Raw genomic sequence first — 142,238 nt, forward strand, 5'->3', positions numbered from 1 at the left:
TGCGTGGAAGGGGTAGAGTCCTTCACCAGGGTAGTGAACTTGGGAGGAGGAGCAGATTTTGGAGGGATGATGGTAAGTTCATTTGGGCACATATTGAGTTGAATTAGAAGCTTGAGAAAATATGTATTTTGGAGTCATCAGCATTTAGTTTTCATTGAAGTATTAGGACTTTATGGCCAGGTGAAGGAGTCATAGGGAAAAGAAATTGAAAATTTATGGGAGAAAAAGGAATCATTGTCAGATTGTGAGAGGAAGCTGGGAAATTGGGATAGATTCTTTTATCTTCAATTTCTTAACATGAAAAACATTAAACATAAAGAAAAGTTGAAAAAAATAGTTCAAGGAATACCTGTGTACTCTCCATTTAAGTTTAATAATTGTTAATATTTCCATAATAGCTTTATATTTGTTTACATGTGTATGTCTACATTTTCCATTTTGCTGAATTATTTGAAAGTTACACTTCAGCATTCATTTCCTAAAAATAGGGACATTCATATATATAACTACAATATCATTATCACACTTAAGTAATAATTAACAGTTATTACTTAATATAATTTAATATCCAATCCATATTCAAGATTCCCAAATTTCATTGGGAATAAATAAATAAAAAACATTTATCATCTCACACAGTTTTTGTAGGTTGGGAATTTAGGAACAGCCTGGCTGGGTGATTCAGTCTCGTCTCTCTGAGGTTGCAGTCAAGATACTGGAGAGAGTTGTAGTCATCTGAAGACTTCACTAGGGCTGGAAGATCTGCTTCTGAAATTGTTCACAGTTGCTGGCATGTGGATGGCAAGTTGGTGCTGGCTATTGCAGGAGGCCTTGATTTCTTAACACATGGACCTTTCCAAGAGCTGCTTGAGGGCAGCTGGTTTCCCCCAAGAGAATCTTGGGTGATTTTGCTATTTAAAATGGACTCCAAGCATGGTGATGAAGTGCTTTCTAGTGTTCCAAAGCATAAGAAGTCTGTCATGTGCTTCAGGGAGAAAACACATGTGTTAGATAAGCTTCCTTCAGGCATGAATTATAGTGCTGCTGACTCTGAGTTCGATGTTAATGAATCAACAATATATATTAAAGATGTCTTTAAACAGAAACACACATAAAGCAAGGTTATGTATGGATCAGTTGATGAAAATGCTGTGATCAGAGGCTCAGAGGAGCCTTACCCCTTACCCTAGGAGCAATGACTGAGTATTTGTTAATTCAGTGTTGGTGGTGACTGTCTAGAACGTAATCACCTTGAATAATGAGAATCAACTGTTTATTTATCCATATTTATTTCCTCTCCTTTCTTACATAAAAGTTCAAATTTTCATTGCAGTTTTTTGTCATTGGAATGTATTTTGGGAGCAGGCGACAATCACTGCCTCTGCCCACCCCCCCGCAGGAACATGTACCAGCTGCCATACCTGCACAACCCCTATCAAGGGGATAATGGCCAGCACACACTTAGGAAAGAGGTGGAAAGCATCCAAACTAAAAGCAGCCCTAGGGCCAAAAATATTAAACCAATACAAGCTGTACAAGGATGCTCCTGCAAATAAATAGCCTTCCAAGACTACAGTAGATAATTGCTTCTCCTAAATTCACAGAGTAAGAGAAATATAAGTAAAATGAGGAAGCAGAGGAACCACTCCCAGTTAAAAGATCAAGAGAATTCCCCTAAAGGAACAAACAATGAAACAGTCCTCTTCAGTCTAATAGACACCGAGTTCAAAAAGGAAGTAATGAAAATACTGAAGGAATTAAGAAAGCTTATCAACAGAAGTGCAGATTACTGTAAAAAGGAACTAGAAACTATAAGGAGGAGCCAAGAAAAATTAGGAAATTCATTTGCTGAGATGAAACCTGAACTAAAGACCATGAATAACAGAATGAATAATGCAGAAGAACGCATAAGTGATCTGGAAGACAGAATAATGGAAATCACCCAATCAGAACAGCAGACAGAAAGCCAAATAAAAAAAAAATTGAAAGCAATATAAGAGACCTTTGGGATATTATAAAGTATGCCAATCTACACATAATAGGGATCCCAGGAGAAGAAAGGGAAAAGGGGATTGAAAATGTAATTGCAGTGTATTTCACTGAAAATATACAGAGAGCTGTGTTCAAAAATCACTTTTTGGGGCTTCACTGGTGGTGCAGTGGTTAGGAATCCGCCTGCCAATGCAGGAGACACGGGTTCAAGCCCTGGTCTGGGAAGATCCCACATGCCATGGAGCAACTAAGCCCATGCGCCACAACTAATGAGCCTGCACTCTAGAGCCCGCGAGTCACAACTACTGAAGCCCGCGCGCCTAGAGCCGGTGCTCCGCAACAAGAGAAGCTACCGCAATGAGAAGCCCGCGCACCGCAACGAAGAGTAGCCCCCGCTCAACGCAACTAGAGAAAACCAGCGCACAGCAACAAAGACCCAATGCAGCCAAAAATAAATAAATAAAATACATTTAAAAAAAAAGAAGGGGACGGATTCCCCCCCCCCTTAATAAAAAAAAATCACTTTTCTCTGTGATGTTACGTTACCAATTCAATACATAGGTACATTGGTTTTGGTCTGCTTTCAGTTTTGTTTACTTTTTTCTTTTCTATTTTTTGAATATGAAAAACATATACATGGATTGACCGTTAAAAGTCTCACTACAAAGAAAGGTCTCACTTCTATCTTTATCCCTTCCAGCCATAAAGGTTAACCATTTTTTGGTGTGTCCAGTGTTACCTTTCAGAGGTTTTTAAAAATACAAATTCAAGTAAATAAATATGTATATATATTCTTATGTTCCCTCCTTTACCATATTTTGCTTTTTGTTGTTGTTGTTATCCGGATACCCTGCAGGTCACCGTGTATCAGTTCTTAGAAACCATCCTCACGTTTTATGAGACGGCGCGTTCACTTATAAGCACTCCACGGTTTTATTTAACTCACTGAAGCAACCGTTTTGAAGCTGGCAGATTAACAGCTCACTTGCTGCAATCAGACCGAGTTCAAATCCTGGCTCCCTCACTTACTTACAGAACGTTTCACCTTGAGTGAGCCATCTACCATCTTTGTGTCTCACTCCTCTAATCTGTAAAATGAGGATGTTGAAAAAACAGCACACAACTCATTAGGCTTTAGGAGCAATACATCAATTAATACATTAAAACGCTTATGATAGTACATGGTGCATAGGAAGCCCGCAACTTAAATAAAAAGCGGGGTGGGTGAGAATGATCGTGATGTGTAGCAGCTTCGAGTGAATGTCGGGGAAAACCCTGTGGTGACACAAAGCATTTCCAGGGCCTGTGTGAAGCAGAGAACATAAGTACACAAGGGCCCCGGGGTCCGGGAGGAGCCCGACCGGAGTCACGGAAGGTGGAGGGTAGCGATGAGAGTACTAAGTGTCTCAATGAAGCATTTGAGATAGGGAAGCACATTCCCAACCAGACACCAGGGAAGGACGCCCTCCCTCTTCAGTCTCCGAGCAACAGAGCAGTGCAGGGTCGTCTTCTTCTGTAGCCTAGTGGGCGCGGGACTGCAGCTCTCCAGGAGTGCGACACCGAAGTCTCCGCGCACGGAGGGAGGAGGAGCAGTGGCAGAGAGAACCGGCGCGTCTGGGGCGGGACCAGGACAGAGACGGGGCGGGGCGCGCCCGGGAAGGGGCGGGGCCGCAGCCGTGGCGCCAAAAAGCGAACATGGCGCCGGAGCGGCTGCGGAGCAGGGTGCTCTCTGCCTTCAAGCTGCGCGGCTTGCTGCTCCGGGGGTGAGTGGCCGGGCAGCGAGCGGGACAGGAGGGGAGGGCAAGGCCGCCGTGCGGGGCAGCGGGACGCGCCGCGCGCCAGGAGGGGGTTTGGCTTTAAAATGACAGAGACCTTGAAAGAGTTCTAAGAAACAAGGGGGACCTGGCGATGCCTTCTTAAGTTCCCCGACATTCGCGCGGAGTCGAAAAGTTTCTCCCGGAAGGGATGAGGGTCTCCTCCTGCACGTGCCAGACAGCCGCAGAAGCGGCTGTCGGTGTCGCAGCAGCGGTGTATTAGCACTGTGTCTGGGCGCCTCTCAGCCAGCTTAGTCTCTGCCTCCGCTATTTGGGAATCCTAACAGCGCTGCTCACGTGGTTACGGAGACAGCGAACGAGAGACCTGGGAAAGCCCATTGCATGTCGGTAGCTGTCAATTATGCTGTACAAACTGTGGGCCTTGCTAGCCTTCCCAATTTTGGATCACGTGTTATTCCCGAGAGAGAATTCCTGGAGAGTTAAGAAGTGGGTAGTTTAAAGCATGTTCTTAAGTCTTCTGGGTTATTTTGGTTTGTTTGTTTGTTTAGATTTCCTTTAAAACTTCTGTGCTTCTCTGGCCATATCCGTGTTTTCTACGACTTGTAGAATGATCCTTTCCAAGATTTTTCTCATTAAATCTGCTTTTTTTATATATAAAGAATACAGTACTTACATATGTAAATACCTGCTGGACGGGATACACTTCTCTGTACCAGGTTTTGATTGCTCTTGTGTGTGTAGAGGTTTTTTTGTTTGTTTTTGTAATAAGTTTCATGGGACTTTTACCTTACTTTTGGGTTAGTGGTGAACAGGTGCAAGAGTGGATAAGCTCTAGGAGACAATAATAAATTTTGTTCAGTTGATTCCCCACATTTTGAAAATACGACCAATTGATCAGTTAATTTTTCATTATTTTCACTTAGAATTTGACCTACTATTGAGCTGTCATTCATTAATTCAGTCAGAAATACACTGAAATCTATTAGCTGCAAAGTACTGCTGGGGCAAGGGAGTAGGAGAGGGTAAGACAATGCGGAGGTTGGGGGACAGATAGTGTATTAATATCTATTGCTGCATAATGAATTACCCCCAAACTTAGAAGTTTAAAACAGCAGGCACTTATATTCTCACATTTTCTGTGGGTCAGGAATTCAGGTAGGCTTAGCTGGGTCCTTAGCTTCAGGGTGTCTCGCAAGGCTGCAGTCCGGATGGGGTCATCTCAGAGTCAATTGGGCAGGATTTGCTTCCAAGTTCATTCAGTGATTGGCAGGATTCAGTTCATCCAAGATTGTTGGACTGAGGGCTTCGGTCCTTGCTGGCTGTTGGGCCTGCCCAGCATGGCAGCTTACTTCATCAAAGCTAGCAAGAGAGTCTGCTAGTAAATGGAAGTCACAGTCTTTTGTAACCTAAGCAAGAAAGTGACATCTTCCCGCTTTAAAATTTTTATTTTTAAAACTACAATATAGTAAAATATTCCATCGCTTTTGCTATATTCTATGGTTAGAAGCAAGTCACTAGGTCCAACGCACACTCAAGGGGAGGCGATTGCACAAGGATGTGAATACCAGGAGGTGTGGATTATTAGGGGTCATCTTAGAAGTCTGTCTACCATGGATATTAAATAATTCACAATTATTTAATTTCAATTATGAAAAGGATCTGAGGAAGGAAGTGCTATGATAGCGTATAACCAGGTGTATAAACAGTTCTAGAGTCAAAGAAGGCTTCATTAAAGAATGGTTTAAAAAAAAAAAAGAATGGTTTGAGTTGAGTGTTAAAGGATGAGCAGGACTTGACTAGGTGAAGAGTGGGCGGGGGGATGACCATATAAAGACCCTGAGGCAGGAGAGCACCAGGAAAGCCAGAGACACTGGGTGAGACTAGTGAGATTTGGCGGGAGCCAGATCCTGTATGACTTTGGTCTATGCTAAGAGCTCTCCCAAGATTCACCTAATACGTGTGTGATTTTAGGGACTCAATCAGCAAGTATTTGTGGACCACCTTCAGTGTGCTTAGCACTCCGCCAAAGGATGACACAGTTCCCCTTCTCAAGGAGCATCATGTAAAATAAATTGGAGGGATGTGACACCCACACATGAAACAATAAGCAACCCAAGATATAGAACAGTTAGTGCGATGACTGTAACAATAATATGGATGCAAAGTGTAAAGTTGTGGTCTACAAATAAAGAATGGCATGGAATTAGTAAATTGTTTAAGTAGACAGTGTTTATTCTGAGTATTATTGGTATTTAAATCAGGAATTCATGTGATTTTTAAAAAAATTTTCAGCTTTATTGATTTTTGAGGGGTGAGAGGGATTCATGTGATTTTAGTGAGTGTTATTACTTCTGTGACTATATTCGAATGTCAGAGTTTTTTCTAGCCTAATTTTTTTCTTATCTTACAGTTGAGAACTGATGAAATTACTGGAACTTAAGCAAATGCATTCTCAAATTAATAAATATGTATTTAGGTGTCTGTTATGTTCAGAACATTGAAGCAGACTGAGTTTGTTAATGTCAGGTAATAAATAGTACAAGGCTAATGTGATACAGCAGATCTAAGGTATCTATAAGTGAGATTTTTTTTAACAATTTCAGAAGGAAAGGGAGACTGCAGCAGGTAGAGCTGGTCTAGGAAGGCTTCCTAGAAGAAGGATGTGATTTGGGGCTTTAAGAACAGTTATGTTGGCAGGGGATAGGAGGAAGAATTTGTTCAGAAAGCACAGGAAAGGAGAGTACTGCTTGCAGGGAGGAGTGAGTGGATCTTAATTTCAATGCTTGATTGATGAGTGTTTGCCAGATTTTGGCATAAAACTTTTAACCTTAATTACCAATCTCTCTTATCAGTGAAGCTATTAAGTACCTCACAGAAGCTCTTCAGTCTATCAGTGAAGTAGAGCTTGAAGATGCACTGGAAAAGATCATCGATGCAGTTGAAAAGCAACCCTGTAAGTAACATTTTCTGACAGCTCTTAAATTGTTCATATAGTTCTACATCCTCAGTTAGATTTATAGATTTAAGTTGAAGTTGAGGACTCAGTATTGAATGTCCCGGTGGTATGAGACATACTCCTGGTAGCACTTCTTGCCAAGGAGTAACCTCTAGTTCTGTTGGAACCTTGGGGCATTCCCAGAGACTCTTTTACAGTTCTTCCCCTTTGTGAATTCCCCTCTGATTCCTTTATGGTCACTTTTTTCTCTCTGCCTATTACTTTGTCTTATTTAAGTTAGGTACTCTTAAATGTTTGAGGGGGAAAAAATGAGTAAGTAAGCAAGAATAACTTTCCCTTCCTGCTTCAGCCTTTCTTAAGGGATCTTTTTGTTAAATACTTAGCCTTTCACCATAAGCATGGGCCTACAAAAGAGAAATGCTCTTCTAGAAAAAAAATGTCCAGTTTCTAGAGCACTGAAGGAGAGAAGTGGGTGTAGCTTGCTCTGATATGTTGTATGGATGCTAGTTTCTTCAGTTAAACAGGAGGAAACACTTTCTGTAATAGAGGAGAAATTGCTATTATATCTCATTTTCACTTTTCTAAAGGCAGAATTTTAAATATACCTTTGCTTTAAAAATTTCCTTACAGTTGGAAATTTAGAAAATGATTAAATTTAGAAAATTAGTATACATTAATTTAAGATGGTACATGGTATTTTGCCTGAGAACATACCACAGTGGTTAAGGGCACCCAGTCTGGAATCAGGCTCGGGTTTGTATTGCTCTCTACTCCTTCCAATTATGTTCGTGAACTGGTTATTTGACCTCTTGGAGCTGCACTTTCCCCATCTGTAAGACATGGCTTATGAACAGCAGTCTTATAGGACATCTATCTAATAGTGCTTGTGAACTACTGAGCATGGTGCCACACGTTTACTAAGGGCTTGATAAGTGGTGGCTGTTATTGTTATTACTGTTACTATCATACCTACTGAAACATAGCAGTTGTGATGAAAAGTTATACTAATGTAACCATATTAAACCTAGGAGCTTACAGAAGCATTTGTATACCTGAATGTATATTATTTAACAATATTTAGAAAAGTAAGGCATTTGACTGTGTATTAAGGTACTGTAAGTGTATCTGAGCGTGGAAGATTAAGGTATTTGAAATACGGCTTTTGTTCTAACACTTTTTTCCTCCTAAAATCTATGTAATGAGAATCTTGGGATTAGTGTTTGCAGATTATTTTCAGGAAAAAAGCTGTGTTTGGAAAGAACTAATTTTTATGCCTGTTTTTAAAATTTAACTTTGAACTTCCCTTTTCAGTGTCATCAAACATGATCGAACGGTCCGTAGTGGAAGCAGCAGTCCAGGAATGCAGTCAGTCAGTAGATGAAACTGTGTATGTGGAAAAATTCACCTTTTCCCCATGTTGGAAGTGTTGTTGAGTGGTTATTTTAAATTATTTTCTTGGGGAAATACTCAGTGGTCACCTTTCTACAGTGGTTATTTCTTAGTTTTTTTTTAAAACCATATTTTATTTATTTATTTATTTTTGGCTGTGTTGGGTCTTCGTTTCTGTGCGAGGACTTTCTCTAGTTGCGGCAAGTGGGGGCCACTTTTCATCGCGGTGCGCGGGCCTCTCATTATCGCGGCCTCTCTTGTTGCGGAGCACAGGCTCCAGACGCACAGGCTCCGTAATTGTGGCTCACGGGCCCAGTTGCTCCACGGCATGTGGGATCTTCCCAGACCAGGGCTCGAACCCGTGTCCCCTGCATTGGCAGGCGGATTCTCAACCACTGCGCCACCAGGGAAGCCCCTAGTTTTTTTGTTTTTGTTTTTTTAAGTGATAGCTTACATTGTAAAACTCAGTATTAAATGACTCATCTTTACTATTTTTACCCTAGAATTTGAGATTTCGGTGTTGTTTGTACCATGACAAACTTTTGCCACTTACCCAACTGATTTGATTTAATATTCTATACGCTGCAGGTGGATTGAACTGATTATTCAGAGGTATAATTTACTTTTTTTCTTAGGAAAGTGCCGAGTCCTGAAAGTTCAGTGACTTAACTTGGGTCACATGGTGAACGGCAAAGGAGGGTAGAACCTCAGCTTTAGGACTTTTTACCCTGTCTCATGCTGTTAGAGCTTAGGAATTTATGTTGCAGTAATTTTTCTGGGTTTTATCTCCCTGAGATAAACCTCTTTCCTTTCCTCCTTTGAATATGATACTTCTTTCCAAATTCACAGGGTTTAACTGAAAGAAAAACATCTGGGAAAATGGATAGAGACAGTCTTAACTTTGACAGTTTTTTCCTATTTGGGGCAATGGAGATAATTGAAAGGAGTCATTACTCATTTTGGTTAGTAGTTTTAATCTTTTTCCGGTCAGAACTTATTAGAGCTGCTAAAAAATAGAGAAATTGAGGTATTTAAATTTTACCCTTGCCAACTTATTGTTTAAGATACTGGAGTACTTGCTCCTAAAGCCATCAATAGAAATTCAAAACGATTATATCAAAGTGTAAGGATTATAGTCCTAAAATAGGCATTAAAGTTACCTGTTGTTTCTGTCAAGCTATTCATATGCTACAGTCAGCCAATATAGTGGTTGAATAGGGACTGAATGGTAAATGATCTTTGCAACTCCAGTTGTCAGAAAGGCATTATATCATAGCACAAGGGAGAGGCTCTCATTTTTATAGATGAATAAGTAGCATGGTAAGTTAAATAACTTTCCAAGATTGACCCATTAGAAAATCATGGAGCTGTGTCTAGAATCAGGCTTACTTCAAGTTCACTGGTTCTCTGCTACTCTGTACTAGGTGCTACCAACAGACTAGCATGACATTTTTTTTGTCCGTTTTCATTTTGGGAAATAGATATAATTTTAGGGAAGATTCTTTAGGTTGGAATATTTATGCAATAGTGCTGTGAATTTTTTTTAACCTCATTCAAACATGGTTATGATATAAAAAGTATCTGAAGGTAAATTATTTTACGAATTATCCTTCTCTAACACTATAGGTGTCAAGGATGTGGGCAGAATTTGGGGGGTTCTTTTTCTGTTTTACATCTTTTCCTGGGTCGCTTTTGCATGATATTTTGGATTAAAAAATTGTTGGAAATGAATTATACCTTTTAATAATATTGTAGCTTATAAAAAGAGTACATATTAGGAGAGATTTCTTTAAGATGTGACTATTTTATATGTAAATGTTCTTTTTCAACAGATAACATTCTTAATTAGAAGTTGATTAAATTTTTTGTTTGCTTGAGAGTGGTGGCAGTGCTTTCTCATCTCTGAGAGGAAAATGCACAGGCTAAAAACTTTACCCCCATATTATTTTTGACACTGCAAGAAATTGTGTACATGATCTGTGAAAAGTATGTGTATATGACATAAGGTTATAATGCAAGTTTTCATGTTCACTTGGAATACTTATGTTTTAGTAAATCAGGTATGTTTTTGTGGGTTGTTTTTCAGAGAACATATTTTCAATATCATAGGAGCATTTGATATCCCACGCCTTGTGTACAATTCAGAAAGAAAAAAATTTCTTCCGTAAGTATGCCATCTATTGATGTTAAGCTAATTTCAAATGTACATTTTTTTTTGGAAGGTATATAGTCTCCTGTTTCATTTCTGATCTACCTTTGTGTATTATGATAGTCATAAATAGGCATTCCTTTTTTCCTAGTTTATTAATGACCAACCACCCTGCACCAAATTTATTTGGGACAGCAAGAGATAAAGCAGAGCTGTTTCGTGAACGATACACAATTTTGCACCAGGTAAGTCGGAGGGGGAAAAAGAGACTGTTTCAGCTTAGGTAAGACTCAGGGATAATTAAAGGATGGACTTTTGTACTTTAGCAATCATGATGGTGATAAAAATCGTAGCTAACATTTTTTAAATGCTTTTGATAGGCCAGGCATTGTTTATCACTTTACAGACATTACCTCATTTGATCATCATAACATCAATGTATGTATAAATGCTGTTATTCCCATTTTACAGATGGGGAAACTGAGACCTGGAGAAGTTTAGTCACTAGCCCAGAGGTTACATCTAGTAAGTAGGGACAGGATTTGTATCCAGTCAGTCTGACTCTGGAGCCCAACCTTTGCCTCCTGGACTATACTACTTTCAAGCAACTTATAGTCTATGAAGTTAAAGACATTTGCATAAATAAAATATGAAGTAGAATTTTATACATGCTATGGAAGAAATATAATACAAAGAGAATGCTTTCTATAGAAAAATCATTTCAAGGAAATGATGGCATTTGACATGGGCCTTGATTGCTCTGATCTTGTGGAAATGGGGAGAAGGTGGTGAACAGTGTGAACAAAGACAGAGCAAAAGGAAAAAGTGGACTCCATGCAGGAAATGATGAGCAATCAGCCTTCTTTGTGTGGAGAGGAAGGCTTGTGAAGAGGAGTAGCATAGGATAAGTTTGGAAAGTCAAGTGGCAACTAAATCATGGGATTGCCTTGGATGCCACTCTTCAGAGTTGGACTCTGTTCTCTTGGTACAAGGAGCCTTAAAATACCAGAGCAACTCACTTACAGCGGTTCCCTGAGGACTTCCTCTCTCAGCTGATTTTGGGATGAATTAGAGTATGAGAGAAGACTTACAGGAGTCTGTGGTATTAGTCCTGGAATAAATGATAGCCTGAATAAAGGAAGGTAAGGGGAGCAGAAAGAGGGGACAGTCCTGAGCAGTGGAAGCCATAGTTCATGGTGACTGATTGGACGTGAAAGAGAAGGGAGAGAGTGAAGACTGAAAGATGATTAAGGTTTTGAGCCTGAGAGAGTGGACGGATAGAATTATAATGGTAATATATTAACAAATAGGAAAAAGAGAATGGGGAAGATGATGGCAGGTTCTGTTTCAAACATTTGAGTTAAGGTTGCCAGTAGGATATCAGGTGAGAGTACATCTGGAGCTAAAGAAAGAGATCTGGGTAGAGAGAGATTTAGGAGGCATCTGCCTAGAGTAATAGATGGGACTGCAGGGCTGAGCCCTGAGAGATGATGGAAAAGGGAATGATAGAGTTTGGGGGCTAGGCCAGGGTGGTGTTATATAGCAGAAGCACAGGGAGGTTTCAGTGAGGAGAGGGTGGTCAGCAGGAATAAGCACTGAACAAAGGTTGAGGAGAATGAGCACTGAGGATGTCTATTCTCTTCTGCCTCCATCGCCTACATAATGTTGCCAGGTTAATCTTCCAGAAGTTTAACGCTGATCACGCCATGATTTTGCTCACAAGTCTTTCAAGGAAGTTTACCACCTACTGGATTAAATACAGATCTTCTGGGACTTCCCTGGTGGTCCAGTGGCTAAGACTCCATGCTCCCAATGCAGGAGGTCTGGGTTTGATCCCTGGTCAGGGAACTAGATCCCACATGCTGGAACTAAGAGTTCGCATGCCACAACTAAAAGATCCTGCATACCACAACTAGAGATCCTGCATGCCACAACTAAGACCCAGAGCAGCCAACTAAATAAATAAATATTTTTTAAAAATACAAATCTTCCTGTCATAGGTTTTTGGCCTAATCTGTAGTTTTCCCTCTGAAAAGTAGAAGAGCCAAAACTGAAACATGGAAATATTGTTTCTGTTTCTTCCACTTCTTCTGTGACTTTGCTTATACTATTCACTCTCTTGATGCTCTTCCCTCTTATCTCTGCTGTTGAAACCCTCCTAATTCTGGAAGGGCCTTCTCAGATTCCTCCTCTTTTCTGAAGCCCTTCCTGATCTGCAGTTGGATGCAGTCTCTTCCTGCTTTATAAATTTTTTAAATTAATTAATTAAAATATTTATTTATTTATTTTGGTTGCATCGGGTCTGAGTTGCGGCACACGGGATCTTCATTGAGGCATGCGGAATTCTTAGTTGCGGCATGCATGTGGGATCTAGTTCCCCAACCAGGGATCGAACCTGGGCCCCCCCTGCATTGGGAGCGCGGAGTTTTACCCCCTGGACCACCAGGGAAGTCCTCTTCCTGCTTTCAACCCACTGACTACTCAGTGTGTCTCCTACGACACTTACTAGAGTTGGCCCTACCTTGCATTTGGGGTGTGTGTCCCTGTTGTCAGACTGCACACTCCTTGTTTATTTCCTCTGCCACCTTTGGCGTAGTGCTTTTCACAGAGAAGATGCTCAGTAAATACCACTTACTTTTTAAAAATTGTGTTAAAGCCTATGATATTATTTGGAGGTATCACTAAACCCTCCCGAGCCTCATTAAAAGGGTTGAATTTTAGTCCATGCATATTTTTATTGCAATTATCTTCCTGAAAGCAAATCTGATTTTATCATCCTACTTCAAAATTGTTGTTTTCCATTGTCTGTAAGACAGACTTCTTGGTTTGGCATACAAAGTCTGTATTGTTGGGACTCTTTTATTAGAGTTTACAAAAACTCAAACTGGCTAAAACAGAAAAAGGAACTTCTTGGCTTGTGGAGAAGTCTAGAGGTCCAGCTGTGTCAAGCATGGCTGGATCAAGGTGCTCACAGAATGTCATGAGGCATCTATCTCTTTCCATCTCCCAGCAATTTTAGAAAATTGATCTTACTTTCAAACAAGTTCTCCCTATGAGGTGACAGAGATGGCCACTCACTAGTACCCTTGGAAACTCTTAGAGAGTTCTTCTTTTCCAATAGTTCTAGCAGCTGTCTCCTATTGGCCAGGCTTCAGGCACTTGCTCAACCCTGAAACAATCATTGGCCAAGGGGATGGAGTACTTTGGTTTGCTAGGCCTTGGTGGTCTGTCTGGAGGGGGAAGGGCACCAACCCTACCTAAACTATGTGGACCACAGTGGGGGAGGGACATTTTCCCAAATAGAGGCTCCAACCCATCTCTTGCATTGTCGCACGTGCTGCCTTGTGCACTTCATGATCCAACTGTACTAAGCTTCACATCACTTCCTGAATACTCCTTTATTCTTAATAACTCTTTCTTGTGACACATCCCTTCCTCTGCCTGAAATGTCTTGTCTCAGCCTCCTTTTGTTTCTTACTAGCAAAGTCTTTTTTATCATTTAGGATCTCGTTAAATGGCCCCTTCTGCTCAGAGTCCTTTGTTGTATTGTGACCTGTTGACACTTCTTTCTCACTGACCCCTGTGCTCTGAGGTTGACACCTTGGTTTGTTGTCTTCATATCCTCAGCCCAGAGTGCACTACTGCCAGGTACACGATAGACCTTTTTTAAAAAAAAGTCTTAAAATGATTTTTTAAACAAATTACATTTCTAGATATTTGTACATTCAACTATGTAGATTTTAAAATTTGTTGAGAATAAATAATAGTAACGTTAGTTTAAGGACAGTGCTTTGTCAGGGCACTATTTTAATGTATCTTAGTTTTAAATGTTTGCCTCAGTAATTCATGTGAATCTTTCTTTTTTCTAGAGGACCCACAGACATGAATTATTTACTCCTCCAGTGATAGGTTCTCACCCTGATGAAAGCGGAAGCAAATTCCAGGTTAGAACGTTATCCTAGTTATTTAGGGGGGTGTATGTATACAAGTTTAATATTTATTGCTTAATTCTAATTTATTGAATTTTAAATGAAAATTAACCACTGATAACACTTTAACTAGCTAACTGACCTGTGCATGCCCACTGTTGGTAAAGTCCATGTCCTGTGTCCTGGGTCTCTGGCCACCAAGACAGAACCCTAGTCCTCCTGGTCCATTTGCTGGATGATACACTGGCTTTCTGACCAACCCTCAACACTACCCTTCCTGCCCTCACGCATACTCTGAAATGCTGCTCCTTGCCCAGCCCATTCCTCTAGTGACCCCCATACACTTGTTCAGCTGAGACATGTTATATCAGTTGGAGTGAAAATTTTACTGAAGGCACTAAGGAAACCACATTTATAGAATGCATGAGAGAGCACAGACAGGCCATGGGGTTGTCTGGGGAGAGGAAGAATGTTTTCTGCCGTGTGTGCTCTTTCCACTGTAATACTTCAGAAAGTGGTTACCAAACAGCACCATCACTTTTGTTCCAGCAACACACCTGGTCACTGTCAGTCCATCTGTGGCTTTTTTCCCCCGCCAGCACACAGAGCCCTGCTGGGGGATAGTCCTTAGCTCCTTCTGGCTAGGACCCATCATTTCTGTGGGGTTCCAAATAGCTTCTGAAGATGCCCAGCCTCTGCTAAGGTTCATTCAGTCCTCTACCATGTTAGATCAGAATTCATGGTGATGAGCAGTCTGATAGCTACTAAAACGATAATACTAGATAATGCTTAAATTAATGTTTGATGGCAGCACCATAAGGAGAAAACATTTATAGAGTTTGATAGTTTCTGCTTTTAACTTTTGTTGGAGAAAAAAATTGTATTGAGTTTTGGAAATTGACATTATTTATATTTCTCTACAAATGACTGTCTATGTGTTTTCTTGTATATATTAGGTTTCCTATGGCAACTCAGATACCCACAACCCAGAAGCATTATTTCACCTCTCCTCTTTGCCAAAGTAACTTTAGGGCTTAGCTAAATAATTTATTGTTCTTGTTATCTTGCCAAGCTGTTTAATTCTGTATCCCTGCTGGTATATTATCTATTTAAACCACAATCTATAGTCCCTATATGGCATTCTCCCTTTGCAAACTGCAAATATGGTGTTCTCATGAATACTTTGTTACAGCTTTTACTCCTGTGTTGCTTTAATTGATTGATTGCAAATTGCAATATTTTTCCCAGTCTGTAAGTTGTCTTTTTATTCTCTTAACAGTCTTTTTGAAGTACATAAGTTCTTAATTTTGTTAAAGTCCAACTTATCAAATTTTCTTTTATGGCTCATATTTTTGGTATTGTTTCTAAGAAATCTTTACCTAAGCCAGTTTTTAGAATACATGTCTTACATATCTTTTCTTCAGATTTATCCCTAAGTAGTTCATTTTTTAAAACTGTTTAAAATGAACATTGTATTCCTGTGTTGCTTGAGGTTCATGTTTTTAAAGAGGAACTTCAATATCAAATGTTAACAGTGATTATTATGGGATGATGTGATCATGTCCTTTAAGTTGTTTGGTAAATTGTTGTATATATACTATAGATATCTCTACCCATTAAAAAGAATGAAGTGTATCTATATATAGTTAAATGGAACAATGTTTAAGATATATTAAACTTAAAAAGTTAAGTTGAAGAATAATACAAATAATATGATTTCATCTTTGCAATAAAACAAACTGTATGGCTATGTGTTTATAAATTATATATGTGTGTATTAACATATACTTAGGATTATATGTATAGAAAAGGGTCAGAAAGGATTTTTTAAAATAATGCCCCAATTATTACCACCTTTAACTTTCTGATAAAAAATAAGGATCAGATTGAGAATGTAAATAATGACAGCCTTTCAAAATACTAAATAAAAGTAGAATATAACTTTTTAAATAGCCCACTAATTTTCAGGTACAGAAGAGGTACTGACCAAATAAAATAAATAAAATTTATATTCTTTTTTTACATTTTAAAGGTAAATATACTTATTATTATTCAAAATAATATGGTATGAAACTTCAGTCATTGGTTAGGGCCTGTGTTGATATGGTGTTTCTTTAGGCACAATTCTTCCAAGCCATCATCAGTTAATATTTTAGCTTTTTGTAGGATAAAATTATATTTTCTAAGTTTTATTTGATTTTCTACTGTAAAATAGTTGTAAATACTAAAATGTGCACTCAAAATTTACTTACTTGTAAAAAGATTAGTTTCTTAAAAGAACATATTTTCAGTCCTTAAGAATTTATTTTGTTTTACTTTAGCTTAAGACAGTAGAAACCCTATTGGGCAGTACAACTAAGATCGGAGATGTGATTATTCTTGGAATGATAACCCAGTTAAAAGAGGTAAGTTGAACTTGATAAGCATCCAACTTTTATTTTCAGCCTTCAGATTAATGAAATGTCAGTTACATATAGGATTTTTACAGAGGGCATGGGAGCATATTCTTCATTGAAAGTGGCTACCTCAGTCACCAAGTAGCCTTTCCTTTTGCATTTGGTTTCCTGAGTAGACATCAGGGAGGAGTGTCTTATACAGGCCACCAGTTTGCATAGCCTGAAATTAGTCCCCCAGTGACCTCTGGTTGAACAGAGTACTGGGTTTCTAAACAATCAAAGCTGCAGACCATATCCTGCTCCCTGGGAGTTGTTGTTGGCTCTCTGAGACCCCTCTTATGGCAGCCAGCGAGTATCCCTCCGGTCATCTCTTGGTTGGCAGTGGTCATTTTCTAGATACCTATGAGGACTCCAAGTCTCAATTAATTGATTAGTTTGTGGTCACCACACTAGTAAATGGAAAAGCCTAGACTAGGAATTACTGATTTTTTAAAAATCCACTGTACTGTCTACTATATTCTGTTGTCAAAATTGTCAGTATTTTAATTCTTTTGTCATAGTATTCATTTTTACATAAATGTGGACATACTTCTTTTAATTTTTTTTAGGGAAAATTTTTTCTGGAAGATCCTACAGGAACAGTACAACTGGATCTTAGTAAAGCTATATCCTTCACTTTTATTTTTTTAAATCTGTGTTACATGAGTTGGGGAAATTGATCATATATCATTCTCACATTTACCTATTTGGGTTCTTAGTGTAACTTCCATACGGTGGTGTAGGAATCTGGAGACATAATCCTAACCAGAGACAAAAAAACCTGTAATTCCCCCTTATTTGGAGAATCCAGACAAATCACTGAGGAAGTTTATAACATGCTAAGAATGGTCTATACTGTCAATATTACATCTTAGAATCAGATATGGGGATATTTAAACCTAAAGTTTTTTAAGCTATGATCTATTCAGAGTTTTAAATGTGAAGTCTTTGAATTTATTATTTGGAAGTCCTGTGGAGCCCAAAATGTATGTTGACTTTATCACCACCTCAAGCATAGAAGTAGAATTATTTTCCTCAATTATTGTGTACCAGTTCCATAGCGGTTTATACACAGAGTCATGCTTTGTCTTAGCAGAGGGTAAGTCAGTATACTTTTTTCCCTCTCCCCCTCATCATTCTACCGTAAAACCCTTTCTACATTGGTTAAAATGTTAACATGATGTAACTCGGGACAACACTGATTATGAGAGCATATTTTTGACATTAAATAACAGACTCATGGGAGAGGGGTTTCTTTCTGGGGTGATGAAAATATTCTGAAATTAGTGGTGATGGTTGTACAACTTGTGAATATACTAAAAACCACTGAAGTATACACTTTTAAAGGGTTGTATGATATATGAATTATATCTCAATGAAGTTGAAAAAACAGATTGTACATAGAGTCATAAAATGAGACATTTTTAAATCTGTGTACCTTATCTGTCTGTACTCTAACATGTATTGTGAAATAAAAAAGGGAAAAGTTTTAATTCTAAATCTGTTAGGATTTCATGATTTTTTTTTTTTTTTAGAACTGAGACTGTCTGGAATTCCCTGGTGGTCCAGTGGTTAGGACTTGGCTCTTTCACTGCCGTGGCCCCGGGTTCAATCCTTGGTCAGGGAACTAAGATCCCGCAAGCCGCATGGTGTGGCCAAAAAAAAAAAAAAATGAACTGAGACAGTCTCTGAACCTGAAGCTGTTTTGTAGCGCAGTGGGACTGATAATTCTGTTGTTAGTCGACAGGGGATGAGATGATGGCCTAGCGTTACTGCTTTGTGTTCCATAGTTTTGTCCTTTCAAACTAGAAGGAGAATTGGACAAATGAAAGTGATTTGTTACTTATCTTTTTTCAGGTTGGTTTGAAGATCAGGTGTTTCATGTCAATGCCTTTGGATTTCCACCCACTGAACCCTCTAGTACTACTAGGTATAAAAATGTTTGACTTAAACTCTATAGGGATTTTATAATACTGGCAGTAATGAATGTAAGATAGTATATCATATCTCAGTTATTACAAGTCCTCAGGCTTTGTGTCAGAAGGCGAAGAGCAATGGAAAATGAGAGTTAAAGACTGGGCTTTATATGAAACTGAAAACTTCGGGTTGACTCCAGATCGGTTGCAATAGCATCTCTGTACTTTGGCTTTAATGGAAAGACTTCCAGTCTATTGGTCTTATTTATCTATAGGATTGATGAGAAGTTCAACTGAGATAAGAGATAGGAAAACACTTAGAAGAATATAATTCCCATGTTAATAGAAAGTTCTTATTTTTGTATTTTACTGAGTGAAAGTTATAAGAGGCGGGTTATATAGTTCTTTAATATATGCAAAATCATTATAATATTAGAGTGGTTCCAAAAGGGCCTTCTCTGAGAGGAGTGAGTTCCCTGTCACTCAAGGTATTTGAGCAGAGGCTGAATAATGGTGTAGAAGTTGAAGCTGGTGGCCTGTGGGTTGAAAGTAGTCTATAGAAATTTCTTTTTTCCCCTTTGAGGTGTTAAAACACATTTTGAATTAGTTTGCAATATTTAAAAATCAGGAGATTTCTCATAATAGTCTAGATTTCTGAGTTCTCTTGAACAATCAGATCTAGCCATACTTTGTACCTGAATTCTCACCTGGAACATCTATACTGCAGTGATTGCCCACTGTGTGCAATCACTGTGTATGTGTGTGCTCCCTCACTCACACCTAGTCAGCCTCTGCTGGCTGCTGCTTTGATATTTAGTATTACCTTCCTGGAGCCTGTAAGCATCTGGGGGAATTAAATCTTGAGATTCCATGATAATGGTGATGATTTCAAGGAGAAGTATGAGGACTAAGATTTTAGGCCCAGTATGCCTGTATAAATCATGTGCCAAGGCCACATTTGCTGGCTGGGAGTCACTGGCAGGCAGCTTTTGCTGTGCATCTTCTCTTCCTGTTGAAGTACATAATCCGGGGGAAAGTGCTGCTCACGCCACAGAGAATACAAGCCCTCATCAAGCCAGCTCACTTTTAAGTGAATGTTTTTAGTGCTAGTTTGTAGCTAGTTTATATCATTGTAGGAGATTTTTTGGACTATATTTAAGGCATAATTGCTGTTGTTTTGGTGTTTTAGTTTCATACAAGCCTCAAAATTACTACGTCTGAATGAGAGGAGTAATTGAGGAAGCTGGCCATGAGTAGTACCATTCGTTTCAGTTTAGCCAAGAGTTCATCATTGTAATGTCTCAAATAATCTTCCATTTAAATTGTCTCATTTTCTCTAAATTAAACTGCTTTGTGTGTGTTTAGTACACCAATGGACTGGTATGAGGTGTCATAAAGTATGTTAAAGTAAAATAATCATTTTATTCCAGTTAGGATTATAAATTACTTTTCTCTTAAAATACCTCCAAAGTAAAATTCAGAAGGCTGTATTCTGGTGGCAGTCAGTGAATTCAACAATAGATATTTTATTGAGTTCTTTCTATGTGTAAAATACTGTTTTAAGGGTAAATGAGGGACTTCGCTGGTGGCGCAGCGGTTAAGAATCCGCCTGCTAATGCAGGGGACACGGGTTCAAGCCCTGATCCAGGAAGATCCCACATGCCGCAGAGCAACTAAGCCCGTGCGCCACAACTACTGAGCCTGTGCTCTAGAGCCCGCGAGCCACAACTACTGAAGCCTGTGTGTCACAGGCCTAGAGCCTGTGCTCCTCAACAAGAGAAGCCACCGCAATGAGAAGCCCTCGCACTGCAACAAAGAGTAGCCCCTGCTCGCCGCAACTAGAGAAAGCCCACGCACAGCAACGGAAGACCCAACGCAGCCAATCAATCAATCAATCAATCAATAAAATCTATTAAAAAAAAGCATAAATGAATACAAATATGTCCACAACATGGTCCCATCTCAAAAGAATCTGAACTGACCTAATGCCTTCCCACCATTGCCTAGTCTACCATATCAATTTTTTAGGATACAGATTTGCTGGGATTTCATTGCCATGCTGCTCTCTTTCACTGGTACAGGGCATGTGACTTGTGTTTTCTGAGCCCAATGTCTTGTTAGAGTTCCTAGAATTCCTAGAGTATTTCTTGGGAAAATAGGCCTTCCTCTTGCTCCTGTCTTTGCACATTATACAAGTAAGTCCCCTACATACGAATGAGTTCCATTCCGAGAGCACGTTCGTAAATCCAACTTGTTTGTAAGTCCAACAAAGTTAGCCTAGGTACCCAACTAACACAATCATATAGTACTGTACTGTAATTGGTTTATAATATTTTTCACACAAATAATACATAAAAAACAAACACAAAAAATAAAATGTTCTTAATCATACAGTACAGTACCTTGAAAAGTACAGTAGTACAGTACAACGGCTGGCATACAGGGCACGTTTTCATCTTTGAAAGTTCGCAACTTGAAGGTTCATATGTAGGGCACTTCCTGTATTCCATGTACCAAGGATGGAAGGTGTTAGTGAGGCTTTTCTAAGCTTTAATTTCTCAAGAATCAGCTTAATAGGTATTTCTGTCTGTGATGCTCTGGTTTATGTTTGGGTATATAATTGAAATCATCATACAATTATTTCATACAATTTCATCTTATTTCATTCCTCTGATAACCGCAAGATTGTAACCTAACACTGGTACCTGCTATTGGGATGGCCTCAGGAGAGTTACTTAACACTTCTGAACCTGAACCTTGCTTTCTCTTTTGTAAAATAAAGAAAATAGAATCTACCAACATGAGGTTTTTTTTTTGTTTTTGTTTTTGTTTTTAGGATTTAATATTACAATCTGTCTGATATGTACATGTTTTCCTTAGGAACAAGGGTTCAGTATTCCCTAATGCAGTGTTTGCAGTGACTTTATAGGATATAATTACAGCAACCTAACAAGAATCAACTCTAACAAGATATATATATATATATATATATATATATATATATATATATATATATATATATATATATAACATGGAGAGTTTCTTTTTAATGCATGAATATATAGGTCTATATCTATTCCCTTTTTTTGGACACTAAAAATGGATACATACTGTACACTGCTTTGCAACCTGCTTCTTCATTTAATATGCAGTCAACATTTTCCATTACCATGAAATACTTTTTTTAATTACATGATTTGTTACATTCAGCAGTGTATTTTGAGCACATACTATATTGCCAGGCTCTGTGCTAGGTGTTGGGTTGGGGAGATAGACATTAAACTGTCACCCAAATAATTAGCTGATTACAAATTTGATAAGTTCTACAAAAGAGAAGTGCAGGGTCCTACAAGTGTGTGTAATGGGGAAATCTAACTTCTCTTGGGATCCTCAGGGGAGGTTTCTCTGGGGTAGTACATTTAAGCTGGGAACTGCAGGATGGCAGCCAGTGAAGGGTGGGTGGCAAGAGCAGTAGGGGCTGGGAGTGCAGATCACCCCAATTTCCTAGTGACCCTTTTTGCAAGCTTTAGTGTTCCTTCCAGATTTTCCCAATTCTGGGATGTTCGTTAGTCTTTGTAGACATCCTTAATTTCTTAGAACAGATTTCTAGAAGTGAATTGCTTGGTCAAATGGCTAGCACTTTTTTTGAGACTTTTATTATTCAAATTGAGTACCTGTTTCTCCTACTTTCAACTACATAGGAAATTGTGATTTATTTTAATATTTGCTTTAGTAAGTTTTAAAAGGTACAGGTATACTATATCTGTACTTTGTTTACTGCTTCCGTATTGCTTCCTTTCTCATTTTAGAACACTTAAATAAACTTGTTTGTTTTTTGTGCTACAAATAATACATTTTCATGGTCCAATTTACATTGATGGGACAATTACGTCATTAGATAGAAGCTAAATTTGTAGAATATCATAAAAATATCTCCAACAGAATATAGGATAGAAGGTAATAATTGTGCTATAATTACCTAGGGCATACTATGGAAATATTAATTTTTTTGGAGGCCCTTCTAATACATCTGTGAAGACTTCTGCAAAACTAAAACAACTAGAGGATGAGAACAAAGATGCCATGTTTGTGTTTATATCTGATGTTTGGTTGGACCAAGTAGAAGTATTGGAAAAACTTCACACCATGTTTTCTGGTAGGTGTCATTTTTTCTATTCTTTTTTGAACTCTAATGAGAATTCATGTCCTAAAACTAAATTCTTAAAAAAAAAATGTATCTTTTTGAGTAGTCTAGTTTTTAAAAGACATTGATTCAGTGGTGAAATATTTTAAATGAATTCATCTTAAAGACTTACATTTTTACATTTGAAAAATAACTGTGTGTGTGTGTGTGTGTCTGTGTATTCATGATAAATGAGAATTAGTCCTAAGAATAGTACAAGAGTGGAGAACAGCTTAGGCTTTGGAATTTGACAGAACTGGGTTTAAGCTGCAGTCTAATACCTTGGGCAGGTTACTTAATCTCTCTCTCAGTTTACAGGGATGTTGTGAGGATTAATCAAGCCATTGCAGGGCCTTGCACAAAATAAGTGCTCAGTAAATGGGCACTATTATTACTATTTTTTATAATAATGTTATTAAAATAAGGTATTATTCTTTAAATAGTACGGTTTTATTATTTAAAAACTCATGGTTAAAAGATTTTTATATGATTTCTACACTCTATATGTTCATTTCTTCTTCTATTTTTAGGTTATTCACCAGCACCTCCAACCTGTTTTATTCTGTTTGGCAATTTTTCATCTGTACCATATGGAAAAAATCACGTTCAAGCTTTGAAAGGTATTGAGGATCTGTTTAATAAGTGTTTCTACATTTGTATAAACTAAATTGATAAGAAATGATCTATAATATTTTAATTTCATTCAAAATATGTAGAGTTGTAGCTAATCAAATAAAATTTGATTTATGTATATCATATGCAAATTAAATTCAATATCCCTTTAAAATTTTAGATTCCCTAAAAACTTTGGCAGATATAATATGTGAATACCCAAATATTCACCAAAGGTAATGATTTCTATTGCTATATTTTTTATTTAAAGTGTTATTTAAGAAACACAAAAAATGAATCCTAAGTTAAGAAATGGATGGCAGAAAAAGTTGAGAAAATTAGTACAGTTAAGAGATAAAATTAACCTTCTATCATGATAATGTATGTTACACTCTAGTAGAGATTTATAATGAAAAGTATTAAAAGGAAGAGTGATAATTTCCACAGTATTCCAAATTTCTTGGTGACATTACTCTAAGGGTCTAGAGCTACACTCTTCAATATGATAGTCACTGGCCACGTGTATCTCTTTAAATTTAAATTATTTAAGGGAATTCCCTGGCGGTCCAATGGTTAGGACTCGGTGCTTTCACTGCAGGCGAGTTGGGGTGGGGTGTGGTGACCGGGTTCCATTCATGGTTGGGGAACTAAAACAATCCCATAAGCTGCAGGGCGTGGCCAAAAATAAAAAAATAAAATAAATAAAAATAAAATTCAGTCACTCTGGCCACAGTTCAAGCACTCAATAATTGGACAGTACAGGTTTAGAACATTTCTATCATTGCAAAAAGATCTATTGGACGGTATTGGTCTGGAGCCTTTTAGTAGTTCATTTATTAAAATGTATGAAATTTAATTTTTAAAAATTTGTAATTAAAGGCAGTAACTTGGTTTTAGACTACGGGATAGTGGTGCAATATTTTTAGAATGAATTATGTTGAATTTTGCTACAGTAGTCGATTTGTGTTTGTTCCTGGTCCAGAGGATCCTGGATTTGGTTCCATCTTACCAAGGTAAGTTTTATTCAGATATTTGCAACAGTAAAGAAAATTCTGTAAAATTTAAAAATGCATACTATATCACATAAATTGTTTTTATAGGCCACCATTTGCTGAAAGCATCACTAATGAATTCAGACAAAGAGTACCATTTTCAGTTTTTACTACTAATCCTTGCAGGTAAATATTAGTATTTTTGTGTTGCGGTTTTTTCCTTTCATTTAACAATTAACCTATTTCTTGGGAATTCCCTGGTGGTCCAGTGGTTAGGACTCTGCGCTTCCACTGCAGGGGGCATGGGTTTGATCCCTGGTTGGGGAGCTAAGATCCCGCATGCCATGGGGGGCGTGGCCAAAAAAAAACAAAAAAAAAAAAGTGGGAAAAAAATTAACCTGTTTCCTAAAATTTATCTCTGAATTTTGATTGTTATGGGATAAAAATGAAAAGAAAATTTCTTTCTATCTTAGGTTTCTCAAAACTTTAAAAATGTTTTAACTGTATTTAAATAATTCACTAACACTGAATTTAGAAGCTTAAATAATGGATGGAGATTTAAAAATAGATATTCCAATTACACATCCTTTAAGAAAAGTTACAGTGGAAGACTGAAAGGATTACACGTTTACTGTATGTGCTACTCACTGTGACCATAGGCTCTTACTGAGGGAATGCCCTCAGTCGTTGTTTCTCCTCTGTTTTCTACCTACATTCACTCCTTCAGTGACCTTTCCAGTCCAAGGGCTTTAATTACCCTCTGTGTATTGACAACTCCCACATTGATATCTCCAGCTCAAACCTTCTACCAGATTCCACACTTACGTATCTGGTTGTGTACTCATCATCTCCCCTTGGATGTCTAATAGACATCTTCAGATTGCACTTCTGATCTTCTTCCCTCATCAGTCCCCAGCCCTGTTCCGTAGCTTTCCTCATCGTAGTTCCTGACACCTTTATCCTTCCAGTTGTTCAGACCAACCTTTGGGATTCTTCCTCACATGCAAGCTTTTAGGAAGTCCTTCAAAAATTTGAAGAAGGACTTCAAAATATATCCAGAATCTGGCCACCTCTCTATACCTCCTCCTCTACAACCCTCTACCATCTTCTCTAGCCTTGATTACTGTAATAGCCTCCTCATTCTTCTCTAGCTTCTACCCCTGCTCCTCTGTAGTCTGTCCTTAACAATGTCAGAGTGATCCTTTAAACCGTAAGGCATGTCACATCCACCCTACTGGTTCAGAAAGATGGGCCCCTCATGTTATTCCGTAACAGCCCATATCCTTTGCAATGGTAGTCATGGCCTGCATGATCTGGCCCCCAGTTTCCTCCGTGATTTCCTCTCCGACTTTCTTCTCCTCCTCGTTTATTCCAGCCACTCCAGCCTCCTTTTGTTCTTCAAATGTGCCAGGCATGTTTCATCTTAGGGCCTCTGCTCTGCCTGTTCCCTCTGCCTGCAGTATTCTTCCTCTGCATGTCTGCTTGACTCTCTCACCTCCTTCAAGTCTGTGCTCAGAGCAAACTTCATTATGAGCCCTACCTGTTCCAATACTCCTATTTAATACTCTAGCCTTCTAGACCTTCCCTTCCCCTAAATGATTCCTGTTAGCCTTTTTCTTTTTGCCATACACTTAATCATCTTCCAACATACTGTGTAATTATTGTATCTGTTTTTTATTCTCATTCCTAGAATAGTGCCAGACACATATTAAGAGCTCAATAAATGACTGTCAAATGAATGGGTGAATAGATTCTGGTTGAATTTTTTCTGTGGTGAACAATGGGAAGTGGGAATGGCTTTGTACTATAAAACATCTTGCCTTTAAAGTTACCTCATATTTTGTTCTGAGGAAGTCACATTCAACTACTGTTTTTATTTCAGAATTCAGTATTGTACACAAGAAATTATTGTCTTTCGTGAAGACTTAGTGAATAAAATGTGCAGAAACTGTGTCCGTTTTCCCAGTAGCAATTTGGATATTCCTAATCATGTAAGTTGTGTCTTCTTTATTAAGGTATCTTAATTACATGTGGCTTTATATAAAATTTTGTTAAGCCACTTAATCACTTGCCCTTTTGTTGTTTTTATTTATAGTTCAAAATAATTTCAGCACACTTTTGTCAGTAAGGTAATTTTTGTTCCTAAATCAGTGTTTCTCAATTTTCTTACTGACGTATCGCCTAATGGGCAGAAGAAAGCCCCGAAGTAGCAGGAAATTTCTTTGGAGGTTCCTGTTTTGCCTTTAGAACTCATAAATCTTACATTGTACTTCAATATATATATATATTTGTTTAAATAAAATGTTTATGTTTATCACGTTTATTAAGTATTTCCTATGATTTGCCCACATCAGGAGGATGTGTAGTGTTTATCTTGTAGCTTCAAGGTTCCCAGTTGTCAGTCACTGGTTACATGTACCCTCATTTGGAAGTATGGAAGTAGATCATACAGAGCATTTTTAGTATGTATTTTATAACCTTTAAAGTGTATGTAGGCTAAGTTATATTCTTGGCGTTACTCAAGCTGTGGAGTTATTTTTAGATGAACAGAATTAGTAAATGAGTTTATTATACAGCTAAAAATACAATTGCTCCAAAATAACTATTTGGGGGAGTAGCTTTTATGGTGTTGAATGAAAACTCATAAATTTCTCCTAAAATACAGGATAGTTGATTTCATTTTATATCAGTTTTCCCAAGGTTTTGTAATTCAGTTTTCCCAACTGTTTCTCAAATTTTCTAAGTCACTTTGGTAATTAGTATTTAATTTGAAATTCTTTGTTGCTCTTTTAGCTTTTGCAAATGCACTGAAGTTTGTTTTGTGTCATTCTTTTGTAGTTTGTAAAGACTGTCTTATCCCAAGGACACCTGACTCCTCTCCCTCTTTATGTCTGCCCGGTGTATTGGGCGTATGACTATGCTCTGAGAGTGTACCCTGTGCCTGACCTACTTGTCATCGCAGACAAATACGATCCTTTTACTTTGACCAATACCGAATGCCTCTGCATAAACCCTGTAAGAATGTAGTTAACATTATGTAGTCATCATTTGTCAAGATTAGAGTGTTACTTCTTTAAATTTAAAATATATGTTTAATCAGTTACTGTTGGAGTAAAAATATACTATAAATGAAACACTGAATTAATTTGGTATAAACAGAAAGTTCTTAAACTTTCAAAAGAGTATGTGACTATAAAGTAACGTGACTTTTTTCTTAAAAAAGAAAAAGAAAAATGCACCAAAGCTTATAAATCCAGATGAGTATTTTCCCCTTCAAAGTAACTTGCCTTGGGATTCCTTGGGATTCCTTTCTGGAAATTACTTTCAGAGCATGTATTCCGTTCTCTTTAAACATGTTAATGGTACTTGTCCTTTGAGGAGGATTTTTTGTTGTTGTTGTTATTGTTGTTGTTGGAAATTGTCCAAGTCCCCAAAATCTAAGACTGGTAAATGTGGAAATTCTTACTGGGACACAGTTTAATATTTCATTTTTATGCAGAACCTTGAAATTGCTTCAGAATCTTCAAGTTGCTTCTGAATTTCTATACAAGTATGGTTGACTTTTTGAACTTGGGGACTAAATGCTGCATAATGTTGCTTTTTATGTCAAATATCTTCACTAGTGATTTTTAATCTGTATGTTTCCTTGATTCTTGTGAATTTTAAACTTTAGTACTTTTTTATTTCATCTAGGCCATTCCTAGAAACATCATCCCTTACTGCTTTTCTCACACACACATTTATTTTGTCTGGCTTCTGCAACCACAGAACTACTGACATTTTGGACCAGATAATTCTTTGTTTTGGGGCACCATCCTGTGCATTGCAGGGTGTTTAGCAGCACCCCTGACCTCCATCCACTAGATGCCTGTAGCAGCCCCCAGTTGTAACAATCGAAAATGTCCTCAGATACTTGCCAAATGTCTCCTAGGAGACAAAAATTGTCCCTGGTTGGGAGCTACTGCTCTAAGGATGAGCACAGAAAGCTGATTTGGTTTCATTGTTTGAAATTTGTGGCCCTAATTTTTGTAGAATCTTTATTCACATTTCAATATTCTTGTCACAATGAGGCTATTTCCTTATTTAAATTGAACTCTTTGGGCATTCTCATAGTTAATGCTCTATTTGAAACCACTTTATTTCTGAATTTTTCCACTTTTTCATACTGTAAATGAGTAAACAACCAGTTCCTACACCATCATTATATCTTTTTAACCTTATTTATATCTTTTGGGCAAGCCCAAAACTTGGTTTTGACATTGCTTCATCCTTTCTTGATACTTATTCCCATTAATGAATACCTGCAATGGGCCAGACGTTGAGCTAGTGCCAGGGACACAAAGACTGAAAAGACAGAGTCTGCTCAGTAACTTTAGAGTTTAGTAATGGCCAGACAATTGTATGTGTGACTACTGCTCAGTTGTTTTGGGGGCACAATGGCAGGGCATCAAACCCAGATTTTTACTGGGGTGAGGGTCAGGAAAGACTTCTCGAACATGATGTTGGAGTGTCTTATATGCTTATTTAGCATCACCCAGTACTGTTTATTTCTTATACTAAGTAGAACCCCTCCTAAGCATTTCTAGTCACATTTGTTAGCATAACTGTTCTAGTCAACTTGACTTTTTGCTTCAAGTGGAGATATTTTATAGTAATATTTTTTCTCTATAAAGAGCATACAAAAATTTGTCTCATTACTTTATAGTCACATCTTGTAACTTTATTTTTAAGTTAGGAGCAAGGAGTTTGATTTTAAAAATAGGGATTCTTTTTTAAAAGTTGAGTATTCACTTATGGGCATTTTTCTCTCCAAAGGGCTCTTTTCCAAGAAGTGGATTTTCATTCAAAGTTTTTTATCCTTCCAGTAAGATAGTAGAAGATAGGTAAGTGTGCCCTCAGAAACAGCAAGAAACAGCTGTCTCTTGGTGTAATATTGCTAAAATTCAGATGTTCTGTAGGTGTGCTGAAGTTTTTAAAAGTCTACAGTAGCTCGTTGGAAATGTTCTAGGCTGAACTTACTGTGTTCATGCTGGGAGACACAGAATTGTATGTACTTGATGGCACATTTGTATGAAATAGACCAAGAACTGTTTTCTGAGGGAAATCTCAGACTGGCTGTGGAGGTGGGCTAGTTCTTTTACAGGCAGACTCCTGATGACGTTATTATTCCAAGAGGTCAGCCTTGCCGTCCACATGGTTGGTTCTCAAAACCTAGGTAATCTGCCTTAAATTGGCAGCAAAGAATTGTAGGGGAGCTGGGTTGAGTGTGGTGATGGTGAGGGGTTGGAGTTGGGGGGAGGTCTTGGGGAAAAAAGAATAATCACCTGTTGGGTAGTGGTTTTCAGAGGGTGTCCTGTGGACCACGTGCATCAGAATCCTCTGGGGTCCTTGTTAAAAATGTTAAGTTCCAGGATCCCACCCCAAACTTATCAAATGTCTCTCTCTAGTTGTAGGGCCCAGAAATCTGCATTTTTAACAGTTTTCCTTAGATTCAGGCATCCTAACGTGTGATTTCTTGGTTAATTATATTTTGTTTCCCACCTCCAGTTAAGAACAGTAACCAAATACCTCCAGGTTCTCAGAGAATATAACCTTGAACACCAAACCCAATTGTCTTTTTTTACTTTTTGTAATTAACATCTTTATTTAAATAAAAACACAAGTACATGATAAAAATTTCAAACAATGCTTAAAAGTATAAAATTGAAAAGGAAAAACTAGCTCCGTTTCCTAACCCTGAAACCATGATTAACAGCTTCTTATATATATTTCTTGAAAAAAATTTCTGCATTACTTTTGCTGCTCAGTATTCATGGAGGATTAAAGTCCGTTCACTTTGGGATAGTCTAAATTTTATTCTTGGATTCACTCATTTGACGTGTATTTGAATCTTACTGTATTCCAGGCACTGCTTAGTTTTTGGAATATAACCAGACAGATACTCTTATAAAAGTCACTGATATTCCAGCCTCTATTCCATAAGCTGAACATGTGTTTGACTTCACCTAGCCCACAATGAATCCTTAAACAAATTTTTTTTGACTTGGAATGCCTTTAGGTAAAGGCAACGCTCTTACCAGTCTCAACCACTCGCTGTTGTTGACAGTGATTTTGTGACCCCAGGATTAGGTCACCTCTGGCGCATATTTTGTCCACCTTTTTAAAATTTTTTCTTGGCCACGCCATTCAGCTTGTGGGATCTTAGTTCCCCAACCAGGGATTGAACCCAGGCCTTCGGCAGTGAAAGCGCAGAGTCCTAACCACTGGACCACCAGGGAATTCCTATTTTGTCCGCCTTTAGATTGACTTTTACTGAACTGAGATTTGGTATAAATTCACAGACATATAAAACTTATTCTGCTATGAAAACCAATAGTGGGCACTTTCAACAGATCTCAGGACAAGAGAAATCTGTGTCTGTCCCAAGCAACTGTTTATTTTCATCTTGGGGAGACTGTAAATCTACTAATAGACTCTCTTTGTGTTAGCTGCCAGGAAGCACAGCCAAACGTGCAGGCCACCTCTACGGCAGCAGAGGAATTACTAGCATAAATGTTGGCTGCGGCTCTGGCTTCCTCTTCTTTTCTGATCTGTATTTTTCTCTTACCTGAATTTCCTGATTTCCTTACTTTTATCTTTTTATTATATCTATCTTGGCAAACCAGTTAATATTTTTTTAATGAGTTGGGAGATAAGCAAATAAACCACAATAGGAAATTAACCGATTTATTATGATAGCACAAGACACTTGTTACATTTCTTGTAATGTTCCCTGATTGCCATGCAGAATTGTTAATCTAAGTACAGTGCTTAGAATCTAAGCACTGTATACAGACTTCTGTGACAGTTCTAACACACCGTTTTAGTCACTTATGTGCCTGTCCCTCTTAAAAATTTCTAGAACAGTCCTTGACTTGCAGTTGACATTCACTGTTAAGTTGAAATAGTTGGTCCCTTTATCATCTGTGGAGTCAGATGCTGAGAACCCTTGACATAATTTCCAAACTATAATTTAGTAGTGATAATTTGAGGAATTTTTTCAGTGCTGGATCAAACAGGTTGATGTATGGTTTTTTTGTTTTTTTTGAGAGAGAGAAAAAATTTTCATGATATAGTGAAATAATTTGGTTTTACTGCTACTTAGTTTCTCCCAAAAAGAATTTTTTTTCTTAGAATATTTGTGAAATCATATTGTAGAGTTAACCACAGAAATGTAGCCAAAGTAGATAAGGTTTAACCCTGTTTCAACATGTGCTCTCAAATACATTTGTTTTATTTAAAAACACAATGTTGGTGATGTAGGGGAGAAACGCCCATTCTCACACAGAGTTGGTCAGAATAAAAAATGGTAAAAACTTTTTTCTTAAGACCTCAACTGCATATATCAGCAATTCCATTTCTAGGAATTTATCCGACAGGTATACTTGGGTTTATGCATAAAATTGGGTACAGCTCTTTTTACTGTAGTTTTTATAATTGCAAAACAAATAGCTTAAATGTTTATCTATTTAAAAGTTATTCAGAACTTTTCTAATTTATATTAAATTTCAAAGCCATAGAGGAAGGGATTAGTTAAAAATTATAAATATGTGTTTATTACTAATTGAAAAAAGGGGTAGAATAGTGTTCATTGTATTCTACCACTTGTGTGTTTTTAAAGCATTTACCCCACACACATGCTTGTATATGATTAGACAATCTTTATAAGGATATACTGTTGCTTCTGGAGAGCAGAAATAGAGGGTGAGACAGACTTATTTTTCACTGTGTCCCCTTTTGAATTTGGAACAATATGCATGTATTGACCTATTTTTAAAATTAACTAAAACTAAATATTAAGAAATGTACAATAACTTAGGTTTCCAAAATGTTTAATTTTATGAATATTTTCTTTTTTCAGCAAACTCCAAGGGTTTTGAGATTCTTAAAGACCATCTGAAGAAACAGAATTCATCAATTTTCTGCTTAATTTTATATTTTATGTAATTTTGATATTAAGTTACAATAAAATTATGGTAAACTTTAGGATGTTCTGCTTAAATTTCTATTTTATGAAATTTTGATATTAAAGTAAACACGATGGGGGCTTCCCTGGTGGTCCAGTGGTTAAGACTCCGTGCTGCCAATGCAGGGGGCCCGGGTTCAATCCCTGGTCAGGGAACTAGATCCCGCACGTGGCAACTAAACGCACACCGCCGTGAAGATCCTGCACGCGGTAACGAAGATCCCACATGCCGCAACTAAGACGCGGCACAGCCAAATAAATAAGTAAATATTTTTAAAATAAATAAAATAAAATAAACATGATGGTATACTTTACAAAGCTTTATAGGAAAAATATTTTCTGCATAATCTTTTAGGAAAAATATGAAAATGTGTAAAAATATATAATCCAAGTATACATTAGTTTAAAAATTTAAGTTTCATTATTTCTGTACTAGTTACACGCTAATGTTCACCATAAGAGTCTTAATAGTATATTCAAGAATTGCAAATTGTTTAAATTTCAAGTCACAGAATCTATTCTAATGATAGTGAAAACCTTTGTTTCAGGATATTACTATGATATTCATTACATAATTACCTTTTGGCACTGAAAATTTAAAAACACACTGTCCCCAGAGTTTTTACATTTAAAAGGAATAATACTCACTTTGAAGCAGACTGTTTTGCTATTTTGGGTATAATAACTCAACACCATGCACTTATCTATTAGTTTATGGGGGGGGGGGGGACTATGATGATGGCCCAGAAATGAATCTGAACGACAGGAAGTTGTTAAACGTACAAAGAGTATTTCAAATGTAGGAATAACTTTTTTTTTTTATAAATTTATTTATTTATTTTTGGCTGCGTTGGGTCTTCATTGCTGTGCACGGGCTTTCTCTAGTTGCGGCAAGCGGACGTACTCTTTGTTGCAGTGCGTCGGCTTCTAATTGCGGTGGCTTAGGCTCTAGGCACTTGGGCTTCAGTAGTTGTGGCACGCAGGCTTCAGTAGTTGTGGCTCGCGGGCTCTAGAGCGCAGGCTCAGTAGTCGTGGCGCGTGGGCTTAGTTGCTCCACGGCATGTGGGACCTTCCCGGACCAGGGATCGAACCTGTGTCCCCTGCATTGGCAGGCGGATTCTTAGCCACTGCGCCACCAGGGAAGTCCCAGGAATAATCTTAATATTACAGAAAGCCTGGAATGGAAGATATTTCTTTCAAAGCTTTTTGGGGAAGAGATACTGATAAAAAAATAAAAATGACACCGAAAGAAAATTCCTCAAGAAATGTAATCTGAATGTTGTGATAAGTGAATTCTGGTTAAGGATGAAGTGGCAATTTGAGATGTGGTTTAAGGATGTAAAATTTCAGAGTATTAGAAGAGGTCTGATGTTAGAAGAGCAAGATTGAGCTTTAATTTCAAGAATAGCCTGGAAATTTTGACTAAAGGTGAAATCAAGGCTTAAGTTCAAAAACTACTAGATTACTTGGGAAAATTTACAATTTGGGCCTTGAAAGTGAAATAGAAACTGCAAGGTTGTTGGTCCAGTTACAAGAACCATAGAGCTAAATATGAAAGATTTCTTTAGGAACACATTTAATGCCTAAAAAGATAGGGTACGTTTACGGGTTAGCAAGGTGACGTAAGATGAAGCAGAGCAGTTAACTATGTACGAGCCGATAAGTTGCCAGAATCAGGCAATAATTATTAGAATAAGACAGGAACTAGAATCAGGTGGAGGTGGACATTGTCTGGAAAGAGGTCTGAAAAATGGGCTAGCAGAGGAACAGCACTGCAAGGGTATCCAGAGCTAATACTGTGGGGCACAGAGAAGTGGTGTGCTCCCCGACTTGGTGTTTTATCAGCTGAAGCACGGCTGACCGCACCGCAGAAATCTGGGTATGAGGCACCGTCATGTGACATTATGCCTTAGGGGCCAGGTAGATCACACAAGACGGGAGTAGGCTGAGATTTCTCTGCTGTGAGAAAAGCCAACACTTGGTTTCAGTGTGGGGAAACCACAGGAAGTGCCAGTGCATGTGATGAGGTAGGAGAGAAACCTGGATGGTGTCTCGACATTGAGGTAATGCCAACATTGTGTTAAATGTTGCTGAGAGTTGCAACAAAATGAGAACAGAAAAGTGATCACTGGATTTAACAACTACCAATTAATAACTACCCCAATCAATAAATATTCTTCTATAATATCTATTTGAATGGCTGCATAGAATCCCATTGCATGGCTGTACCAAAATCTGCTCAACCAGTCCCACTGTTGAATTCTTAGCTTCTTCCCAAACTTTTAGAATCATGATGTTTCTTGAGCATGCTCTCAAAGTTGGAATTGCTGGATCAAAAAAAGTATGCACGTTCTAAAGGCTTTTTATACAGCTACCAAACTACTCTCTAGAAAGGTTTTATTAATATAATTCTACCACCCCAAGGAAATAGAGTAATTGTTTTTAAAAAAAAGCCTTTTCCATTTTGATAGGTGATATGTAGTATCTTATATTTGCATTTTTATTATTAACGAAGTCATATGTTTACTGATCATTGGCTATTTATGAATAGCCTGCCCATAATATCTCTTGCACCAAATGAGAGTTGTAAACAGGGCAAATTGGTGAAATATCTAGAAGACTGAAATGCTGGTTTAGCGAAGTGAATAAAGCATATAAAGTTGTTAGAATCACAGCTTGTGAATGTATTAGCTTTGTAACTTTCGTCAGGTAACTTCTCAGGTCCCATCTTCTTATCTGTGAAATGGGGATTAGGTCTACCTTGAAGTGTTGTGAACAATGGATAACGTACATGATGCTGTTAATTATGACAATTATTCAGATGGTTATTTTGCAGAGGTAACTGCACCATGGCACAGGAATCTAAAAAATGCATAATGTTGGTTTGAAGAAACTAAGGCTATTTCTGATATTTCCGTCACCCCTATTCCTGCCCCTCCTCCCGGGTGTTGGTGGTGTCACTATGGCAACGAGCACACGCTGCCCGAGGCTCAGTTCTCTGGCGGTTACAGACCTCCACCGCCTCACTCTCCGCAGACCAGCGACTCTACGACGCGTTCCTCCCACTCGGCCTCAGATTCATCTCCCTTGGCCCCTGGGCAAGGAGCCGAGGGGCAGCATGGCCAAGGCGGCAGCCTCTTCGCCGCTGGAAGACTTGGACCTGAGCGGAGAGGAGGTCCAGCAGCTCACCTCCGCCTTCCAGGACCCGGAGTTCCGGCGAATGTTCTCCGAGTACGCCGAGGAGATTACGGACCCCGAGAACCGGCGGCGCTACGAGGAGGAGATCACGGCCCTGGAGCGTGAGCGCGGAGTGGAGGTGAGGTTCGTGCACCCGGAACCGGGCCACGTGTTGCGCACCAGCCTGGATGGGACCCGGCGCTGCTTCGTGAACGTGTGCAGCAACGCGCTGGTGTGCGCGCCCAGCAGCCGGCCCGGCTCCAGGGGCGCGGCATCCGGCAGCCAGTGGTCCCTGCCCTACAGCCTGGCGCCAGGCCGCGAGTACGCTGGCGGCCGCGGAAGCCGCTACACCGTCTACGACGTGGTCTTCCACCCAGACGCGCTCGCGCTGGCCCGACGCCATGAGCGCTTCCGCCAGATGCTGGACGCCACGGCCCTGGAGGCCGTGGAGAAGCAGTTCGGCGTGAAGTTGGACCGCAGGAATGCCAAGATCCTGAAGGTCAAGTACAAGGGGACCCCGGAGGCCGCCGTGCTACGCACGCCCCTGCCCGAGGGCTCCCCGGCCCGGCCCGATGGGGAGCCGGAGAGCCCTCTCCCCGATTTCCCCTACCCCTACCGGTACCCGGAGGCCCCCGGGAGCTCTGCGATCCCCAGGCCCCAGGCGCCCTCCCCTCCGGAGGCCGTCCTGCAGCCCGCCCCCACCGAGCCTAGCTACAGCGTGGTGCAGCGCCACCACGTGGACCTCCAGGATTACCGCTGCTCTCGGGACTCGGCCCCTAGTACTGTGCCCCAGGAGCTGGTGGTCACCATCGAGCTGCCGCTGCTGCGCTCGGCCGAGCAGGCGGCGCTGGAAGTGACGGGAAAGCTGCTGTGCCTCGACTCGAGGAAACCCGACTACCGGCTGCGGCTCTCGCTCCCGTACCCGGTGGATGACAGCTGCGGCAAGGCTCAATTCAACAAGGCCCGGCGGCAGCTGGTGGTCACGCTACCTGTGGCGCTGACCGCCACGCGCCCGGAGCCCGCCGCGACCCCGGAAGAGGCCGCCGACCGGCCCGGAACTGACGGCGCGCCCTGCGCTTCCGCTCACCAGGGGCAGGCGGGCCCGGTGCGGGTTGGTGGGGCGGACGGAGGCTCGGATCCCAGCCGAACCGGGACTGCAGACGCCGGAATCACCACCCCGGACGCCGACGGGGAGGAGCGCGTCTCAGAACCCGAGGAGCGGGATTTCAGCGGGCAAGAGAGATCAACAGCAGGCATCCGGGAGGAGCCGCCTCCCGGAGCTGGAAACTCACCTGGGGACGGTGGCGGAGGCGCTCCTAGTACTTCATCCGGGGACCTTGACAGGGGCTCTTCTGCAGGAAGAGTGAGTGCGCGCCGAACTCTCGGCGTGGAGGCGCTGGAGGCCCGGGAAGGCACCCGCAGGGAGCCAGCTGATGGAGCCATGGGTGCTCCCGGTACCGACCGCGGGGAACCTCTGTGTCCGCCTTTTCAGTGTAATCAGGATGAAGAATCCCTGACTCTGCTCATTCAAGTGCCTCGCATCCAGCCTCAAAGTCTTCAAGGGGAAGTGACTCCCCTCTGGTACAAATTGTCCTTCTCCACCCAAGACTTAGTTTATTATTCCTTCTTTTTGCAATTTACTCCAGGGAATAAGCTGAATACCAAAGAACCAGTGGTTAGCATTTCTTCAAACAATGCAGTGATAGAACTGGCCAAATCTCCAGAGTGCCATGGACAGTGGAGAGAGTGGTATTATGGTTTAAACAACGATTCTTTGGAGGTAACAGTTCTTTCTAGAGTCCTAATATTTGAAATATTCTGTTCCGCTTACTATCACAGGCACACTCTCAGTTTATCCTAAACAAAGGATTTTCCATTATAACTTCTCTCCTGATGACTTGAAATTGATGCACTTGATGAAAGATGTTAAGTACACATTAAACGCATATTGAAGAAAACGAAAAAAACTTAACGCATCCTCTCTGGTGGATGGGTTTCAAATCTTCACAGTTGCCCTTGAGAAGGGCTGTAACTTTAGTCATATTCTCAAAGGGGTTGTGACACAAATAGGTTTAAGAGGTATTCTATTATGGCCATATTTTAAGTTGGTAAATAGCTTTTTCCAACCTTAGAAAGTAAATAATAGTTTACTTCCGGAGAGCAAAAGTAACTCAGCCTGTGCCACAGTTCTTTTGTAGGAAAACCAACTCGCAGGTGTGAATCTAAATCCCTTGCCCTCTCGGCCATATGGTACTGCTTAATTTCAGTCGCTGATATTGGTGGGTTTGTCTTCTGGTGGGCCTTATATTACATTGAAATTACCTCTTTTTGCATCTGTTTTAATCTGTTCCCTGCTAGTACTTGGCACAATGGCTGGCATTTAACAAAGTGTAATATAAGCCTCTGTTGGTACCAACATCACATCAGCTACATCTCTTTTGGGCAAAAACTGGGGCTGCGCATTATCAAGTTTACCTAGGATATCATTTTGTAGTTGCTACTATACCTTTCAGATTATTGAGGATCTTGAGATTCAATATTCCAGTACTATTGGCAAATACTGGAAAGAAAAAAAAGTTTGACGTTCTATAGAACTTTTTAAACTCATAAGTGAACAATTAATTGGTATTTTTGATTGAGGTTTGTATCAATGTTACATGTAAATTTTTTTAGCTCTTTTAAGATATTCAAGGGTTAAATTCCCAAATTCATAACACTAGTTGCACAGATTATATATTAAAAATTAAGTTTGGGGCCTGCCAGGAAATTTTACTTCTTCCTGTGTTTTTCTAGAAATTTGCTAATAAGTTAAATTTTTATTTTATGAGGTGTATCTTCTGTGAGAAGTGGTTAATTTGAAACCCTCCAAAAATGGTAAATAGCCAGGGCTAGGTAAGATACTTTGTGAGAATATACAATATGAAATTGACTATCTGTTTATGTCATCAGAAGGGGGAAATTTAGGAAAGGGCAGTCGTTTTCCTGTAATTGTTTTAATAAATGTGAAAATAACTCACAATGTGGGATAAAAGCTATATGGACAAGCATTTGAGAGAATACTAAAGAATATATTTTCATCTGATTTTCCAGTATGTGAACATTATTTTAGCAAGAAACTAAGACCAAAATGGGATCAGGGCAACTGTGTTTTATATCTTTGAAGCTGGAATAGATTTATAATTACTTAATTAATCATCACATTTGCTGAGGCTGATGGAACCATAATGTTCAATTTTTTTTCTTTACATTTTACTGGACCAGGCTGTAAGTATTAAAGTGAATTTTTAAAAAAAATCACAGGAGTGTTTTGTGGGTAGACATATAATGATTACATTAATATATGCATTATATGAAAATAATTATAGAGACTAATTTGTGGCTGTCAAGGTCAGAATTTGATACTTTACACATAAACAAGCAGAAAATAAATTTCTATAAGCCTTAAATATTCACTGGGAATTTTCCTAGAGCATTAGGACCACTGAATTCAGTATCTTTTATAGTAAAATCAGTCATTAGACTGAGAAGGCAAGTTTATGCAAATCCTTTGTATTTTAATCATAACCAGTTCCATTATAAATATTATTCTTCCCTGAGGTAACTAAACTATTTGGTGTATTTTTTTGCAGTTAACGTGTAAGTCTTTTGCAGAGACATGCACCTTAGAAATGCTTTTGATTTGGTGGGGTGGGGGGAGCGGAATGTTTCTGCAGTACAGTGTTATTCTAGATCTTCAAATAACAGCAAGGCAAAGTCCTCCAAATGTAAAGTTTTTCTTTCACCAAAGTTCACTTGTTTAGTAGGTGTTCACAGTTTAAATAGTGTTTAATAGAAGGGAAATTGAAACTTGTCTCTTTCTGATCCCCCCACCCAATCTGGACCAAATAATGAATTGTGTTTATTTGTAATTAATTTGTTTACATTCAAGTACAGAGGAAAATACTTTTATTTGGAGCAACGGTGAACTGATTTTAAGAATTTTAAATATAGTTGTTCCTTCAAAGCCCTAACTATATACCTATGTTCACTTGACGTATTTGAATATGAACAAATTGCTTTGTGTTTGGGATTCTGGTGGAAATGATTTTTGCATATCCTATAGTTTGGAAATCTACCTCATTCCTTTTTTTTTTTTTTAATTGTATTTAAATATAGTTGATTTACAGTGTTGTGTTTCCTTATTTTTAAAAAAAAATTTTATTGAAGTATAGTTGATTTACAGTTTCCTTATTCTTATATAAAGCTATATGCTAGTGTTGCAGTGATTATCGCAGTGCTTAAAAATGGAATATACTTCTGTTAGATAAAATATTACACTTGGCTCTTACCTAGCCAAGAACTAAAAGGCAAACTGGTCACACAAAATTTAAATAGATCCTGTCTGTGTATCTTTTGCTGACTCATTAGGAAGTGTTCTAAAATTAAATTACATTTTCTAGCTTGGACTGCATTTATAACTCTAGAGGTGATGTTATTCTTACAAAATAGACGAAAAAAAAAAAAAGGAAGATAATTTGTAAATAAGATTACCTGGAGGGAAAACATACCTCAGATTTAATAGAGACCTAGAAAAGGAACTAAGACTTTTTTCTTTTAGGGTCTTTTCCTATATATGTATGTACTCTTGCTGTTCTTATTGCTCTGTACAATACTCAGTTTTCTTTTGCCAAAACAGCATAGGAATAACATTAAAATAAACATTTTAAAAGTGCAATTCTGAACTGTGTGAGAACTTTTATGAGCTGTTTTTAGATACAACTCTGTCAAGTATGACCAATAAGGTAGAATATTTTTTCTCTTTTTATTTTAGGAAAGGTTATTTGTCAGTGAAGAAAACGTTAATGAGTTTCTTGAAGAGGTCCTGAGCCCTCCATTCAAACAGATAATGCCCCTAACCCCACCATTAATTGAAGTTCTTCAGGTTACTGATAGTAAGATTGAAATACATGCAAAGGTAAGGATTTTGGTGGGCTCTATAGAGTAGTGATTTGGGACAAGGTTGAAGCCTAACAACTTAGTTCTTGGTTTTCTTTATATCATAACTTTAAACTAAATGGACATGATGGCTGGGAAGAGTGATGTTAAGAGGAATAAAGACTTTTTTATATGTATTTTACTATTAAACATCTGCAGTTCATTTTCACTTATGTTATCTCCTTTAATCCCAAAATAACTGTCCAGTGAGGAATAGAGAGAAACTAACATTTGGGAATTATGAATATTAGTCCAGGGACAAACAGCTTTTTTTTTGACTCTCAAACCATGGGAACTATGTCATCCAGTTTGTTCATTCTTTCTAGTTGAACTTAAGTTTGGTTATTTTTATAGTCTTCAGTATTGGACACAAATGAGTAACTAGCACAATTGACTTGTAATGTGAATTCAGGGGAAAGAGGCTCTAAAGAATCACAGAAATACAAGAAAATTCAAGAAATTCAAGAATGCCCTTATAAGAATGACTGCTAATGGGTTTTATAGGCCATGTTAAAAGGTTTGTAGGCCAGGATTATTTTATCCTGAAAGAGATGGTCAATGAAAGTATTTAATCAGAGAATCAATGCCAGGTTTGCATGATTAAAATATGACTGGCAGCATTTGGAGAATGACTTTGAGGGGGAAGCCAGAGGGCCTATCTGTAAGTCTACTGGGTCATTCCTTCACAACTTAAAAAAGTTTCCAGCGGGTACAATTTACTTTTCTATTTGTTTCAAAGAATTATTAATTTGCTGTTTCTCTTGACATAGTTGCAAGAATGTAGTAACTCTGAGCAGCTTCATGAGAAGGAAGGAAGAGTCAATGAAGGAAGTCATCTAACTGAAAAAGAAAGTCTAGAACATGCTACTACCTCAGCTGATTCCAATTCATCTGTAGCAGTCAAAGTACTAGAAACAGACAGTTGTGGTTCAGTTGCATGCATGCAACAAGGGGCCCTTGATGTTTCTCAAAAGCCGTTTGCAAAGTCTCAGCAACCTGAGTCAAAAATGGAACCTGAATTTACAAAAGACAAAAGTGCTGTTCACTCAAATGACGAAAAAGATAATTTAAAAGAACCAGTAATAACTGAAGAGAAAGAATTAGATGGAGATCACCCATCTTCATTACTGAACAAAACTGCAGTTCACAATACACCTGGTTTTGACAACATAAAGGAAACCAATATGCAGGATGGTAGTGTGCAGATTATTAAAGATCATGTGACTCATTGCTCATTCAGTTTTCAGAATTCTTTGCTTTATGACTTGGATTAATTCTGTATCATCTTAGAATTTAAAGGTTGAGTAAAAACTTATGGACTAAAAATAGATTCTGTTTACTATCTTAAAACCAAAGGTATTCAAGAAAGTATAAAATTAAAATTTGCAATTTTTATTCTCATGGGGAAACTGAAGCTATTTTTTTGCGTGTAGAGAGTTTATACAAAGCTTCCTTAATTATGGAAATAAGTTTTGTGATTCTTCTGATGTATATTTTTTCTAATAGTTAAACATTTAGTTTTAATACAACCTATTTATATTTACTTCTGTGTTGTTTTTGGCTTCTTTTGCCATTACTTTAATAAAGTTTCAAAATAAATATTCATTAAGTTGTGTCTGTCACAAAGTAATTCTAAAGAATGCAATTAACTAGAAGCACACTAGAGTGCATGTGTTGGGGGGAGGAGAATCTCAAAACTACGCATTTATAAGTCTCACTAAATAGGATGTGCTTATGCTTGTCATAGAGATTCTGAGAGGAAAGAACTTTACTAACCAATATTAAACGATCCAAACAATACAAAGACACTGAAATTTAGTATTTTTGCTTCAACTCTGTATTTTACTCTTCTCATATGTAAGTCACCATGTATATATATACGTGTGTATACATATATAAATAACAGGTTATTAATGACCTTGAAAATTCAAAATTTTAAAAGAATTATTTGGAAATTATTCAAACATCCCTTGGTTTTATAGAATTAATTTACAAATTTTAGAACAGGACAATTAAAATGACCTAAGAATTTGCTCCAATAGGAAAACTGTCTTCATTATATTATTACATGAAAACAACAACAAAAGCTAGTGTTTTCTAATCAATTTCTTTTATAACACCTAAAAGAGGGCAGCAGATAATTTATCTAACAGTGGCTAAGTTATGAATTTTGTGGCATAGTATTTTTATTTGAGGCCAGGAGAAAATCTCAATAGATTTTTTTTTTTCCTCAGAAAAAATTTTAGGACAACATGAAAGACAATATAGAAAGGAAAATATTTGTTGATCTAATCGCTGACCCCAAGGCCTTGAGCTGATCTATTTCTGTTCCAAAAACAGCTACTAATTCAAACCTCTGGCCTTACCTTAGTCCTGGAAACTACTGAATTTCTTTAGTCCTTTGAACTAGGGAGATCAGGTCAGAGCACCAAAAACTGGTACAAAGCCTAGCAGTTCATTCTGATTTACATTTATAACCCCAGTAAAACCTGGAACCAGAGGGCTGAGGGCAGTATAAAGGTAGCTCATAAAGCAAGAGAACTATTTGCTCCATTGTAGATGACCATATACATTTTTCAACCATAATAGGAATCTTAATTTGATGGAATAATAGTTTTGAGACTGTCCATTAGGTACACAGTTTTCTTAGATTGAAATAACTATTGCAGTACCTACACAGAAAGTAGTCTATCTTTGTGGTTGAATACAATTATATACTGTTAAGGGGAACTTCCATGTTAAATATGGAGTAAATTTTAAGCCTGCTTCCTATTATTTACTGTGTCTGTCCTTTTAAAAAGTATGATTTCTGTTAAAATAAAGCTGGCACTAGAACATGTTTCACTTTGGCAGGACTGAACTTTGTATCATTTCTGGCTGTACTTCACTTACACAGCAGCTTTTTACTGCTCATTATCTATGCCTGACTAATTTGAAAGCCAGTTTCTTCCAAAGGGATGCACTGTCAAGAGCTGGGTTTTCTTTATTTCAAACTCAGTTATACAATGTACAGATAATATGTAATGCTAACTTTAAACCTTGTAGAATGTCTTTACTGGATTCTGGTGTAAAAATTTATTCTGCAAAATGATTAGGAATCTTTTATGCAAAAATGAGTATTTTATTTTGGCAGCACTAAAAGAAAAAAAAAAAAACACCACTGTATTTCTACATTGAGGTGAAAACAGTGTTTAAACTTTCCTATCAAATACATTCCAAAAGAAAGTGTGTTCTATGAAGGTTCCAAAGCACAGGCAAATCTTAACACAATAATACAGGAATCTTTAATACTGAAAATGACTCTGTTCTGACACGGTGTTTAACAAACATAACTTTCGAGTTATAAAACCAGTGAAGCAATCCCTTCCTAGTAACTGTGTCAAGAGTGAAGCTGGGCTTGTTCCATTAATACTCTTAACAATTTCATTGTAATACTTTTTACTAATATGACAATTTAAAATAAATTTTGCTGTACTTAAAAGAAGTCTTGAAAGTGGAAAAGTGTACAAAGTTCCGGATAAAAAGATTAATAGATGCAATTTAAATAAAATTTCCCCTCTTCTCGCTTATCAATTAACAATAATGATTACCTTTAGCAGATACACATTGAGCTTTAAAACCCAATTCTCAAAATGAAAACTTGTGTTTTAAATCTTAATCAGACATAAAAGGAAAAGATTACTATATTGGGACACCTTTTACAAGAATTCTGTTGTTGTATTAAAGCAGAAACCAGTTCCTAAACCCTTTTATTCAATTGTATATTCTGTTTGGACAAATAGCAAAAATAGAAGACTGTCACTACTTTTGCTTTTGTAATTGTGATTTTTTACTGCAGTCTTCTATAACTTTTACAGAGTTCATGGTCCCTAATATCTCCCCACCCTCCATTTTTCCTAGGTGGGGAAAGGGCTGCCATAAACTTCTCACTGATAGTTAGAGTTTCTGGAAACAGGTACTGTTTGTTATTATTTAAGAGTGACTCAATTTGGGCACTCTGGGTGGATGGTCTACAGGTTTTTTGGTGGTGCATACCACAGTCTCCAGCATGAAAAATCCTAGGAACTTGAGGAACCAGCACTTTCCAGAATTTTGGAAGACAAGATACAGTCAAATACTGAAGGGTCCAGTCCCAGTTATAATCATCGTAAGTACAGAAAGTATCTGTGCACTCGATCAGCTTCTGATACGCATCCCGGGTCAAGGCCAGACCCATATTGTGCTCTGTGGATTTCCACGTTTTCACATCTACCTTGTCAGCGACGCCATAGAAACTGCGAATGGCAGTATAGGTCCCCAGGGAGAGAACATCACACTCAGGACACTCTTGCTGCTTTAATTGCCACATCTTTTTGAAGACATGGTAAAAGTCTGGGGCTAAGTAGTGATCCTCTTCTAGGAAAAGTATGAGGCCAGCATAGTCTCGAAGGACTTTGACCCTCTCCCATACAAAATGCAGCTTCCACCACCAGTGGTGTTTGGTTTGGGAGAATTTGGCCTCTCTATAATGGCCGAAGGAGTCGGGATATTCAGCATTAATGCATCCCATCTGCAAAGCTGCATTTTTCTCCACGTCTCTGGGGCAATCTCTGGGGTCAGTGCCCGGAAACTCGTTGGGGTACAACTGAATACTAAAAGGAAAGTACACCTGCAGAACCGGACAGAAATCCACCCCAGCAATCAGCTGATTGATCTCGGTCGACCAGAAGTCATGGCTAAAGATGACGAAGACGTTGTCGATTCCCTGGGCTTTTCGAAGTGAGTCCAGCAGCAGTTTGAGGTATTCAGGCCGGTTGTGCACCTGGACCACCAGCGCCAGCTCTCGGGGGGCCCAGGAGCCGGCCTTACCTACATTCCTCACCGTCTGGTCAAAGTTCAGCTGGTACACTAAGGACCGGTACCGCAGCGTCAGGTTGTCCACCTCGGGGTGCGGGGCCGCCGCGACTAGTGGAGCCGCCGACTCGTTGGAGCCCCGTAGGATGCCCACGGACACGGCGGGATGGTCCCCGGCCCGGGCGCCTGCACCCCGCGCGGGCTCGGCGTCCAGCAGCGGCGGGGAGACGGCCTCGTTCTTCCTTTGTCGCCCATTGCTGCTCCAGAGGACGAAGCCGCAAGCGGCCACCACGAGCGTCAAGATCAGCACCTTCCGCTTGTAGATGCGGAACCTCATGGTCTCCGGCGCCGGGAGCGCAGGCAGGCGGACGGGCGCGGAAAGGAGCTAGCGGCTCCGGCGCGGAAGGGGCGGGCGGGCGGCGGCCGTGGCCTGCAGCAGTCGGAACTGGCCCCCGCAGCTGTCCTCGCTAACTCATCCCGGGCCCCGGGGGTCCTGGGGCCCGAAGGCTCTCAGCTCCCCCGCGCCGCCCGGGCTCCACACATCCTCGCCTGGCAGCTGCAGCTCGGGCACCGGCCCCGCCGCTAGGAGCCGCGGCTCGGCGTCGCCTCGGTCCTCTCCATCCAGGACGGGTCAGGGAAGAAGCCTGTCGCGGCCCCACCACACCCCGGCTCCGTTACCTGCGCTTCCAGCGGCCCTGCGTCCTCTGTGCTCTCATCTTTACGCGGCCCCGGACGTCCCAGACCGAGGGACGCACCCTCGCCCCACTCCGGCGGCGACTGTCCTGACAACCAGCGACTAGCCCGCCGAGCGCCGCGGTCCCCGGGCCCACAACCCTCCGCCCCGCCCCTCGGGCCGTCGGTTGGCGCTTCCCGGTCGAGTCTGGAGACGCACGGCCGTCGCCGCCCGCTGCCTATTGGGCCGCAGCGCTGTCGCTCAGGCTCAGTTCCTACATCCGGCGCGTTCCTCCCTTTCCTGTGAGGCGTGAGCAGAACGAGGCAGGAACGTGGACGCTGGGTTTCCAGGTAAGCGGGGTGCGGGGCGGTGGCGATCCCGGCTGGAGTCCCCAGTGCTCAGGATCCAGGGCTGGGCCGTGTGGGCCCTGGTAGGAGAGGGAGGGCGAGGCCCGCCGCCTTGGTTCGTGGATTTCGAAAACGGGCTTCTCCCTTCTGGAAAGGGGCTCCCGCATGGCGGTTGCTGGGCCGGGAGGCACTCATTAGGGACACGTCAGCCTTCAGGGCTGCTGGGGGAAGGATGACGATGCTTCGGAGGGAAAAGTGAAACCAGGCTGATGCGGTCCTCGGAGAAGGGACGGGGCGGGCCGTGGAGGTGGCTCTACACCGCGCCCGGAGTCAGGCATGCCCGGGAGCTAGAACGTGGAGGGAGAGGGTGCGCGGAGAGGCGAAAATAAACTCTAGCCTCGGCCTTCTTTCTCTGCCGAAGAAAATTAGGTATCACACCACTACGCTTTAGTTGTTGGGCAACCACGGTAAATTAAGCCCCAAAGGAACCCACTTTGTGGGGGAAACTGACTGTACTGGGCGTCCCTGTGCTGCTGCTCTTGCTGTTTTCCAGTGAGTCTCATTCTATAAGCGGTCCAATAATTTAAGGATTCCAAAAAGCTGTGCACTTATATGTGCATTTATTCATACGGAAAATGAATACTTGGTGCAATTATGTTACTGACTTATGTAATGTTATCTTCCTATATTTATAAAACACTTGAATTTTCAAAATGTTTAACGTTTGCTGCCATATTTTAAATATTTTACAACAGTTTTCATCGTGAAGACACCTCTACTGCAAAGATGGTCAATGTACCTAAAACCCGAAGGACTTTCTGTAAGAAGTGTGGAAAGCATCAGCCTCACAAAGTGACCCAGTATAAGAAGGGCAAAGATTCCCTGTATGCCCAGGGAAAGAGGCGCTATGATCGGAAGCAGAGTGGCTATGGTGGGCAAACAAAGCCAATTTTCCGGAAGAAGGCTAAAACCACAAAGAAGATTGTACTGAGGCTTGAATGTGTTGAGCCCAACTGCAGGTCCAAGAGGATGCTGGCCATTAAGAGATGCAAGCATTTTGAACTCGGAGGAGATAAGAAGAGAAAGGGCCAAGTGATCCAGTTCTAAGTTTTGGGAATCTTTTGTTCTTCTATTTTTGAGAGCAAAATGTTGAAGTTATAGAAAAATTGCCTGTATGAGAATAAATACAGTGATATTCTTACTCAAATCTTTTGTATTTTTTCAAATATAAGTAAAATTGCATGCCTAATTTGGCTCTAAATTAAAAAAATAATGGTAAATTATTTGTAAGTGAATTAAGGTTCATCCTCTCATCAAATTCATTATTTAAATTTAGTTCTACAAGAATTGGCATCTTGTATTTATATAAAAAGAAGGTGGGCTTCCCTGGTGGCACAGTGGTTAAGAATCCACCTGCCGATGCAGGGGACACGGGTTCGAGCCCTGGTCCGGGAAGCTCCCACGTGCCGCGGAGCAACTAAGCCCGTGCGCCACAACTACTGAGCCTGCGCTCTAGAGCCCGCGAGCCACAACTACTAAAGCCCACAGGCTTAGAGCCCGAGCTCTGCAACGAGAAGCCATCCAATGAGAAGCCCGCGCTCACCGCAACTGGAGAAAGCCATGCGCAGCAACAAAGACCCAATGCAGCCAAAAATAAAGACCCTGCTTTTTGTATATGAATTTTAGGCTAAGAGGCTTACAATGGGGATGGCTTGTAGATGAGCAAGAATGCAAAGGGCTAGGGTGTAGGAATAACATGGTGGGCACTTATTCCCAACACAGACTTTTATATCTACATTTATTGATGAAGAAATAATTGTCTTTCTACAGGAACATGTAAAAATCAGATCTGCACTAAGTTACTTTTAACTATGCCACAAAACTTCATTTTTTAAAGAACCATGTTTTAATATAGTTGTTCTATAATATTTTTAGGCAGTGTCTCACCAATTTATGAGTTCAGAAAATCCTAAGATACTTAATTACAGAATTCTTAGTTTTAAAGAGCAAAAGTGAATTAACTTTAGAAGGCAGTATAAAGTCTGGGCTGGAAATCCCCAATCTAGGTTCACAGAGAGGATTTTTCTCCAGTTACTTTCACTCTTTCCCCTCCTTTGTTCCCAGAAGCTAGTTCTGACACTGTTGGCAGTGATCTAGGAGAGAGGCTGATTTGAAAGACAGTGGGAATGAGGAGAATGAAACAGTTCTGCTTCCATTTTCCAAGATTCTTTTAAGTTGGTTCCTTTTATATACCCTCTGCCCTAGTTCAAATCCTAATCATCCTTTAGCTGGTATACTGTGGCTGATATATTGCTATCAGTTTTTTAATTAAAAAACTTAAACATATTAAGTGACTAAAACGAACAGAAAAAGAACCACCCTCATATAATACAGAACTTAGTCAAAGCAATTTTCTGCTACTCCCACCCAACCCCAAAACCTCATTCCAGCCCTAAAAATTAAAAAACTTAGAAATCACAACAAAGATTATGGAATTAATATTGTAAAACTTGTAAAACCTGAAGTCTATTTGTCCAAAGCAACTCCTACTTTATGTATAGTGACTATAAAATTCCATATATATTTAGAATAATATACCTGAAAAACATAAAAGTGCTTAAAAACTTATATGTAGTTTCATATCAAACAAGTTCTCACTACAGTTTAGACTATATTAGTCCAAAGTATATTTTCTGCATACAGAAACTCAATTTCATTTTTTTTTTTTTTAATATTTATTTGGCTGCGTTGGGTCTTAGTTGTGGCATATGGGATCTAGTTCGCTGACCCGGGATTGAACCTGGGCCCCCTGCACTGGGAGCACAGAGCCTTAGCCACTGGAACACCAGGAAAGTCCCAGAAATTCAACTTCTTTAACTGAAACGCAAGACGAAAATTGATAAGAAAATTATATGACCAGAGTGGTAGGGATCAATATTTGTTTAACATTAAAAAATAACCCCACAACCCATCTGGAAACACTAGGCTGAAATAACACAAGTGCAATAAACTGATAAAAGTTAACACCACAATAAAATTAGGTTTTAATGAAATTAAGATATTACAGTCAAATGATTGAAAATGTTACACTAACACATTCTTCCCCTCAAGCAAGTATACAAAACCCATGAAAAGCTTCCCTTTCTCCAATTTGACATTTAAACAATAAGTGAGTCCCAAATTGGCGTGTAACTAAATGGAATATTTTTGTGGTATCACTTATTACTTTAACATATCACAGGAATTTACATAACAGGCTAGAGAACAGAAGTAAGAGACAACAGGTGCTTCAGTACCACCCATATTATCTACTAAGACCACAGTGTGAGCAACAGAGTGTAGGTTCATGGTAGTAGTTCCTTGAATAAAACAGCTTAGACAGAATCTTCCACAAACACAGGTTTTTGCAGTATCCAAATCTTGGCAAAGATGGAAAGGAATGATATGAGAGCCATATGGAATCCTATTGGAAAAAAATTTTTTTAAATATCTTTTAATGTGTTACTAGATTCAAAACTTCATGTATTAGGACATGAATTACTGGACACTGAAATTATAACCATGGAAAAATAAAATTACTCTATTAATTAACTCAGTACATTGTCTTATTTTCCTAACTGGTACGAATGGGGAAAGTATACTAAATAACAGCATATGACATATTTTGTAAACCTAAGAGGATCTATACCACTCCATAAAGTATCTTTTAGCACTGCCACTTAATAGCATAACCCACTGAATACAATGAAAGGGCCATCTGTCCTTTATATAATTATACTGTATGACCAGTGTAACGTAATTTAAACGTATGGCTCTGTCATACAGTTCTTATAAATGGTAATGAGAGAATTACTCAGTTCTATCTGTGAAGAAACATTTATTTAAATAAATCCATATAGGGGCTTCCCTGGTGGCACAGTGGTTAAGAATCCACCTGCCAATGCAGGGGACATGGTTCGAGCCCTGGTCTGGGAAGATCCCACATGCCACGGAGCAACTAAGCCCGTGAGCCACAACTACTGAGCCTGTGCTCTAGAACTCACGAGCTACAACTACTGAAGCCCGCGCACCTAGAGCCCAGGCTCCGCAACAAGAGAAGCCACCCTGATGAGAAGCCCGTGCACCGCAACGAAGACCCAACGCAGCCAAAAATAAATAAATTAATTTAAAAATAAATCAATCAATGCATATATTCTCATAGGCATCAACTGTTCAAAAGGGAATTTTAAACTGTGTGAAACAAATTTCAAACACATGTTGTTTGGGGCATTAGTTTTACTGTGTAGCCAAGTAAGCAATTTAACCTTGCTTAAATTAAGTCATTCACCCTCTTGCTTAAAATTTCAATGGCGCCCAATACAATTAAAATCCAATCAAGTCAAAAAAAAAATCAAGTCAAACTCAAAACCCTCATCTACAAGACACTAAGAGACAGTCTCTTGAGGTTGCCTGCCCACTGCCCAGCTCGCTACTCCACGCTAAACACAACCATATCGCCGTCACTGCGCGTCTCCCCCACACTGTTTTCTTTGTTGTTTCTCTAGTACCTAGGCTGGCACATAATACGTGTTCAGATCTTTTTCAACAAATAAATAAAACCAACTATTATAATTTAAACTGGAGTTTAAAACCCTATTAGAAAAGTCTGAAAAGATACACATCAAATCAAAAATAGTGGCTTACTTTTCCTAAGGGATTTGGTATTGGTCTTGTTTGCAATTTTTAATTTTTTCACATGTAAGAATTACTTGTGTAAGTAACAATTTTTTTAAAAACCACATGTTTACATTCCAGGCTATTGGTTATAGTCTAAGGAAACAGGAAAGTTAAAAACTGTACTTTCTACCCAACATAATTTAAGTTACCACATATTTTTCTAATAGACTATAACTTTCTGTTTATAACCAGTAGTTAGGACAACTTTTTTAAAATAAATTTATTTATTTTATTTATTTTTGGCTGCGTTGGGTCTTTGTTGCTGCACGAGGGCTTTCCCTAGTTGAGATGAGTGGGGGCTACTCTGTTGCGATCCACGGACTTCTCATTGCAGTGGCTTCTCGGTGTGCGGGCTCTAGAGCGCAGGCTCAGTAGTGTGGCGCACGGGCTTAGCTGCTCCGCAGCACGTGGGATCTTCCCGGACCAGGGATTGAACCCGTGTCCCCTGCATTGGCAGGCGGATTCTTAACCACTCTGCTACAGGGAAGTCCCAGTTAGTACAATTTATCAATAGCTAGATAACAGATGCTGTTCTCATGGCTTTGGATCTATATTCTTTTTAAAACAAGGGAGCTGAAAACATGCAAAATTATACTTTAGTAAAGATTAGTCATCTTAGCCAATCTGTTATGATCTTTTCAAATCATCAGTAACCATTTATAGTATTTCTCATTTGGACATAATTTTCAAATTTGAATAAGTACAATATATTATTTTTTTCATATGAAGTCTCAGAGAAAGCATAGAACAAGAAACTCGGGAGCAGTACATTTCCAAAAGACACCATTTAGATTTCTCACAAATCAGTGGTCTTAACCTGAATCATCAGTATCACTTCTGGAGATTTTAAAAAATATATGACATACTATAGGTGTCCATCTCTGGAGATTCTGAACTAGTTGGTCTGAGGTAGAATCTAGGACCTATATTACCAGAAAATCTAGATATGTATTTCTCATCTATATTATTTAGGAACTCCTCCACAATTAATGATAACAACATTTGATTTTTAATTGCCAGAGAAGCAAATTACTTGTATTTATACATCCAATAAGTATTTATTGGGACCTATTATGAACAAGGCACTGTTCTAGGTACTTACATGTATTGTCATTTAATAGGTAATTCTCAACTCCTAGTTAAGAGTCAATGCCTTAAACCAGTGGTTCTCAAAGTGTGGTCCCCTGACCAGCAGCATCAACATTCCCTTTGAACTTGTTATAGATGCAGTTTCTTCATCCCCACTCCAAATTTACTGAGTAAGAATCTCTTGAGGGTGGGGACCAGCAATCTGCTTTAGTAAGTACTGTGTTACAATAAGCATGATTGTGATGCACTCTCAACTTTTGAGGATCACTGCCTTAAAACAATGAGCCCTTAGTTACTTTTAGAGCCTTTGCATTCAAAGTGTAGTTCATGGACTAGCAGCCTCTCCTGGAATGTAGGCTTAAAAAGCAGATCTCTGCCGCAGGCCTCTACAGCACAATCTGCTGAGCAAGACTCCCAGGTGATGTGAATGCACTTAAAGTTTGAGAAGCAAGCAGCGGTTCTTCATCCTAGATGGCCACACATTAGAATACCTGGGGAATTTAAAAAATACTGGGTCCTACTCCCATTCTTTTTTTTTTTTTTTCGAATTTATTTATTTTTTATTTATTTATTTTTGGCTGAGTTGGGACTTCACTGCTGCGCACGGGCTTTCTCTAGTTGTGGTGAGCGGGGATGGTGAAGAGGAAAGACTGGCTTGGGTTTCAGTGGGGTCTATGAGCATTATAAAGTTGTATGCAAAAGTCTGTATTTATTCATGTGTGCATTTTTCTAGGCCCATAACTTCTGTCATTTCTTTCTTTTTTTAAGAGTCTCTCCCCACTAAAAAAAAGTTAAGAATCTCTTCTTCGAAATATGGTGTTCCTATCATTTTATAGGCACTCAATAGTAATTTGGTTCACATCTTAGCTTCCACTCCTATATGAAAGAAGCCTGAATAAAATGAATAACTGGAGTTTGGTGTCTCATGACCAACTGCAGTTATTGTTCAAAGACAAGGGAAGAGAACCAGGAGCTACTGAGTCCTACTATATGCCAAATGCTTTGCCATTACATTAGGTCATTTATCTTCACAACTCTGTAAAGTGGGTATTGTTCCTGCTTCACAGATGAGATTCAATCAAAGAGGGTAAGTAACTTGCTAAAGCCACACTAAGGGGTGAAGCCAGGAATCACACCTAAGTCTGACTCCAAAGACCACACTTTACCACTATGCCAGACTGGAGTTCTCAAACTTTTAGACTGTATCAGAGATACCTGGAGGACTTGTTAAAACACAGATAGCCGGACCCCACCCTCAGAATTTCTGATTCAGCAGGTCTGGGGTGAAGCTCAAGAACTTGCACCTCTAACAAATTCCTAGGTGATGCTGATGCTGCTGGTCAGGGAACCAGACTCTGAGACACAATGTCACTCATCGATTCATTCACTCATTCACTCACTCACTCATTCTTCATTCATTCATTCCCTAACATATTGCAGGTATGGGGGATAGATATCACATTTTAGACCCAAGGGAAAGAGTGGAGAATAAGGCAAAGTCCATGCCCTCATGGATCTTACATTCTAGTGAGAATATCTGACAGAAAACGAACAAATGTTAAAAAAAAAAATATCATTCCAGGCAATAAATCCTATGACAAAAAAATCAAGCAATGTAAGGGGGTGGGGGGTAAAACTTTAGATAGGGCAGTCAGGAAAGATCTTTCCGGGGTGCCACTTGCGCAGAGAACTGAAGTGAGAAAGTAAGCTGTGAGACTTTCTGGAGGAAAAGCATTCTAAGCAGAGGTAAGGAACAGCAAGACGGCCACTGGAGCAAAGCGTTAGACTGTGCACAGCATCACAAGCTATGTTAAAGACTTTGTTACTCTGAGGATGACGAGAATACCAGGATGCTATCAAAGGCTTACCTATTATATAGTACGGTTCGCGCAGAAGATTCCAATAAAGTTAATGGCATTTGCAGCTTTATAACTGGAAGGACTTTTGGTTGTTCAAAAATATTTCCAAAAAGATCCAAGTACTCAAGGGATAAATTTTTAAATTCACTAGGCAAAAACGGAAGCTTATTTCGAGCCGCTGACAAAAAACGCAGGTTTGTCAGATGTCCCATCTTGAAAGGAAGTTGAATCAATTCATTATCATCAAGTTTTAAATCTGTAAGTTCTTGGAGCTGGCAAAATTGTATAGGGAGTGCCTTAATTTTGTTCTTGCTGAGATCCAAACTCCGAAGTGACTTCTGGAGTGTAGACTGACACAAGGCTACACTAAATGACTCCAAGTGATTATCATTCAGGTTAAGTTCTTGAAGGTGGATGAGGTCTCCAATTGTAGCTGGAAGCTTTTTTATATGGTTGTGACTCAAGTCTAATTTTCTAAGGTTTTTTAAGGAAAGCATACGCATATCAACCCGGACAAGCCCACAGTAAGAAGTCTGAAGATGTTCCAGAGAATAGGGGAAGTTCTTGCTTAGAGGATAGTCCTTTTTGGATGTGATAACCATTTTAGTTTTAAATTTTTCAAATTCTGAAGTCTTCACTGGTGTGAGGGTTAAAAGTGGTGCCTCAATATCACAGCCTCTGTGAGCCAGTCTCACAGCTGAAAGGAAACCCTTTAGACTGCTGGAATTGGCCTGAATACATAAAAATAAGTTGTACAATTATAAATTCCATTTTAGATAATGCATCCATGCTAATCCATCCTAAACAAAGTCTGTAAAGTTATATATGCAAATCATGCAATCATTTATTGAAAATGGCTGTACAAATTTTTTTAGTATTCTGTTTTCACTAAATTTCAATACAGATACAAAAAACTTTAAAAGTTTTTGAAAAAATTATATTGAGAGACATACGCTAAATAAAACTGTTCATGGGGGAACCATAAGAGTATAAAATAAAACAGGAAAGCATGAAAAGATTCCACTTAAGATTGGGGTTTAAGATGAACTGACCCATCAACTATAATCCAAAAAAAAAAGTTACTTAACCTTAGTAACCAAAGTCAAAAAAAAAAAAAAAAAAGAAAAGATGAACTGACCTAAATCTCCAGTGCCTCTGAGATAGAATGAGGTAGTGCGGTGCACTGCAAAACACTAGGGGGGGTTATTCACAAACACTAGGAATTGTGAAAAGCAATGGCCCTGTCAAAAGCAAGGCCAAATAGCACTCAATGCCAAAAGTACTAGAAAACATCAAAAGCAAGAGACTGCTTCCAGCTGGACATAGAAATCACTAATAAACTGGTAAGTGAACTAAGTCATCAATAAAAATAACTAATACTTGCAGGATACTTTAGAAGTTTCGTAAAGTTTATATGTGAAGGACTAGTGAACTTTCAGCAAGTTTGGGAAACTAAGTATATGATCCTATTTGGTTGGAATGTAGGAGCTTTGTAGAGCAGTAAAAGAGGAGAAATATAGTACGGGGATAGATTACAGATGAGCTTGATGCCAAGGTAAGGAGGATAGAATGATCAAGCTGTGGGAAATCACTGAAGAATTCTGAGTTGAGAATACATGACAAGAACTATTTTGGCAGCAGTATACACAGTGGAGTGAGGAAAGTCTGGTGACCTGGGTGAAGTAGGTCCAGCAAGTAGGTCCAGAGTGGTCATCAGTGTCAAGTTCTACAGAGCTCAAAAAGGATAAGAAATAATGGCAATGTGATTGGCAAATAGGAAGGAGATCACTGATCTCTGAGGCAGTGTTTTGTGAGTAACCAGTGAAAGCAGAGGTCAAAAGAGATAGCAAGAAAGTGGAGCCAACAGATTTAGCCTTGATTTTCCAGAAATTTGTCTATTCTACTTTCTTAATTGGTAAGACCTCTCAGCTTGTTTTTAGGTAGAAGGAGTTAGTGGAAAGATAGGCTGAATATCAAGAGAAAATGAAAAACCACAAGAACAGGAGGAGGTAGGACAAAACACCTCCATTCAATACAAATACCTTAAACAGTTATTAAACTTTTAATGTTTACAAAGCACGTGGCTTGGGGTTAAGGATACGGCAAGGTTGAACAAATCACTGCTCCTACCCTCGGGAAGAGGGAAAAGGAAAAAGTGAGATAAGGCAAAGAAGAAAACAGTTTTTTATTCTAATGGTTTATGTATTTTAAAAAGTGATTATAGTAAGTAAAATACCCCCTGAAGTGTTTCTAATTGTATTTCATTCTTTTTTTTTAACACCAAATTTAGATTCATCACCTGTGATTCAGCTGGCAAAATGTAGACCTGTGCCACCTGCCTTATAGAGTTCTGTCTAAGAACACCCTGAGGCTCCATCTTGGGCACAGAAGCAAACCCAGTTTTCCTTCCCATCCTGGGCAACTTTTCTGAGACTGACTCTGCCCTTTTAGAGGCCATACATGCATGCCAGGGAAACTGCCGTCACTTCTTCAAACATACCTGCAAGTGACTGTCTCTGTTCAGCTATGTGGGTATCAGGATCCTAAAACAGCCTCTATTCCCTTTACAGTCAACCAATCTAAGCATTAATGTTTTTAATACCATACCTTACTTAGACAGATATCCACGGGAGGCTCCTTTAACCGAACAGTGGCTTTCCCCTCATCCACAAATTTGGTGAAGAATTGCTCAATGTTCTCCTTTAGCTGCTTAAAACCAATGGGACAAAAGGACAAAACCAGGTACTGTTAGTCAATATTTATTACAACTAGAATGTGCCAGTCACCTTGCCAGGTTTGGTTTGGCCTTTAGTCCTTAAGTCTGGGTGTTCTGTGGTTTTAAGATTTAAAGGTTTTTGTTTGGTTGTTTTTTGGGGTGTTTACACTCCTTATCTAGCTTCTGGTAAGATATAATTGTTCTGGGCCTTCCTTGGTGGCGCAGTGGTTAAGAATCTGCCTGCCAATGCAGGGGACACGGGTTTGAGCCCTGGTCCTGGAAGATCCCACATGCCGTGGAGCAACTAAGCCCGTGCACCACGACTACTGAGCCTGCGAGCCACAACTACTGAAGCCCACGCACCTAGAGCCCGTGCTCCGCAACAAGAGAAGCCACCGCAATGAGAAGCCTGCGCACTGCAACGAAGACCCGATGCAGCCAAAAAAAAAAAAACGTAATTGTTCTCCCTGTCCGGTAACTCTTTCTTCTTCGAAAACAGAAACCCCTGGGTTTGAGAAGAATGCTTCTTTTCTCCCATTGCCAATAGTAGTTACTTGCCTTCTTAACTTCAGCCCATTAGCCTGGGGTGGGCATGCCTCCCACAAGATATAAACTCAGTGAAAACAGGAATCTTGTCTCCTTTGTTCACCTTTATTTCCCTGGAGCCAGAAAAGTGAGTGACACATAGTAGCTGCTCAAAAATTTTTAATGACTAATGTTGCTTCTGCTTCAGACTTCAATGCAACAACTATTTATTGAGAAGCCACTATGTACCAGGTACTATGACAGGGGGCTTGGGACAACAGTGGTAAATAAGACCAGCATGGTAATTACACTAATCAAGTTGGCAATCTCATAAGAGACAGTTATTAAACAAGTAATTACAAGCATAACAAATATTAAAAGAAGGGAAGTACAGGCTGCCGTAAGACCTTATTAGCAAAGGGGTATGAAAGTGACCTTAAAGGTAAGAAATGAAGGATTAAGAGATGTTAGGCAACTGAAGATACTGGGGGAAGACACAGGGGGTAGCATACCAATAAGATGGAACAATGTGTTCAAAGCCTTGGAGGTAAGAGAGCTTGGTAACTGTGAGGAGCTGAAAGGCATTCAGTATGCCTGAAAGATCCAGTGAAAAGAGGCAGGTGAGCCTGGAGAGGCAAACAGAGATGAGATGGTGGAAGATTTTGTAAACCATCTTAAGAATTTTGGATTTTATCCTAAGAACAGTGATATCCACTAATGGACTTTAAGATAGGAACATGATTAGGTCTACATTTGGAAAAGTTTCCTTTAACTACAGTGTAAGAATGAACTTTGGGACAGGGAGAATGGGATGGAAAAAGACAACGGTAGAAGTAGGGAGATCCTTTCAGAAACTAGCCAGGCAAGGGACAATGGTGATTTAGATTACAGCTGGGATGGAAGGAGGTATGAAAATATGAAAGCTACCTAGGAAGTAGAATTGAAAGAATTCAATAATATATTGGATGTGGGGAGGGAAAGGCTTTAAGGTGCCTGGATGGGGCAGAATACTACTTAAAGGGTTGCAGAAGACTGTCAGAAAAGCAGGGTTAGGGGTGGCAAGGAAAATTAATCTGGGGATATTTTGAGTTTGAAATACTGCTACACATCCAAGTGAAGATTTCCAGTAGGTAGCTGGCTCAAGTTAGAAGTTAACAGAGAGGACTAGCTAAAGAACATATTTGGAAATCACAGTCAAATGGATGACAGCTGAAGTCAGGACAGAAAAGTAGAGGGTTGTAAGAAAGAGCCCCAAGATATTTCCATACTGAGCACTAATACCTACTCTTCAAGGCCCAGGACAAAACCACTTTAATTCAACCAATAAATGTTTACTTGACACCTACTATGTCCCAAGCCCTGTGGCACCACCTCTTCTACAAAACTTTCTCAAGAACTTTAATCAGAATTGACCTCATTTTTGATATTATACTACTCTGCTTCTACCTTTATTACAGCACTTATCATAGCCCACCTTTATAAGTGGTGGTTTCTGTTTCTCCCTTTCTAGTCTTGGAAAAACAGTGACTAAATCAGGTTTAATTTCCCACAGTATCTAGCACGGCACCCTGCACACCGTAAGTCTTCAACTAGCAGTTTACAATAAAATTTTGGTTAGGTCAGCTACTGACTATTAGTGCAGTAAAAGTTTTAAAGGAGAGATCATAACAGACTCTGAAAATAGGCAGTACCTAAGCTGGGCATGAAAAGATAGGTTTTAGGGAAGACAACAGGGAAAAAAGGGAGACCCAATTCTGGTTATGAGTTTGCTTTTGTCACCTAACAGTTTTCTAACCTTTAAAATTTGGGTGACTTCTAAAGTCCTTTTAATTCAAAAAATTATACGAATTGATTCCATGGAAAGGGGAGAATTATTTAGACTTTCAACTACTCACATCAAACATTTACGTGGCTCTGAATGAAACAGCAATAACTCCTTTCCTCAACTATGAGTATTCACTGCGGAGTACAACACTGTAAGGGAAATAATCCCAGAAATTGTATAAAATCCAGTCAAGAGTCAGATGCAATGGTGGGTGATGAATTGCCCCAATTTTATTATAGTAGGCACAAGGGCATTCCAGTCATTTTCACAAAATAACGTGCTTGATAATCACCGTAAAAGGATTTTATAAAACTTGAACTTTAAAAGTTCTATTTCAAAAAATTCTACTTCAACTTCCAACTTCTTCTGGAGGGTTTACTACTCCTAGGTAGATATGAAAAAGTCTTGGACCTAACAAATCAAGACTTAGGAAATCAAACATTTGAGGAGAAAAAAAAAAAGAGAGAGATGCAGTAACCAATAACTTTAATAAAAATATCAAGATGTAACCCAAGCATTACTGCTTTACTACTGTACTAATCTGGGCTAATGACCTTAGACACACCCCCACAAAGCCTTAAAACAAACAAACCAACAAACAGACAAAACTAGCGAAAAGCCTGTGGGAGAAACAGAATCTACTAAACCAAAGTGTAGTCATTTTACAGTTCCCCCGAACTGGACTGATGCTTCGTTTATAGCTTAATCCGGCAGGCCGAAATTTCCAAGGCTTTAAAGGGGCGGGGCTGCCATCTACTACTAAACAGCAAGGCTGTCAATACAAAGTCGCAGAAATGGGCAAGAAAAATAAGAAGTACACTCTCAAAATCTTTCCTCCTCGGGGTCCGGAGGGAGACGCCGGGGTCCGGGTGGTCATGGGGTTCGGGGGCCGGGAGCTCAGGAACCCCTAAGACGGAGTCCAGCCTCGGGAACAGTCGGGCGCTTAGGGCAAGAGCGCCCGGCTGCCACCCTTGACCTCCCTGCTTCACGCACCTCATAGCGGGTCCCGAGCTTGTCCTTCAGGGTGGAAATGAACAGGCAGGCGGGGTGCTGGCCGCCGCGCTCGCCCCCCGCTCGGGGCCGCGGCTGAGTCCTGGGCGCCTGCTGACAGAGGCTCAACACCGCCCGGACGCCCTTGCCCCGGTTCCTCAGCCCCAAGGCCGGCAAGTGCCGACTGACCACCTCCACCTCGCAGTGCAGCTTCATCTCGCCGGAGCTCCGGCAACCAGCAGCCACCTCTCGGCTTTGAAACTTCCCCCTTCCCGCCGCGCCGCGCCGCGCCGCGCCGCCGCCGGGGTCCTCGAGTACGCGGCTGTCCGGGGATCTGCCTGCCTGCTCGTGGTGCCGATGTCTCCGGTTTCTTTGTACAGCGGCTCCACGAGTCCTGCGGGGACGGACGGCGTCCCCTCTCCCTTGCAGGGTCAAGTCCGCACTGTGGCTGCGGCCCGCGGAGGGCGGACACCGACCACCTGAGGACCCGGCGCGCGTCTCCCGAAACGGCGATCGGCGGGGGCGCCACGTCCTTTCCCGGGAGCGCGCGCTGATGGCCGCAGCTGTTATAGCTTGGGGCCGAGTCCTAGTTTCCGCTGTTGACCCTTAATGCGCTGCACGTACACGTGGGGTCCTTGAGTTTCCCAAGGAAAGGCATCAGCTCCTATGTTACCGGGGAAGCCTTTTTGCCTAGATACCTTCGGCCCTTTGCGAGTTGCCTAGTGCCAGTTGGGGCGAGACATTTCCGGGCGCTGATGGGCTGGTGTTTTGTTTTGTTTTTGGTGCTCCGGAGGCGACACCTGCCACGTCAGAAGGGAACTTGATATGACAATATTTGACTTGGCAATTCCTGTTGAACAAATTCCCACTTTGCTACCGCTAGTGGGTTGGATGGAGTGGCTGGCTTAACTGCATCTAAGGCTTGGAAAGACCGTCCAGACCCCAGATACATACCCTTCGGACTCCTTATTCCATTTATTAAAGAAGGGCCAGGCCCTGGGTGGGGCGAGGGAGTCGCTCACACTTAGGGTGGTAGTAGTCTCGCCCACTTAAATTTTGCGTGCTCGCCTCTCGCTGGTCCCAGACTTGTATTAAATATTCCATTTTGTCTAAGATATACTTTCACAAGTGTGAAATGGCGTCCAAAACTAGTGACAATATAATGATTTATTCTTGAATGAGCGTCTCTGTGTACAACAGTTTGAACCTAGAGGGTTATCCGTTGATTATCTTCTGAAAAACGAAGTTGGCTCGTGAAAAGTGGTGATAAGGTAGTAAAAAATTACTTTTTTTCCTATTTAGTATTCTTGCTTGTAGAGCGTGAAAGCACTACTCAGCATTTACCAACAGTTAATCTTATGGCTAGAGACAAAAAGGATTGAGCTAAAACGACACCCTAGAATTTTCAAAGAAATTGGACTTTATAGGAATTACCTATTTTTTGTTCTTTGAGTGGGTAATAACATAGATGAAAATAGTAAAACACCTGCATAAACAAGTATGTTAAAATATACCTCCGAACCTATAGAAAAAGTTGGGAGCTGGGAACATTTTAAATGTTGGACAAACTGTTGTAATTTTATTTTATTTATTTTTTGGCCACGCTGCATGGCTTATGGGAGTTCCCCGACCAGGGATCAAACCCCTGCCCCTGCCAGTGAGAGCACCTGAGTCCTAACCACTGGACCGCCAGGGAATTCCCTAAAATTACTTTTCATTTATTTTATTTCTCCAGGTTTCTGTGCATACCAGGCATTCAACAGATAATTGAATATCTCTGGCTTCCCGAATTTGTGCCCACAGTAAACTTTACTCAGGTTTGTAGCTCAGCTGGGTTCAAGCTAGTAAAGTCATAATGTCATCATGTTCTTAGAGAGGACACAGTCTATGGACAGTGTAGACTTGTCTGCCCTAGCACGTTGGGACCAGATCTTGGAGGTTTTTTTAATGGTAAATTTCATCTAAACTAAATAAACCTGGGACTTCCCTGGTGGCGCAGTGGTTTAGAATCCGCCTGACCATGCAGGGGACACGGGGTTAGAACCCTGGTCAGGGAAGATCCCACATGCCGAGGATCTGCTAAGCCCGTGTGCCACAAATACTGAACCTGTGTTCTAGAGCCTGCACGCCACAACTACTGAAGCCCGCACACCTAGAGCCCATGCTCTGCAACAGGAGAAGCCACCGCAATAAGACTGCGCACCGCAACGAAGAGTAGCCCCCGCTTGCCGCAACTGGAGAAAGCCCGCGCACAGCGACAAAGACCCAATGCAGACATACATAAATAAATAAAATTTTTAAAAAACTAAATAAAGCTATATAGTTAACAAATATACACCTAAGAATTAGACCTTTATAGTGCTGCTTTTGATAGGGATAGAGTAGGATAATTAAATAGTTTAGAAATCTCACCAGGGGATTAAAGACAGAAAGGAAATTTTAAGGGAGTTTGGGAGACTGTTCTAAGCTAATGACCACTCAAGAAAAGAATCCAGTTATCTAGCAACAATCTACTCTTAACTTGAAGGAAGACCAGATGCATCCAAGTGCCAGGCACACTCAAGCCACAAACCCTGATAGTTAAAACACAAGACAATAGATATGGAGTCTGAATCTTGTCACATGAAGTCAGGGAGTTAGTGGTCCTTGAAGGATTGCATTTCTGCATGTAGCCAAGACGGGAATATAGGTGAAAGGGGAAAGTAGGTGAAAGGGGACATTATACCAAAACCTGAGATGAATGACCATATTTTAGTATATGTTACCACCCTTTTGCTAATATATATTTGACTTAAATAGTGCCATGACCATCCCGATTAGACCATATAGGAGGAAGGAGGAATTTACGATGTAAGCCTTTGAAACCGCTAGGGGGCTCCGAGGAGCTCCAGTTCTTCATGTCTCATGGAAGAAAGAATTCAGAGAGAGGCAAAGTGATAGATAAGAAGTGATTTATTAGAATAGGATGCGTGTGAGGCTTATAAGCAGGAGGGAGAGAGGGTGCTGCACCCCGAGAACTTAGTGGGCTCTGGTTTTATAATCAAAGGAAAAGTTGGGGGTGGGGAAGACCACCGTCTTCCTCATTCCTGAGTAGACGTCACACTTTCATCATCAGTTCCTCCTCCATGTCGGCTGGGGGACTTTTCTTGTCCCTTCATGGTCAAGCCAGGACTGTCATGGCACAATGGAAATAAGCAAAAAGGTGGTAACATATGCTAAAAATGGTTAAATCATTTCAGGTTTCAGTATAATGTCACCCTTTCTTTATATTTTTGTTTTTAATGTGCCCAGAGGAGCATGTCCTAGGAATCAATAACTTACTGAGTTCACTGGACAGGATGTGGGTCTCATACCACCATTGTTTTATTGTTTTGGGACATGCCTCATGCTTCTCTTGCATGGTTTTATTGCTAAGCAAGCCTGCTTGGTTTTGTGGTTAAGCAAACCTGCTTTCTTGAGTAATCATTAACTTACAGGGGTCTCCGACACTTTTTTATCTACTTACAATCCCCTAGTGGGATTAACTATTTAATTACCTACTTTGTTACTCTGTCCCTATCACCTTGACATCTACCAAAAAGTGAGGAAGAAGGTGGTCTTCTCCCCTCCCCACGTTTTGTTTGATTATAAAAATATAGCCCTCTTTGTTCTTGGGGCTGCCTTGCCTGCCTGTTTGTATCTCTCACAAGCATCCTATGTATGCTAATAAACTCACTCTTCGCCTGCCATTTTGCCTTTTCTGCAACGAGACAAAAGAACCTGAGCTTCAGTAAGTCCTATACTAGGTGAGTGGTTTCAATGAAAAGATAGTGGGTTGTTTTTTTTTTTTTAATAAATTTATTTATTTATTTATTCATTTCTGGCTGTGTTGGGTCTTCGTTTCTGTGCGAGGGCTTTCTCTAGTTCTGGCAAGCGGGGGCCACTCTTCATCGCGGTGCGCAGGCCTCTCACTATCGCGGCCTCTCTTGTTGCGGAGCACAGGCTCCAGACGCGCAGGCTCAGTAGTTGTGGCTCACGGGCCTAGTTGCTCCGCGGCATGTGGGATCTTCCCAGACCAGGGCTCGAGCCCGTCTCCCCTGCATTGGCAGGCAGACTCTCAACCACTGCGCCACCAGGGAAGCCCTTTTTTTTTTTTTTTTCTGGTGGGTGTATAAGGTGTTATTTTATACTTCCTAATGATGACTAATGATGTTGATTATCTTCTTTTCTGTGCCTATTGGCCATTCATATGTCTTCTTTTGAGACGTGTTTGTTCAAATCTTTTGTCTGTCTTTAAATGGGGTTATTTGTCTTTTTTTTTTTTTTTTTTTATGTATTTATTTTTGGGTGTGTTGGGTCTTCGTTTCTGTGCGAGGGCTTTCTCCAGTTGCGGCGAGTGGGGACCACTCTTCATCGCGGTGCGCGGGCCTCTCACTATCGCGGCCTCTCTTGTTGCGGAGCACAGGCTCCAGACGCGCAGGCTCAGTAGTTGTGGCTCACGGGCCTAGTTGCTCCGCGGCATGTGGGATCTTCCCAGACCAGGGCTCGAACCCGTGTCCCCCTGCATTGGCAGGCAGATTCTCAACCACTGCGCCACCAGGGAAGCCCAAAGATAGTGGGTTTGAGGTCCTTCCTAAAGTCAGGGATCGTGGGTTCAAGTCCCATCTGAGATGGAGTGTGGTTTCCCTTTTCCCTGTTGACACTCTTTGATCATGTTTTATGGGTTGTGTTTCCACTATGATTTCCTAATTAATACCCAGCTTCCCCTTCTTAGTATTGCCATGTCAGTTCAGAGCTGCATTACTTCCCTCCAGAATTATTTCTAAACCTACCAGGTCTTCTTACTTCAGTACACTTATTCATTCATTTAATATTTATGGTGTTCTTGCTGTATGCCAGCACCTGTGCTAGATGTCTAAAAGGCAAAGGTGCTCTCCCTCCTCCACCGCTGCCACCTCCTTCTTCTGCCACTCCTGGTGCTGCTTGTGTGCTCTTTTGATGCGGACCTGCACCTCTTTAGTGAAGCGGCAGCTGAGGAGACTCTGGTGCTCGCCATGGCTGATGAAAAGTCCAAGGAAGGAGTCAAGACTGAGAACAATGATCATATTAATTTGAAGGTGGCGGGGCAGGACGGTTCTGTGGTGCAGTTTAATATTAAGAGTCATACACCACTTAGTAAGCTATTGAAAGCCTATTGTGAACAACAGGGTATGTCAATGAGGCAGATCAGATTCCAATTTGATGGGCAGCCAATCAATGAAACAGACACACCTGCACAGTTGGAAATGGAGGCTGAAGATACAATTGGTGTGTTCCAGCAGCAGGCAGGAGGTGTCTACTAGAAAAGGGAACCTGCTACTTTATTCCAGAATTCTGTTCCTCCAGACCAAGACATTCTCAATTAGAAAACCGCAATTTGGTTCCACCACATCCTGACTACTACAGTATAGTTTTCTCTATTCTTTCATTTTCCCCTTCCCCCTTCCTTTATTGTACATAAAGTAACTGGTGTATTTGCACAAGCATAGTGCACTTTTTTTTTAAAGTAAATGGCCAATGGTATGTTTTGACCGACATCAAATGGAGATGGGTTGGGGAAAAATACTGGTTCTGTGAAAATACCCCCTTTTCTCCATTAGTGGCATGCTCATTCAGCTCTTGCCTTTATATTTCAGTAAGTTATTTTGCTCTCACTGTTTAGCAAAAAAAGAACAACATAAAAATCCTTGCATACCTTGTTTGATGGGAGAATTTTAATGCTTTTCATTTATCATTGTAAAACCAAGGACAATTTTATAACTTTTTTGTATGTAGCTGTTACAAGTAGGGCAATCTGTCTTTAAATTACTCTAAAAGAAATGAATCCTAGACAGTTTTCCCTTCAAGTCAAGCGTCTTGCTGTTTAAATAAACTTCTTGTTCAAATAAAAAAAGGCAAAGATGAGTTTACATTGTTTAGAAGAGACCAATAAACCAATAATTATACTATAATGGGAGAAATGTTAGATGAGAACATTAGAGGAGTATAAAGCAGGCAGATGATGAAAACAATTTTTTTGCTAAACTAAGGCTTTTTAACATCCTGAAAATTCTGGAACACGATTGAAAATGTTCAAGCAGGGGATAAAATTTAGACCTGTTTAAGAAAGGCTACTGTGGTCAGTGAAGGGATTAATTTGCAGTTAAAGCAAGCCTAGAGGCAGCAATACCAGTTACGAGGCTAATACAATAATCCACCATCCACACTGTTGTCAAATTAAATTTTCAAAGGTGTCTCTCATCACAGAATCCTAAAATGTTGAGCTGAAACATAATTTACAGATATTCTAATTCAGTTCTCTCATTTTATACGAGGGGAATGGAAGCTGAAAAGAGTAAAGGGATTTGCCTGTGACCTCATAGATAGTCATTGTTAGAACAAATCGTGCTAGAACTTAAGTCTCATATGTTGTGCTTAATTCTTCCCAAAAATATTCATGGATTTCCACTCCACAATTTAATTAAATACAGTTACCCAAAGCCTTGTCTCTTTTCCCCTTGGAATCCAGGTCCTATTACCTAGACGGACAAATCTCCCCAGAGGAGTCTCTATGGTTTTCAGTTCCCACTTAGTACCTGATCTTTGGGATTCCCTGGAGCTCAACTCTGCATTTTATTTATTTATTTTTAGTTAAAAGGAAGCTTTTATTAACAAGAAGGTTTTTCTTAATTCATTTAAGATCCATCTTTAATATTAAATTGGATAATATACTCCATAGTCCGAGTCTAATTCTAACCCATGAACACCTTATTCCAGTTTAGTCCTCTCAGATGCTTGCTATGTTATTTATATTTTAACAGGTAAAAGCCATTAACTACTAGCTACTTAACTAAAAGTAACTACACTGGAAAATGAAAATTTATAGAATTTTGTCGTTAGATCAGAGTAAAAAAATCAAACAGGATAAAATTTTGTTTAGAAATCTTTATCATTAGGGTATTCTTACACTTTTCAGAACAAGTATAATTTTCAGAAATTATACAAGGCAACTTATTAAATATCAATATTTAGCAATGTTTTGTTTAGTTGAAATGTTATTTTAATTGTAAAAACCATCTCCGGTTACAAAAAATGACCAAAAATCTTATTGGCTTTAACTTGCTTTTACAAATGTCCTAAGAAATCTCAAGCTAAACAATATTTTAAGTAGAAAAACAATAATTTTCAAATAGTTTATTATACTATTTTTGTGGTTTATGTACATATATTAACTGGTTTCTTTTATAGGAAACCTGACTAGAAGTTTATCACTTTAAGTACTGTGAAATAAAGGCAAGAGCTCATCACCTTTTAACAAAAATACTCTGTATGCAACATTTCCCAGTATCAAAGATATTCTTATTTATTTAGTGGTGGATAATTAATTGCCTGCTACAAAATACAAAACAAAATACATTTACTGGATTAGTTTTCAGACTGCAGCTGCCCTCTGGCATCCAAAGCAAGGATTTCCCATAAATAAAAGCTGCAAAGCAATTCACCTACTGGTTAGTTTAGGTCAATGCTTTTTTTTCACCCTATTATTCTTTTTTCTTCTCCACGGCCCCCATCCCCCGCAGTGACACGGTATTATTAAAAACATTCTGGAATTTATGCTTCAGATCAAGACATCATTTGAGTAATTTCAAATGATGTACAGCTCTTCACGTAAAAAAGATGTTTTGTGGTCATAATTAACTTCAAAAAGTAATTAGATTCAAATAACCTGGCATATCATGCTTTAGCAATTACAGAACGATGATTTTGACACATGGCAATTTATAAGTTAGGCAAATGTGAAATGCTAAAAGATGTGAACAGCTGTTCTTCTGTTTAAGTTTAGAGTGCTGCAAAATTCTGGCAATGACTTTTTCAGTTAACATAACCGGCCCACGATACAGCATACTAAGTCATAAAGTACAAATCTAAGGAAGGTAATACCTTTACTAAGTTACAAAACTTTGGCAAATCAATACAGTACTCTTTAACACAATAAAGTATATTTTTGTTGGAGTCATTTATTACTTTCGTGATAGTTTTTACTCCAAAAATGTTAAGTACCAAATTAAAACATTGTGATTTTTAATGGTGGTTTATAGCAGAGCAAATTATTTTATACAATCAATATCTTTTTAAAACTATACAGTTTCTCCTTTAAAAGTGAGTTCCCTCATGCAAGTTCTACAAGTTTGTTGCAGCAGGGTAGTCATGGGTATATAAGAGGTCACTCTGCTTGGTTCTGGGGTTGGTCCAAAACCAGGTAGAGTTCCAATGTGTGAAAAGCTTTAAAATTCTACCTTAAGGAGGTTTAATCAGCCAATACCAATTTTCAAGTACTTTTCAAAAATTGTTAAATTTTCACATAAATACTGGAATCCTCAAAATCAGGCAGTCATTTCAGACAACACTGATTTCAGCCCATCCCTTTTATTTAGAAACACTGCACCTCTTGGTTTTGATCAAGTCACATAGTCTTTCTTCAGCTTATTAAAAAAAAAAAAATTCTACCGAAAATATAGTTGTATTTTTTAAATAACAAATAAATATACTGCCAGCTTGCAGAGACCTGGGGAACTGGGTGTTGTTTATCAACTTTCATTATCATTTCTCCACAAATGCTGTTGGTGTCCTTATGCTCCCTCTTGCCGAAGCCGTCAATCCCTCAGTTTCAGCATTTAATTTATATATTACCCACTCCATTGCTTCTCGACCTTTATTAGCATTTGACGGTATCGTACTTGCCATCAGTCCTTCGAGGTTAACTGCCGAGACTGACTCCTTTCACGGTAATTATGGCTTCTTGAGTCAAAACAGTTTTTTCTGGGTCTTGAGGCAGTGGTTTGTATATGTCTCTCATCTACTGAAACCATATTTGTAAATGAAATATTAGTAGATTTAATTTCCATTGTTTTCTCTACGGGATCCACTACAGAATGTTCTTGCACATATGTTTTGGTTCTTGCTGCACCAATAATAGATTTCACAATGGAAGGCCGTCCCCACTCTGTGCTGAGAAGTCTATGGCTATGCAGCTTTCCAGAGGGATCTATGTGTCTGTCCAATGCATCGACTCCAACCGCACTCGGGTTCATAGGGTTTGGGTATTTCTGCATTGCAGCTGTTGTAACAGTTTCCCATGGGTGGTCAAAGACGTGCTCCGAAGTCCAGATCTTCATGGTGCCGGCGGCCTGCGCGGTGTCAGGTCTCTAAATAACAAATTATGGATGTAGAATCGCAAATAATTGTGAGAATAATTTAAGGAAGAAAATAGGAGATATCTGAATAATGGTGTCTTAACATACAGATCATTCCAATGTGCTTAAATTCAAAAATAATATCTATACTCTGTCCCATTAGAATGTTTCAGTCTTATAAGTATTACTTTTATTTTTTTCCAAAAGAGTATACTAATAGGGGTTATCTGGGCTAGGAGATTTTGGCATATTTCTTCTTTTTTGTATTTCATTGTATTTAAGAAAGAAAAAAAGAAAGAAAGACAGAAAGAAGGAAAAGAAAGAAAGAGAACTCAGTATGTATTATATTAGGGGGAAATATGTTTTAAAAGAAGAATTTAAAAGCCAAATACAGAAGAGTAATAGGAATCTGTAAGAAGAGTATAGGATTAAGCTAAAAGCTCTTTACAAACATTGGGTTAAAATGGACTTTTAAAACTGTATTCTCAGCTTTTTTTTTGAAAAAGAAATTGATAATTCCATCGGTGGAGATAGATGGTGCTACATTATCTTAAGACTGAGCAGGAAGTACAGCTTCTCAACTGCAGTTTTGTAATATCTCCATCAAGAAGAGTAACTTTCAAGACCAGAATAAACATTAAGAACTAGTTGAATATCAAGATAGTTTAAGAGATTGTTACTGTTCAAGTGTAACTAATTGCTTCTTGTTTGTCTTTTCTTCCCCACAGTTTTAAATGAGTTCACTTCTTTTGGCCCAGAGGATTATATATCAGAGTATTGAAAATATTTATGGAATTGATCTCAGAACCATTGTAATCTTTTAAGAATTACGGAGACCAATTGGGAAAGGCCTGAGAAGGATATAGGTGGGCAAATGTGTGATTAACTTTGGAGAGGCACATGGATTTTGGAAACTACACATCTATGACTGATATAAATTCCAGGCAAACTGTAGAAGCTTGACATTGGACCCTTCACAATCAGGCTTTAAGTTAAAATACCCTTTCAGTCATCTATCACTAGGCCTTTTGTGCTTCCTCCTCTCTAGTTACACAAGGTTGTTCATCCTCTCCAAGCTTTTTCCAACTCCATTCTTGGGCTCAAACTCTTCCTCTCACTATGCATTCCCTTCCATCAAGTGCTGCCTGTAAAAACCCCACTCTTCACTTAAGGTCTACTTCAAAGGCTCCTCAAATGAACCTCACACTGGAATTAATCTCTTTCTTCTTTGCTCCTTTTGTGTTCTATGAGCACATGTATCATCTAATGCAATTGTCCTACTAACTTAGTTGTATCCCTATCATTGAGTCGTAAAAGTTGAAACTGAAAACAAAACAAAACAAAAAAGTTGAAACTGGAAGGAAGGGCTCTGAGATAATCCTATTTTCCTCACTATATTTGTTTTGAGGGCAGGATCAAGTCATATATGGTTTTTAAATCTCTGGCTTGACTCCTTCCTTCATCATCTTGTTTTCGACCAGAAACAATCAAAAACAAAAAACAACAACAAAGAAGAAATCCTGTGTAAAGTTTCCTGCATTATTGCACCCTGTGGTACATTTTATAGATCTAGTTAAAGCTTTGATATCAGAGCCATGTACAATTTTAGGTTTAGCTAAAGACATTATAAATAACCATGTGGATTTTAGGGACATTTTTCAGATTATTAGATGGCATTTGGTTTTCACTAGTTATTTTATTACCTAATCATCTGGTCAAAGCAACATATACTGGGCATTTACTTGTTTCTTACTTTAAACTTAACTAACTACATTTAAATATTAAACACACTAAGTCTCGTGTCATTCTTCTGGAATGGTATAGGTGTATTTCTAGGAGCAGTGTGTCAATTAAAAAAAAGTTTGAAAACCTATTTTGTCTCACAAAACGGGAACTCCTACCGTTGACTCCTAGTTATTGCAGTTGATTTTAAGTTATTTTGTAATTTTACCCCAGTAGGTGTCAGTACTGAGTTAAGGCAAAAATCCTTTTTCCAAGTGTAAAATTTTAATTAAAAGAATGTAAAAGGTTCAGACGATGATGAAGAGACGGTACGATAGTGATATCATTTATTTCTTGAGGGTTCAAAACTCATTTCTGGGGATTCAAAAGAGACGGGGTCTCGCTATGTTGCCCAGGCTGGAGTGCAGTGGCTATTCACAGGCGCGATCCCACTACTGATCAGCACGGGAGTTTTGACCTGCTCCGTTTCCGACCTGGGCCGGTTCACCCCTCCTTAGGCAACCTGGTGGTCCCCCGCTCCCGGGAGGTCACCATATTGATGCCGAACTTAGTGCGGACACCCGATCGGCATAGCGCACTACAGCCCAGAACTCCTGGGCTCAAGCGATCCTCCTGCCTCAGCCTCCCGTGTAGCTGGGACTACAGGCGCGCGCCACCACGCCCGGCGAGCGAAGTTCGCGAAAGAGAAAACTAGAGGCTGAGGTGTTGGTGACGTCATCAGCTGTGCCCGCCTAGATTATTGCCAAGCTTCCTCTTCACATCCGCGAAACAGCGTAGCCACACTGCGCACGCGTCCTTTGTCAGCACTGCCTTCTGGGTAGGCTGTCTCAAAATTTTGAAGAGCGCCTGCGTGCGTCCCGTCTTTCCTTTTGCTTCGTTGCAGCCAAGAAAGCAACATGGGGCACCAGCAGCTCTACTGGAGCCATCCGAGAAAATTCGGCCAGGGTTCTCGTTCTTGGTGAGAAACAGAATGTAGCTTCAGGGAAGGGTTGCTCTGGGGCGCGACGCTGCTTGAAATGTACTGTGGAGGAGCCCGCGGGCGGCGCGGCGGGGGGAGACGGAATCGTAGCTGTGGCTGCCGCCATTGCCGGCCTGTGATGGGTCCGCGGAGACCGGCAGGCAGTGCGGGTGGTGGCCTCCCGAGTGCCGAATACTTTGCTTTCAGCGACTTGCGGTAACGCCATCTCTTTCCTCGCAGCCGCGTCTGCTCAAACCGGCACGGTCTGATCCGGAAATACGGCCTCAATATGTGCCGCCAGTGTTTCCGCCAGTACGCGAAGGACATCGGCTTCATTAAGGTACGGCCGCCGCCGCCGTGCTCTCCTGTTTCCGTGAGGGGCCGACGAGCGGGTAGTTCGTGGTGTGGGCATTTGACCAACGCTGCTTTCCTCTTGGAGGTAGCAGGGCCCTTCCTTGCTAGCGGATGATACTGTTGAGAGTTTTGGCAGTCACGTTAATAGAATGGGGGTGTGGGGTGAAGGCCTTAAAAGGAGACTTTCTCATTCCTTTTCACCCACTTCTGACAGTTTTAGGTGCTATGTATAATGTTGCATAAAATTACTTTTCAGAAACAATTAAATACTAAATCTCTAATCGTATTTAGCTAATTTTCAGCAGAATACATACGTTGTCCGCTGCCCTGAAATGTTGGATAGGGTCGTGCAGTGGAATGAGCTTGAGGTTTGGGGCCAGGTAGACCTTTTTAGGATTCAGAGATCTGAATCTTAGTCGTGTGACTTTGGTCAAGTCACTCAAAGCTAAGTTTTTGCCTGTGAAAAATAAATTGCAGGTTTGTTGTAGAAATTAATGTATAGATGAAGCTTTCTTGGCTCCTAAAAATCACTTAAATGCTAGAAGTGAAAACTAATTCCTTATTGGCTCTTTGAGATACAAAATAACAGTCACTACCTTTTTATTCATAGTTAGAAAGAACTCAAAAATATCGAGTAGAATGTATTTGTTAAAATTAGGTGTCCTTATGTTGAAATGTTACAGTGGATATAAGTTGTTTAACGTGAGATTTCTGTGACAGGAACAAAGTATCTTGAACTTTTGGCTTTGACCAAATACTTAAGAAGTATGTTTAGTGTTACTTTATGGAAGTTCAAATAACTTAGTTGGAGGTAGTAGATCAGAGAATGGCCCCAAGCCCGGTAACTTTGTGTCCCATTTTTCAGAGGTTAAGATTAAATGAGTTAATTTATGAACGGTTCCTTAGAATAGTGTTAGAATTTGTTACCTACTTAATGACCATCCTGAGCTTTTGCTAAAGATCATTTTATGTAGTAGTGTTTTTCTAGCGGGAAATTTCTTTGATGGTAGAAGTGGGTATACCAGTATTAAAATTCCCTGTCTAAAATATAATTGTTGAGATTTTTGGAGCAGCCTGTAGTAGGTGTTCAGTAAATATTTAAGTTCTTTAGATCTCCATAACTAGTTGGGGTGGGTCAGATTTCCAGTTTAAACCTCATTCTGTAGTGAGCCATTTTTTTTTCCTGAGAATAAAATGGATATTTAAAGCATTATGCATTAATTCATTTCCTATCTGCCTTTTTTTTTTTTTTGCAGTTGGACTAAGTGTGAACTTCTTGAATGGGTCATCACGCATATCTGCCTTCCTCAGAAACAATACTCTTTGTATATAAAATAAAAATTTTAAAACTTCAATTATGAATGTCTTTCATGTGAATGTAAGAGCCAATTGTTTATAGAAATCTTTTAAAAATTATCTTCAGTGGATTCGTCTTCACAATATGTGTCTTATTTTCCTTCAGTTATATAAAAGTATTCTTGCTGGACTCTGGTAAATCCCAGTTTTATTTTTATACTTAACATCTTTTGTTCCATAAAGTGCCCACTATATATAGGAGCATCCAGCATATAACCTGAGACAAATTGTCTTTTGAGTAGTTGACTGGCTACAGTGAGCTGGGCAGTGAAAGTAAAACTATTGAAAATTGATTTTGAGAAAGAAGGCTAGCACTAAAACCTGCTCTGAGCATTTACCTGGTGGTGGCAGTCCTAGCTTTTGGTATAATTAGCAAAACTTGTAAATTTATCAATTATTTGTATGTGGAAGGGGTGGGGTGGAGAGTGATTAAAAGTAAAATGGGTCTTGTGAGCAAAAGTAGATCTTAGTGGGGCAAGGGTAGAGACAGGGAAACGAGTCTATCGGAATATTTTAGGCAAATGATCTTGGCTTGGGCTAGGATAAGAGTAGTTGAGGTAGTCACAGTGACCTCTTGAAGAGGAAAAAGACTGGATTTGCTGAAGGATTAGTTGTGGGAGAGCAAAGGATGACTCCCAAGGGTTTTGGCCTGAGCAACTGGAAGGGTAGAGTTACTATTGAGCTGGGACTGAAAAGTTGTTTTAGGGAAGAAAAAGTTCAGCTTATGGCATATTAAGTTCAAAATGCTTATTAGACATTCACGTGGAGCTGTGAAGTAGGCGTTTATCTGGAGTTGACAGGAGTTTGGGACTGGAGATTCAACTGGTTGTCCTCAGTATGAATAGTAGCTGCTATTTGTGGATCTCATCCTTGTGACTGGATGAGATCTAAGCCCTAAAGTCTAAGGATTGAACGATACATGGAGAAGACTGTTCTGGGTTATTCCAGGAACAGATGGGAAGATGAGGGTTCAACAAAGTAGACAGAAGGAGAACCAAAAAGTGGCATAGTAGAAGCCAAGCAGGACGTGAGATCAACTGTAACTGCCTCTTAAAATCGATTGGTACAGTGTCATCCAACAGGAGAGGAAGTGTGCCAATGGAAGCTGGAGTGGAAAAAAAGCATCTTAACTGACTGGTTAAATTAGCTGCGAAATTTTCAAAAACAGTGCAACACATTGCTAGTTTAAGAACCTTAAAAGGAGCTCATGAAAGCTAGGGACACTGAAGCTTAGGTCTTAAGAGCTTCATGGTAAATTCACCTCTACTGACCCTGAATCCCAGGAGTAGATGATAATTGTATGGTGGACCTCCCATGAAGTTTCTGTTTTTTTGTTTTTTTAACATAGTGTTGCTGGGGAAGTGTCTTTAGGGAACAGCTAGGTTTTAAACAGGAAGAGGAGGTGGATAGAATTTTGGTAGAGGAGATTGAGGATGTAGGAGTTTTCTCTTGATGTAGTTAGAGTGGGTGGGTGAGAAGTGCCAGCTGAGCAGTGGTAAAAGTTTTTTAGGTGAAAAAGAGAGGTTTACTCATATAATGGTTTAGGTAAATGAGGTTTGGTATGTGTTTATGAGAGTTTTGGGGAAGAGATGGACACTGCTCTAGTGGGATAGTCCTGGGTAAATGCACCTGTAAGAATTATGTGTTGGTTGAGGGAATGTGTGGAAGGGAACATTCCCTAGCCAGTCCCTGCCGTGTGTGTGTGTGTGTGTGTGTGTGTGTGTGTGTGTGTGGTGGGTACGAAGGCTGGTGTGCACAGTTGGTCTTCCCTATTAGTGGGTGAATAACTCGAACATTCTATTTTAAAATGTATGTGCCAGACGTTATGCTAAGTGTGTTATGTGTATTATCTTTTTCAAGTCTCAGTGCTCTTCTATGGATATTATCCTCATTACATAGCTGAGGAAACTAAGGCTTAGAGATTAAGCAATTTCTGCAGTCATTACAAGTTAGAAAAGGATCAAAACTAGACTGGAGTCTGACATCAATGCTAATATTCTTAATACCCACAACACACTGTAAGGTTGAAAGACTGTACCTCTTGTCCCCAAAGATAATTAATTACATGATGGCAAGCACTACTATTTTCATACTTACCACAGCATGTAGCATGGTACCTTGTATATTAACAGTAGGTCCTGAATTGTTGAAGAGTTGAATTAAATTGCCTAGTAAAGCTCAATAATGTTTTTTTATAAATTTATTTATTTTTGGCTGCATTGGGTCTTCATTGCTGTGCATGGGCTTTCTCTAGCTGCGGCGCGTGGGGGCTGCTCTTCGTTGCAGTGCATGGGCTTCTCATCGTGGTGGCTTCTCTTGTTGCAGAGCACGAGCTCTAGGCGCGCAGGCTTCAGTAGTTGTGGTTGACGGGCTCTAGAGCACAGGTTCTGTAGTTGTGGCACACGGGCTTAGTTGATCGGCATGTGGGATCTTCCGGGACCAGGGCTTGGACCCCTGCATTGGCAGGCGGATTCTTAACCACTGCACCACCAGGGAAGCCCAAGCTCAATAATGTTGATGGCAAAATATGATAGATTTTATGAGAGGTTTAAACAACCTTTGAAGCATGGAGTATATAGTCTTGGTTGACTTACTGAATTAGGGCTGAATGGGACCTGTTAAAGGACCTGTTGAGATTAATTAACTCATTAATAAAACCAGTAAGAGTTTTCTACCAGTTCAAGGGAGAATTCAAAGCATCACACTTAATAGGTGAATCAAGGATATTGAAATGAATTTATAAATGTAAAACTGGCTTTTTCAACAGGGGAGAGAAGTCATTTATCCACCAGACAGAGTTTGTGTGTCCATGGACAAGAATCATTTATGTGTAACTTTAAGAGTTGTAAGTCTTTCACAGTTTTTTTCCACAGACTTTTAGTCTTTTACCTGTAATTGGTAAAATTTTTGAGTGAATGCTATATGTCAGGCACTTTCTTAGTGCTATTACCATGTCCAAGGCCAGTAAATCGGGAGACGAGGTGCTGAGGCAAGGAATATAACTTTTTTCGGAAAGCCGGCAGACCGAGAAGGTGGCAGACTAATGTCTCCAAAAAACCATCTTATAGGGGTTTGGATGCCAGTTTCTTTTATAGAACAGAGAGGGGAGGAGATGAGGAAGTAAAGTAAAAAGGCCATAAGTTTTGCAAATGTCCCCTGGAATGGCCAGCCCCGGGGAGGGGATGTGTTCATTTCTTCTTCTTGCAGCCATCCACAGGTGGACAGGGTCAGGGTGCTTCCCTGAACAAATGCACTTTGGTTTAACATTCAGGCAGAGGGCGGTGTTTCCCAAGGCAGGCCACTGTATAGACAGTATCCTTTTAGTGAACAAAAGCAAAGGAAAGCAAAGGTTAAAGTGAAAGAAATAGATCCAACATGTCAGATTTGGCTCTTCCCTGTTACAGTGTTTTACTTGAATTAGCCCCTTTAATACACAACTCTGTGAGGTATAATCCCCATTTACAGATGAGGCAGCTGAGACAACTTTTCGAAGAAAGCACAGTGAGATTCAAACCACCAGGTAGGACGTCTTGAGAACTCCTGCTCCTACAATTAAATTCTAAATGTACAACAATTAGAGAAAGCTTTGGTAAATATTGGTAGTCTACAAAATAGCCCAGAGAAATAATTTTCAATAAAAATGGGAAATTGTATATATGGTACAATTTCACTATGTTAAAAAAGTGCACAGAAAAAAACAAGGAAACATGCCAGTATGTCATCAGTGATTGCCTTTGGGTAATAGAATTACAGGTGATTTGCTTTGAAGCAGTCAGATTAAGATTTGTTTAGGGGTGGGGTATCCAGTGATACAGTGTATAGTGCCCCAGGTACCAACTTTGCTAATTAGGTTTCTGCTCTTCGGCACACAGCTCATTCTATTTTTAGATTGCTCTGATAGCAAGTTCTTGCTATTTCCTTCCACTGATTTCTATCCATTGATATTAATTCTATGTGGTCCTATACAAAACAAGTCTAATCTCTTTCCTGCAAGAAAAAAGGTTATTTAGGCATGAGGACTCATGTTCTTCTGGAATCTTCTTATTTCAGGCTAACCATTACTGATTATTTCAGCTGTTCCTTATAGGACCTGATTTAAGAGCCATCTCTGGTGTCCTGTGAATTCCACTCCATCTAGATCCTGACAGGGCCTGGCATAGCATGTTTCATAAGGCAGGCACGTGGTAAAAATAGAATGAATGAATGAACAGGTTTGGTAATGCCTTTAATTTGTTTGGGCATCAGTGCTTCTTCACTTTTTATGAGCCCTCTTTTACCATTTCAGAAAGACCAGAGACCCTGGCCTTCAACGGCTATCTACGTGGCTAATGCCCCTGACAATTTTAAATCAGCCTGCTCTGTCTGAGACATAGTTCTTGTTGAAAACTATCTTTAATAATTGGTGCCTTGGAGAATTGGGCTTTTGGGTAGGCATAGCAAAAGGTAGGAGGTGGTCACACCTTCTAGTGGTGTGACTAAGAAGGGTAAAACAAGGTGTTTGAATTTCCTCAATATCCACAAAAAATTGAAAAAGGGAAGAAAAGGAAGATAAGGCTGAGCTGCTAGATGTTTCTCAAGGGTTAATCTAGAAAATTAAAGGCTCAGTTTTTTGATATTGCTGAGTATATATGTGTGTAGCAATCAAAGCTATATAGGGGCCAAAGATTAGACTAGACTATTGGCCGTGCTAGTTCCAGGTGTCCCCTGTCTATAAGAGCTTTAAAGGAATTGAGATTGGAAGTGAAAAGTTTAATCTAGATGGGCTAATTATCATATAATTTAAATTTAAAGTCATTTGGTTAATGAGAAGATAATTCAAACAAGTTAAGTTCAGCCTATTATGTATGTCAGTGGTGACCACTCCCTTGAGCTGATTCCAGACTTGACCTTCTGAGTCCTATAAACAAATGCTGCATTCCCTGACAGATGAATTGAAGACCTATAGAACCACAATGCCCCCGTTTCCCTTCACCCCCTAACCCCCCACATTGTTCCTATTAGTCCCCTTATCCCCTAAACACCTTTTTATTTGTTTACGAAGAGATCCCTACCTGCCTGAATTGTTTCAGAACCACTGATCTTGGGGCAAGGACTAAAACATCTCTGGCTCTGGAAATGGCTGCCGTGGTCCTCAATTGAACCCCATCCTCAGAGTTCAAAGGATGCATTTCAAGAAGCTATGCTCTTGGTGAAAATGACCAACATTCCCTTCACCTTGGGATGTCTGCCATTGGTCACTTTCCTGGACTCATTTTGTAAGCAGGTAGGGTAGGGGGATCCCCAGAGAAAGAGAACCAATCATGGCTTTCTTGATGTAAGAGAAGCCATTTTTGGCTTAAACCATTTTGTAAGCAGGTAGGGTAGGGGGATCCCCAGAGAAAGAGAACCAATCATGGCTTTCTTGATGTAAGAGAAGCCATTTTTGGCTTAAACCATTTTGTGATCTAAGCCTGGCCACAGTGCTTGTCCTTGAACAGGTCTCAGTAATAATGATCTTAGGAGAACAAAAGGACAAACTTATCAGGCAAGAGGGGTAACAATAGCAAAGATAACAAATTAGTTGTAAGTCTCCCAGTTCTGTTTCAATGGTAAAGACTAGCCTAAAGCACTGTCTTGAACTATTTTGCAGAATTTAAATACCCCCTTGGGTGCTCAGCCACGATATTCAACTGGAATCTAAGGGATGATGATGTTGACCTTTTTTGAGCTTTTCTGAGTAACTCCTCCTGACCAGTGCTTTGATGTCTTTGGTCAACTCACTTTGTTGCTCAGACTGCCACTCAGCTGTATTACTGTAAAACCTTTACTAATTCAGTTAACCCTAGAACACAACAGTGTTAAAAAAAGGAAAGGGAGGCGTGAATTTCTATTGACAGAGACTGTAACTGGAGTTGCTAAGGTCCTAACGAAAGGGAGGAGAGCGAAGAGGTACCTGGAGAGTGGGCGAGAGAAGCTAGTGTTAAGAGAAGAATCATGCCTTCTTTCTGCTTATATATGACAGTGGTTCCAGGGCCAGTAATGCAGGGCATCAGTGGTCTCTTCAAACACATTTTAGGGCAGGTACATATTCAGGAGCTGCTTTGTAACTTCTTGCTGTGTATAATCCAGGTTTCAGAATAGGATCATTGTAGGTACATTTATGGTTTTAGACGTTGCAGTAATGAAAGGAAAAAACAGCTTTGCTTAATAAAGTTGTAAAGAGTGTTAAGTACCAGTAGCCTCGTGCACATTATACAACCCAGTAATAATTATGCTGATTGTGTAAACAGCTCCCCTGTGTAGACTAGCTGAGCCTCCACTGACAAACATCAAGAATTAACAGCAGGAGCTAGAAAAATCAATAAGCCTTTATCCAGGGAACCAAAGATACGTAGGTTACTAAAACTGTTAACAGTTGCCCATAAAGAATACTATCCCAATATGTTAATGCTAAAGGACGTTTTGTTTTATTTCCTAAATAATAAAAAGATTACATAATAAAGGACTAGTTGACAGAGTGATAACATTCATGGCAGCACAGGCAAATCAATAAAAGCATAAAATAAGAAATGGAACCCGTTTCTTGGCAATCTAGTTAGTTGAATTTCATAGACTGAGCCTGGTTTACCTTGTGCTCTCTTCACAAACCACAAATCCCATTTTTGATGACATGTGCATCTGTTTTTCCTTTGATGCTAATTAACTTCTATTACCATTCACAAAGATTAACTGGGGACATCTAGCACAGATGATGTATGCAGTCAATCATGAAAGGAAAGGGTTTGTGAAAACGAATTCATATTTGGAACTTTTTGGGTAGGTAATCTCCTTAAACACAATTTCCTTTAAAGTGTTCTCCTTGGACAGAAGTCTTTATTGTCTGATTCCTGAGTATCCTAGCTGCTTTATTACCAAGGGAGCAAATCATTGGTAAGGGTCCTTCATTATAGGTTTTCTAAATAACCTTATGCCTTTTTAATGACTTAAATTTGTTCCTGAAAACCCTGTCACTAGGTTAAAAGCTGTTAAATGAAAAAATTTTTTCATTAGTTTTATTAGAAAAAATTTATGGTGTGTTCCATTGCCCCACAAGATACTCAAGTAATTTTCACAAATACAAAAGTATACCAATTAAGCAGTGGAAAAAAAGCTTATAAAAGTAATAAACAATAATTTGAAAGTATTCTGTTACCAACTGGTGTACTGAGATTTAATTCTGGCACTAACTACTGGAGTTAGCGCAGACCCCACAAGTTAAAATTCATAGTCCACAACTAGGCTGCCCTCATTTCAGATGCTAGCCACACCTGGGGAGTCCCCAGGCCACCTGCAGGATACTGTTTACTTCCTACCTTTTTTAGTGCAGTGCTATGTGGGAAAATGAGACAATTCTGTAAAACTTCTTGATAGAAATTGGCCCTTAAGTGCGTAGCCTCTGCCTTGTTATAATTGCACAGGGTGCTAGTTTTTGAGGCCTAATTGTACCATTTGGATGCCTGAGCCAAGAGAAGAATCCTTGGGCCTGCCTGGAACTACTAGGTCATATAATTCCTCCGCCTTTGGGCAAAACTGAAGCTGAGCCCTCCCAGGAGGTGAGGGAGAGAGAGAGAGGCAGAGATGGAGAGAGGTGGAGAGATAGAGGAGTTGGGAGGTACAGTTTGTGAGGCTCATTTCTTGAGAGCCTGTAAAGTAGGATAGATCAGCATCTTATCTAGCTTTGGCAACCTCCTGGCAAGAATAGTCTCAAAATCTCTCCTTGCTTGGTCTTGGAAGTTCAACTTCTCTTTCTTTGATTTATATTTATGAGGAGAATAGCTGGTTTACACTGTTGTCTAATCACCCAAAATAATCCTTACTGTCCTAGTGAAAGATTCCCACTCTTACATTTAAACATACTAATGGGGCAGTTGTTTTCATAATAAAATGTGAGTGAAATGTGGGTCATTCTAGAAGACAATAACTTCATCTAGAAAATAAACATAATGATTATATTTACTTTAAAGAAGTATTGCAAGTATCCAATGAGTTAACGTGTAAAAGCGCACAGATAGTTGACTGTGGATGGTTTTGGATGGTACAGCCTTGAAGACTGGGGACTTGATACAAGTCTAGGCATCTGAGGACTCAGGAGGAGGCTGGACACACTAGGAGCACACAACTCTCTTCTGTTGGTCCATCGAAGAGTCACCCAGAGTTGGAATGGCCATGGCTCCAGGGGCCTGAAGAGTGTATTGGCTCTGTGAGCACTGCTGCTCTAGGGAGCACAATATCAAAGCACTATGGAATGAGTGAGTGCCTTGTGCATCTGAACAGGTCATGCTTTTTCTGGAGACCAGCATCCTATTTTCATTGTTCTGTGTGTTTGTTTGAGAAGAATGTATGTTCTGTTGCCATTGAATGGAATGTTCTGGGTATATCTGTTAGGTCCGTTTGGTCTACAGTATGGTTCAAGTCCAATGTTTCCTTGTTGATTTTCTGTCTGGATTATCTACCTATCCGTTGTTGAAAGTGGGATATTGAAGTCCCTTACTATTATTGTATTGTTGTCTATTTCTCCTTTCAGATCTGTTAGTATTCGCTTAATATATTTAGATGCTCCAATGTTGGGTGTGTATATATTTAATATTGTTATACTTCTTGATGAATTGACTCCTTTATCATTATATAATGACCTTTGTATTTCTCTTTTTTAAATTAAAAGATTATTTTATTTATATATAAGGTCAGAGAGTCTGAAGCTACAGATAAGAAAATGTCTTACGTTACTGTGGGGTGGGGAGCTTCTTTAGCGAAAATACCCCTGTCACCACTGATGCTCACAACTGGATGCCAAAAATTCCACTGCTGCCACCCGCAAAGAACCTAGTGATGGTGGGGTGGAGGATGCGTGCTAGGGTTAGAGAGTCCTGGCTTCAAATCTATAACTCTGTAGTGCAGTGAAGAGAAGATATGCTCATGCATTCATTCATTCATTTCACAAATATTTATTAACTGTCTCATTTGTGCCAGTAACTGTGCTAAGTACTAGGGTTATAGTGATGAAAAAAATGAATGTACACAGTTCTTGCTGTCATGATGCTTAGAGTCTACTGGATAAGACAGAGCTAAAACAAGTAAGCCCATGGGGAGAATGACAGAGGCAGAGTTCCTCTGAGGGTAGTGTTGAAAAGAGAGCAGAGGAGGAGGCTGAGCTATTTCAGAAAGCAGCCATAGCCTATCCCTATGTGGGGCTTCCTTGGACTTCAGCATCTCAGAGAAGCACAGGTGCCAGGCTCTCTCAGGCTCCAGGTCCTGGTTCCTTTCCGCTGCAGATCGTGGTGCACTTCTCTAAGAAGTAGTTCTCCTTCACTCTGCAGCTGCCATACATACTCTAAGGTGTCACAGAGCCTGGAGCTGGTATTGAGGATGCACTTGATTTTCAGGGAACTGTAGTGTCCCAGAAGGGAGGCTCTATGCAGGAGGCAGGCAGTAGGTCTTCAGAAGGGGTACTGGTTTCATTCCACTGGCTGCTGGCAGGTGCCTACAAAGACAAGAAGAGCTGCAGCGAGAGTGCTGGTTCATCTTCATGGCCTGGAGAGAGAGCTCCTGTGGGAACCTGAGGGCTGACAGAGCTCTCTCTCCACAATCCAGACCTTTGTCTCTTGTTACTGTTTTTGGCTTAAAGTCAATTTTGTATAAGTATAGCTACCCCTGTTCTACTTTGGTTTCTACTTGCATGGAATATCTTTTTCCATTTCTTCATTTTGAGCCTTTGTGTGTCCTTAAAGCTGAAGTGAGTCACCTGTAGGCAACATATAGTTGTGTCTTGTTTTTTGCTCCATCCAGTCACTCAGTGCCTTTTGAGAAGAGAATTTAACTCATTTACATTATTTATTGATAGGTAAGAGCTTACTAATGCCATCTTAATTGTTTTCTGCCTGTTTTGTAGCTCACTTGTTTCTTTCATCCTCTCTTACTGTATTCCTTTGTGAATTGATGATTTTCCATAGTGGTAGGCTTTGATTCCCTTCTCTTTATTTTTTTTGGGGGGGCTGCATTGGGTCTTCGTTGCTGTGTGCAGGCTTTCTCTATTTGCGGTGAGTGGGGGCTACTCTTCGTTGCAGTGCATGGACTTCTTATTGCAGTGGCTTCTCTTGTTGGGGAGCATGGGCTGTAGGTGCACAGGCTTCAGTAGTTGCAGTGTGCAGGCTCAGTAGTTGCGGCACGTGTACCCTAGAGTGCATGGGCTTCAGTAGTTGCAGTGTGTGGGCTCAGTAGTTGTGACTTGTGGGCTCTAGAGTGCAGGCTCAGTACTGTGGCACATGGGCTCAATAGTTGTGACTCGCAGGCTCTAGAGCGCAGGCTCAGTAGTTGTGGCGCATGGGGTTAGTTGCTCCGCGGCATGTAGGATCTTCCCAGACCAGGGATCGAGCCTGTGTCCTCTGCATTGGCAGGCGGATTCTTAACCACTGTGCCACCAAGGAAGTCCCTCCCTTCTCTTTATCTTTCATGAATCTATTATAGGTTTTTGCTTTGTGGTTACTGCGAGGCTTACACAAAATATCTTATAGATGTAACAGTCTATTTTAAGCTGATAACAACTTAACTACAGTCCCATACAAAAACTCTACCCTTTTACTGTCCCCACTTTTATGTTTTTAATTTCACAATTTACTTCATTTTTATTGTGTATTCATTAGCAACTTATTGTAGCTATAGTTATTTTTGATATTCTTGTCATTTAACCTTTATACTAGAGTTAAGTGGCTAACACACCACCATATTGTAGTATGGTGTAATATACATGCATATACAGACTCACCAAAGCTGGTGAGGCTCTACCCATTTTTCTCAGCTCCTGACTTATGTGGGACTTCTGTGCCACCTGATTCTAACTCGGAGGATACCTGCATCCTGGTCTCTAGGTTTCCACGGATGTGGGTGTGGAAGCAAGAATAGAACTCAAAAGGGACCAGAGTATGCCACCCAGAATATGCTTCTTTGGCATAAGGATTATTTTGAGCTGATTATCTTGAGAAACAACAGACACAGGAGAAGCTCTGAAAAGAGAGCATAAGTTTCCCTTTTGTAAGGAAAATTTACACTTATAGAGGAAATTTCTATTTGTAAAGGTGTCTCCCTTTCTCATACTAGGAAGGAGGAGGAAGACTCTTAACAACTCTTATCAGTGGCCAAGGCATTGACTTAAATCTGCATAACACACCTTACTTAAAAACCCTTGGTTTTTTTGGGACTTCCGTGGTGGTCCAGTGGTTAAGAATCTGCCTTCCATTACAGGGGACACAGGTTCAATCCCTGGCCAGGGAACTAAGATCCCACATGCAGCGGGGCAACTAAGCCCACGCGCTGCAACTACTGAAACTGCACGCTCTGGAGCCCGTGTGCCACAACTAGAGAGAAGCCTGTGTGCCGCAACAAAGAGCCTGCGCACTGCAGCAAAGATCCTGCATGCCGCAACTAAGGCCCGATGCAGCCAACTAAATAAATAAATAAGGAAAGCACTTGGTTTTGGGGGTTTTTTCCATTATGGTTTATTACAGCGTATTGAATATAATTCCCTGTGCTACACAGTAGGACTTTGCTGTTTATCCATTCTCTGTATAATAGTTTGCATCTGCTAAACCCAAACTCCCAATCCTTTCCCCCCTCTCCCCCCCGCCCCTTGGCAACCACAAGCCTGTTCTCTATGTTTGTGAATCTGTTTCTGTTTTGTAGATAAGTTCATTTGTGTCATATTTTACTTTATTTTTAAATTTTTTTATGTTTTCAGGAATTTAATCTACTTTACATTTTAAAAAATTTTATTGAAGTATAGCTGCTTTACAATGTTGTGTTAATTTCTTCTGTACAGCAAAGTGATTCAACTATATATATATATATATATATATATATATATATATATTCTTTTTCATATTCTTTTCCATATGGTTCATCACAGGATATTGGATATAGTTCCCTGTGCCATACAATAGGACCTTGTTGTCTATCTGTCGGATATATACTAGTTTGTATCTGCTAATCCCAAACTCCCAATCCTTCCCTCCCCCCTTCCCCCTCCCCCCTCCCCTTGGCAACCACAAGTCTGTTCTTTATATCTGTGAGTCTGTTTCAGTTTTGTAGATAGGTTCATTTGTGTTGTATTTTAGATTCCACATATATGTGATATCATATGGTATTTGTCTTTGTCTTTCTGACTTACTTTGCTTAGGATGATAATCTCTAGGTCCAGCCATGTTGCTGCAAACTGCATTATTTTATTCTTTTTTATGGCTGAGTAGTATTCCAGTGTGTGTGTGTGTGTGTGTGTGTATACGATATAATGGATACCATAAGATATGGTATATATATATACATATGTACCATATCTTCTTTATCCATTCATCAGTCAATGGACATTTAGGTTGTTTCCATGTCTTGGCTATTGTAAATAGTGCTGCTATGAACATAGGGGTGCGTGTATCTTTTTGAATTATAGTTTTGGGTGTATGCCCGAGAGTGGGATTGGTGGATCATATAGCAACTCTGTTTTTAGTTTTTTGAGGAACCTCCATAGTGTTTTCATAGTGGCTGCACCAATTTACATTCCCACCAACAGTGTAAGAGGGTTCCCTTTTCTCCACACCCTCCCCAACATTTATTATTTGTAGACATTTTAACGATGGCCATTCTGACTGGTGTGAGGTGGTACCTCATTATAGTTTTGATTTGCATTTCTCTGGTAATTAGCGATGTTGAGCATCTTTTCATGTGCCTATTGGCCATCTGTATGTCTTTTTTGGAGAAATGTCTATTTAGGCCTTCTGCCCATTTTTCGATTGGGTTGTTTGGTTTTTTTTGTTATTGAGTTGTATGAGCTGTTTGTATATTTTGGAAATTAAGCCCTTGTCAGTCGTATCATTTGCAAATATTTTCTCCCAGTCCATAGGTTGTCTTTTCATTTTGCTTCTGGTTTCCTTTGCTGTGCAAAACTTACAAGTTTGACTAGGGATTTGTTTATTTTTGCTCTTATTTCTATTGCCTTGGGAGACTGACCTAAGAATACATTGGTACAATTTATGTCAGAGAATCTTTTGCCTATGTTCTCTTCTAGGAGTTTTGTGGTGTCATGTCTTATATTTAAGTCTTTAAGCCATTTGGAGTTTATATTTGTGCATGGTGTGAAGATGTGTTCTAACTTCATTAATTTGCATGCGGCTCTCCAACTTTCCCAGCACCACTTGCTGAAAAGACTGTCTTTTTTCCATTGTATATTCTTGCCTCCTTTGTTGAAGATTAATTGACCATAGGTGTGTGGGTTTATTTCTGGGCTCTCTATTCTGTTCCATTGATCCGTATGTCTGTTTTTGTGCCAGTACCATGCTGTTTTGATTATTGTAGCTTTGTAGTATTGTCTGAAGTCTGGGAGGGTTATGCCTCCTGCTTTGTTCTTTTTCCTCAGGATTGCTTTGGAAATTCTGGGTCTTTTATTCTTTCATATAAATTTTAGGACTATTTGTTCTAGTTCTGTGAAAAATGTCATGGGTAATTTGATAGGAATCACATTAAACCTGTAGACTGCTTTTGGTAGAGTGGCCATTTTAACAATATTAATTCTTCCAATCAAAGAGTATGAGAAAACCCTGACTTAATATACATTTCCTGATCACCATCCCATAATTTACCCCCCAACTTTCCTCCAAGTCAAAAAATACATTTTCAGAATTCCCTGGCAATCCAGTGGTTAAGACTCCACACTCTCACTGCCAAGGGCCTGGGTTCGATCCCTGGTTGGGGAACTAAAATCCCACAAGCCATGCAGTGCAGCCAAACAAACAAAAACAACAAAAAACCACTTTCTTTTGTCTAGCTGAAGATAATACATAAGCCCCCAAATTTTGACCATTTTCTTGAGCCACATTTTTCCTCATGAACTACTGGGTGTATGTATATAATTAACCTGTTTTTTTCGTCTTCTTAATACATCTTTTATCAGTTTGATTGCAGGTCCCTGCCATTGAACCTAGGAGAGTAGAAGAGTTCTTTTTCCCTTCTTCTATAAACTACAACAGCTCTTTCTCTATTTATCCTTCTTACAGCTGAATGGGACTACTTCCTCCCTTTGTATAAGCTGTCTCTGCCCACCTCCCCACCCCCATTTCAAGGCATCCTTCTATCTCCCCAAGGGTTTCTCAAAATATTATCTGTATTTTGATGTTTTTCCCTTTATAGTTCCTTCAGAGATGATCTGGTAGCCACTAGTCCTTGTGAATTCAGTCTCTTGGTGGGAAATGGAGCTGGAACTCTGGTATTCTTAATTTTTTCTTTCTATGGTGACAATAAGGTTTCAATGCTCTTGGGAATAGCAACAATAAGAAGTGATGCTTAGACCTTGGAGGAGACCTTATGAATGAGGGGCAGTGTGGGTCTCAAATGTAATGACAGCTTTTTTTTTTTTTGTATCTTGGATCACAATGTCTTCTGGTTCAATTCTTACCCTATTTATTACTGTAAGATATTATATGTTTTATATAAAATAAATTTAGATGATAATAATAATATCATTTGTTGAGGGTTTAGTATCCATTTGTCTCTGCCAAAAACTTTTAACTCCTCACAAAATCTCTGAGAGGGAATAGCTTATTTTTCCATTTTACACATAAGGAAATTTGAGGCTCAGACAAGTTAGATCAATTGCTTAGAGGTAGAGTTGGGATTTGAATTTAGGCTGTCTGACTTCAAAGTTTAAGGTCTTAATTATACTGCCCTGCAGACAAAGAACAAAGGGATGTTAAGTAAACTCCTATATATCCTAGCTCCTCCCTTGCCTCTTTGGAACAGTTCCTCAGAGGTAAGCTTCTGAGAGGCTGCCTTCCTGGGCTATAGTCCTCAGTAATGTCCTTGAATAAAAAATAATTCTCAAACTTTTGTTATGCTTTTTTTATTTTATTTTTTTAGCTGACACATGTCTCTCTCAAGTATGACATTCCAGTCAAAGCCTTGGTAATATAGCTAATGTTTCCAGTTGTATGCTCTTATAAGGAGAATAGATTCTGATTGAACTTATGCAAATAACTATATTCCCATGAAAATAAGAATTTTGGAGGGATCAGGTAGGGAGAAAAAAGATAATTGTTTCATATTTGTTCACAAGGGTTTACTTTACCAAATTGCTCTAAGTTATAGTTAGCTCAAGAGAGAAGAAAAAATTTTCCTTAAATCTGGAAACATCAGCAATGTTTCAAACAAAAAGTCATTAAAATTATAATCATCCTCATCAGTTTATTTAGTCCCATGTAATTAATTCTTGTTGATCTTGAACTTTTGTTAGCAGTTTTATGAAGCCATCAGATTTTCCATTAAAGTTCTGTAATATCTTACCCAGTTGGGTGGTATGCCTTAAAGGTTATCAGAAGCCTATATTTGTGAAAAAGTTCTATGAATCTTCTTTAAGATGAAACATTTTTGCAAAGGCATCAGAGTAAAACAATAACTGTTTATAAATGATGAAGTCTTAAAATGTCATGGTTAAAGATCTGATTAGAATGCAGTTGATAACGAAATTTGGTTATTTCTGCAACATACAGCATTTTAAGATAATAACTAGAATTATGACATACCAGAACATATCCAAATTTTAGGAATTTCATATAATTTCTAGAACATTTTATTAATAACATTTACCCATACAGCATAATCTGAGAAGGTTTATCATCATTCATTTGACAGTGCTTTCCATGTAATTTAACATACCAAATATCATAGGTCACTGTGAAACAATACTTATTCTCTTAACCAAAGTGAAAGTAAGATTTCCAAGGCAAATGCAGAAAGTTAAAACAGATTTAAAAGGTAAAGAAACTTTACAATCTGTTATCAAAAGCAGATCAATATTTCAAGAAAACTCTGTCCTCTTAACCAAATTCTAATTTTGCACCAGCTTACTTTTTTTTTTTTTTTTAATTTATTTTATTTTTTGCTTGTGTTGGGTCTTTGTTTCTGTGCGAGGGCTTCCTCTAGTTGCGGCGAGCGGGGGCCACTCTTCATCGCGGTGCGCGGGCCTCTCACTATCGCGGCCTCTCACTATCGCGGTCTCTCTTGTTGCGGAGCACGGGCTCCAGACGCGCAGGCTCAGTAGCTGTGGCTCACGGGCCCAGTTGCTCCGCGGCATGTGGGATCTTCCCAGACCAGGGCTCGAACCCGTGTCCCCTGCATTAGCAGGCAGATTCTCAACCACTGCGCCACCAGGGAAGCCCCAGCTTACTTTTAATATTAGGATTCATCCAACCAATTAAACTCATTCTAATCCTAGCCAGTCCTGACCACACACAAAACTCTTCTCAGTGTTGCTTTTCCACAAACCTTCTATAACTTCCCTTTTTACGTTCAGATTTTGTCCTATGCATGTTCTCTCTCTCTCCCTTTACCCCCAACCTCTTTTTAGGAGAAAATTACTTTCTTTTGCCTTAACAAAATGCATTTCTATTTCTTGTACCTTAAAAAAAAATCTCCTTGCATACAAAGATGTTTTCCTTATTAATTTTAGTAGTTTTAGTTACATATGTTAATTAGAATTCTTAAACTTTAAAAACCTTAATTTCTAGTGAAAACTAAGAAGCCAATTGTGAACTTCTTGTTATTCCAGTATTTTTTTTTTGGTTGTCAAACTTACGGGTACATAACTTCTAGAAACATACATTTCCTCATAGCATAATTTTTTTTTTCAATGTGGTACATGACATGTATTTAATAAACCTAAGTATCTTTAGCTTTTCTCTAATAAAAAGTCAAAAGTAGGTAACTTAGACTTGTTTAGCAATTAATGTTTCAGTATTTTATCTTATTTGTAAATGATCTAAACATTCAATGAATTTCCATCATTTAACTTAGCAAAACTCTAAAGTTTCAAGTTACCAAAAAGACTTAGAGAAACTATTTTAAGTAGACATACCATAAAACATAGTTACTCTTAACGAGTTCACCTGGAAACTCTTATCCCATTGACATTTATTTACTTACGAAAGCTTCATCATACAAAGTTATTTTTCTTGCTGAAAAATTTTGTAACAGAGATAACATGAACTTACTTGATTTTCAGTAAACTTAGGTATAATAAAAGTATTACACTTAATGTTGATGACTCTAAAGACATCTCTGTATTAATTAAGCCAACAAACTTAAACTAGTTTAATACATTTTCTCAGGTCAAGTGAATCTGAAATTCGTTTGGGTCAGTTTCTATTATATTTCTGAGAATTTATATAAGTGCTTAATTTTCTTTAAGCCAATTAGATACAGCTCTTTTACAAATTAATTTTAGCAATACCACACAACACACACATATGTTGGACACAATATATAGACACAATACATAGACACATACAAACACATAGACACAGAGACACCTGTAGCTCCCATTCTAACATTTCAGCCATGAATCAGGTACAATAACACCAAACCTAGCAGTTACAAAAGAGGTTGGATTCAAATTGGGTTTCTGGCAGATAGAACAAAACAAGGTCACCTGTTCAGATAGCTAACACCCTTTTTATTACTATTTGTGGGGAAGACACTTGAGATTTATATTTGTCCTTGAAAAGCCAAGTTCCAAATGACTTTTTCCCCTTTTGTGTTTTTCCTTTTGATAAGTTATCTTTCTGAAATTTGCATTTTAAAGGGATTGTGTAGGTAAGAGTTCCTGGAGAAGACTAGGTAGAACATTTACATCTCAAAGGCATGGGGAAAGAAATTCAAGTTCCTCCCTGGACCTTTGTTCCTGTAAGGGCAGATTTTTTTTTTCCAGTACTTACAAGCATCTTAAGATAAATAGGGAAGGTTTTAGGAGTGGTAGAAAGGATTGGTGAGCTTTGAATTGTTTTTGGAGCCATACCTCTGGTCCAGTAAAGACTAGAGTTGTAAAACAAGGACAGCTGTTTTTAATTCCTTAGGGTTGCCACCTAAATTATATAAACAGGCTGATCTGTCCAACTACATGTTCTTTAATTTGCTTCTTTATATCAGGGAGATTTCCAAGTTAAAAGGAAATAAAAAGATTTCTATGTTCTAGAACCTCAGGGTTTAATCTATCATGTCTTTCAAAAGCCTGCACAAGGTGTTCAACAAAGGCCCTCTTTTTTTTTTTTTTTTAAGTGACCAAAAACACTTTAATAAATTGGCTTTGGTTTTCATCCTTTCAAACTTTCAAACTTTTTTCAAGTAAAAAATAAACATTACATACACATAGATTAGTTTTTCCAACTTTAGCATATATAAATAAAAATGTCAATTTAAAGATAAAATCCTTAGTTCTAAAAGAAAGAGAGAAATCATACCAGCCTGAAAATACTCTGGCCAATTCTTATTCACACAAAACTACCTTCTAAGGAAACCTGACCAGTGAGACAGTTAAGTTTGTGCTTTTAGCTATAAAGAATTAAACTTAAAATGCAGTCACTCTTTCATCTTCTAATGAAAGATAACTTACTCTCGGAAACAGCATAAGCATTGTTATAGTAAGTCTAGTTCCTAAATGAAAATTTGGCAAAGGGCCTTTTTCTGAGTGCATAAATTAACCCCAGACCAACCTATCTTAGGGGCAAAAACCTTCCATTATTGCTTCTATTAGTCCCCAAATATCAGGCCCAGTTTCAACCTCACGTTCTGTGGGTTCAGGTGACCCTACTGGCTCCTTTTAGCATGTTTAATTAACAATGCCTGAAGGGCGGATTTATATGCCCTGTTTTACAATACCAGGCAATACCAGCTAGACACAATGTCCATTCCCGCAATACAATCAGGCAAAAGAGATGCAACCACCTTACGTGAAGCCCATTCAAACACACCAATTTTCTTATAAACTTTCACCTCAGTTGCATGAACTCTTATATCTCTAACCATAGCCTCCATTAGGACCCCATCAACAAGTCTCAGTCTTACAAGGGGTCCCAGAAACTCTTCCTCTTAATCCCCAAGCCATTCTATCCATATCTGTATAAAAGGCTGTGGATCCCCAGTGAGGGGTCAAGCCAAGGGATCAGGCCCTTTTGTCAATCTTTGTGTGTGTGTGTGTTAGTGAATTTTATTTTGTTTTATTTCATCTTTTAAAATTTATTTATCTATTGGCTGTGTTGCGTCTTCGTTGCTGTGTGCGGGCTTTCTCTAGTTGTGGTGAGCAGGGGCTACTCTCCATTGTGGTGCGCGGGCTTCTCATTGCACTGGCTTCTCTTGTTGGGGAGCATGGGCTCTAGGAGCCCGGGCTTCAGTAGTTGCAGCACGTGGGCTCAGTAGTTGTGGCTCGCAGGCTCTAGAGCACAGGCTGAGTAGTTGTGGCGCACGGGCTTAGTTGCTCCGCGGCATGTGGGATCTTCCTGGACCAGGGCTCGAACCTGTGTCCCCTGCATTGGCAGGCAGATTCTTAACCACTGCGCCACCAGGGAAGTCCCTTTTCTCAATCTTTAACCTGATTAATTGGTCTGTTGTCCCAAGCAATTGCTGGTCAGGTTTCTTAGAGTAATTTTTGTCTTCAGCTTTTTAAATTTCTCTAAACTGGGGTAAATAGGGTCGAATTGTTTGGGGCCCTTTAATGTTGGGGGACAAAAAGGCATACCTTTGGCCCATCCAATCTTAGGTAGTGCTGTATTAAAACCTTTGTTTTAATCCCATCAATGTCCATTTTATTTATTCCATTTCTTAATAACCATCTAAAGATTGCTATCCTGCTGGAATGAGTCCTGTGACTCTTCCCTTTCTGATTCCCCTTTATTCCACCACTTTTAATATTTGCTTTACTGATCTTATTTCTTAATACCCTTTAAAAAATTTCCACCTTGTTGGGAAGAGTCGCTTGATTTTCCCCTCAGCTTCTTCCTATTCTCTTGTTAATTAACCTAATGTTTTTATTAGCATCTGTGAGACCCATGAGGGGAGGCTGAGACTGCAAATTCAATAAGCCTTCACAAACTTTTTTTTTTTTAAATCAAGGGATTTCTTCGGGTTAGCTGTTATATTTCTTTGTATTTACCTTTCAACTTGGTGTTTCCCTAAGTACCAATAAAACAGCTGTTTATGATGAGAGTTCTCTAAAAATTTTACCAATTTAGAAGTTTTTCCTATTTATAGGATCCATCGTCTGACGATTGGCTACTAGATTGACTACTAGTAGGATCTTAATAGGGACTCAAACCAGTAAAAGACACAAGAGGCATCCCCACAGGAGAGTGCAAGGGGTGCAGCCCTCACAGGATCCAGGGACTTCACTCCCAAAAGTTATCTAAGAAAGTGAAACTGAGGAGGATCCTGTGGGGCCCTCCCAGGTCCAAAAGCCTCTCCATGTCCCATGTTTTTTGTTAGTAGAAAAAGGCTTTAGTCTTCTAGACCGTCCCTGAGTTCCAAAGAGCAGGCATAAGTAGTTACTAATTAGGAAAGTGAGGGAATGCAGAAAGAAAGGAAGAGCAGTTAAGCAAGAAAAGTAATGATAATAGTTCAGCAATATAACAGAATCCTAGTTCCCCCTCAAGGATATATGTAACAATCTGACATACATCTTTGAGTTGTTCTGCAGGAACTAAGACCCCACCTAGAAGGAGGATGGTGACAACATGCTGACCAAAAGCCTACAAGCAGGGAGTCTCCAGATGATTAAGATTCCTGAAAATCACCCTGTTACCTCACCACTAACCAATCAGAAGAAAGTCATGCACCCTGCACCACTCCCTACAAATGTTGCCTTTAAAAACCCTTCCCTGAAAGCCATCAGGGAGTTTGGGTCTTGAGCATGAGATGCTTGTACTCCTTTCTGGGCCCTGCAATAAATGGTGTACTTTACTTCACCCAACCTGGTGTCAGTTAATTGGCTTTGTTACATGGTGGGCTAGTGGACCTAAGTTCGGTTTAGTTACAAAAGTAAAAATTCTCGTTGTTATCACTAATAGAGCAATGAAGGTTGAGATGACAAAGGATGCTTATGGACTGAATCGCCTTGTAACGAACTTCCCTGAGAGCTAGCATAGCCAGACAAAGAGATGTTCAGAATTCCAGTCCATCGAACTGGCTGCCAAATGCACACTGGTATCTGTGTGCACCTTCAGGATGGCAGAGATGAGAGAGAGTTTTCTCACTGGTCAATAAGCCAAGCTCTCAAGACAGAATGGGGTAAAAGAAAAACCTAGTCAGGTCAATGGTTTTCCTCCTTATGACAAATGACACAAAAGAGATGAAGAAAAACGGTGACCATCTCTGGGAGGAAAAGAACAACAAACCAAGAGCACTCTTCCAAATTTTAAACCAAGAGTTGCTGAGTCCAAGGAGCTAGCCCTACAAATATTTTCTTCTGCTAATATAATTTTAGAAGAGAGAAAAACTCTTACCACTCTCATTTCCAACAGACCCTAAGGCAAAGATTTGGGAGACTGACTGACATGGTAAGAATTTTCACCTGCTGGCTTTTGTCAGGTGTCTCTGGATCTCTTAACTGCAGCAGCTTTGGGGCAAGTAGTGTCCAGCCAGTAAAGCTGTATCACACCAGAGTCGCCAACTTCCTGGGGAGGAAGAAATTTTCGTCTACCCTTACAGGATCTTCTGACTGGTGTAAGAATTAAAATTGACATGGGACAGATTAACAGGAGAAATCAAACAAAAGTTTAATAACATGTATACCTGGGAGAGACCCAGGAAAACTGAGTAACTCATCAAAATGGCTGAAGCCCTCACCTTAAACACCTTCCTCAGCTAAAGACAAAGGATGTTGAGGGTGGGGACCGTCAGTTACGAGAGATTCCCTGGAAAAGCACAGTAAACAAGGGTAAGTTATGATGCAGATTGAAGTCACTGCCTTCTCCACTGATAAGAATTCCTAGAGATTTGGCCATCCTCCTTGTATGGTCAGGCCACTCAAGATGGCTGTTGTCTTGCTCTCTGTACAGCTCCTGCTCACCCAGTCCCTGCTTCATTCACATGACTATCCAATCCTCTTAATTACAGAGCTTAATCAATAACTGCCTCCGTGGTTGCCTCCTGCCCTAGCCACTGGTTTCCCTGGTAACTGATGAACCAACCTGACGGCAATATCCCCTATAAATGGTAGCCTCCTTCTCCCCTGAGTCGTGAAGATTGTTGGGTGTGTCCTGTCTTCTGGCTGCAGTAGTGTCGCTCCAGGACCTCTCACTTCAGACATGTAAGATTCCCTATCCACTAAGCCATCGATGTCTCTGCTGCTGCCTTTGGGCTCTTTCTTTGGTCTTGTGTCTGGGCAACTACAAGCCTTGCAGGCCTGTGGGGTGCAGCCCAGCACTCCTCCTCCACTAGGTATATGGAGAGGGAGATAGCCTTACAACTGGAGACTTCCCTTGCAAATGTAAATGTTTCTTACAAAAGATTAACTCCTACTTGGTTTTCAGAGTTTTTCCCACGTCTGCTGTCTTTTACAAAATTAACCAGCTTAAAATATTCCGAAGGGACACATTTTGGGGTGGCAAATTCTGTTCCCCTATAGTAGCTTATGGGTAGCAAGTTTATAGAAAATGCTGTTATAGAACATATACAGACTATTAGAAAACACATTCTCTTTTCAACTAAAGTTATAAGATTTAGTCAACAGATGGATGCTTGGTGTTTTATATGTTGGCCTTTCATGTTAACTTCATTCACTTTAAGTCTTAAAATCTGCATTCTAGATTCTTGAAAAGAAGGAATGCTGTTCCATTGATTTTTTTTTTTTTTTTTTTTTTTCAAGCAGAAATCTCAAGTGGCTCAGTTCTCTCTCACCACATTGTAGATTGATCTTTCTGACAAGGACTTCTTCCTGTTGAGGGGACATCATGCTTCCTGTTACTGCTGTGTGTGTGTGTGTGTGTGTGTGTGCGCGCGTGCGTGCACGTGTGCGTGTGTGTGTGATGATTGAACAGTTGTTAAGTGATCTAAAACAATACATTTTAAACCAAAGCAGTGTTTAGCCCTAATAATGCCCCAGGAGAGTATCGTGAACAGCTGTATAGGCTTAGGAAGCTAGATGGCAGAGTAATCTCACAGTTACAAGGCTTTATGTGGAGTTGCAGAGAGAAGCTAAACCCTGTCTTCAATTTTAAAAAAGTGAAATTCCTGTTTACCTGTCTGAATGGTAGAAAAGAGGTAGTTGAATATGATGGTTTAAGAGGAACAATTTTTTTCCAGCTTTATTGAGATATAATTGACATATAACGTTGTGTATGTTTAAGGTTTGCAGTGTATTGATATGAATACAAAATGATTACCACTCACCATAGCATGAGCTAACACCTCCATCTCAGAAACACCCCATCATGTAATTACCCCCTTTTTTGGTGGTGAGATCACTTAAGGTCTCCTTTCTTAGCAACATTCAATGTATGATCACCATGCCGTACCATCCATGCATCACCATCCCTAGAACTTGTTAATATTAGAACTGAGAGTTTGTACCCTTTAGCCAATATCTCTCCATTTCTCCCACTTCCTGGTAACCACCAGTCTACTCTGTTTTTAAGAGGAACAATTTTTTTCTTTTATTGAAGTAGAGTTGCTGTACAATATTATATAAGTTACAGGTGTGCAATATAGTGCTTCACAATTTTTGAAGGTTATACTCCATTTATAGTTATTATAAAATATTGGGTATATTTCCTGTGTTGTTCAATATATCCTTGTAGCTTATTTTATACCTAACAGTTTGTGCTTTTTAATCCCCATCCTTATATTGCCCCTCCTGTCTTCCCTCTCCCCACTGGTAGCCACTAGTTCATAAGAGGAACAATTTTTAAGGTTAAGAAAATCAGGAAAATATCCCTTATGCCAGAAACTCAATTATTGTAACCAACTTCACGCATTTGTCTTTAAAGAGTGATGCAGGGTGGGAGGTGTATTAGAAGCTTAGAGGTGGCAGAAGCCTGGATGAGGAGTGTCTTCCCAGCCCTTCTAATGGTTATCCTGTTACTTAGGCTTCACCTCCTCATCGTCCCACCTGTAAAGTGTGCATGAACTCCTTTAAATTATGATGCTAAGTTACAAATGCAAATGACTTAAATACCTAAGACAATTGATTAAAAGTTATGCAACCACGGGAGAATGTAATAGGATAATGGGTGCCTAGAACTCTTCAGTCACCAAGCTTCCAATCATCACTCCTATGACCTTAGCCTACTTATAGAGCTTCATTAAGTCTCACTTTCCTTATTAGTAAAAATGAAGATTACAATAGAACTCACGTCACAGAGTTGCTATTGTTATGGTTATTGTGAGGACTGACCTCAGTCTCTGGTGCATAGCAAACAGTTCATACATGACAGTTATTATTACTACTGCCTTTTATTTACATAGCTTTGCACTTAAATATACACATTTCTTTAAATCCTCACAGAATGTTGAGGCATTGTCGTCTCCATTTATCTACAGTGGAGACTGGGACAGGCAGTGTCCTCGATTTGAAGTGGGGAGCCTGGAACTGGGCTCTTCCCAGCCACCATTTTGTTTTCTGAAAATAAAAACAACTGCAAATGAGGAGCCTGGGGGATCCCTTTGAAATATAGGCAAATCTAAACACTCCCAGAGGTAAAAATATTTTAGGGGTAGACAAGATAGAAAAGTTGCCCAGGCCCAATCCATCCGGAGAGCTGGGGTCTGTAGGACCAGAGTTCCGGGGCACAGTCTGCATCCCCCTGCCAGGGTGGGCAGAGGGTGACCAGGAAGGAGCAGCTAGTTCCAGTGACCTCAGTTCCGGTGCTTGGTGAGCCTGCTGTGAGATCCTTGAAGGCAGACATCTTCCATCTTTGTATCCCAGGTCCTAGTATGTGGCATCGTAGGTGCATAATAAGAGTTTGTTGACCTGTATGTATGAATGCCCCAGGAAGAAATCTTCTTCTATTTTAATGACTGTGTTGGGATGGGATAAAAATTACTAATGTGAGAGTATCTGTGGACTTTCCATCCTGCATCCTGGAGCCCATCAAAAGAATTCTGCAAGGGTCAGCTTGGGTTCTCTATCCACCTCCCTGGGGAGGTGTGCGTCTGTGTGTCTGTGTGTGTGTGTGTGTGTGTGTGTGTGTGTGTGTGTGTGGGTTATAAACTAGACCCTTGTATTCGTCTGCTTGGATTGCCATAACAGAATACCTCAGACTGGTGGCTTCAACGAGAAAAATTTATTTTTTCACAGTTCTGGAGGCTGGAATCTCTAGATCAAGGAGCCAGCAGGGTTGGTTTCTGGGGAGGTCTCTCCTCCTGGCTTGCAAACAGTGCCTCCCTGTTGTGTCCTCACCTGTCCTTTTCTCTGTGTGTGCCTGCACTCCTGGTGTCCCTTTTTCTTCTTATGAGGCCACCAGTCCTGTTGGATTGGAGCCCCACCCTTACGACCTCATTTAACCTTAATTACCTCCTTAAAGACCCTTTCTCCAAATACAGTCCTATTGGGGGTCAGGGCTTCAACCTATGAATTTTGTGGGGGGAATACAATTCAGTCCATAACAACCCTCTTCAATACTATGAGGAATTGGAGGAAATCTCTTTAAACTTATTTTTACTACTAAACACTGTACTTGTTTGGTGGTGGCATAGTTCCAGGGCTGGCCCACATGGGTCCACAACTTTACTAGAGTCACAAAGTATCTTAGCCAGCAAAACTTCCTGCAAACATACCAGTATACCTGGTGGAGACGATGCTGGTACACAAATTCTCTTTGGCTTTGTTTGAAGTTCAAAGCTAGTTGACTCACTTTTGGGGTCTCATTCCTCACTGGTCTTTTTGATTCCTTCCTTCTCAATAAAACCCAGAAAGCATGGCTTAACATTGTTTGCATCTGTGGATTATTCATCAATGTGTGGAACAGTGTTCACATATTCAGCCTCAATCTCTACTTATAGCAGAAAGGACTTTTCAGGAATCAGCAAACAAGTGGGGAGAGATTTCCTTGGGTGATCCATGAAATCACCCTTGGTCTCCTTTTAATATTGACTTTGAGAACACCCCTTATTGATCTCTTTGGTCAGGGCCAGGGAGAGAGAGAAAGGGATGTGTCTCCTCTCTAGAGGGTGCCCCCAGATTGTAAGGACTGATGGAAATCCATTCCTGGATCTTGGGCACAGATTACATGGTGGGGTCTCTCTCTCTCTCTCTCTCTCTCTCTCTCTCTCTCTCTCTCTTTCAGGCTGCCCCTCCTTGATGTTTCTAGGCAGCTCTCTTTTTCAACAACTTTACCAACTTTACCCCAATCTTTCTCTGCTTTTAAAGATCGAGACTCCCAGGTGTACATTTTGTAATTTCCAGCCAGTTGACCTTACCTTAATTAGAATCTAATGACTTTAATCACTTTTTTTAACCGTAGAATCCTCTCACCACCTTTGCAGAACACAAGTCTATGTTATTTCCATTACTGATAATTTTACCGATAAATCTGTGTAGGAACTATATCTTTATTAATAAGAACAGCTCTAGAAGGTATAAAAGGAGCTGTGAGGAAAACTAGGCTCACTGTTGGACCCTAAATTTGGCCAGCCTTTCCCTTTGCAGTGTTATTCATTGGTATTTACTTACCTTGTTTTAAAATTCAGCATCTCCGTTACTGGGCCTGGCTGGAGGTCTGGTAAAATATTTGTAACAATCCACCGTGTCAGCAAATAAAGCCTGCTTGGGTTAAATGACACCACACATAGAAAGGTAATGAACAGCCCAAGGAAGCACAGGACCACTTCCCCACGAGGGGCAGAGACAAGGGCTGTAGGCACACAGTGAGGAAGACAGCATCGTAGGACGGTGTAGCAGGGTTACTTTGCAGAGGAGGGAGGCCCTGCTGGGTCCTACTGGGATCAGCAGGAAGGAAGGAAGTGGGGGTGAGGAGAGGAAAGGGCGGTTGGGGGCAAGAGGCTAGGATAGCTTGGAAGAGGAATTGAAACCTTGTGAATAGCAATGGTAGCTTAACAGTCTGCATTCCTGAAGCCCTGCTGTGTGCCTGGCACCCTTGTAAACACTCTGTACATGGTCTCATATCACGCTGGCCTGTGACCTTGGCAGGCAGTTAACATGATCCTCATGAGAAATGAAGCTCTCATGAGAGAGGTTGGGTCACTTACTCCGGGTGACCCAACTGGTTCTGAAGTCCATGTTCTGAACCACCAACAGTCCCTCCATGGAAAAGGGGTGCAGGCCAGGTTGGCGGGAGATAAAACATCCTGGATTTAGAAAACTGAGGAAGTCGGTGCCTTAGGAAAAGGAGAAGGTGTTGTTCAGAATTTCCGTATCCCTGGTCCACGGGTAGTCCCGGACTGCACTGGCCCAGACGATTCAGAGCCGACTTTTAGGGCCACAGCCCAGTGGAGGATGAGTTCTCACTCAGCAGGCAGCTATTCTCGGGAAAATGAAAACAGAATGACTCCATGGTGGTTTCCTCAAAAACATGGCTGAAGCGTTTACTGGGGAGAAATATCTCCCAGGTGAAAGGAGGCAGAGAGGGAGTAAAAGGAAACTCTGAGAGCAGCCCGAGAAAGGGCAGAAATAATAATGCAAGCCACAGGTGAGGAAAGGAGGTGGGCCGGTGTGTTGAAAGCACGGGGATATTGTTATCGTTATAATCAGAGACGGCAAATGCTGGAGAGAAGCATTTCCTACTAATAAAAGGTCTGACATGACTGAGGAGTTGACAGTGGCTGAGAGACAGTCTTCTTTGGGAAATGTGGCTGCTGAAAGGAATTCCCCTTTTCTATTTGTGCAGCACTTTACAGTTTGCCAAGTGTTTTTTCCTCTGTAATCTATTTGACATTAGTGCTGTGAAGCATGGCATTGTCAACACTGAGTGACAAATAAGGAAGTAAGTTTAAAAACGGAAAGCATTTTTTTTTTTTTTTTTATAAATTGTTGTATTTATTATTTTTGGCTGTATTGGGTCTTCATTGCTGCACGCGGGCTTTCTCTAGTTGCGGTGAGCGGGGGCTACTCTTTGTTGCGGTGCGCGGGCTTCTCTTGTTGTGGAGCACAGGCTCTAGGCGCGCGGGCTTCAGTAGTTGTGGCTCACGAGCTCTAAAGTGCAGTCTCAGTAGTTGTGGTGCATGGGCTTAGTTGCTCCGTGGCATGTGGGATCTTCCCGGACCAGGGCTCGAACCCGTGTTCCCGGCATTGGCAGGCGGATTCTTAACCACTGCGCTACCAGGGAAGCCCCAAAAGAGAAAGGTCTTATTTGAGCTCCTCTGACTGCTTAGCTAGAGCTGAGAGCAGAACTCAAATCAACCCTGCTAGGCTTCAGCATCATCGTATGTCAGGAGGACAAGCAGGGTCATCACGAAGTAAAGGAAACTTTGGGAAAGAAGCTACAGAGCTGCCTTGGAAAAGCTGAACTCTGTGGAAAAATTTCTGGGGACTCTATTCATGTATAATGACTTTGGAAAGTTTTTTTGAAATCCTTCCAGTTAAGATGTTCCTGTGAATTCAGTCTTATTAATATATATTCAGGTGACCAGAACAAGCAACTCTGAATACAAAGAGTTTGAATTATCTGATACCCCTTGTTCTAGCAGAAGAGTAAAGCATTCATCCTGGATTCTTTAAAAGAAAAAAAAAAAGCCTGATTATTTGCCTTTGCTCTCTTTCCCCAAGGAAAGGCCTTTCTGTTTTCACTCTCTCCTTCATAATGGCACTTTGCATTTGTTTTAAAGAGACTGAGTTTCTACTGGCGACGTTCCCTCAGGAACAGAGCCACCTCAGTGAGCTGAGGGATCTGGTTTCACCACTGAGTTTGCTGTAGTTCATGATACTTATTTTGGCTTTTTCCATATCAGCATGGTGACATTTGAGTTCTGCAGTTTTGTTTTCTGATGCCCTACATACACACAGGTAACCCCATTTCCAGTCCATCCCATTTTGTTCATAGTCTTGGGGTTTCTCCCGTATTCTAAAACCAAACCATTGATATCCGGAATTTTATTGTCTTTCCACATTGTTATTGATTGTTGTGTAACAAATTGCCTTAGATTTGGCAGCTTAAAACAACAAACATTTCTTAGGTCACAGTTTCTGTTGGTCAGGAATCCAGATGCTGGCTTGCGGTCTCTCGTGAGGTTGCATTTAAGTGGTTGGCCAGGGCTGTAACCATGCGAAGGGCTGGAGGGTCCACTTCCAAGGTGTCTCGGGGCTGTTGGCAGGAGCTACAGCTCCTTGTCATGTGAGCCTTTTCATAGGGTTTCCCCCATAGTAAGGGACCCAGGACAAAGAGGGAGGGAGTGAGAGCACCCCAGATGGAAACTCCAATCTTTGTATAACCTACTCTTGGAAGAGACATCCTATCACTTTTGCTTTAATCTATTCAATAGATGTGATCCAATAAGTCCAGTCCACACTCAGAGAGAAATTAAACTCAATCTCCATTAGAGCCCTTAATATACTAATAGTTTTTTTTTCCCCCAGGGGCCGCACAACTTGCAGGATCTTAGCTCCCTGACCAGGGATCGAACCTGGGCCCCAGGAGTGAAAGCATCGAGTCTGGACCGCCAGGGAATTCCCAATCATAGTTGTTTTAAGTTCCCACTTAATCATTCCAACATCTTTGCCATATCTGAGTTTGGTTCTAATGCTTGCTTTCTCTCTTCAAACTGTGTTTTTTGCCTTTTAGTATGCCTTGTAACTTTTCTTTTTTATTGATGTATAGTTGATGTACAATATTATATGTCACAGGTGTACAATATAGTGATATATAATTATTTTTGGTCAATCCCAAGCTCCCTAACTATCCTTTCCCCCTACCCTTCCCCCCAGGTAACCATAAGTTTGTTCTCTGAGTCTGTTTCTGTTTTATAAATAAGTTCATTTGTATCATTTTTAAAAAATTCCACATATAAGTGATATCACACGCTATTTCTCTTTTCATTTGTGTCATTTTTTAAAAATTCCACATATAAGTGATATCATACGCTATTTCTCTTTCTCTGACTTACTTCACTCAGTATGACAATCTCTAGGTCCGTGCCTTGCAATTTTTTGTGGAAAGTTGGATGTGATGTATTGGGTAAAAGGAACTCCAGTAAGTAGTCCTTCAGTGATGTGTTGGTCAGGTGTGAGGGGAGGGGAGAGGAAGTGTTCTATAGTCCTCTGACTAGGCATCACTTTTTAGTGAGCCTGTGCCTCGGGACTGTGAACTTCACAAGTGCCTCCACCCTCACTACCTTAGGTGGGACCGGGTGGCCAGAGGGGACTAGAGTTGGGCATCTCCCTTCTGCTGGGTTAGTTAGGCTCAGATAAAACCCCAATAATTGGGGATCCGGTAAAAGTCTCTCTTGAGGGCAGGCCCTGTTAAGAAGATCAGGATGCTCTGGTTATTTCAGAATGGTTACTTTTCCCCTCCCCTTGCAGGAAGCACCAGAGGATTTTTTTCCCCTGTCTTCGCTGTGAGAAACTGGTAGAGCTCCTGGAGGTAAAACTCACAAAATTCCCCTCTCCCCTCCCCCCCTCTCCCCCTCACCAATGACTGGGTCCTCCTGGAGTTTTTATCTCTCAGATTTGTCTACACTGAGCCTCCAGCAATTTGTCAATTACAGGTCAGGTTTTCTTACCTCAGCACTGCTTTCTATGGAGCTTTCTGCTTGTGGGTTTCTGCTCCAATAAGTTGTAATTCTCTGTATCTGTCTGTCTGTCTCGCCAGTTTTAGGGGTGTTACCTTGTGACCTCACTTCTGACAGATTGTTGATTGAGTTGTTGATTTTTTCAGTTTGTTCAGCTTTTTACTTGTTGTTAGGATAGAGGGATGTCTTTTCTTTTAAAAAAATTTTTATTTTATTGAAGTATAGTTGATTTATAATGCTGTGTTAATTTCTGCTGTACAGCAGAGTGATTCAGTTATATATACATATATATATTCTTTTTCATATATACATATACTTTTCCAAACTCCCAATCCATCCCTTCCCCACCCTGCCCCACAGCCACAAGTCTGTTCTCTACGTCTATCCTATATGATTTGTCTTTCTCTTTCTGACTTACTTCACTTACTATGATAATCTCCAGGTCCATCCATGTTGCTGCAAATGGCATTATTGCAAGAGGGATGACTTTTAATTTCCATACATGTTAACTGCAAGCCAGGGGTTTTGTAACGTCATTATTGCAATCATCATATCACCATGTTTCCTGGCCCATTTTCTGCTCAGTCTTATTGAGAAATTACTACATGCCAGGCACTGTTTTAAGTGCTCTACTTGTATTATCAACAACTCTGTGTGAGTAGTACTGACTTAGTTTGGGTTCTATAAAAGCAGAGCCTGCAGAAGCAATTTGTGTGCATGAGATTTATTAAGAGCATGCTCTAAGGAAAACTGGTAAGGGAGAGAGGGAAGCAGAATAAGAAAAGAGAAAGTGCTACACAAGAATGGGATTTCAGGTGAAGTGTGGTCTCAGACTGATGCCTGGGGGCTCTGGAGTGTAAACGGTACCTTGTCTCATTGTTAGGAAGGGAGCAGAGCTTTTGTACCCTCACCTCAGCCAGTCATTAGTTACAAGCCATGATGAGAGCCCTCCTACTTTTCCCATTTTATAGATGAGAAAATTGAGGCACAGAGAAGTTGAATAATTTGCTCAAGTTCACATGACCAGGAAGTGGTGGGATTGTATTAGGACCCCAGGCATTCTGTCTCTGTGGATATATTTTTATTTTGTACTTTATAAGGAATACTCAACTAATCTCATTTGACTTTCCAAAAGCTCTATGAGGTAGTTGGAGCACCAATGATTATTCTACATTTTCAGATGAGGAAATCGAAAGTCAGATCTAGGTTTTTAAAAAACTATAGGTCCTGGTCTTGTTCTGTCTCCCTGTAATGTCTTGCTTTCTTAAATCAACCAGAGTTTGTTTCAGTGACCATATGATTAAAACAGTAATCACCTGATTTAGGAACATATAACTTGATGGGTATAGAGTATCTATAAGCTATTCATACGATTGAAATGGAAAACCTCATCTCACCAATAGGGGAGGGGCCCTAGCTTCTACTGAGATGTTATTTTAAATCACAGGCTGACTGGCTCTCAGATGAGTGGATTTACTGCTTTGTAATTGCAAAGTAATAACAAGAACCAGCATCCTGCTGCTGAATTCTTGATTGCAGAAGAGTTAAAAATTGTGTAAAAAGAGCTTATACACGGACGCAACTCAGGATGTTATTGGAGAGAATCATACAGTTATTTATTATCTTCATTAATATTCTTGAAGAAAAGGAATTACAAGTTAACAAAGAGGTTATAAGTTTCAGGAGAAAAGGAGGAAGGAGAAACTTGACAAAAAGCTATTCCATCTGGGGAAAAATAACTCGAAATGGAGCTTTTAAAGTCAGCTTTTAGGGATATTTAGTTTCCCCCAAATCTCAGGAATATAAGAATGCAAACAGGACAAAGTTAACACTGAAACAGCACAAACGACACATGTGTGGTCTACATTTGCTGCTTCTGTTTCTTATTCCTCAATTCCTTTTGAATCCTCCATAGTCTAATTTCCACCTAGTTATTTGTGGTTGCTCCCAGATTCATTCTCTACTCTTTCCCTGCTCTGTCTGTATCAAACCTACCTTTCTGAGTAGATCTGGTCCATGAAAGGAGCTGGCAGGAGGCCAAGGTGGTTTCTCAGGCAGTGGTTCAGTCTCTGTCATTTCCGGCTCGGTGGACTGTGCCCTTTTCCTGTAGTCCCAGCTCGCGAAGGCAGCCTCCGTCACTGTTCTCCTTCCCACCGGAAGTCCTGGTTTCTGGCATCACCATCTCCTTGTTTTGTTCTGTCAGGCCCAGGGGTGGCAAAAACTTCGTGGCATTGCTAATCTCTGTGTTGCCTCGTCCATTTAGCTTCTCAGCTCTTCCATCACTTGGTTAACCAGTTACTTGTATTGAATTTCCTCTACTTGAATTGCCTCTCCTCACTTTTTAATTATTTGTGCCTCTTACATCTTGACCTCTGCACTTTTCTTTCCACACTGCTTTAACTAAGTGAACTCATCTACTCTCATATCTTCAACCATTATCTTCACCTCGCTGGTACCATTTTTCTACTTGCCTAGAGGATGTCCCCACCTTGCAATGCTGCAAAACCTTTGAGATCGAGATGCCCCAAGTTACTCAGAGGTCAGAGGTGATGGTGGGGAGCTTACTGGCTCAGAGATATTTGGAGATTGAACATCAGTGGTAGGGAATAGCAATAAGTATAAAGAATATTGTGGGTTAGTGACATGAAATTTAGATGATTTTTCTGCTTTCCACCTGCATGGCTCTAGTCCAGAATCTCAAGCTGTATTGCCTACAGAGTTCCAGGCAGGTAACATAATTGAGTGAAGTGGGCAGGATGAAAGAAAAATGGTCTCTTGATTTATGTTTTATTTGATGCAGAAACGTTTTGAGTGCATATTAAAACACTGTAGGAACCCTCTTCCCTTCCAAAAGGAAAGTGTTCTCTTCCATTTTTCAGGAAAAATTCTGCCTTCTTGGTGTATCTTTTGTTTTCCTACTTTGGTGTAGACTTACAGGTTTTCCCCCGTATCCAAAAGTAGAGAGTTCCTATGAAACCTTTTGTAAGCTGAAAGACGTAAAGAAGCAATTACCTTAGGACACATTTTGCTAACGGATGCACAAAATAAATGGAGAGAAAACACAGATTCTTACAGACACAGCTCAAAGCTATGGCGGCCTGATGTTGAGATGCTGAATGTAGTTCCTGGGGAGGGAGTTTGGTGGGGCCATTCTTGCTGCTTGGGCTGCGTGCGCGCTGACTCTGTAAAAGCTCGCTGCAAAACAAATGCTGAACACTATTTTTGCTTTTTGTCTTTTTTTTGTAAAAGCGAAAATCCTTTTCTGATTTCTTTCGGTTGGCGAAAACAGGTACTAACATAGGTCTTTCATAAAGTGAATTGGTGAAAAGCGAACTTTTGAAAAGCAGGGGATACCTGTAAATCCAGAAAAGTGCTTTTCTACTATAAGTAAACACCCCTGTTTACCTTAAACTTACACAGTGCTCTACGTCAGTTATATCTCAAGTTTAAATTTATTTATTTATTTATTTATTTATTTATTTATTTATTTTTGGCTGTGTTGGGTCTTTTTTTTTTTTAACGTTTGCCTAGTTTTTTTCCTTTTATTCCTTCTCTTCTTTTTACTTATTTTTTAAAAATTAATTAATTAATTAATTTATTTTTGCTGTGTTGGGTCTTCGTTTCTGTGCGAGGGCTTTCTCCAGTTGCGGCAAGCGGGGGCTACTCTTCGTTGTGGTGCGCGGGCTGCTCATTGCGGTGGCTTCTCTTGTTGCCGAGCATGGGCTCTATGTCCCCTGCATTGGCAGGTGGATTTTTAACCACTGCACCACCAGGGAAGTCCTCTTAAGTTTAATTTTTATCTTTTTGTATGTCAGTTTTATCAATAAAACTGGAAGAAAAAAATATTGCAAATTTAAAACAAAGAAAGAAGACACCCCTGCAAGCCTAATGCTGTTTGACACCTCCAGGCTGAAAACTTGCCTTTGACCTCAGTGTTAGGCATGGAAAAGAAGGTGGTGACGCCTGAGGAGATTTGGACAAGGCATGCCCTGTCTAAAGGGGCTGCACTGAGCTCCAGCTGAGTGTTGCCCTATAGGAAATGGGTCTGATGTTGCTGGATCTTCCAATTTTTAAAGAAAAGCCAGAAATTATATTTCGATGTGATATCTCCTGATTTGAAAACACTTGGAAACATGTGCTTTCTTTGATTTGAAAACATATATACACATGTTTTATTGGCCAAACAAAACCTGTCTACATGCTGAATTTCTTGTGGGTTTGGTTTGTGGCTTCCAGTCTAGTCCCGGTCTGCATGCTAAGTCAGACCTATTTCTTTAAACCAGTGTCTTTGAGCTAAAGACACATGCTGGAGTATATTACCACAGCTCTTCCTAATCCTTGTTAAATCTGCTGGATGTTTTTCATTTCTTCGCCAGATCCACTCTTCACGCCTCTCCTTCCTTATCTCTGTCCTGGGAGGCTGACTGGCGTGTCCTTCCTCGATGGCCTTTCTATTTGGCTTCTGGCTGCTTTTGGCCAGTGAGAGGTACAGGTGGGAAAGGGGAGGAAGGGAGGAGAGCGAGGTCTCAAAGTCGATTACACTCGCAGCGTTGAGAGAGATCACCCTTCTTGGGCCATGACTTTGGCCTATTACTGAGGAAATTATGAATTGAGTAATGTTTCAACCTGTTATCCAAAAAAAGCTAGATCTACACCTCAGCAACCATGGTCCTTGACCAGTCTTGATATAGAGTTGCAACCAAGACCTCTGACAAAAGTTGCAATTTTTTTTTTTTTAATTTATTTATTTATTTTTGGCTGTGTTGGGTCTTTGTTTCTGTGCGAGGGCTCTCTCCAGTCGCGGCAAGCGGGGGCCACTCTTCATCGCGGTGCGCGGGCCCCTCACTATCGCGGCCTCTCTTGTTGCGGAGCACAGGCTCCAGACGCGCAGGCTCAGCAGCTGTGGCCCACGGGCCCAGTTGCTCCGCGGCATGTGGGATCCTCCCAGACCAGGGCTCGAACCCGTGTCCCCTGCATTGGCAGGCAGATTCCCAACCACTGCGCCACCAGGAAAGCCCAAAAGTTGCAATTTTTATCAGAGGTCTTGGTTGCAACTCTTGTCTGAAGCAGGATTTTGCTTCTTATTGATCTGTCTTCCCCAGATTGTCACTTCAGACACACTTCCTGCCTCTAGCTTTTTATATAACAATGCCAGTAGCAGGCATATCTCTTGCAGTTAGCAGTTTTGGATGAATACAAGGTTGCTTTTACTTTTTTAAAGCAGTATTTGCAGTTCATAGACACCCTTGACCTTTGCTCCTATTCCATTTCCCCAGGTAGGATAATCACAATTGCAACACTTTGGTAATGTCCCATACTATTAAATATAAGACCCACCTTTCCACCTTTCCTTCAATATGGACATGAAATCCCACCTGCTTTCTCTCTTTGTGTAATCTCCAGTCGCCTACTCCCCAACTCTTCTCCCAAGCTGTTAGCCCCTTCACGGTTTCATTTCTTTATCCTTCGTGATGAAATTCCATGGTGTGTCTCATCCTTCAGTCTCTCTCTTGCTGGCATCCTTGCTTCCTTTGTCCCCATGTCCATCTACTACATCTTGCCTGCAAACCACCAACTCATATCTTTTTCCCTTCTGAGATGCTCCTTCTCCAGAACTTGGGTTTCTGAAAGATACTGGAGACAGTCACACTGCATGGGTACTGGTGTAGATGTAGGTTTATAGCATCCAATGTCAGTGGAGTGTACAATCCTTTAACATTTCCTCCAACCCTCTCCCACTCTTCCTAGGTGCCCATCTCTACTCCAACTTCCTCACTTTCTGTGGACAGTCTTATTTAATATGTTCCAGGAAAAATACAGATAATAATTGCTCCCATGTACACATTTGTCTGCATGGGGACAGTCTTTATCTCCCGTCATCATGCTTTGATGATGAGTCACTCCTATCCAAGCCTCATCTGATAGCTGAAGTGCTACCTCTCTGATCCCCTCCAAGGCTTTAATCTGTCAAATTTACCTTCTATTTCCCATATTTGTGTCCTCTTCCTCTTCATTGGCTCTTCCCTGCAGAATAAAACCACTTTCAAATCTTTCCCATCAGAGAACTTTGACAACAGAAGAACATCTGCTGATGACCCAGCTCCTCTTCTAGATATTCACCTCCCCACCCCCATCTCTCTCCTTCCCTGCCCGGTCAAGTCTCATGAAGGGGCTGTCTACACTGCCTCACCTTCAATTACTCTTTAATCCTCAGTACTCTGCTTTCCACCCCCATCTTGAAAAGGTTACCAGTGATTTCCCAGTTGTTAAATCCAATAGACACATTTTGGTTGGCATTTTATTTGACCTTTATGAGACATTTGACCTTTTGGACCACTCCATTCTTGAAATCCTTCCCTTAATTTCCTTGGCACTATTCTCCTGGCTAGTCTAGCTGTCTTCTTCTTACTCAGTCTCCTCCAGTTAGTCCTCAGTTTTGGTTTTCCCCAGGGGCCTCCTCTCAGCCTCCTGTGTTCTTATGCTATATCTTCTTTTTGGGCAGTCTCAGCTATGCTCATGATTTCGCTTACCACTTATGTGCTGTTATTCCCAAACTCTGTGTCGAGACTGAACTACTCTCCTGAACTCTGGGCTTATACAGTCAATGTATTTTTGTTATGTCGTCCCAAGGTACACAAACAACAATACTTCAAAACAGAACTGAGCTCATTCTCTCTCCTTCCAGCAACCCCCATCCCCACCTCACCTCCCTGGAATGCCCACCACTCGTTACGTCAGTGAAGAGAACTATCAAAGCCCGCGTTCCCTGGGTAAGAAATCTGGGCATCATTCTCAATTCCTTCTTTTACTTTGCTTCTACACTCCCAATTAATCAGTCTATCTATTTTCTCAAAATGTCTGGTACTTATCACCTGCCGTCCAGATCCATTGCCTCTCGTCTCTAAGTTTAGGCCCCTCTGCTTTCTCCTTTAGAAGGAGATTTTTGTGTGTGTGTATATATATATATATATTTTTTTTTTTTTCTATTCTTTTTCTGTTTCTTTTCCATTATAGATAGGTTATTACAAGATATTGAATATAGTTCCCTTGCTATACAGTAGGTCCTTTTTATCTGTTTTATATATAGTAGTGTGTACCTGTTAATCCCAAACTCCTAATTTATCCCTCCCTCCCCAGGCCCCCACTATCCCCTTTGATAACCATAAATTTGTTTTCTATGTCTGTGAGTCTATTTCTGTTTTGTAACTAAGTTCATTCGTATCTAGAAGATTTCTAAAGCTCTGTGGCCTGCCTCATGAGCGACTGTCAGGCCTGCTCAAAGCTCCAGGATCCCCTGCTGGGCTGTCACATACCTGCCAAAGCACAGCATTCAAGGCTCCCAAGAAACCAGCCATGGAAGGCTTCCTTCTTGAGGAAAAATTCTTTGATTTATTCAGAGATCACAAAGGCTAACACAGCCGCAGAACAGAAGAAAATCTGGCTTCATTGCTGTTAAACCCAGTTCAAAGGCTCCAGCTCCTTGAGCTCCCTGCAGGACGATTTTACTATTCCCCAAAGGTAGATCCATTTGGAGCCTGTCTGTCTGTGCTAGTCCGGATTTGCAGATTTTGTTATTTTCCTCTATCTCATCAGTGAAGGAAACAGCTTGGAATGTAGGTTCAGGAATACAACTTCCTTACTGTTCCTCCCCCCACCCCCTTGGTATCTCAAATCTTTTCCTGCTATCCCCTCCTCCCCGCAGCTGCCAAAGTGATCCTTCTTATATTTAATCAGACTCTTTTCCTCCCATCTCCTATAGGCAACACCTGGCCAAGAAGCTAAAAGAAAGGACATGTGGGCTGTTGGGTCTGGGGAAAGTGTAACGTGTAGTTCTTCCTGTTGACACTTTAGGGCTGTCTAATACCAGCCCTCATTCAATTAGGTAAAGCTCTAAGCTCTCTTCAAGTTTCATCTCAAGCACCTGATTTCCCCAAGCAGACTGTGGGCTCCACATACTCCCCTCACTTTGTGCAAGCTGCCCCTGCCCTCCAGCAACCTCTGTGGTGCCATTGTTCTGGGCCTGTCTGTCTTCCCATTGCAGTGTAAGCTCCATGAGAGCAGGGCTCTGCCTTTTCTTGTTGATGTTCCCAGAGCCAAGCACATCCTGGGCACTTTATTAACGTGTGTTGAATGAACAAATCAAACTTCACTACCCTCCCCCGCAATGGAAAAAATCAAATCAACAAAAAACTGACACCCTCTCTCATTTGGATGTACCATCATGCACCTGATCAAGTAGATTAGAAATGTTCAAACTTCCCTTTTCCTCATTTCCCAAATCTAAAAATTAAAAAACAAACAAAAAACCCATTTTTGTCCCTTCTTAACTGGGCTGGAATTCACTCTCTTTTGTCCTTTCCTTTAGTACCATGCTTATCCAGGTTCCTGTTTTCTCTGACCAGGAATTAAGATTTTTTTTTTTTCCTTAAACACCGCTATTTGAGTGAGTATGCCAGATTCTAATTGGTTGTAAGATTCTATTCCAGAGATTTTAACCTGGAGTTCATGGATGCCCCAGAGAGTCCTGTGGATGGTCTTTAAAGGTCTGCAACCCTCTGAAATATTATGCAAATTGTTCAATATGTGTGGGGCTTTTTTTCCCTTGGAACAATGGTCTACCTTTCTGCTTACTTTCAAAGGGGTCTGTGTTCCCCTCCCTGGTCCTCTCACCTCCAAACTTTCTTATCCTAGCACAAGTGTACCTGGGCCATGACCCCCTCCTGAAGCGCCATTCACATCATGCCAGCCTCCAGTTTAGACTTGCCTGCCTCCTTTCAAGGCCCTCCTTGATTTGGCCCCATTCTAATTTTCCAGCCTAATTTTACCCTCCTTTCTAGTCTTGAACCCTTTGCTCTAAGTGACCTGCTTTCCCATAGTCCTAACTTTCCTCCTGCACATGACAGTGATTCTAGGAGACTTGGTTTGGGATTCCAGGTCCTGGCTGGAATGAGGGGGACTCTCTCTGGGACGGAGCTCTGCAGAGGGTAGTGCAGAGGGTGGAGAAAGCTGGGTACACATTGATAAGTGTACCCAGTGGATCCTTGTTTTCTGAGCCTGGAGAGGTGGCATTTTAGAGCAGGACAATCATGGAACCGTGTGCTCTGGAGGAGAACCCTCAGAGATTTAATGATCTGGTTTAATCAGCCAAGAAGATGGAAAAAGAGTAGTGGTTGGCTGATGTTTTGGACCAATCTGCTCATGGAGGATGGCAGGAGGGCTCTGGGGTGGGGAGTGAGCAAGCAATAACTGAGGGCAGGTGGAGAGAGCACACAGGGCACTACTCCAGGTCAGCTTCAAGGAGGCCAGCAGAAGGTAGCTGATCAATCAACTAATATGAATTGAATGGCTACTTCATACCTGGCAGAGCTCTATCCATGGGTCTGCATTTCAGGAGCTGGAGTTTAGTCATGAGGAGGTGACTAAAGATATGGCGTTGGTGGTAGAGGAATTGGACATTGGATAGATTACCAAGGCAGGGATACAATGACAGGGGCCCAAGGCAGGAGTCTCACTCCTCACAGAATAAAGCAGGAGTGTAACTGGACTTCTTAACCTGAGGCTATGAAAAGAATAGGACTAGCAGCCAGGCCAGATTCCCTCCTTAATCCCAAAGAGTAAGTCTTTAGTGGTAGACTTTCAGGCACTATGGAAGATAATAGATAACAGCTCACATTTATTGAGCACTTTCTACATGCTGGGTACTGTTCAAAGCATTTCATGTGTATTATTTCATTTAAGCCTCACAACAGCCTTGTGAAGTAGGATGTATTACATTATTATCCTTATTTAAAAAAATTTTTTAAATTTTGTATTGGAGTATAGTTAGTTAACAATGTGTTAGTTTCAGGTGTACAGCAAAGTGATTCAGTTACACATATACACATATCTATTCTTTTTCAAATTTTTTTCCCATTTAGGTTATTCCAGAATATTGAGCAGAGTTCCCTGTGCTATACAGTAGGTCTTTGTTGGTTATCTATTTTAAATATAGCAGTGTGTACATGTCAATCCCAAATTCCCAGTCTATCCCTCCCCCCACCCCACCCTTCCCTGCTGGTAACCATAGTTTGTTCTCTAAGTCTGTGAGTCTGTTTCTGTTTTGTAAATAAGTTCATTTGTATCATTTTTAAGATTCTGCATGTAAGTGATATCATATGACATTTGTCTTTTTCTGTCTGACTGACTTCACTTAGTATATCATTCTTACTCTTTAAACAAGGAAACTGAGGAGTGGAATGTTTAAGGAATAATTTGTACAAGGTTACACACGCTTAGTTCGTGATGAAGGTGGGATTGGAACCCAGGCTAGCTATTTGTGAGTAGGAGACCTTACTTCAGGCCCTCAAATCCATCTCTTCGGCAGTTGCCAGCTCTGCCCATCTGACTCCTGGATGTCCTGCAGGCTTCAGGGCACAGCGAATGCTCAGGGTGTGTTGCCACCTCACTGACTGCTGTTTGTCTCTATGGGCCCACCCCCTCTATTGCTTCCGTGGTCCCCCTACTTCCTACCCTGTGAATGGCCCTGACATTAAGTATTGGAGAGGCAGAGACAGAATGGGGAAGGCTCTGAGAAAAGCAACAAAAATGATTCAGGAAAGAAAGGGATTCATGTATTTGGAAGGATAAAAAGAGACATATTTATCTGACCGGGCTGGGTGACAGCTAAGAGAGGATGTGAACAAGAGGGCACATAATGGGCTAGATCTGTCTTTTTTTAGGTACTTTACAGCTCCAACATCAATACCTCTCTCTCTGGTCTCATGCTGAAGTTCAACAAGGATTTATTGAGTGTAGGAGGCTTCGCTTTTAGATTCAGTGTGTTTCCAGAGGCTGCGTCTTAAGTGGCTCAGTTGTAAGGTAAAAACCTGAGGGCACCTGTGTTAGTGCCTTCACCGGAGCTGATGGATTTTGGCATCGTTGTTGGAAGTCATCAAATGAATGGGATAAGATAGAAAGATATGACTTTTATATCTCAAAGAGACCTGAAGGTTCATCTAATCTCCATTTTCTAGGTATGAAGACCGAAGCTCCAAGCAGCTATGTGATCTGTCCAAAGTCATGTGGCAAAATTGGTGACTGGGGAGGCAGGGAGGCATCCTGATTAGAAGGAAGAGCATGGGGCTTCCCTGGCGGCGCAGTGGTTAATAATCCGCCTGCCAGTGCAGCGGACACGGGTTCGAGCCCTGGTCCAGGAAGATCCCACGTGCCGCGGAGCAACTAAGCCCGTGCACCACAACTACTGAGCCTGCGTACCTAGAGCCCGTGCTCCACAACAAGAGAAGCCACTGCAATGAGAAGCCTGCGCACTGCAATGAAGACCCAACGCAGCCTAAATAAATAAATCAAACAAAAATAAGATTAATTAAAAAAAAAAAGAACAGCATGCATGAAGGCTGTGAAAAAGAGCCAGGTCTACCACACTGCAGATGTATTGAGGGACCTCTTTCTACCAGGCCCAGTTCTAATCTCTGAGATGCAGCCATAAACCAGACAGGCCAGGTCCCTGCCTTCATAGGACTTCCATTCTCATAGAAATGATAGGGGTTGGGACTTCCCTGGTGGCACAGTGGTTAAGAATCCGCCTGCCAATGCAGGGGACACGGGTTCGAGCCCTGGTCCGGGAAGATCCCACATGCCGCGGAGCAGCTGAGCCCGTGCGCCACAACTGCTGAACCTGCGCTCTAGAGCCCGCGAGCCACAACTACTGAGCCCGTGCGCCTAGAACCCACGCTCCGCACTGGGAGAGGCCACCGCAGTTAAGTCCGCGCGCCGCCACAAAGAGTAGCCCCTGCTCGCCGCAACTAGGGAAAGCTCGCGCGCAGCCACTAAGACCCAACGCAGCCAAAAATAAATAAATTTATTAAAAAACAAAAATTATAGGGGTTGGCAAAATCCACGCTAAACCCAGCTGTACCCATCCAGTCACAGGCAGGGCTGGTCTGGCGTAGGTTCCCTGGTTGGCAGGACAGTCTGGGCAACACTGGGAAGGAGCAGAAGAGAGTTCCTGTTCCACGTGGTAAAAGGGAGATGCTGAACAGAGCATGTCCGGTTATTCTCCCCAGGTTTACCAATCGCATGTGTTACTCTACCTCCTTGGGTTGAGTGCATAGTTGGGCAGAGAGAGGTCACCAGTGTATCACTCACGGGGCTCTCTCCTACGGAAGGAAACTTTATTTTTTTGGCTGCACTGCGTGGCATGTGGGATCTTAGTTCCCTGACCAGGGATGGAACCCGTGCCCCCTGCAGTGGAAGTACAGAGTCTTAACCACTGGACTGCCAGGGCAGTCCCTGGAAGGAAACTTTAAAAGGGGGAACAAGTATTCTCTCCTCACAGGAAGAAAGACAATGATAATCCAATAATCAAATGTACAAAGGTAAAATTTTCATGGTGACAAGTCTCGTAAGTGGGCATTCCTGGTAACTTATTTATTGATGGACGTGACAGTTGCTCCCTTATTTTGGTCTTACAAAAATGCAGCAGTGAACATCCTGGGACATCCATCTGGTAATACATTTGCTAATTAACTAGTGATTCGTAAATTTCCAGGAGCAGGGCTGCTGGCTCAAAGGAAATGTGCATTTCAAATTTTGGTAGCTATTGCCCTATTGGTCTCTAAGAATGTTGCACTGATCTGCATTCTCAACATCAGCGTAGGAAAATAGTGGCAGGCTCAAACGATGGGCGCGCAAAGTCTGTTTTAAATGATTCAGAGAGAATATTCAATTTCTATAAAATCACATAAAGTGATAGTATGTAAGTTTATAGAGTGTTTGTTGGGCATTTTACTTAATATGAACTTACTTAATCCTCATTCCTCTGAGGAGGGTATTATTTCCATTTAAAAAATGATGATATGGAGGGTGAGCGAGATTAAACCGTTCAAGGTCACAGAGTTGTAAATGGAGGAGAGAGTTTGAATTCACTCTGGTTCCCGTGGTCGTGCTCGTAACTTTGGACATCACCACACCACACAACACACCAGCTGTGTGACACGGTGATTTTGCAAAGAAGAAAAGATCCTAATAAAATGATGGTGCTGTGAAAGAGAAGGTGCTGCTTTCATGCAAATGGTCCAGATAATGAGTCTGAAAGAATCATCGACAATGTGTGGTGTATCTAAGAAGAACTGCTAGATAAAATGTTTTCCAAAGATTTGCATGAAACATCAGCTGGGTTTTGATGCTTGCTGGTTGTTTAAAATGTTTATTCATGTTGAACAATGTTTATTTATTGAAAATACCATCTATTTAAATCAAATTATCTCCATAACTGAATATTTATATGGATGGTTTATTGAATATTCCTAAACATTTGCCCAAACCACAAACGATTTATTCACAGTTATAAATGTTTACTTCTTTAGAGTAAAAAATTGCTTAAAAGGAACTTAAAAGCAAATTGACATTTCTGCAGTTTGCGAACATCTGCAAAGCTTTCTGCACATTAGCTGCTAGATATTTCTGCCTTAGAAAATAGCTAGATATTTTAATTACTTATGTTTAATATAATATTTAAAATTCACACAGCATGTCTTTTATTGTGTCATATAACAGCAGCAGTTCTTGGCTCTGGGACTGGCTGGTAATAGATGGATTTTGAGATTTTTCAAACACCTCAGCTTTGTGCCAGCACTTAATTAGCTGAAACCCCATTTATTTCACTGTACACTCCAGCTCCATGAACATTAGGCCTTAAATAATCCTGGGCTGAACAGATGCCAGTATGAGCTGTGAAAAAAGCAATAAACAAAGTAATGTAGTGCCTCGCAGTTTTATTCACCGTATTGAAGGTTCCAAGGGACTAGATTTGGAAACTTTACCCATACCTGTAAAGGATCATTGACACTTTGATGGATGGACGCAACTACTTGCTTGTTTGGCTTCAGTGAAGATGAGTGTTTCAGGAGTCTGAAGGTCTCAGTGGGAAGCCTTGGTGTCCTCACCTGTGAAGGGGGTGCCCAGGGCAGGGTGGGCACTGAGTAATGACCTCGAGACCCTCTTTGGCTCTCTCATCTATGGTTCTATGATTCTGATCGCTGAGTCCCAAGGCTGAGAGGGACTTTCAATGCTTCCTCTCTTTCTGGGTGTGCCAATTACTTTGTTGTGGTCTCAATGAGCACTATTGTTTTTGAAACAGGTGAGGGCCCCAGTTTTCCAGGGTTACACTCAACAACCTCTCTCCCCAAACACATGCCCCCCTCTAGTCAAAAAGTGCCCTGTCTTGGTCCCACTGTTGAAGCAGTGTTGGGAAGATAGTGAGCCAGTCTGGAGCAAAAAGGCACACACTTGCCAGAAAGGTGGCTTAGAAAGTTGATTCTAGATGTCCTAACCAGCCCCCCACGCCTCCCCACTGCATTCTGTGAGCTTCACATTGGGAGTAAGGGGATACTTTACCCCAAGGTAAGGTCTGTTGAAGTGGGAAAATAAACCAGAAAATAGGAAGAGGCTAACCTCAACCCTGTAAATCTCATGACTCTTCTCTCCACCATCCTTTCCTCAAAGTCTTCTTTCTCTTCAACACTTTTTCCTTTTTTTAAAACCGTTAAAAAAATTGAAGTATGGTTAATTTACAATGTTGTGTTTCAGATGTATAGCAAAGTAATTCAGATTTTTTCAGATTCTTTTCCATTCTAGGTTATTACAAGATATGGAATATAGTTCCCTGTGCTATACAGTAGGGCCCTTTTGTTTGTCTATTTTACATATAGTAGTGTGTATATGTTAGTCCTCGATTTCTAATTTATCCCTCCCACCAAAGTATCCCCTTTGGCAACGATAAATTCGTCAACACTTCTTCTAAGTGCAAGGACATTATGGGAGAAAAATGAGGGTAACAGATCGGAAGAATGTGGTATAGACAAAGAGGGAGAAGAAATAAACTAGGTGACTTGGATTATACCCAGCTGGGATTGCCAGTGGGTTAGGCAGCTGAGAATAGCTGCAGATGGGGCTGCCCCTCGCTCCCCAGTCCCAGCACTCACCTAGTAGTTGGGGGCTAGAGATGAAACAAAGTAGGGAGAGAAGTATGCGTTCTATCAGATTGTTTCCATTCTTTCCCACTTTGCTTTTAAACCATTATGCATCTCTTTCAGGGGGAAAATGTGAGGCAGTTGCAAGGACAAACAAATCATCATACACCCCTTCATTCTTTGGTGATGTTTGCGGTGGTGGGAGTGAATGCAGGGTGGGGTCTGCCCTCACTCTCCTCTCCTCTGCTTGGCTTTTCTCCGCTCAGGCCCACAGTCTGTGATTGTCGTGGACTCAAGGACCGGCACCCTAAGCCCTCCTCTGACCTGCCTGGCCATGGCAGGTTAAGGTTGCTGATGGCAGAGGTCAAGCTGACTCCTCTGTGGCTCACTCTGCTCGGGGGTCCTGCTTTGCTCATCCCTGACTCCCATTTTTGGGACTAGGTGAAGTTCAGAAGACAGGTTGACTAGCTCTCTTAAGAGGAAACTTTAACCAATACCGTCTTAGACATTTGTTTTTCTTGGCTACGAGCGAGTTGTTGATTGTAAGCCCAGAGAGAAAATGTTTTGTCCTTGGGTTGAGGTTTAGGGATTTAGGTTAATTAGGAAAAGTCACCTATTGGAGATCTATCTATCTATCTATCTATCTATCTATCATCTATCTATCTATCTATCTATCTATCTATCTATCTATCTATCTATCTATCTATCTATCTCCTTGATTTTAACTCATGTTTTCCTTTGTTGTAGTTTTATTTAATTAAATGCTCATAAAAATTAATATACAAAAGTATGTCTAGTAAAAAATAAACGTTCCCCCCTCCTCCATCACCTCTCCATAGTTTGATATCTTGTTCTATAGTTTTTGGATCATACATTCTTTGCCTCATTATCATGTCAATTACTTAACAAATAATTTTAAGAAAATGATGGTGTCCAATCCACTACCACTCACCCAGAGAGTGTGAATTTGATGGTAGCTCAAGATAATAACTTATTCTGTCCCAAGTGTCATTTATCACAAAGCTATCCTTCTGTAACCATTTTATGGCAATCAGACAAACTTTACTTAATTTTGTCTTAAGAAAGGCTGATATTTGATGGTATGCCTGTTCTTATCAAAATTTCCATTTTTTAATTTGGCTCAATAAACATGGTAGCCTTTTGTGGTCTTGTTGATGCTCTCTCTGGTTAAACTAGGTAAAAATCCTTAATATCGTTGATTTCCATCACAAAATTTTCAGGGAAGAGTGCAAGTCTTTTGATTGTTTTCCTATCATCATGCCCTGTGGTTGTGGCCTCTGAGTTCCTCCTTGAGAGCAGTGATGAAATCTTACCCCAGTGCATAGAACAGTGGCATTCCCTAAAAAAGAAAAGATTTATTGAATGAATAAATGAATTCTGGAAAGTTTTAGGATATAATAATGATATCTTACATCTGTCTATCAAGGGTGTTCCATTTTTTTTCCCCCAAAGAACTTATTTATTTATTTTTGGCTGCGCTGGGTCTTCGTAGCTGCATGCAGGCTTTCTCTAGTTGCGGCAAGCGGGGGCTACTCTTTGTTGTGGTGTGCGGGCTTGTCATTGTGGTGGCTTCTCTTGTTGTGGAGCGCAGGCTCTAGGTGGGCAGGCTTTCAGTAGTTGTAGCGCACAGGCTTAGTTGCTCCATGGCATGTGGGATCTTCCCAGACCAGGGCTTGAACCCGTGTCCCCTGCATTGGCAGGCAGATTCTTAACCACTGGACCACCAGGGACGTCCTCAAAGAACTTTTATTTTCTTCATCTCATTTTTTCCTCAGAACAGTCCTATAAATTGGATACAGAATCTCTCCTGTTCCTGTCTCTGATGAAGGAATTGATATTCAAAAAGTGTGACAGAAGTGAGACTAGTTCTCCTAGTCTGGAACACTGAGGTTTCATGTTGCACAAAACATCATAAATGTAGTCCTTTCTGTTTTTTATTAAAGAGTTATACAAGTAATAGATAAATGAACTTTCATTTTAAAATATTGAGTAATACAGGAGTAAAAAGAGCAAAATGTAAGTTCTCTTCTTCTGCAAACACCATTCCTAGTTCTCCCCTCTATTCAACTAGCCTCAACAATGTGGTATATATTTTATATTCCCCCTTTTATGCAATGACATATGTGTTCATGTGTTCATGGCAAAGGTCAAGCCGACTCCTTTGTAGCTCACTCTGCTTGCAGGCCTGCTTTGCTCATCCCTGACTCTCGTTTCTGGGACTGACTTCTGGGACTGACTAGGTGAAGTTCAGAAGACAGGTTGACTAGCTCTCATAAGAGGAAACTTTAACCAACATTTGTTCATCTAACTGGAATCTGGTTTGTTTTATCACTTCACAGTCAATTTTGGAACTTCATCCATGTCAGACACTTAACTCCACCTCATTTTTTTAATCCCACCCCTGCACTTCTCGGCATGTGGAATCTTAGTTCCTCGACCAGGAACCAGGGATCAAACTGTGCCCCCTGCAGTCCTGCAGTGGGAGCTCAGAGTCCTAACCACTGGACTGCCAGGGAATTCCCAACTCCACCTTGTTTTTAAACAGCTGCTTAGATTTCCCAGCATGTGGGTGTACCATATTTTAAAAAATTACTCTCTATTGATGGTTATCTAAAGTTGTTTGAACTTTGAAACGTCGAACCTTTACAAACAGTGCTGAATTTAACGTCATTGTATATGCATCCTCATGTATATGTACAAGAATTTCTGTAGGATATGGTTCTTATCCCACCTAGGAATCTTTATTGCTGATTGAGTTAGTGTTTCTTAGTTTTCTTTTGTCAAATTCTTGCTTATTTCCAGCCTGGAACTGTTAAAAAAATTTTTTTAAACAGTTTAAGCCCATTTATCTTGCAGGTTGGGTGGTTTTACCTTGCATAATAAGATTAAATGATGGTACATACTACTTCAACTATATCTTAAGACTAGGAGAGATTTTATGATTTAAGAGAGAGATAGCATTTTTGGTTTTTCTTCCTCATACTTCATGGCAGATTCTGCTAAATTTCCCTCTCCTTAATATTCTCCTCCATGTTCCTTACTAACATTTGGTTTGGGACAATAATGCAGCAGTGTAAAACTAGATTTCCCAGACTTTCTTAGAAATAGAGTGACACAGTTCTGGCCAGTGAGATACAAGTCCAGGAAAACTATTCTTTTCCTGACAAATGGACATATTCAATAGGCACACATCTTTTACTTCTAGCCTTTTGCCTTTCCTCTTTCCTTTCTATTGCTTCCTAGAAGGAAGTCTCGATGTCTCTGTGACCATGAGGACAAGAGCCACATGCTAAAGATGGAGGAGCAGGAAGTTACAAGAAGCCTGCGTTGTTGGTGATTTCTTTGAGCACCTGGTCCAGCCATGGTTGGCCTGCCTCTGATTTCTGCTTCCATAAGAAAAATAAACCCTAATTTGTAAAGGCAATCACGTCAGGTTCCTGCTGCATGCGGCTTAACACAATCCAAACAGAGTCTTATCTTAGTTACTGAACAAACATAACTCAGAACAAGTGAGTGAATTGTCTAAAGATTCCTATCTCTGACCTTCAAAACTGTGTGTTCTATGTCAAAGACTTAAGATTTTTTTTTCTAACAAAGTATTCTAATTTATTGCTTTACATATAACTATATATCTGTATATCTCTAATGTAATTATTTTTTGAACTATTACGCAAAAAATTAAAAATATCTTGAGGATTGTGACAAAAATTTGTGCTTGTTTAGTAGATTTTTTTGTGTTCTTTGTCTTTGGCATCGGCTCTCTGTTTCATGAGAAACTGAATTTAAAACTTCTAATATGTGAGGCATCTTTTCCTGAGAAGCCCAGGAGGAAGGCAGTGTCATCCTGAGCACTGTTGTCAGGTTGTTGTCTTTAGAGCCTATAGAGTTGATCATTTCCTCCTGGTGCCAGGTTTGAAGGCGGCGATGGGGTGGGGTCGGGGGGAGGGGCTGTGGAACAGTAATAACGTAATGTTGTTTTCTGTTTTTTTTGTTTTTTTTTTAACATCTTTATTGGAGTATAATTGCTTTACAATGGTGTGTTAGTTTCTGCTTTATAACAAAGTGAATCAGTTATACATATACATATGTTCCCATATCTCTTCCCACTTGCATCTCCCTCCCTCCCACACTCCCTATCCCACCCCTCTAGGTGGTCACAAAGCACGGAGCTGATCTCCCTCTGCAATGTGGCTGCTTCCCACTAGCTAGCTATTTTACGTTTGGTAGTGTATATATGTCCATGCCACTCTCTCACTTTGTCACAGCTTACCCCTCCCCCTCCCCGTATCCTCAAGTCCATTCTCTAGTAGGTCTGTATCTTTATTCCCGTCTTACCACTAGGTTCTTCATGACTTTTTTTTTTTTCCCTTAGATTCCGTATATATGTGTTAGCATACTGTATTTGTTTTTCTCTTTCTGACTTACTTCACTCTGTATGACAGAGTCTAACTCCATCCACCTCACTACAAATACCTCCATTTCGTTTCTTTTTATGGCTGAGTAATATTCCATTGTATATATGTGCCACATCTTCTTTATCCATTCATCTGTCCATGGACACTTAGGTTGCTTCCATGTCCTGGCTATTGTAAATAGTGCTGCAATGAACATTGTGGTACATGTCTGTCTTTGAATTATGGTTTTCTCAGGGTATATGCCCAGTAGTGGGATTGCTGGGTCGTATGGTAGTTCTATTTTTAGTTTTTTAAGGAACCTCCATACTGTTCTCCATAGTGGCTGTATCAATTTACATTCCCACCAACAGTGCATGAGTGTTCCCTTTTCTCCACACCCTCTCCAGCATTTATTGTTTGTAGATTTTTTGATGATGGCCATTCTGACCCGTGTGAGATGATATCTCATTGTAGTTTTTTTTTTTTAAATTATTTATTTATTTATTTTATTTATTATTTATGGTTGTGTTGGATCTTCGTTTCTGCGCGAGGGCTTTCTCTAGTTGCGGCAAGTGGGGGCCACTCTTCATCGTGGTGTGCGGGCCTCTCACTATCGTGGCCTCTCTTGTTGTGGAGCACAGGCTCCAGACACGCAGGCTCAGCGATTGTGGCTCACGGGCCTAGTTGCTCCGCGGCATGTGGGATCTTCCCAGACCAGGGCTCGAACCTGTGTCCCCTGCATTGGCAGGCAGATTCTCAACCACTGCGCCACCAGGGAAGCCCTCATTGTAGTTTTCATTTGCATTTCTCTAATGATTAATGATGTTGAGCATTCTTTCATGTGTTTGTTGGCAATCTGTATATCTTCTTTGGAGAAATGTCTATTTAGGTCTTCTGCCCATTTTTGGATTGGGTTGTTTGTTTTTTTGATATTGAGCTGCATGAGCTGCTTGTAAATTTTGGAGATTAATCCTTTGTCAGTTGCTTCATTTGCAAATATTTTCTCCCATTCTGAGGGTTGTCTTTTCATCTTGTTTATGGTTTCCTTTGCTGTGCAAAAGCTTTTAAGTTTCATTAGGTCCCATTTGTTTATTTTCGTAATGTTTTAAATAAACATTTCATCAGAGTAAAAGCATGTGGGAGAAACATCTTTTTCACTTTGTTGATGGAGTGAGTTTGCTTTCATGAAAAAAAAAATTTTGAAAGCTCTTGATAGCGTGAGTTAAAGGGATTAATCCTCTGGAGCCGTTACCTTCCCAAGTCACTGAGAGAAGGGTGTGAGTGTGTCTGGGTGGGGAGGGAATTGCTGGAGGATGGGGTGGGAGTTGAACATGTCTGAGAAAGTTTGGTATATATTATACATTTGGAGTATTAGTTTCCTAGGGCTGCTATAACAAACAGACTGGGTGGCTTAAAACCACAGACATGAATTGTCTCACGGTTCTGGAAACTAGAAGACCAAAACCAAGGTGTCGGTAGGACCATGTTCCCTCTAAAGCCTGTAGGAGAATCCTTCCTGGGCTCTGCCTCACTTCTGATCATGGCCGGCAATCTCCGGTGTGCCTCAGCTTATAGCTGTGTCACTCCATTCCTGTCTTCAAGTAGCATTCTCCTGTGTCTCTTCATGTTGTCTTGCCTCTGTGCGTGTCCGTCTCTGTGTCCAAATCCACCCTTTTATAAAAACACCAGTCATATTGGATTAGAGCCCCAGCCATTATGACCTCATTTTGATTTGATTACCTCTGTAAAGGCTCTATTTCCAAAACAGTTTTCTTGATGAGGTACTTAGGGGTGAGGACTTCAATATATCTCTTTTGGGGGATACAATTCAACCTATGACAAAAGGTTTTCCAAATCTAACCTGAAATAATCAGGAAAGAGTTTCTTGCATATATCCACTATTACCTGAATTTTGGAGCAGGGAAGCAAAATAGTGAATTTGATGCCACTGGTTGTAAGCACTTTACCTCCTTGAGAGTTTCCCTCCTAGATGTCATGTTCCTTTTTGCCTCCCATTAAAACCATTGCCTGGTCCTAATCAAGTTCCATTTAGGCCTCTCCTTCTAGTGGTGCCCCTAGGATCTTGGCCTTTCCAGACCCCTCCTTCCCATCAAGAGCGCTAGGTTTAAAAATGTCATTTTTCATGGCCACCTCCCTGCACTTGGGGTGGAGTAGTTCCATGGCTCTAAGTCCATCCTGGTCACCCCTGAGACGTCCGCTGTCCATTCTCTTAATGAGGTCTTGCTATCTCTGGGCAATTACTCTTAAGCAAAGTGGTTGGTCTCCATCTGCAATTTCTGATTTCCTCTCCCCTTCCTAGGGTAATCACCCCTTTCCTTATTCAGTGCCTTCTTTTTCAGTTCAGCAAAATGTTTACCCTTTCCCCCAATAATGATTTCTTTCAGAGTGGGGCTATTGGTTCATCAGGAGGCTCTGGAGTTTTCTTCCAGTCAGGCCTGGACCCCTGGGACCACAAAAGTCACAGCCATTTTCTCTGGAAGAAGGCCTTAGCCTTTAGAAATGTTGTAGGCCATAGAAAAAGGGAACAGAGATGCTTGCAGCCCATTCTTGGAAAGGTTGTTTTACCCCCCAGAATGGGCAGAATGACTTCTTCTAAATACAGCAAAGAGGAAGACAAACAAAGTGAGATTTCATGTTAAAAGCAAGTTGGACATTTGTATCCTGTGACAGGCAGATTCTCTGGGCTAGTCTTGTTTTAGCAGGTCCATAAATAGACTTCAAGAGCCACTTGGGGGGCAAGAGTGTTTGGTCACGGATGTAGTCTTAGTTCTTTCCCTTTCGCAGACACATAATAGCTACTCATTAATAAGTGCTTTTTCCGAGCCTAAAATAACCTTTAGTTAAGTTTTATGTTGTGAAAACTCCTGTTACATAACTTGGCTGGTTGTTACATATTGCCACTATAACAAATTACCACAAATTTGGTGGCTTAAAATATCAGAAATTATAGGGAGGGTGGGAGGGAGACGCAAGAGGGAGGAGATATGGGGATATATGTATATGTATAGCTGATTCACTTTGTTATACAGCAGAAACTAACACACCATTGTAAAGCTATTATATTCCAATTAAGAAGTTAAAAAATAAATAAAAATAAAATGCAAAAAGAAAAAAAATCAGAAATTAATTCTGTCTCAGTTCTGGAGGCCAGAAGTCTGAAATCGGTATCACTTGGCTGAAGTCTGGGTGTTGGCAGGGCCCCACTCCCTTCAGAGGCTCTCTTCCAGCTTCTGGTGGCTGCTGGCATTTCTTGGCTTGTGGCTGCATCACTCCAATATCTGCCTCCATGGACTCATTGCCTCCCCCTCTTCTGTCTGTGTCAAATCTTCCTCAGCCTTGCTTGTTAAGGGTACCTGTGATTGCATTTAGGCCCCAGCTGGATAATTCAGGATGCTCTCCCCATCTCAGATCCTGGACTTAATCACATCAGCAAGGTCTTTGTCATATAAGGTGACATTTTCCAGAGATTAGTAGATTATTTTTTTGGCCGCACCCCATGGTATGTGGGATCTTAGTTCTCTGACCAGGGATCGAACCCCGTGTGCCCTGCATTGGAAGCACGAGTCTTAACCACTGGACCACCAGGGAAGTCTTCCAGAGATTAGGATCTGATATCTTTTGGTGCCATTATTCAGCCCACCACATGTATTATGTGTGACAGACATGCATCTGCCAGGGACCTCTCAACACTGGGCTGCCTGCCTTTTGAATAGGCCTTTGTCCCAGCTGATAACTCTTCCCTTTGTTATTATGAGGGCCCCAGCACTCTCCCTGGCCACTGGTGTGTTAGCAGGGAGAACTGTAGAAATTAGTTTTCATATGGCCCGAGATCTCTGCCCACAGCCCTAGTAATAAATGGCAGACCAAGGAATCTGGGTTAATTGCCTCAGCACATGGAGGTGCACTGAGGGGTGTGTGTGTGTGTGTGTGTGTATGTATGTGTTCACTGTGTTCCTGATTAAGAGAAATGTATCCTCCCCTTGACTTTGAGACCTGGCTTTTGCTCTGGACTCAAGGGTCATGGGGCACTGAGTATTTATTTGCAGAGAGGCTCATCGAAATCTCATCCTACCTGTGAATTCCTTCCTGCCCCTCAAAGGCAAAGAATCCTTCCTCAAGGTTCTGGTATCCCTGAACCCCTACTACCTAAAGACCACAGGAGGTAGGAGGGAGCCACAGATGGCTCAGAATTCTTGCTCTAACTCAGAGTAACTGTTTTTTTTTTAACATCTTTATTGGAGTATAACTGCTTTACAATGTTGTGTTAGTTTCTGCTGTATAACAAAGTGAATCAGCTATATGTATACATACATCCCCATATATCCCCTCCCTCTTGCGTCTCCCTCCCACAGAGTAACTGTTAATTCAGAGCCGGGCTGTGGAGTCTTCCTTGAGGGTTGTTATATCTTGTAGAAAGCCTCAGGGGATATGTTTTCCCCCATCTTGATCCCTGGGATTTGGCTATGCTGTTTGTTAATGATAAGGTTTTGGGAAAATGGTGTAATTTAACAAAGGTTATTGGTTTTATTCTCCTGGTGCTTCTTTAATTAGGCTGCTGGCACCAAGCAAGGCACGGGTTTTGACATTCAGAACAAGACCTAGAGTTGAGTTAGATCCAAACTTTGAGTCACTAAGGACCCAGGAGGTAACTTTCCTATACCCAGTTAGCATTTAAATTTGAATCCATCAACATGGCTCTTTGCGGAATTTTCCCTTCGTTTACCTTTTCTAAACAGGAACCACTGGCATGGAAGTTTATCTGTATAGTAATGAAAATATAATTAGTATTAAAATACATCCACCATCTTGTCTCATGTTAGTTCTTATTCCCTGTATATATATTTTTCTGAGCCAAGGTGTTCTCCACCTCTTTTCAATCCTAGGAAAGTCACTTAATCCCTTGCCATAGGCTGTGTTAACGGTGTAGCTAATGCCCTTTGATTCATTACTCAGAGGACAGATGTATTGTCTTCTGAGGATGGTACATCTACCCAAGTGTATCCCTTTGAGTTAATTATGGTCATTGCCTTACTGCATTCTGGACGCCGTTTCTGTTTGGGAAGTGTAACCAGTGAAGATGTTGGGAATTTGGTGTATGAGAAGCAGCTTCTCTGAGACTGTGGAACACTGGTGCTTTACCGGTTCTTTGACAAAAGGCAACCCCGAAGTACATAAGTGAATGCGAAGACTTAAGTTCTCCCCTAAATAGTTCTTAGATCATTGGCATCTATTATTACGGGCAACCTTGAGCACACCGAAAATGACTGACCAAGGAGCAGGTGCATATCGATGGGGAGATTCCGAGACTGCTGATCTGGCTTAGGTGGAGTTAATTTTCTTGAGGACCCGGGACTCGTAGTCGTAATGTTGTTAAATTGCAAACACCTGCTAATTTTTTCCTGCTAATACAAATGTTCCTAAGTTTGTGTGATGGAATAAGTACTTTCATGGCGTCGAAAGAAAAGGATTTAGGTGACACAAATAGAGCTGAGAGGCTTTCCTCAGCTGAGGTAACCATCTACAGGCTGGGTGCTCCCTCCATCAAGCAGGGAGGGGCAGGGTAGGGGAGCTGAGTTGTGGCTGTGTGGTGTTGGCTCAGGCGGTGGTTTTGTGTGTTAAGTGAAACTTGCAGCTGGGGTTGTTCTTGTTTCCACGTCTCTTGTTTGGGGTCAGACAACCATTCCAACAGTATTTTCTGAGGACGGTTTTTGAAGCCTTGTGATTCATTGGCTAGTTGAAATAGGGGGCAGGGACGGTGGTTGCCAAAAAAAAGAAATAGAGGCAAAGGTAGAAGACATGGCAGAAGCTGAGGACCCTTTATCATGTTTGTCTTAGTCCTTTATGTGTTTTGCAAAGGGTACCCGGGCTTCTAGTTCCTTCCTACTTTAGCATTTTGAGAATTACTAGGAAAAATGATTGGCTTCAAGTGAATTCCGTTTGTAGAAAGCTATAAATAATCTATACATATAAATTATATATAAGTATATATTATATTTAAGATATAATTATACAGCACAAATATATATTATAAAAACATAACTTAAAATAAATAATATATAAATATATATTTTAAATATAAATAAATACAATATAAACATATTACATAAAATAAATATATGTGAATAAATATTATAGTGTTATATTTATTGCATAAATATGTTATATAAATATCTAAATATGTAATATGTATTATATTATAAATACATTATATAAAATAAATATGTGATAAAATACATTGACTGCATGTCGTCTTCGTTGCTGTGCGCGGGCTTTCTCTAGTTGCAGCGAGCGGGGGCTACTCTTCGTTTCGGTGCGCGGGCTTCTCATTGCGGTTGCTTCTCTTGTTGCGGAGCACGGGGCTCTAGGCGCATGGGCTTCAGTAGTTGCAGCACATGCGCTCAGTAGTTGTGGCTCGTGGACTCTAGAGTGCAGGCTCAGTAGTTGTGGTGCATGGGCTTAGCTGCTCCGCAGCATGTAGGATCTTCCTGGACCAGGGCTCGAACCCATGTCCCCTGCATTGACAGGTGGATTCTTAACCACTGCACCACCAGGGAAGTCCCTACATGTTTCTTAAAAATGACTTACATTTACGAAGTAAAAAGCCTGATTTAAAAAAAAAAAATTTCGACTCAGGAATTTGGAGTGGTTGTGAATGGTAGTTTTCTCCTCAAGATGGTGCTCAAGGTGCTCATGGGCTTTGTTTTAATTTTCTGTGTTGAATAAAAATTTATAGTACTCTATAAATTATGTCACAATCTACGGAATTATTTTCATGTAGTTCTGACAATTCTGTCACACGTCTTACAGTTCTAAAACTTTTGTCCCTTTTGGGCTCACAGGGCGTTACTTTGTGGGTAGGCTGGCAGTGGAAGTTGGGAGTCCTGGGTCCCTTCTTACGCCCCTGGTGTTATGCACTTGCTAGAAATTATTTATCCAAGCAATTGTTGTCTTCTTAAAAGATCTCCACGGGGGTTGATGATATACATTTATTCTACTGCTGTGAAACATAATAGAAATTCTTCTTAGCCTGCCTTCAGAACTAGTCTTGTGAGCGCACACATTTAAAAATTCTTTCTCAGTGCTTTATGGGCATTTTGGATGAAAAAGTAGCTTTAACAAGCTTCATTGTCCACATTATTGACTGACTTTAGCTGTCAATTCTAGTTAGCTGTTCTCGGTCAACAAGTTCTTTCCTTAAAGGGAAGAAAAATCCCACTAGTTAGGAGAGACGAAAGAATAAATGCTACAAGCCTTGAAGGTAACTGTAAGAAAGAATTTCCAAGATGTTTTGTGGACCAACATCTACTATTGTAGGAATAAGCATATAGCCACGTAAGGGGGGTACTTTGAAGATTTTGTGTTTGTTAAGAAAGCACAACTCTACTGTGAATGAGGAACCCTGAGTGGATGTCAGATAAATCAGATGTGTTTGGTCACAGTAGGAAGTGTCAAGGCCAGGAAGCAAGTTCCATGGGTGGAATTACTGTCTTGGGTTATAATTAAATCAAGCTTTGGGGGAGGGGGACACAGGGACATAGGACAGAAAAAAACAGTTACTCTTTAGGATTAAGAATATCTAGATATAGTTATGGTGGTTTGCCACCTTATTTGCAAATTTGCATACATTTGCAGTGTCCTTATTTGAATTTAGTAAACTTGGCTGGAGAACTGGAATGAAATGGGTTATTTTGCCCCACAGCAAAACTGATGCTATCTGTTTTTATTTATGCTGTTTTTATTTATAAATGCTATCAGTTTTTATATCTAGATCTCTAAAAGGAATGAATTTCAGCCATGAAATGTGGATTGAAAAAATAAATGTAGTTCAGACCTTCTCAGGATAGGTCACTACTTGGAACCCCCCTGGCTGTACAGATATGTAGTTAGTAAAGAATACTGACCACTTGGGATAGTGTGGAGTCTCTGAACCAGAGAGGATGAACTTCACATTTGGGAAAAGTTTCTGATTTTTTTTTTTTAATAAACTTATTTATTTATTTATTTATTTTTGGCTGCGTTGGGTCTTCGTTGCTGTGCGTGGGCTTTCTCTAGTTGCAGCGAGAGGGGGCTACTCTTTTTTTTTTTTTTTTTTAATAAATTTATTTATTTATTTTTGGCTGCGTTGGGTCTTCGTTTCTGTGCGAGGGCTTTCTCTAGTTGTGACAAGCGGGGGCCACTCTTCATCGCGGTGCGCGGGCCTCTCACCATCGCGGCCTCTCTTGTTGCGGAGCGCAGGCTCCAGACGCGCAGGCTCAGTAGGGGGCTACTCTTGATTGCGGTGCGTGGGCTTCTCATTGCGGTGGATTCTCTTGTTGTGGAGCATGGGCTCTAGGCGTGCGGGCTTCAGTAGTTGTGTCTCACAGGCTCAGTAGTTGTGGCGCACGGGCTTAGTTGCTCTGCGGCATGTGGGATCTTCCCGGACCAGGGCTCGAACCCGTGTCCCCTGCATTGGCAGGCAGATTCTTAACCACTGTGCCACCAGGGAAGTCCCCAAAGTTTTTGATTAATGAACCAAAAGTCTTTCTTTTCCCACTATCTTCAGATACTATTAGAAAATTATACAATAAACCAGCCTTGCAAAACTACAGCCATTTAAAAAAATTTACATTTTTATGAAAAGTGTGGATTCACATGCAGGTATAAGAACTAACAGAGAGAGAGCTCCTAGTGTGCCCTTTGTCCAATTTCTCCCAATGGTAACATTTTGCAAAACTACCGTACAATATCACAACCAGGATATTGACATTGCTAGGATCCACAGTGTAATTTAGATTTTTCTAGCTTTGCTTTTACTCATTTGTATCTATGTGTATATTTAGTTCTAAACATTTTCCCCATTGTTTTATTTATTTATTTATTTTTGAATTTTTATTTATTTTATTTTTGGCTGCGTTGGGTCTTCGTTGCCATGTGCGGGCTTCTCATTGCGGTGGCTTCTCTTATTGCTGAGCACAGGCTCTAGGCATGCGGGCTTCAGTAGTTGTGGCACACGGGCTCAGTAGTTGTGGCTCGTGGGCTCTAGAGCACGGGCTCAGTAGCTGGGGCACACGGGCTTAGTTGCTCCGTGGCATGTGGGATCTTCTTGGACCAAGACTCAAACCCATGTCCCCTGTATTAGCAGTTGGATTCTTAACCACTGCACCACCAGGGAAGCCCATTCCCCATTGTTTTAACCATTGACTGTGTACGCTTTAGTGATCTTTAGTGTGTCATGATGTTGTGCAGCCATCACCACTATCTAATCCTAGTCCTGTTCCATTTTAGCACATGTACAGGTTTGTGGATCACCGCTGCAGTCAAGATTGAACTCAACGCTCAGTCTTGTTCAGTTCAGATGGACTGATCACATAGAAACCCACGTGGTGTTGCCCTTACCGCACCCACTGCCTGTCCCCTCCCTTGCATTCCTAACCCGTGGCCACCACTGATCACTGCAGTATTTTTATTATTGTTGTTTTAATTCTTTGGATGTGAAATATTAATGATTACAATTGTAACGAAAATCCCTTTAAGCTCTGGCTTGGGGATTCTTAGCCGCTCGCTTATCTGAGAACTCTAAGCTCTGGGTCTAGGGAGGGTATTTTTAAAAAACCATTTAAAAAGAAATTGAAGTATAGTTAATTTACATTATTGTGTTAGTTTCAGGTATACAGCAAAGTGATTCAGTTATGCATACGTCTATATATCTGTATCAGATTCTTTTCCATTATAGGTTATTACAAGACATTGAATATAGTTCCCTGTGCTATACGTTAATCCAAAGCTCCTAATTTATCTCACCCCTGTCCCCCTGTCCCCGCTGCCCATGCTTTCACCTCTGGTAACCATAAATTTGTTTTCTGTCTGTGAGTCTATTTCTGTTTTGTAAATAAGTTCATTTACATCATTTTTTAGATTGCACATGTAAGTGATACCACATGATAGTTGTCTTTCTCTGACTTTACTTAATATGATAATCTCTAAGTGCATCCATGTTGCTGCAAATGACATTATTTCATTTTTTTTTTTTTTTTTGGCTAAGTAATGTTCCATTATGTATATAGACCACATCTTCTTTATCCATTCCTCTGTTGATGGACACTTAAGTTGCTTCCATGTCTTGGCTACTGTGAATAGTGCTGCTGTGATCATTGGGGTGCATGGATCTTTTTGAATTAGAATTGCAGAGGGCATTTTAAGGGGAGCATTTGTTTTTCATTGGGTCTAGTTATTCAGGCCTCTTTGCACTAATTGTTTTCCAACTGTCTCCTGCTGAGCACCCCTGCAAGTCACCCTGAAGGCTGTGGAGAGGAGTGGACAAAGCATCTTGCCGCAAACAGACCTGCAGACCAGGGTGTGGGAAGACAGCTTGGGGAGTGAGGTTCGGCAGCACTCCTAGGTGTTTGTATGCACAATGAACAATTACCGGATATAACTGACTTTTGACTTGTCTACATGCCCCCTTAGACTGTAAGCTCCAGGAGGTCCAGGACTGTATCCCGACACTTAGCACAATGCCTCAAACGTAATACCAATAATAATAACAACAACATTATGCAACATTTATCAGATACTTATTATATCCCAGGCATGGGGCTAAGTATATTATACTCATTCCATCACTGAATTCTCTCCAAAATTCTGTGAGGTACAGTTAGTCCCCCTCTTATCCACAGAGGATACGTTCTAAGACTCCCAGCGGATGCCTGAAACCATGGATAGTACTGAACTCTATATATGTTATATTTTTTTCCTATACATACATACCTATGATAGAGTTTTAAAATTAGGCACAGTAAGAGATTAACAATAATAACGAACAATAAAATAGAACAATTATAACAATATACTGCAATAAAAGTTATGTGAATGTGGTCTCTTTCAAAATATCTTATTGTACTGTAGTCACCCTTCTTGTGATAATGTGAGATAATAAAACGCCTATGTGATGAGATGAAGTGAGGGGAATGATGTAGGCACTGTGCCATAGCATTAGGCTATTACTGACCTTCTGACAGTACATCAGAAGAAGGATCATCTGCTTTGGGTGAACCTGAATCATTGAACCGTGAAGATGTCGATGGTTGATGTCAGGAACAGATGATGTCAGTGGTTGGGGATCCTGGGTGGGATGAAGCTGGATGGTGTGAGATTTCATCATATTATTGAGAATGGTGTGCAATTTAAAAGTTGTGAATTGTTTATTTCTGGAATTTTCCACTTAATACTTTCGTACAGTGGTTGATCACGTGTAACCAAAAACTTGAAAAGCGAAGCTGCAGATAAGGGGCGACTACTGTATATATTATTTTACTGATTTTATAGGTGAAAAAGACTAGGGCTTAAAGATCAAGCCACTTGCCCAAGGTTATTTGGCAAACCAGGAAATGAACTAGATTTTTCTGAGTCCTAAGGCCATGCTTTTAACCACTGTGTTGTACTCCTTTGACTTTCATCAGTTTCTAATTTAGTTGCATTGTGATAAGTTTTCTGATATGTGTTTGGAATGAGTTGAGGTTCTTTCTAAGCCCTAACATGTGGTCAATCTTGGCCTGTGCAGAGGGGAAGGTGCCTCCTGAGGCATGAGGGAGGGTGGGGGAGGGAAGAGGGGAATGGTGGTGACCAGAGCAGGTTATGCCATAGTTTGCAGGCCAGGTAGAGGAGAGTGGATTGGATATAGAAGACATGAGGATTTACAGAAGGTTCTTAGGCAGGGGTGAATCATTAAAAATGTTGGCAGGGGGACACAGGGTGGAGTGGAGAGAGCCAGGCAAGCCCAGTTGTGGTAGGCAGAATAATGGGCCCCCAAAGATGTCCATGTCCTAATCCCTAGAAGCTGCGAATATGTTACTTTAGGTTGCTGATGAAATTAAGGTTGCTAATCAGCTGACCTTAAAATAGGGAGATTATCCTTAGTTATCAAAGTGGGTCCAAGGTAATCATCTGGGTCCTTTCATGTGAAAGAGGGAGGCACAGGGATAAGTATCACAGTGATGTAATGAGAGAAAGACTTGATCAGCCATCACTGGCTTTGAAGATGGAAGAGGGCCATGAGCCAAGAAATGTAGTTCTAGAAACTGGAAAGGCAAGAGAAGGTATTCTCCCATAGAGCCTCCAGAAGAAAGCAATCCTGCCAACACCTTGATTTTAGCCCAGGGAGACCCATTTTGGACTTCTGATATTCAGAACCATAAAATAATAAATGTGTATTGTTTTAAGCCACCAAGTTTGTGGTAATTTGTTACAGCAACAATAGGAAACTAATACACCAGGGGACACAGAAAACAGCCCAGTGGCTGCTGCTATTCAACATGAGGTGGTAAGACTTAAGACCAGGATGATGGCTGTGAAAAAATGGCCAAATTGATTGATCCAGTGACTGTACCCACTGGCTTCTATAAGAGAAAGCTAGGATTTATTAGAAGATTTGTCAGAGGTATTTTATAAGGAATAGAGATTGCCTTGATGTTCCGCCTCCTTCCATATTCTCTGAGCCAAGTGAAGAGAGTCTCTGAGAGAACCACTAAGAAAGGCCAAGCTGGGAGGCAAGCGTCTCACACATGACTGGATGCTTGTTGAGCTGCAGAACCAAGAACTCAGGGCTTGAAAGGACTGGAGCAGAGTATGGGGAGAAAGTTCTTGGGAGAGTTTGACTCTGTGTCCCTAGAGATTGGGAGGCCTAGAAGTTACGCCTGACTCCGTTTATTTTCTAAATTTTTAAAAATTTTTATTATTTTAAAATTGTGGTGTAGTTGATTTACAATGTTGTGTTAGTTTCTGGTGTACAGCAAAGTGATTCAGTTATAGTCTTTTTCAGATTCTTTTCCATTATAGGTTATTATAAGATGTTGAATATAGTTTCCTGTGCTATGTAGTAGGACCTTGTTGTTTATCTATTTTATGTAAAGTAGTGTGTATCTGTTAATCCCAGGCTCCTAATTTATTCCTCCCCCACTTTGCCCTTTGTTAACCATAAGTTGGTTTTTTATGTCTGTCAGCCTGTTTCTATTTTGTAAACAAGTTCATTTGTATCATTGTTTTTATGTTCCACATATAAGTGATATCATATGATATTTGTCTTTCTCTGTCTGACTTACTTCACCTAGTATGATAATCACTAGGTCCATCCATGTTGCTGTAAATGGCATTATTTCATGCTTTTTTTTAATGGCTGAGTAATATTCCACTCCTGGGCAAATATCCAGAGAAAACTCTAATTCAAAAAGATATATACACCCAATGTTCATAGCTGCACTATTAACAAGAGCCAAGATATGGAAGCAACCTAAGTGTTCATTGACAGATGAATGGATAAAGAAGATGTGGTATATATATATACAATGGAATATTACTCAGCCTGACTCTTTCTTGAAGACGCATGAAGGTCAGAGGCTGGCTAGGGCAGGAGTGAGGCAGCAGTGGGAATAGGCCTCAGGAGAAATCAATCCTGCCAACACCTAGATCTCAGACTTCTATTTTCTCCAGACTGGTGAGAAAATAAATTTCTGTTGGTGAATCTACCCAGTCTGTGGTGCTTTGTTAAGGCAGCCCTAGCAGACTGCTACAGGGACCATATAGAGAGAAGAGGTATACAGGAGAGCCAATAAGGCACAGGGCACAAACTCTGGAGCCTGCTAAACCTGGGCTGAATCCCAGATTACAACCACCTACAAGAATATAACCCTGAGCAAGATATTTAACTTCTCTAAACTTGGGTTTCTTGTATGTAAAATAGGGATAATAATACCTTATCTCCAGGATAACTTGGGTTATTTATTTATTTAACTTTATTTACATATCACTTACTATATGCCAGGCGCTGCTCTAAATGCTTTGTAAATATTGTGTGGATTAAATGGTAATAGTGTAGGTAATGTGTCTAGCACGATGTCAAGTGCATAGTAAGTGTGAAAACAAATATCTGTCATTGTCACTCTTATTCATATGAGCTCTATATGTAATAATTTTTTTCTAGAAAAATCCACAAATATTTCTCTAGGGAATTGAGACTGTTCTTTAGCAACCACTACCCTCTCTGATAATTAAAGCATAGTATATTGACAATTGAAATTCTGTGAGTTGGAAACTTTTTTCTATTAAATGTGTGACTTTAAAAGGTTTGCTGTATTCTTTGTTTTTGGCCGCTTGGCTTGCAGGATCTTAATTCCCTGACCAGGGATTTGAAAGCATTGAGTCCTAACCACTGGACCACCAGGGAATTCCCTAGGTTTGCCGTATTTTAAAGTGTGATCTTTTTAATGTCTCAGGGACCCCTTCAATGTGAAAACATATTTGAAATACACAGAAATCAATTAGAATATAATTTGATTTGCAGAACCATGTCTACGTATAAACTTTAGCGTTGCATAAAACAAGGCTCTTCCATCCCACAACACAAATAACATAACGTCCTCAACGTGTTAAAGAAAAGTTGAGTGCAGTTCCAGAGATGGACACTAGGCGGCACTCTTGTAAGGCAAACTCAGGCTTCCCTACTAAAAATAAGTCTGGGTTTTGCTGGTAAAATGTAGTCACTCTAATTTGATTCTCTCGTTTAGCAGTAAGATATTCATGAGAAATAGAGAAGAATTGATTTATTCTGATACGCTAAAAGAGACATTACAAGGAGCAATCTTACAAACCCTGTAAATGTAGGACTTAATGGGGCACCATATTTTGTAGAGTTGGCCCAGAACATAAGAAATCATCAAGTGCTTTGGTGGAAGTGGGTAGCACTCAATTCTGTTTTGAACATTTTAAGCTCAGCACTTACAGATAGATATATCTTTAAACTAATTTTTTTTCATTTCCAGTTTATGCTTCCACCTTCAACTGACAATGTTTGGATGGACTTGGTGAAGAAAGAGTGCGAGAGAGAGCACATAGGAATACATTTTGGGAAGCTTCATTTTCATCTACACACAGTTCAGCAGCAATCCCTCTTTTCAGAATAAATTAGTGCTGTATATTGAAGAATATGTGTAGGTTCCTTGCCCCAGCTCTCCCACTGAGTTGTGGTGTGTCTTAGGGATCTTGAGTCTGCGTAAAAGAGAGAGATGTTCATTCCGACTTTCCTTCTTTCTCCCACTGATCCTTCCTCCAGGGCTACTCTTCCCTCTGACTCTCTCCTGCTTCTCAAATGTGCCTTAGACTCTGTCTTCTACAGTCAAAAGGAATGGACTTTTTGTCTGATTGATTTTTATTAATGGTCATGGAAAAAATTGTTACATATTCTAAAGAAAGGAGAAGAGGGAAATCATACTAAAGTAATCAAACTAGTTTTCATTCTTTTAACAATGTTGCTATGATAGAATATTATTTGGTATGGGAGACACTTTGGGGGATCCTTTAGTTATAGGTAATTTTGATATTTAAAAAAGAATTTGCCTTGATGGTAGGAGGGTATATTCTCACCTGTCTCCTCATCTTTCCACAGGCTTTGTAGTCTGCTGAGGATGCTGGGTCTGTTTTTACCCTCATTATTATCAATCCATCCATCCATCCATCCATCCATCCATCCATCCATCCATCCATCCATCTCCCTCACTCTGGTGCCTTTCCCTCAGCTGGAAAACATGCCTCAGTGTACCTTCTGCTTCAGGTGAGATCTTTTTGAATCAGAACACTCACATTTTCACAAGCAAAATTTAAAAAAAAGGAAAAAATATAGATATATATGTATCATACATGTACGTGCTGTTCTTTAGCTACTAATCGGAGATGAGGCTCAGTAGCATTCAGGCAGCATAAAGATGTGACCCAAAGAAGCTTCATGTCTAATGCATGGGTTTTGGTTATAGTGGACGACTGTGCTGAATCCCAGCAATAACAGTGTTCATTAGCACTTTCACATGCTTTTGTGTACATAGCCTCAAGACTTGGATGCCAAGACAATGCTGAAGCTGTGTGAGGCCGCCACTGGGACTGCAGAGATGCCTTTGGGTGTGTGTGCCTCTCACACGAGACCCTCCTTTCCGACTGGAGGCATTTTACATGTAATTTCCTCCTCGGAGCCAGAGATCCCATTCATGTGGTTATTTTTCTTTCACAGTTCTTTCTCTCTCTCTCTCTGTCAGCTCACTTGTTCCTGGGGCTCTTGGCTGGGCAGGACTTCTCCCAGGAGGTAAAGGAGAGTTTAATTAGAAAAAGATCCTCTCGCCTATGGTGGCGATTATCATACTTTATCATGGGCTGCAGTCTTGACCCTGGCCTCCTCCCCAGTTTTAGTGCTTGGCTGGGAAGCCAGTTGTCTAATTCCCACTGCTGATGGAGGCTTCCGTGCTGCTCTCCCGTGGCTTGAAATGCAAAAGCACCTCTCTCCCCATCTCCATCCCTTTAGCTAAACTAAATGGTTCTGTGAAAAAGCTTTGCACAAGGCTTTAAAATCACTTGACAGGGTTTCAGGTAAGGTCAGAAAAAGAGTTTTTGGTGAGGATTTTATGAGCCCAAACTTTGAGGCTGTCATTGCAGTTGCCAGGAAATAAGGCCCTAGAAACACATGCTCTCTGGGTGCCTCCAAGGTCATTGCTGTGGAGTGCATGGAGCCCGGGGCTTAGAATTCCTTCTTCTGATTAGATGTGGTAGGCTGAAGGCCAAACACTTTTAAGAGATGCAGCTTGTATGTTTAAAGACTAAGGTTGGGCTGATGAGGATAGAGCACGAGGGCTGTGGGTCTGGGAACTGGAGGTCACAGACTCAATCTTCCTTTTGTGACTTAGAAGCCATGTGCTTTGGCTCTGGCATTTTTTTTTTTAAGATTTGGATACTATTGCTGTAAAGGAACCTGCCTGGCTGCCTGTTGGCCCAAGCTGAACTCCACAAAGGGCAGCTTAACTTCCAGGGGTGTGGTCTCCCTGCCCCAGAGGTAGAAGAGGGGTCTGTAAGGCCAGGGCTCCCGCCATGGGCCAGAAGCCACCGAGACAACACCTCTTACTACACCCCACCCCCTGCCCAAGCTGCACAATCCCAGCTCTGTAACAAGTCTCCACGTTCATAGTGTAACACCATGCACAGCCCTGGAGAAGTGGTTGGGGGCGCGTATGCAGGATACACCTTGTTCCAAACTTCCTGATGTTCTGGACATCTGGTTATCAAGACAAAAGGCTTCAATTAAAAAAAAATTCAAACTTTCTGTCATCATGAGCTGTAGTTGGCGTCTACTTTTTCAAGGAAAAGATTGGCAGTCATCAAGGTAGCAGGTTTTCAGAAGGAGAGGGCTCCCTGACTAAAAATATCTGCTTATCCTCTTCCTGTTACAGAATCTTTCTTTTGGGTAAAGGAATTGCTCATTCCAGATGCCCTTTTTAAAAATTCTCAAACCTCTGAGAGGTAAAAGACAGGCAGCTATCGTTATTCATGAACACTGTAGCCTGAATTAGTTGGCTAATAACTTTTTTTTTTTAACCACGCTGCTTGCGGGGTCCCCAACCAGGGATGGAACCCGCGCCCTCGGCCGTGAAAGCGGCGAGTCCTAACCGCTGCCAGGGAATTCCCAGGCTAGTAACTTCTTAATGGTAGCGAGGTGAGGGCTTAGTGCGGGAGGCACAGCTTAGCTGATACATGTGTGTATGAGTGTGCTTGGGGGAGCAGGAGTAAATGAGGGGGGTCCTGAGCACCTGGGGTGGGGGGATGCTCTAAAGACAGTTTCTTCCTCTGTTGTAGTTTTCCTCAGAGCACTGTTTCTATGGCATCCCCACCCACCAGAGGGCCACAGAGCCGTGGTGATCTCCCTGTCCTTAGTGCTAACGCAGTTACTGAGCAATGGAGCCAGGTAATGGGAGACAGCCCGATCGGAGGAAGCATCTCACTGCACCCGCTCTCTCTTCCTACTTTAAAATGACCTTGGAACTTACGAACTGTATTGTCTTCTTCCGGCGTTTACACTTTTCTGCTTGTAAATGAATACAGTTATTTTTGTTTGGAGCTTTTTTTTTGTGTATGGGAGGAGATGAGCAAATCTCACATTTTTGAAAGGCTTTAATTTTTTTTCTTAATCTTTTTCTTGGAGTGGTGACTTAATGCAGGAATCCAGGCTATATACAGGCTGTTAGCTGGTACCCCTGGCATGGCCCTGTCTGTTGGTAAAATATTGGTGAACTTTTTATACATGTTGAGTTGGCTGCTGCCCTGAAGTTCCTGACAGCCCTTGCAGTCCCTCATCTGGAAGCCCCTTCTCCCCACAATCCAATAAAAAGGTTAATGCCTGGACCCGCTGGAGGCCTCCACACCTGTACCAGCTCCATTGCCAGTAGAAGCTTCTGGAGGATGAAGTTTTGTGATCCCCTTCTCCTTGCCAAGCACTATTTAAAAACTGTTTTTTTTTTTTTTTTTTTTTTACTTTTTATATAAATTTTAAAGGTTACACCACTCCATTTACAGTTATTGCAAAATATTGGCTATATCCCCCATGCTGTACAATGCACCCCTGTAGCCTACCTACACCCAATAGCTTGTACCTCCTACTCTCCACCCCATATTGCACACCCCACTCCCCACAGGTAACCATTAGTTTATTCTCTATATCTATGAGTGTGCTTGTTTTTTGTTATATTCACTGGTTTGTTGTATTCTTTTAGGTTCCATATATAAGTGATGTCATACAGTATTTCTCTGTCTGGCTTGTTTTACTTGTTTTACTTAGCGTAATGCCCTCCAAGTCCATCCATGTAGCTGCCAATGGCAAAACTTCATTCTTTTT

The 142,238-nt window shown here is 40.6% G+C and overlaps 7 protein-coding genes, 1 non-coding gene and 1 pseudogene across 13 annotated transcripts; 6 read left to right on the forward strand and 3 right to left on the reverse strand.

Annotated features, from left to right (window-relative positions):
• Positions 1-3,671: 3,671 nt before the first annotated feature.
• On the forward strand, positions 3,672-32,353 carry POLE2 (DNA polymerase epsilon 2, accessory subunit). Of its 2 annotated transcripts, none has more exons than XM_068530312.1 (19): positions 3,672-3,755; positions 6,620-6,720; positions 8,035-8,110; positions 10,199-10,276; positions 10,413-10,506; positions 14,131-14,205; positions 16,512-16,595; positions 17,195-17,251; positions 17,676-17,724; positions 18,483-18,551; positions 22,521-22,697; positions 23,255-23,344; positions 23,518-23,572; positions 24,290-24,349; positions 24,437-24,514; positions 26,211-26,319; positions 27,167-27,343; positions 29,144-29,211; positions 32,229-32,353. In XM_068530312.1, exons 1-19 carry the CDS (start codon positions 3,688-3,690, stop codon positions 32,245-32,247), a joined length of 1,584 nt encoding a protein of 527 aa, XP_068386413.1. In that variant the 5' UTR covers positions 3,672-3,687; the 3' UTR covers positions 32,248-32,353. The 2 variants fall into 2 exon arrangements, with proteins under 2 accessions (XP_068386413.1, XP_068386485.1); XM_068530384.1 differs by lacking the exon at positions 3,672-3,755 and adding an exon at positions 4,191-4,253.
• A 63-nt stretch (positions 32,354-32,416) lies between these two features.
• TRNAG-GCC (transfer RNA glycine (anticodon GCC)) lies at positions 32,417-32,489 on the forward strand. The gene has a single exon. It is a non-coding gene; the product is annotated as a tRNA-Gly (tRNA).
• A 2,809-nt stretch (positions 32,490-35,298) lies between these two features.
• DNAAF2 (dynein axonemal assembly factor 2) lies at positions 35,299-41,928 on the forward strand. Of its 2 annotated transcripts, XM_068545689.1 has the most exons (3): positions 35,322-37,290; positions 40,321-40,464; positions 41,255-41,928. In XM_068545689.1, exons 1-3 carry the CDS (start codon positions 35,452-35,454, stop codon positions 41,756-41,758), a joined length of 2,487 nt encoding a protein of 828 aa, XP_068401790.1. In that variant the 5' UTR covers positions 35,322-35,451; the 3' UTR covers positions 41,759-41,928. The 2 variants fall into 2 exon arrangements, with proteins under 2 accessions (XP_068401791.1, XP_068401790.1); XM_068545690.1 differs by lacking the exon at positions 40,321-40,464 and having other exon boundaries at positions 35,299-37,290.
• A 1,656-nt stretch (positions 41,929-43,584) lies between these two features.
• On the reverse strand, positions 43,585-46,178 carry MGAT2 (alpha-1,6-mannosyl-glycoprotein 2-beta-N-acetylglucosaminyltransferase). Its single transcript, XM_068545697.1, has one exon. The coding sequence runs from the start codon at positions 45,652-45,654 to the stop codon at positions 44,314-44,316; it is 1,341 nt and encodes a 446-aa protein (XP_068401798.1). The 5' UTR covers positions 45,655-46,178; the 3' UTR covers positions 43,585-44,313.
• A 41-nt stretch (positions 46,179-46,219) lies between these two features.
• Positions 46,220-47,544, forward strand: RPL36AL (ribosomal protein L36a like). Its single transcript, XM_068545701.1, has 2 exons — positions 46,220-46,340; positions 47,093-47,544. Exon 2 carries the CDS (start codon positions 47,124-47,126, stop codon positions 47,442-47,444), a length of 321 nt encoding a protein of 106 aa, XP_068401802.1. The 5' UTR covers positions 46,220-46,340; positions 47,093-47,123; the 3' UTR covers positions 47,445-47,544.
• Positions 47,545-49,351: 1,807 nt separating this feature from the next.
• Positions 49,352-60,319, reverse strand: LRR1 (leucine rich repeat protein 1). Of its 4 annotated transcripts, none has more exons than XM_068530575.1 (4): positions 60,061-60,319; positions 56,609-56,707; positions 54,011-54,732; positions 49,352-49,800 (listed from the first exon to the last, which is right to left on the reverse strand). In XM_068530575.1, the coding sequence occupies exons 1-4, from the start codon at positions 60,271-60,273 to the stop codon at positions 49,560-49,562; spliced, it is 1,275 nt and encodes a 424-aa protein (XP_068386676.1). In that variant the 5' UTR covers positions 60,274-60,319; the 3' UTR covers positions 49,352-49,559. The 4 variants fall into 4 exon arrangements, with proteins under 4 accessions (XP_068386676.1, XP_068386600.1, XP_068386825.1 ...); XM_068530499.1 differs by having other exon boundaries at positions 56,609-56,710; XM_068530654.1 differs by lacking the exon at positions 49,352-49,800 and adding an exon at positions 51,299-51,530 and having other exon boundaries at positions 56,609-56,710.
• Positions 60,320-65,090: 4,771 nt separating this feature from the next.
• On the forward strand, positions 65,091-65,378 carry LOC137754873 (small ubiquitin-related modifier 2-like). The gene is made up of 2 exons (XM_068530840.1): positions 65,091-65,244; positions 65,302-65,378. Exons 1-2 carry the CDS (start codon positions 65,091-65,093, stop codon positions 65,376-65,378), a joined length of 231 nt encoding a protein of 76 aa, XP_068386941.1.
• A 3,277-nt stretch (positions 65,379-68,655) lies between these two features.
• LOC137754961 (PRELI domain containing protein 3B pseudogene) lies at positions 68,656-69,251 on the reverse strand (annotated as a pseudogene).
• A 2,535-nt stretch (positions 69,252-71,786) lies between these two features.
• Positions 71,787-73,658, forward strand: RPS29 (ribosomal protein S29). Its single transcript, XM_068531034.1, has 3 exons — positions 71,787-71,949; positions 72,190-72,289; positions 73,560-73,658. The coding sequence occupies exons 1-3, from the start codon at positions 71,888-71,890 to the stop codon at positions 73,566-73,568; spliced, it is 171 nt and encodes a 56-aa protein (XP_068387135.1). The 5' UTR covers positions 71,787-71,887; the 3' UTR covers positions 73,569-73,658.
• The last annotated feature ends 68,580 nt before the right edge of the window (positions 73,659-142,238 follow it).

Source organism: Eschrichtius robustus, chromosome 1, assembly GCF_028021215.1.
Source record: "Eschrichtius robustus isolate mEscRob2 chromosome 1, mEscRob2.pri, whole genome shotgun sequence".
Taxonomy (NCBI): domain Eukaryota; kingdom Metazoa; phylum Chordata; class Mammalia; order Artiodactyla; family Eschrichtiidae; genus Eschrichtius; species Eschrichtius robustus.

Excerpts from the sequence above, each read along its gene's own strand:
- POLE2 (XM_068530312.1), top strand. The coding sequence starts at position 3,688 with ATGGCGCCGGAGCGGCTGCGGAGCAGGGTGCTCTCTGCCTTCAAGCTG. Across the intron at positions 3,756-6,619 it reads CGCGGCTTGCTGCTCCGGGG|TGAAGCTATTAAGTACCTCA; the intron begins GTGAGTGGCCGG and ends CTCTCTTATCAG. Across the intron at positions 18,552-22,520 it reads CACTGAACCCTCTAGTACTA|CTAGGGCATACTATGGAAAT; the intron begins CTAGGTATAAAA and ends TGCTATAATTAC.
- DNAAF2 (XM_068545689.1), top strand. The coding sequence starts at position 35,452 with ATGGCCAAGGCGGCAGCCTCTTCGCCGCTGGAAGACTTGGACCTGAGC. Across the intron at positions 37,291-40,320 it reads TAAACAACGATTCTTTGGAG|GAAAGGTTATTTGTCAGTGA; the intron begins GTAACAGTTCTT and ends TTTTTATTTTAG. Across the intron at positions 40,465-41,254 it reads AGATTGAAATACATGCAAAG|TTGCAAGAATGTAGTAACTC; the intron begins GTAAGGATTTTG and ends CTCTTGACATAG.
- MGAT2 (XM_068545697.1), bottom strand. The coding sequence starts at position 45,654 with ATGAGGTTCCGCATCTACAAGCGGAAGGTGCTGATCTTGACGCTCGTG.
- RPL36AL (XM_068545701.1), top strand. The coding sequence starts at position 47,124 with ATGGTCAATGTACCTAAAACCCGAAGGACTTTCTGTAAGAAGTGTGGA.
- LRR1 (XM_068530499.1), bottom strand. The coding sequence starts at position 60,273 with ATGAAGCTGCACTGCGAGGTGGAGGTGGTCAGTCGGCACTTGCCGGCC. Across the intron at positions 56,711-60,060 it reads AGCTCGGGACCCGCTATGAG|CAGCTAAAGGAGAACATTGA; the intron begins GTGCGTGAAGCA and ends ATTGGTTTTAAG. Across the intron at positions 49,801-54,010 it reads CGAACCGTACTATATAATAG|GATTCCATATGGCTCTCATA; the intron begins GTAAGCCTTTGA and ends TTTTTCCAATAG.
- LOC137754873 (XM_068530840.1), top strand. The coding sequence starts at position 65,091 with ATGGCTGATGAAAAGTCCAAGGAAGGAGTCAAGACTGAGAACAATGAT. Across the intron at positions 65,245-65,301 it reads AGCCTATTGTGAACAACAGG|ACACACCTGCACAGTTGGAA; the intron begins GTATGTCAATGA and ends TCAATGAAACAG.
- RPS29 (XM_068531034.1), top strand. The coding sequence starts at position 71,888 with ATGGGGCACCAGCAGCTCTACTGGAGCCATCCGAGAAAATTCGGCCAG. Across the intron at positions 71,950-72,189 it reads GGCCAGGGTTCTCGTTCTTG|CCGCGTCTGCTCAAACCGGC; the intron begins GTGAGAAACAGA and ends CTTTCCTCGCAG.